General features: G+C 47.6%; 2 protein-coding genes and 2 non-coding genes across 13 annotated transcripts; all 4 read right to left on the minus strand.

The window, feature by feature from the left end:
- Positions 1-13,505: 13,505 nt before the first annotated feature.
- On the minus strand, positions 13,506-35,725 carry SDC3 (syndecan 3). 2 transcript variants are annotated; one of them, XM_052699076.1, is made up of 5 exons: positions 35,587-35,725; positions 20,696-20,813; positions 19,682-20,277; positions 17,954-18,224; positions 13,506-17,675 (listed from the first exon to the last, which is right to left on the minus strand). In XM_052699076.1, exons 1-5 carry the CDS (start codon positions 35,647-35,649, stop codon positions 17,509-17,511), a joined length of 1,215 nt encoding a protein of 404 aa, XP_052555036.1. In that variant the 5' UTR covers positions 35,650-35,725; the 3' UTR covers positions 13,506-17,508. The 2 variants fall into 2 exon arrangements, with proteins under 2 accessions (XP_052555036.1, XP_052555035.1); XM_052699075.1 differs by lacking the exon at positions 35,587-35,725 and adding an exon at positions 35,020-35,339.
- A 3,260-nt stretch (positions 35,726-38,985) lies between these two features.
- On the minus strand, positions 38,986-106,410 carry PUM1 (pumilio RNA binding family member 1). 9 transcript variants are annotated; one of them, XM_052699055.1, is made up of 22 exons: positions 106,252-106,381; positions 103,373-103,746; positions 89,355-89,423; positions 80,892-80,997; positions 78,191-78,369; positions 75,846-76,012; positions 74,782-75,052; positions 69,502-69,595; positions 68,017-68,133; positions 62,752-62,903; positions 60,413-60,551; positions 58,669-58,812; positions 57,423-57,719; positions 55,429-55,665; positions 50,696-50,963; positions 50,061-50,190; positions 49,164-49,292; positions 47,577-47,714; positions 45,904-46,029; positions 44,863-44,984; positions 43,325-43,517; positions 38,986-40,692 (listed from the first exon to the last, which is right to left on the minus strand). In XM_052699055.1, the coding sequence occupies exons 2-22, from the start codon at positions 103,733-103,735 to the stop codon at positions 40,561-40,563; spliced, it is 3,573 nt and encodes a 1,190-aa protein (XP_052555015.1). In that variant the 5' UTR covers positions 103,736-103,746; positions 106,252-106,381; the 3' UTR covers positions 38,986-40,560. The 9 variants fall into 9 exon arrangements, with proteins under 9 accessions (XP_052555015.1, XP_052555007.1, XP_052555012.1 ...); XM_052699047.1 differs by having other exon boundaries at positions 49,158-49,292; XM_052699052.1 differs by having other exon boundaries at positions 68,017-68,118; positions 80,892-81,000.
- Positions 42,878-42,963, minus strand: LOC128088573 (small nucleolar RNA SNORD103/SNORD85). The gene has a single exon (XR_008210298.1). It is a non-coding gene; the product is annotated as a small nucleolar RNA SNORD103/SNORD85 (small nucleolar RNA).
- Positions 64,401-64,481, minus strand: LOC128088574 (small nucleolar RNA SNORD103/SNORD85). The gene has a single exon (XR_008210299.1). It is a non-coding gene; the product is annotated as a small nucleolar RNA SNORD103/SNORD85 (small nucleolar RNA).
- Positions 106,411-111,560: the final 5,150 nt, after the last annotated feature.

The raw sequence follows: 111,560 nt of genomic DNA on the forward strand, positions 1-111,560 counted from the left end.
CATGATACACATTGCAGAATCTGGTGTTGAGAGAGCTTGGAGACCAAATGGGCTGATGAATTAAGTAATAGAATCACAGATTCATAGAATCATCAAGGTTGGAAAATACCACTAAGATCATTTAGTCCACCTCAACCCATTGACACCATGTTCATTAAACTTTGTCCCTAAGCATCACATCTCCAAACTTCTTGGACAAGGATGGTGACTCCACTACTTCCCTGGGCACCCTGTGCCAATGCATTACCTCTTGGTCTGTCAGCATCAGATCAAATAAAGGGAACTACACCACTGTGCTCTGACTGTGCTGACCATTCTCATCCCTTTCCATCCCAAAGGACACCAACAGGACCCCCTCTATCCCCAGGCAGCCAGGCGTGAGAGGCTGAGCAGCTCATAAACCCAGTGGGCAGAAGGAGCTGCACAGCTTCTCAAAGGTAAACAAATAGTTCTGTGTAATGGCACCCTTTATCAGGTAATGGATGAGACTAGGGCTGGAGAGAAGGGGGAGAAAAGCTCTATTTTCTACATCCATCACCACTAGACATACCTGCAATGGATCCAGGCAGGATAGATGATGCTAACCAGGTACATATTTCTACAAGTTAATGAGAGGCTCAAAATCTTAGCAAGAATGTCTAAACAATCCAGTGAACAAGACTGGTGCAGATGAGAGGACAAAAGGGAGCTGAGATCACAGCTGCAGGAAAGCCCAGCATTATGTGAACCATCACTTCCACACTGATGTCAACTCCATGGTCCACGATTTGAGCTCCATGGGGCTGTCATATGGGTATGACAGAAAGGAACTGAAGGGCTATTTCCTTCTACAGAGATGTGACCCATCAGACTACTCCTGAACCAGACCCCCAGTTGTGGAGGAAAATCCTCATCCCAGGTGCTTCCCTCCCTTATTTTTCTCCTTGAGCTCTCAGGACTGGATACCTGCCAGTGAGCAGACAATTCAACATCACGTGTCTCTCTACTGATGTTTCCATTAAGACAGGGAACACGAAAGGCTCCACTGATTTACTGAGGCTCACTGATTTTGTGCCTTGACAAGAATTACTAAAGGAATCTCATTACAATCTCTGTGCTTCTCATCAGCCTGGCATGGAGCCTGCTTGTGAGCAGTGTCGATCAAAGCCTCACTCGAGAAAGCCCAAAAATTGCAGGTAGAGCTGTCAGAAATGTGATTTTTGTTCTTGTAGCTGTGGCACTGGTGCAAAACCAGAGGAAGGTGGAGGACCAGGCAGGGAATGCAGCATCTTGGGGTAGGATGGGCACAGAGCTATCCATGCTGCTCTACCTGCCCTCTTTGTACCAGGAGGGGGTACAACTGTTTAGGAGGGTGGATGGTGATAGGACAAAGGGGAATGGCTTCAAAATGAGACAGAGGAGGTTTAGATTGGATATTAGGTGGAAGTTCTTCACCCAGAGGGTGTTGAGGCACTGGAACAGGTTGCTCAAGGAGGCTGTGGATGCCCCATCCCTGCAGGCATTCAAGGCCAGGCTGGATGTGGCTCTGGTTGGCGACCTGCACACAGCAGGGGCTTGGAACTGCATGAGAATTGTGGTTCTTTTCAACCCAGGCTGAACTAGAAATCATGATTCTATGATTTCTCCAGCTGCATTCATGGCCAGGGACTGGAGAAGACCTGAGTTCTAAAGGGTAACCTTCCTTCTGCCCTGGGTCCTACTGTGTAAGGCACAACAGAGGGATTGGTATCTATGAATAGCTGAAGACCTGTTTCTGTTTTGCAGCCTCTGCTGTATTGCAGTGACACATCCATTAGGTTCCCCTGCTTGTCTTAATGGAGGCTTGGTTGGAAATAATTCAGTGTCAGTGGGGAGGGCTCAGCAGAGTTTAGTATTTTTTTTTGCCCTTTTCAGTTAGGAAAATCCAATTGGCTTTTCATTCCTCCTAGTGGTTTTGAAGCTATCAATTACTTTTCAGTGAATTTGATAAACTGGCAGAAGTTTCAAATGTGTTACAGTCCTACAAACTGTGCAAAAATAGGTGGCTGGGAGAAAAGAGCCTGTTAGTGTCTCCCTGGATGGATGCAGAATGCATTTATCTGGGGTGTCAAGCACCAGTAAACTCACATTGAAAAGTCTCCAGTCTCAGGAGGACCAGAAATTGCATTTCTCCAGGCACAAGAGCAAAGGAAAATGAAATCAGATATCACGACACCAAATGAGTACCTCAAATTAGGACAATAAACATGTTTTCTATGTGTTATTAAATCAAGTAAATATTGAGACATCATGAAAATTATACCACTGACGTTGGAGTGCACAAATGAGTCCTGATGGAGCATGAAGGAATAAGGCACACAGCTGGAGTCCCTAATGGTGACCCAGCACATGGGGCAGGCGCGCATCCCAGCACGATGTGATGAGGGCAGAGTCGTGAAACACCCTCAGAGATCTTCAGTGCTGTGAACAAGACACTGCAAGGAGTTCTTCTGATTCCATACACGCAGCTTGTCAAAACAGCAGCGTCCAGCTTGTTAATGTATTTTGCAGCATTTACACAGCAGTTGCTTTTCTAGTGGCCATTAAGACAATTCCACTTGGCCGATTCCCCTCACCCTCTGTTTGCTGTCACAACGATCTGGCTCCGCATGTCTTGGAAAACCAGTCGTGTTTTATGAGGGCTTAAATCTGGAGTCATCCCCTTAGGGTTTCCTTTAAGTGTTTTCATCATCTCCCCTTCCCAGGCTCTGCAGACTCCAGCAGGGGGGATACTTTTTCAAAAGCCAGGTTAACTGGCTGAGATGTCATTATAAATCCAGAGCAAGGAGGCCTGAGATGCTCCTTGTGGGCCTCTTTCAGCCAAATGGGTTCAGCAGCACAGCAGCTGCTTTGCACATACAATGCAATTCTTTGAGTGTTGTCTCAGTTCGTGGGATCTTTGTTGTCTGTTGACCTCTGGAGCTGGAGGGAGGCAGAGCGCATCCCTGCATTACAGCTGCCAAGGAAATGCTTTCTGGTAAGTGTTGGACAATTCCTTGCTTTGATGAAGACTTCATACCTGTAGTTAGAGCAAAGGCTAAACCCTAAAATTCTGTGGGGTAAGCACAACAGGAATATGAACACATAGTTGTGTGTAGTGGAAGCGTACAAGCACAGCACGATGGATTGGCCTTTTCTTCCAGGTAACTAGTAATGGGACTAGAGGTAATGGTCTCAAGTTCTACCTGGAGATGTTCTGGTTGGATATTAGGAAAAAAATATTCCCAGAAAGAATGCATTAGCACTGGAAAAGGCTGCATAGGGAGCGTGGAGTCACCAGCCGTGGAGATGTTCAAGAAATCTGGAGATGTGGCACTGAGGGACATAGTGCTGTGGGCATGGTTGGGTTGACAGTAGGACTAGACGATCTTAGTGGTTCTTCCCAACCTTAATGATTATATGATACTTCAGAAGGTAAAAAATGTGGTCTGTAAAGACAGCTCTGGAAGATGTTTGGCACTGCATGCACTACATCATCATGAAACCCCTCCCAGCATACAGAGGCACTGCAGAGGACCATGTACAAATGCTCTGCCAGGACACATCTGGGAGAAAGCTCTTCCCCACTCAGCCTTTGGTGGCCTGAAGATGTTCTGTTGCATGCATCACCTCCAGCAAGGACTTGATCAGGCCCTGGGAGCTCTGGAGCATGATGAGCTTATTATCTCCACCAAGCATTTCAGTGCTTGCAGGCAGCTGGAAAGCACTGCATGAAATGCCTAATAGAGGGCAGATGCAAAGCAAGACCTTCCAGGTTCATTAGGCTGTAAGGTTGGGGGCTGCAAAACACGAGTGACCTGAGCCCAGAGAGGTCCCAGCTGATGGAGGTCCACAACTCCCTTCCCACTCCCATCATTACCCTGCTTCCATGGGTGCTTTCTACACAACCTGAGCTCACCTTACCCCACGGCTTTGAAAATGAGGTGCAAGGAGGGAGATGGAGCAGGAGCTCAAGCTTACAGTGACACCCATGTATATCCCCGTTCTGTCTCCAAAGAGTACAGCTGTTGAATGAAGACTTAACGCCGGCTCTGCTCTCTAGGAGCCTCTAGCCATTATCTAAGCATGAATATCTTTTGCATTTGGTCACACCTAGGTTAGATGGAGGGCAGCTCAGGACTGCTTCAGTTGCTCTTAGTCGTGATTCTTTTCCATTCAATCAATTGCCCTTGTGTCAAATATCGTTGCCCCAAGAGATATGTGAACACAGTTTGTTCAGCCCCTGATGAAGCAGATGAAATTCTCACTCATTTTCTGAGATTCAGTCGTGCTAAGATCTATCAATTAACTAAAGACATTGGAGCTCACTAATGTCAGACTAATTATGACACGCTTCAAGCACTTCCTATTAGTTATTCTTCTGGTTATTAGGTGTGGAGGAGAGGCATATAAATAGTCAGAAGCTCATTGCTAGCCTAGGAAAAACTGCTGGAAAATTAAGCTTTTGGTGGGATGTTCTGAAGGGATATTGACACTTAGAAAAGCATGAATATGATGTAAAAATTAGCCATATGACAGAAGTATATTGAAATCTATCAACAAATTAGGGCTCTCATTTTAGGCACTGCATGAGCAACTGTTCCCCAGCAGCACCAGAGCACTGCTGAGCCCTTGTATCCCTGCATCCTGCAATGTCCATTTCTCTTCTCAGCGCAGGGAGGTGGAATGGCTTCATGACATAGACGTCTGGTGGAATTGTTCTTGACCAAAAGCATTATCCATGTGTGGTGCCTTGAAAGGAGTTTGTGGCATGAGATCTGGGTAACCAGAACTTCCATTAAATGGATGGGTGTGTGGTCACTTACTCCCACTATGTCTGTTAGTCCTGAGTAACTTGCAAAGCTGCTGTCTGACTCCAACTCCACCTGAGAAGGGGGAGGAATTCTCAAGGATATCATATTTTTCTCCTGGTTTTGTGAAAAGTAGGTCATAAGGAAATCCTGTCACAAAGATTTAGTTTTCCTTAGAGTCGCGGCTGTTCACACAGGAGGAAAGGGCTACAGAAGTCCCAGCTACAGAGAAATCTTCCCTTCTCAGGTTAGAGGGTCGAGCTGTGACATCTCTAGAAAAATAGAGGTCTTCACCTGGCCTCCTGCTGCTGGAAAACACAGCTCAAGTGTTCTGAGCTGCCTGGCAATGCTGAAATTCTCACTCCAGAGGAGCAGAACACAACCAGGCCCAGAGAGGTGCCCAGGAACTGCTTCTTGAGCAGGAGACAAGGCTGTGGCGATGGACTGATCCAGCCATTGGCACCTTGGGTAGAGCAAGTTCCCCCTTCCTGTGCCCCTTAGCCATTCAGCATTCCCAAAGAGCTGCTCTTTAATCAGGCATCTGAAATAGCGAATGAAAGAGTCACCGGGGAAGACAGCCCTAAGTTATAAAGGGAGCTCACTATGAAGCTTGAAACTAGAGAAACACGCCCAGGAGTCTCCTTCGTGCAGTTATTCTCTTCTCTATCCAAGAAAAACCTCAAGGGATCAACTCCCACTAAATTACCCTCTTCTCTGCCAGCCAGAAGCCTGTACGCATCGCCTCCCACTAAATTACCTCCTCTCTGGCCAGCCTGAAACCTCAGCAACGCACCTCCCCAGTGCTCCCCTCTGCCAGCCACAATTAATCCTTCCACTCAAATTTCTATTCCCAGATCCTGCTCCTGCTGAAAGCTTCAGGGCTGCAGTAAGGAACAAGACTGAGCCTTCTAGCAATGTCTGAAATGGCCTCGAGGAGCAGGATCTCACTGAAACCAAGCATGAAACCACAGGTTTTGCTTCTGCTGCTCCTTCAAGGCTTCTTAGATGCAGAGGAATTGAGAGTTTTTCCCCTTTTCTTGAAAAATCTGCTGTTGTGGGGGATTTGTTTCCATTCTGTCCTTTCCTCCAGGAAAGACAGTCACATCTCACTGGACGAGATGCACAAAGCTATAGCAGTGAGGAGGAAGAAGCGTTCAGCATTTCTCCTTCCCACCCCAACCACTCTAAATCTCTCTGTGAAGTGTTTGCTCTGGCAGCCACCAGTACATTTGTCATAGGAGCTGGTCTTTGCCATTTGGAGCTGGTGATAAGGAAAAACTGCCTGCCATTAGCTGTCCACCCCATCCCAGCAGGAGACGTGCAATCTCAAGTGCATCAAGGCTGATTTCAGTATTAAAGAAGCTGTTTGTTTGCCCTGATCTATTGCAGGGGGGAGAAAAGAAAACTGCAATTTCTTTTGTTCTCCACATGCAGCAAATCGGTGTTTCTGCTCTGTCTTCATTACCTGCTCAGTAATTGTCACTGCTCAGTGCCCGTTGAGACATCATGAGGGATGCTAAAAGCTTTCCTCCCCCTTTTTGCTCTTCCATCTGCTCATCCTCTCGCAGACTGATGGTGGCAAGGTACCGTCCGCTGCTTTTAAAGGAGCAGGGCATTGTAAATGCAAGCCCCAGATTTATTTTTGATGTGTTAAATAATATAAATATAACATCCTCTTGCTTGTCTGCCCACTGCTCTCATCATCTGCTGCAGGAGCTGATCTATGGGGAGCAGTGTCCTTGGGTGAAGGTGAGGGTTCCCTTTCTGCTCTGGATTATTCACCTCAGCCAGGATTAACCAAACAAAGTGAAGATCGGGGTGTTTCAGAGTCAGGGGAGCAGTTGTTTGTTTGCAGTCTCCTTTTTCCCTTATTTCAGGACTTTGACAGAGGTGCATGAGCAGCTTTCCTAAAGAAAAGTTGGAGTAATATGGAAATTCAAACCAAGATAATCAATAGGAATACCCTAAAGGTGAACTGGTGCTCATCCCACGGCATCCTTAGGCAAATCCAGCCCTTTTCCACCCTTTCTACCTCTAGGATGTAACTATTCACAAATAATCCAGATCTCTCTTGCTGCAATTTAAGCTCACTGTGTCTTGTCTTCTTCACCACAGACATAAAAAAATTCAGACTTCATTCTCATCACACAATTAATATTCAAAAAAACCAACACGATTTAAGGGAAATGACTGCTTCACTGTGTTTCTTAATGGGAGTATTGTAGTCATTTCTTAAAACTAGCTGAAATGGTGCCATTTGCAGTGTGTCAGTTGCAAAGATGGCATGAGATAGGCTTCCTATTTTAGGACGAGAAACCATTTCAAAACACAAGCCAGTTATCACACAATGCCTTTTCAAGCATGTGATTTGGGGCATCTCAGGATTATCAAAGCAGCACAACACAGAGTCCCATTGCAGATTTTCTCCTTTGACCTGCCTCTGTTTTCAGCCTCCCAGCCTGCTCCAGCCCTCACTGCTTGGGTGTTGCTTAGGAAGCTGGTAATTTCTAGTTTAAGTTTATTTGTGCTTGTTGAAACCCACTCATTTCCTAATTATTGCCTTTGAGCTCAAATAGCAATTCTCCTCCCTGTTTGGATGCCATTGGAAAAAGCTGCGTTTCTCCTGTTCAGCCTCTGTTTGCTGGTTTAGACACAGGCTGTTATAGTCTCAGAAAAGAAAAAATAATGCTCTGGGTTTCCCAGCCATCCCAAAAACCTTCCTCACCTCCTTTTCTTTGTAAGGATGAGGTTGATGGGAATTGCCAGCAAAGAGCAGATTTGGGCTCGTTGGCTCAGGTGTTCTGCTCAAGCTGCTCTAAGAACCTTAGGATCATAGGTTGGAAAAGACCTCTCAGATCCCCAGGTCCAACCACACCCCACCCCCACCATGCGCACTGAACTGCGTCCCTCAGTGCCACATGTCCGCATTTCTTGAGCACCTCCAGGGACGGCGGCTCCACTGCTTCTCTGGGCAGCCTGTGCCAAACCATCACTTCTTCATAGAAGAAATTTTTCCTAAAATCCAACCTGCACCTCCCCTGGCTCAGCCTAGGGCTTCTATCTCTCTTTCCATAACTATTACATGGCAGAAGAGATAGAACCCCCACCTCAACACAACCTCCTTTCATTTAGTTGTAGAGGGCGATAAGTTTTCCCTGAGCTTCCTCTTCTCTTCGTGGGCCAAGAGGAGATACTAACACCCAGTGTCAGCTGAGTCTTTCTCTAGAGCTAAGGTTGGTATGATCTGGCCCTCAGATGGCTTTTCAAGGGGACAACCCATCCCAGCTAGGTGGGGAGCATGTGTAAAATAAACAAAACACTCCAGCCTGGAAAGAAAAGGTTTCCCCTCCTTCCCCGTCAAAACCAACCCAAGTGGTAATTTTTAGCTTGCTGCCTTGGCTGTTGGCATGGACATACACACCAGTAGATCAGTTTCATCTTCTTGGTGCAGAGCCAACAGCAGTAGTCCCCATCTTTGTATCCACAGGAAACCACCACTCACTCACCCTCCCTGACATCTGTGTTCACTTGAACTCACAGATCTCATCTCCAGTGCCCTCAGGAGCTCTTGAGGAGGCAGAAGTAATGAAGAATTATTAATTAGGGTGTTATTAATTTATCATAGTCATTAAGTGCTGATGTTCTGCTGGGCACCAGGCTTGGCTCCAGCTGGTGGGACTGCAGTTGCAGATGGTGAGAGCTGTGAGGAGAGATGGTTTTCTTGTACCCCAGCTAACTGCTATGCCCCAGGATGAGCTTGTGTAGGAGGGCAGGGGGTTCCAGAACAACAGCAGCCCATGGGGCCCACACAGGTTAAATCCCAAACAGCAGACACTTTCCATGCTTACAGAAAATGCCCTGGAGTGCAATGGTGTAGATTCAGGCTGAGACACAATCCCCAGGCTGGGCACAGGACCTCATCTTTCTGAGCAGGAATTGCCTCCTAGCTGTGCACAGACACAGACAACTTTGAGCATCAAAGACAAGCAGAAGAAATTGTTTCTACCTCCAGCTAATGCTATGAGAGAAGTTATCAGGCTAGGGGGACAGGAGAGAAATCAGTGCTTGTGCCTCAGTTTCCCCAACATACAGCTGAAGGGAAGCTAAAGAAATGCTGCAGTCTTCAGCAAAAAGCCTGCTCCAAGTCTAGGAAATCCCTGTGGCTTTAACACACCGTCTGGGATTTTAAGGGCTTACCAGAAATCTCCCTGACTTCCCCGTGTCCCTTTTCTTCCCAGCACAGTAGAGCACTGCCCTGCAGCTGCATGGAGAGCAGCCATTGGTGCCAGGGTGCCTGAGTCCTTCCCATGACCTAGGTGCAGAGCTTGCTGCAGGCTGGGCTGATGAAAGCCTTGTGCTTATCCAATTACTGAAATCATTTTTAACTCAGGCCAAATTAAGGTAAAATGCAAATAGGTGTGTTAATTCCCTGCCTCCAAAAATAGACAACAGAGCCAGGGATGTTTGTAGACCTCAATGAGGGTAAGTCCAGGGAGAAGCCCCTTGACAGCAGCAAACTGTGCCTTGTATGAGGGAAGGAGTGGGGCTCTTGTACTGGCCTCTGAAAGCCCATTTATAGGGATGCAATTGGGGTTGTGCCTTATCAGAACCACCTGTTCCAGCTCTGCATTCCCAATGACTGAATGTCGGTAAGAAAAGCTGAAACATCTTGAGATGTTTGGACTTCATCTAAAAGCAAGCTTTTCTTGTTTTTTATTATTTTGTGAAAGGCAATAGCACAGGGCCCCTATTATTTTTAATTGGCTCCGTTCCTCATTATGCTGAGCACAGATTGTCAGGCAGCAGAATTTCTCATGGAATGCAAATCAAAGCACCAAATGTCCAGGCTCCAGCAGTCCGGGGCATACACTGCTTCTCTCCACTTTTCTATAGGAGGAAATATCCCCTGTGGACTCTGATGTAGGACACAGGGCAAACTGTTCTGCTTTGCAGAGGGGAGGAAATACGTCGGAATAGGTGAGAGCCACGTGGGCAAATCCCAAAGGTGCACTTATTGCTGCAGATCCCAATTGTCTCAAAGCAGGTAAATAATAGGAGAGGTCTGACAGCTCTATTTGTGACTATTAATATCTGCTGATGCTCAGGAAATGTTGTCATGCAGAGCAGGAATAGGCTGCTCTTTGCCTCGAGTCCTGTACAATAGACCATAAATACTCAGAGGCGTTGTGGAGCCGTCGGCATCCGTTGTGCCCAGATATCCACCGCTCTCATCAGGCAGCCCCATCTCACTTATGGTTTCATCCGGTCATTCTCTGTTGGAGTTTATTTTGCCTTTTTTTTTTTTTTTCTTTTTTTTCTTTTCATATATATACACTTTTGTAATAACTTCCTGTCCTTGGAAAGCAGGAAAAAGTGTTCAGGAGGTGACCTCTGTGTCCATGTACTGAGATGGGAGCAGTGGCGGTTGGGTGCTCCCTGATATTTGGCATCCAGCCCATCGTTACCTTCATCCTTCACTACCCCAAAGTTTAGTTGGGCCTCACACTGGGCCCTCAACCTCCCCCTGCAAGAAAGGAGGGGCTTGGAGCCTCCTGAGGCTGAGGCTTATTCGTTCCATGGGCATGGGGGAGGCTTTTCCTCTCCTCTTTCACTTACTGATTTGAGACCGACCTGGCAGTGCTGCCTGCCTCACAGAGGTAGTTTCCAGATGCAAATCCCAGCCAGAGGTATTCCCCCCTGCCCTGCTCTCCTCCAGCATCTCCCAGTGCCCCGTGTAGGAGATCCCCATTCAGCAAAGAGCACCTGGCATTGCACCAACCACCATGGAGTATTTGGGCACCCTGGGGACCTGCCCAGGCTGTGGGACTGCTGGGTCATCCCTATACAGCATCCTGTGCTACCAACCTCCCCAGAACCTGGCATCTGACTGCCTCGTGACTTCAACATGCTGCCTTGGCAGCCCGTGGCATGGGCAACCAATGGGCAAATCCAGCTGATCCAGCTGAACCAGCAAAGGACTTTACTCAGGTGGGCATATCAATGCATCTTTCGTGGCTAAACATTACATCCCAAATTTCATACTGCATTTGACTGCTTTGAAGCAAATCTCTCAGTCCCTGATGTGTTCAGCAAAGGAACATGCAGGACAAATTACTTTCTCCAGGTTTCTGCATTGGATGCTTGTGTAGACTGTGGTGAATTATCCTCTGGTGTTACCAACCTCTTCATAGATCTTGGATGTGATTTTTTCCACTCGCTCTCTCCAATTTATTAAGATCATTTGGAATTCCAGCCCTATTCTCAGATGTACTCGCTGTCCCTTCCAGCGAGGTATCATCTGCAAATTTAATAATCATCCTTGTTATGTCATCATTCAACTGTTAATGAAAATATTGAATAAACTTGCCCCCAGGAGGGACCCTGTCTGGATGCCCACTCAATTCATATATCTGTTTTGACAGGGAACTGCTGATATCCACTCCCTGGGCACCTTACATGAAGTTTTTCACCCACCCTACAATAGCAGCATTTAGATGAGGGTCCCCTGCGAGATGGTGACAAAACCTCATTGACCTATTTGTGTCACGGAGCTCCCAGCCACAAAAGGTCACTTGATTGATCTGATGCATCACTTCTTGACAAGTCCTCAAGAGTGATAACCTTATTCTCTTCAGGGAGCTTACAAGCAGTGTGATTACTTCATCCCATTTATTTCTGGTTTTTAAAGTCAACTGGGAGGCTTAGAGCACCCTGGTTCACCTCTTCCCACCTTCTTGGAAGTGTCTCCATAGGTCTCCAAAAGGAATGACCTCTTCCAGACGGCTCAGACCAGTTTTTAAGATGTTTATTAGGTTCAAATGGTCTGAAAATATCTCATCTGGGTTGCTCCTCACTCCTTATGTCCTGATTTAGCTTCTCACCTGGATCTGTGCTTCTCGCACTGCACAGACCTTAGTGTCAGGTTTGGCCTTACTGCCTTTCTGCTTCACCTCTATGGGAAGAGATGTGGGAGCTGCTCCTATTCATCCTTGCTGAATTTCTCATTGTTCTCTTCTTCAACACAAATTATCCCATTTCTTTCAATTCCTTTTTCCAGACATTTGGGCAAGCCAGTTGTGAGAGCCCACATTACCAAAATTCCCATAAAGCCAAGCCCAGCACTAACCCTTTGGTTTGCTGCTCTTTAATCCTTTACTTTGAAAGCTGGGAGAATGTTTCCATTCCATCTGGAACCTGTTAGTACTAAAATGGGCATCTTTTGCAACATGTTTTTGAAGCATAGATACAAGGATCTTCCTAGGCACTGAGGGCTTTGATTGCCCACGACGGTATGATAATCTTGTCCACCTCATTCCCATCCAGGGTTCATACCTGAAGACCTTAGAGATTCATTAAGGTTGGAGAGGACCTTTAAGATCACCAAATCCCTCCCCAGCCCATCCCCACCATGCCCACTGAGCACGGCCTTCACTGCTGCATCTCCACAGCTCTTCACCACCTCCAGGGATGGTAACACTGCCACTTTCTTGGGCAGACTCTGCCAATGCATTTCCTCCTAGCATGGCAGCAGCAGCTCAGGTAGAAGGAGCTTCACCGTTGCCATCTGGCCATGTCCACCTTCTTCACCCCCTTCCATCTCAAAGGACTTCATCCATCTTCATCTTTCCCAGCTGTGCCCCATGAAGTGTTCAGCACTGGGCGCCCAGCTAAACGTTGATGCTGTTCCTGTGCCTTTGCTTCTGAACCATGGAGGAATCAGTTTTCCTGGTCCGATACTTTGCAAAGTGAGGCATCAAATAAGGCATTAATTTTGGACTCTCCAGTCATCGTGGAGATTTATAATGAGTTTCTCACAGTTACTGAGCAGTGCCCAGTGCCCAGCCACTTGCTGGAGACACGTGTGGACATGGCAACACTTGAGCATCACAGAATCACAGAATTGCAGGGGTTGGAAGATCCAACCCTTCAGAGATCATCGAGTCCATATGGGGACATGGTGGCCCACACCTCCCTGCACCCTGGTCACACGCATCAGGGTGGTGTGGCTCATCAGCAGCTCTATGGCATTGCCATGGAGACCATTAATTAGCTTCCATCCCTCACCTGCCACTACCACACCCCAACAAGTGACATCTTCTCCCCTTGCATCTCACACTGGCATGGCCAAAACCTGTGGCATCAAGAAAGCAGGCGAAGCGCTGGGCAGGCAATGTTTAAATGACTTTATTTTTATTTTTTTTCCTTTTATAAATGGGCACAGCACAGAAATAATTAAAAAAAATAGACAGTACCATTACAGTGCTAGATCCATTGGCAAAGATTATTTTTTATAGTCTTTTTTTTTAATTATTATTTTTAAAGTTTTGGCCATTGAGTAAGAACAAAAACAATTAACAAACATTTTATTTTATTTTTCATTTTTTAAACAGACACTATGAAGCAATTTAAGTACTAAACTCTAGAAGAGTTATGTACATACAAAAAAAGGTTCTGTTTAAGGTATGTTTCCTATTAAAAATATTTACATGCATTTTTCTTTTCCCCTCCCATGTTCACTATAAGGTAAAACACTCGTAGTTCCTTCTACCCTTAAAGAGTTTTTGTTCTCCTATTGGGAATTTAAATCAGCTCCAGAGAAAACGTGAAGTGGAGCTCACACATCATTGGGTTTTCCTTTTTCTTTAAATTATTTAAATCTTCTGGAAAGGGATAATTTTTTGGACATATATCAGTGGATTTTCTTAAATTATTTTTTTTTCTTTTTTTCTTTTTAATTTATACAAGGATGTTTCATGTTTATTTACAGAAGGACCAATGGGTGGTGATTTATCCTGGTGGTGAGCACTCGCGAGAGACAAGCATGTGATTTTAAAAAGTTCTATCAAACTGCAATGGATACATTTATTTCTAAAGTCAGCATTTCTGTCAGTTTTGATTGTCAGCTGTACATTTATGACTTAGACCAGGGGGTGCTCAACACCCAGAGGGTCGCTGGTACCCCTGAGGTCTTTGGAAATGCAGTGATGGAGCTGTTTGCGAGGTGGGGGGGGATAAATCTGGGCATTGCATGGGCGTCTCCTAGGGTGAATTTTAAGAAAATAATAATAATAATAGTAAAAATTATATATATTTAAAAAAAAAAAAAGATCTGGTAACTCCAGACTGAGACTTCTCTATAGGGACGGAGTGTGGGTACGGCCGTGGAGCTGCAGGCACAGTACGTGGGGGGAAGCAGAGCCACGTGGGTTTGGGGGTCTCATCGTGGGTTTTGGGCTCTGTTTCAGCTCCAGCCATGGAAAGGGGCAGGAGGCAGCAGGGCTCCTTGCCTCAGCCTTGGGGAAGCTGGGGAGGCAGGACCAGCTCCTTGCTCCCATAGCCGTGGTGAAGGAAGGAGCCCCCAGCAGCCCTTCCCTGTTAGGCGCAGTTTGCATTGAAGCTGTGTACGCGTGCATGCGTTGCACACACACGTATATACATATATACATATATATTAATTACATACACATATATATACATACATACACACATGCCACAGACATCCCCACCGCCTTGAGTGAAAATTTCAGTTGTGAATTGTCAGCGTCGCTCTGGGAGCTGGCAGCACCCCATGGAAAGCTCCAAACCCAGATGTGGTTGTAACTACAAAGAGGAAAGGAGCACAAGAATCCATCAGTTTGCTCGGTGATGGGTTTGCTCCCATTATAGCCTCTGTGCTGGTGGCTCTTGGTAGAGGTCAGATAACTCTTGGGAGCAGGAGCCAAGGTTTGCATGGAGCGAAGAGGGGGGATTTTGCCACCCAATGGGCAAAATGGGGAGGGAATGGGAAATTTGTGTCAAGTCCTGCTGCTTATTCTTGAAAGGTCCGAAATGAAAGATTTCAGAGGAAAGGGGTGACCCAATCCCAGCCATGAAAAACCCAGCCTGGCTGAGTCTTGGCACTGGCTGATGCCAGCTGTGTCCCGTTGCTCTCCTAAAATACAGAGGCATGCACAGCAAAGGCTCTTCCATCAAAGACATGGGGAAGCAGAAGGAAAAGCCTTTCTACACCAATGGGGCTGCTCGCATCCTCAGAGCACCGTCGGTTTTTGTCCTTTCCCATGACACTGAACTGATGGCGTCTGCATTTCTTTGGAACTGAACCTTCCTCATGGTCAGCTCCATCCCACCCAGACTCATCTCCACCCCCAGAGGAGCCCTCCTTGTGACCACATCTCTGCAGTTTCTGAGCAACCATGTAGGAGAAGAGGATAACGAACGAAGCCTGGTCAATTCTAATTATGCATTTAATTGGCTTCACCTTCCTTTTGGCCTGTGATCTCCTGCTTTTAATGGCTGTATGAGGAAGATCTGCCCAGCTCCTCTCCCTGCTGCCAGCCTTCCTCACTTCTGGAACTGTCACGGATTTAAGTGCCAGGATTACAACTTAACACCAGCTGAGCGAACCGAGGTTAAGCTTGAGTGAATAAAAAATTGTATTATAGAAGTTCAGACTATTAGAGGGGAAAAAAATGGAATGAAGAAGATTAGGGAAGCAGCTAAGAAAAGCAGCATTTAAAAGATTAAGCTGGAAGGGTTGACTTTTTTTCCCTTAATGTAAGCTCAAAAGATTAAGTCCACGTTATTCCAAAAGACAGTGATTTTGGGTGGCCTGGATGCCTGCCATACCCAACTCGTGCTACCATGGAGGTTCCATTTCTGCCGTGCACCAACAGCCGGGGGCCTTTGGGAGCAGAAACACAAAGCCATTAAGCAGCTCTTTGAGCAGCTCGGAAGCGGCCCTTGGGGCCAACAGCAGCCTTCCTCAGCCACGTGGTCACCTTCAGAACATCCTCATCCTCATGATGACAGAATTCATAATGGCTGCATATATGCACACACGTACCCCAGCACCTTCAGCATCCCATTCAAGGCAGCCAGCAGAACAGCCTTCTCTGAACACAGAGAACAAAAACGACGTTTGTTTTGAGGCTGACATCTCTAAAATTGGGATTGTTACAGCTGGGCTGTGCTCCTTATGGTGCAATAAGACCATTAGTGAGCTCAGGGACCGAATGCTGATGTGCAAACCTCAGCTCTTCACAACCACCAGGCCCAGCTCAGCCGCTGTATGCAGTGCAACAGATTAACAGGGGTTTTGTTTCACATTATATGTATATTTATCAAACTCTATATGTATGTGGGTGTGTGTATATATATATATGTATATATATATTCACACATGCATTCAGACTCTCAAATTCCCAACACAAAAAGGAGCTCTGCCGTCTTGCAGCCTCCAGCAGGGTGATAAATCCCTGTATGCACTCATGTCCTGGAGGGGACAAAGTGTTACTGTGCCCATGCAGGTCAATTCGTGGTGCAACAAAGTTGGACAAAGTGATATTTGTGTTGTTCTCCTGTTTAAACTGCTCTAAGAGCAAAGCCAACATCTCCACAGGACACTGCTGAGATCGCAGCTACTGTTAAAACAAAGATCCTCAGCTGCACGGCAAGCAGTGCTTCAGCTAATTAAAAGCCAACTAATTGAAATATCTAATTGACTTTTCTGTGCAGGGAGCTCACTCCAAGATTCAGCCCTTCTCGAAGGCATGGTTGGGCTCTGCATGTTGGGGACAGACAGAAGGGAGAGCATTGCGTGGTTGACAACAGCTCCTGGGCTCTTTGCTTGTGGGCTGCCCTGAGCTGATCCCCACGGGAATTAAAATTCAACCAAAGGAATAGAAATGCTCAGCACTGGGGCTCACCAAAGCCATGCAGATGATCTACTCTGCTCCAAGACGCCCTCAAACAGCTCTGTGCTCCTGTCATTGGGTCCCCCTGCTTGACTCCTGTCATTTAGTGCCTCTTGTTTCTCCTTTCTTCCCTTGCTGAGCTCCAGGACATCACCCCAGCCAAACAAGTTTGCATTCCCACCCCATGCCAGCTCCCCACGAAGGGCCATTCCACACCATTTGAAAATCAGTGCTGCCAGAGGGGCTGCGCAAGCTGAGCTTTATTGGTCACAGTGAAAACCCAGCAAAAGCACAGGCCCTGCTCCACACCACGCCAACACCACATGGGTTCTAGGGACATCGGGTCTCTGGCTGTGCACAGCGATGCAGCAAAGGGTGCTGGTGGCCAGAGTGGATCCACATGAGGAACCCAAACACGGCTTGTTGGTGCTCCATGAATTCTCCAGATGGGAAGGCCGTGGTTTTGTTTGGTTTTGTTCCCTCATACCAAGAGCAAATCCCAGGGCACCAGGTATTCCAGCCCCTTGTGCTTTTTCAAGGTTCAAAGCATATCTGAGAGTTACATCCTCTTTTCAAACAGAAGCTAGGAGCAAAAAGGAATTCCCGCAAAGTAACCAGCTCCATTCAAAAAATAAAAATGAGGAAAAAAAAAAAATAGAGATAGAGAAAAAATAAGCCTCCTTTCTTTCCAATAGGAAAAAAAAAAAAAAAAAAAAAAAAAAAAAGAAGATAAATCCAAACCCTAGGGCTGGTACAAGGTGTCCGGATCCCAGAGTCCACCAGGAGGTGGGAAAAGCCCCGTGAGCTCCATCCGCCATCCGCAACGTGGCATCTCCTCGCGCCAAAGGTACGGTTTCTCCTTTTGTGTTTTTTTGTTTGTCTGGTTTTTTTTGCTTTTTAAATTCACAGTCTGATCCAAAAGAGAAGAGAGATAAAGAGACGGGATGGAGGAGAGGAGGGAGAGTTTGGAGCAGGAGCAGGGAGGTGAGGCATGCCAGGCTCTTGTCCTACGCGTAGAACTCCTCCTGCTTGTCCGGCTTCTGGTAGGTCACGTTGGCTTGTTTGGGTTCCTCCAATGTGTAGCTGCCCTCGTCCTTCTTCTTCATCCGGTAGATGAGCAGCATGACAAGGAAGGCAGCAAAGAGGGCTCCTACCACACCGCCGACGATCACAGCTGGAACAGAAAGCAGCAGAGCTGTCAGGAGGGAAATTGGGCTGGGTTCAGCTTGTTTCTTTGCTTTATGAGCTGAATTCATGCTTAAAACTGAATGTGAGGGTGGCCTCGTGCAATTTGTGTGATTCGAGGAGCTGCAACAGTGTGCTGGTTACTGTGAAGGATAGACAGGACCCATCTATTGGGACGGGTGAGGTTGTGTGCCCCAGCACCACCCCAGCACCTTGCTGAAGGCCAAGCCCTCCATCCTCCCACCAACCCATGTGCTCCTCTCTCACCTATCAACACTTCCTTCCTCTCCAGGATGTTCTTCTGGGGGAGCTGAGCAGCTGAGCTGCCCGACTCTATCGTGTTGTCGATGAGCCCCGGCTCCGCATTCTTGCCCAGCCCTGGTGCTGCTGGTGGTGTCACCACTGCCACCACCTCATTGCTCAGCTCAGGACGAGTTGTTTCCTCCTCCTCCTGGATCTCGAAGTCCCCGCTGGGGCCATTACTGGTTGGGACTTCCAGGTCACTACCGAGGACCGTCGTCAACTCCCCTGGCTCCACCTGGAGGAAAGGACAAGGTGGAGCAGGGAACAAGGACTTACAGGTGGTTCGTGTCTCCAGCAGCACCAGTGTGGCTGGAGGAAGGGCGTGTGATACCATGGTGGGGAACATGAGGGTTAACGTTGGAGTGTCCCTTCCCTGTGTCACCAAAGTGGATGGCTGTATTGCAGAGAGCAGTACAATCCCACATCGTGACTGTCACCTAAAAGCTAAGGTCTCTTTAGCCAAGCAGGACCATTCTGTCCAGTCCCCATCCAGGTGCTCTTGAAACACACAAGCTCCCACCTATGGCCTCGTATGGAGATCTAAGGAGGGTCCCATCACCCTGCTGTCCTCCAGCCCAATCCTCATCTATACATTGCCTCTTGCACATCCCCACACTCACAGCATCCTTGGGGACAAGTCCATCCTGACCTGCTTCCTCCCCCTGCTGCATGCTGAGCTGATCCCACAGAGCATCCCTAAGCAAAGCTCCCCCAGAACATCTCTTTTGTCGGACAAATGGCTCCCTCAGTCCATTACAAATGGGGATGAGCAATAAGCAGTTTGGGGATGAAACCAGGGCAGATGAGACGGAAACCTCTCCATGTCACAGAGCCCCTGGCACAGAGCACGGCTCACTGCTTCCACAAGCACGTGGATTTGTGACAGAGATTAATTGAAGGTCAGCAGGAGCCTGGAGCGCTATGCACATATATACATACCCGGAAAAGAGGGACTAGTTTAGACAAATCACTCCACCTTTCAGTCAAAGAGGTTTTCAAAAGGCCCCTTAGGGGCTCTGAATGAGAGACGGAGCAGTTGGATTAAATCCCTCACCCTAGAAGCCCGATGGGCTGCAAGTGCTCAAGTGGGAACTGCAGAGTGGTCGGGTCTGCCAGTTCCAGGCTGTGAGCCGGGCTGCAGGACAGTGAGCTCAGCAACTGAACCCAGGGGAAAGCCCATTTCTGCCCACAAACTGCCCTCCTATTGCTTGGGGAAGAAGCTCTGGGGCATTTGCATTATCAACCCCATCCCTGTGCTCTAGGTAGTGAAGGTGCTGGATAGTGAAGGTTCAGGTTGGATATTAGGAAGAATTTCTTCTCTGAAAGAGTGATGATGCATTGGAACAGGTTATCCAGAGAAGCGGTGGAGTCACAACTCCTGGAGATGCTGAAGAAGTGTGGAGATGTGGCACTGAGGGACATGGTTAGTAGGCATGGTGGGGATGGGTTGAGGTTGGACTTGGTGATCTAAGAGAGATTTTCCAACCATAATGATTCTATGATTCTGTGCCCCCACCCTTCCATCTCCCCTCTCCATCCCACAAAACATTCTGCTCTCTGCAGAGCTGGGAAGAACCCAACCTGAATGGCTGGCTCAGGATTCAGCCACTCTAAAAGCTCCTCATTGCCATCTAATGGCTTCACCCATAGTCCTGAGCCCTTCAGCAGGTGAGAAGGGCTCCTGCCTCCTACCTGGGGGGCTTCTGTGGGTGGCAGCGTGGTGGGACTGGAAGGCAAGGCAGTGCTTTTTTCCGTGGGTTCTGCAGTCCTGGAGGTGGTTGGCTTTGGCAGGGATCTCGGCTTGGCCGTGCTGGAGGGGACAAGCCGTGATGTGGTCACCTCTGTCGGCACACTGGTTTCGGGGATGGAGGTGGTGGGTGTCTCCAGGGTGGTGGCCTGAGTGGTGGCTGCCTTGGTGACAAAGGGAGGCAGGAACCTCTGGGTCGTGGTGGGCTTGGCGGTGGCCACGGTGGTGCTGATGGTGGTGGTGGTTGTGGTGGTGGTGGCAGCCGTGGTGGTGGTGGCTGTGGTGCTGGGAGAGTCACTGGCAGTGGGACTGGTGGTGGTTGTTTTCCAGCTGGGGATCACTGGTGTTTCTGTTATCTTGGGGATATACAAGACGCTGGTTGTTTGCTCAGGGGACGTGTCCTCCGTGGGGAACAGCTCAAAGGGAGTTGCCACGGGCTGCACCAAGGTGACAGGCAGCATGGCCACTGTGGTGGGCAGAGGGATGGATGTGTCCGCGGTGAGGCTGACTGCTGTCTCCAACCCCGACTCCTGCTCAAAATCTGGAAGAGTGAGAGAAGAGCAGAGGATGAAGTGGGCATTTTCCGGGACTGGCTGGCCATGTGGCCTCACACCCGAAAATCAGAAAGCACAGAGCAGTCGTGGGTTCAGCAGAAGACAAGGGATGCAGATTTTGAGGTATTAGCCAGAGCCCCTCTCTCAGGTCAACCTTTAAAACACCAGTACAGGCTGTTAGAAAAGGACTAATCCTGCCTGGTAGGGCCAGAGACCAAAGTGGGAAGTGGAAGCACTTGAGCCCAGACTTAGTACTGTTCCCTTTGCTTTTGGCTGTGAGGGAACAGGAGGGCTGCTGGGGAGATGGGCACAGAGCAATCCACTCCCCCCATCCCACAGCTTCAGTCCCACCAAACCCCACCCCATGACCCCATGCCTTCCCCTGGGAGCCCTGCAGCTACTCACAGCCTGAGCCGGAGCCCGAGTAGATGTCATCCAGTTCATCATCCCCGAAGGGATCATCGTCCCCGGAGCCCTCCAGGTCCACTGGCCTCTCATAGTTCTCATTGCGCCAGCGCTGAGCCTGCAGCCGAGAAAGGAGCTGCGTTAACCAACTGCAACGGGCACTGCAGGATGGGGTTAAATGGATGGGATGAGGAGAGCAACCAACAGAGCACCAAGGGAGGGGACTGCAGGCAGTGCTCTCCAGTCGAGCTGCTCCAAACCGCTTCCCCCCCCCAAATAATTCCCTGTGGCAAATCTTTAAGGCAAGGTGACATTCTGTGGAAAGTGCACATTGACTCTGATAACATTTCCTGAGGAAAGAGCCCTCTGGAAAAGGGAAAAAACTGAACTAATTGTTTTTGGAAAGTGTTAGAAAAAATCTTGTTTTAGTTCTCCAGCTATTGTTTGCTTTTAGACGATTTTCACGTGATTTCTGGCATTAATGCACGCTATCAGCTGCCACAACCCGCGAAGTGACAGTACGACACGACGTCAAACTTCAAATGTTCCGCTGCTCCATGGCGCTGCTAAAACTTGAAGGGCCCTCGCTCATAGCGCTCTTAAGCATCTTGTTTGCAGATCAAAGTGTCTCTTGTTTGTGTTGCAGGGAAACAGTTTGACACTTCATTACAACCCAAACAAGGAGGCTTTGATCTATAAGATAGCATCAGATGTTTCAAGATGTAAGAAGCCAGGTTGGTGCTCACACTTAAAGCGAAGGGGTGGAAGGGCCCCCTTTGCTATTATGGGATTGTACCTCTCTGTAACAGCTTTGGGTTTCTTTGTTTCTATTCCAGATTTAAATAGAAATGAGTTTTGAAATGTTAAAGTGGTTCAGTGCGGGACAAGCCTGCTGGTCAGGCTCCTGCTGCCTCCTCACCCCTCATTTCCCTCCTTGGAAATCAAGGTATACCAAGTTGGTGATAGCAAGATGAGCTCAAGAGATTTCATATTCATTGCGCTGATCTGTACAGCCTCGAGCTCCAGCTTCTGGTGAGGAGAGGGTAAAAAACCAGAAAAGAATGATAAACAAAGGATGAGTGCAAATGACATTGCTAAATGAATGATGTCTCAATTGCAAGGTCTGAGAGCTGGGAGAAGAAACATTTGGAGCTGCTTTCATTTGCCTTCTGAATCCTGTGCTTGTTGGGTATGGCATGGCCAGACTTTAAAGCCTTCCAAAGAAGACAGGGATGCCCAGAAACTTGCATCTGTCTTCTGTTAAAAGCCTGCTAAGAGACTAAGGCTGTCACTTAATCCTAGACCTTAGCAACTTTTTATGCTAATAGTACTGAGGCTCACCAGGAAACCAGGAGCCCATAACACAGCCGCACCCCAGCCCACTCCTTGGCCCTGCTGGGTAACCTGCTGAGCTCCCCAGAGGTCGTATTCTCTCTGCTTGACCTGCACAGCCTCTCTGTAATGGGAGCCACATGGCCCGGCTCTGCCGAGCTCATTTCTCTCTTAAATTGGAACCAGATGAGGCAGCTCCAGCCATCAGTTCCCAGTGCTTGGATGGGGAAATGAAAAATCAGGAGGACAGGCCCAGCATGTGCCCATCCACCCATCCATCCATCCATCCCACCATCCATCCATCCACCCATCCATCCATCCATCCATCCATCCATCCATCCATCCATCCATCCATCCATCCATCCATCCACCCATCCATCCATCCATCCACCCATCCATCCATCCCACCATCCATCCATCCCACCATCCATCCATCCACCCATCCATCCATCCCACCATCCATCCATCCACCCATCCATCCATCCCACCATCCATTCATCCCATCATCCATCCATCCATCCATCCATCCATCCATCCATCCATCCATCCATCCATCCATCCATCCACCCACCCATCCCATGGATGGAGTCTTGGCTGAGCCAGTGTGTGCCCTGGATGCATTTTGCCCAAAAGATGTTGGAGCACTGCAGAGATGTGAATGAGAACATGTAGTGTGTGCCTGCCCCATTGCAGAGAACAAAATTCAGCTGAGCAAGGGAGTAGATTCAATCAAAGCAACTTGGACAGTTCTCAGTGCAGTTTGCAAGCAGGGCTTGGTCCTGGTGGTCCCATGGTGATGAATCACAGGGAAAGTCCCAGAGATGATGGAGATTGGTGCACAAGGGCATCAATACCAAGCTACACAAAGAGCACCACAGCCGATTCCATCGCTCAGTGGGGCTGAGCCCAGTTAGACTCAGCAGTGATGGGGACTAATTACTCCTTTGCCTCAGGATGAGCTGCATATGTGCCATGCCAGGGCACGTGTCTTCCTGCTCCCAGTGGCAAAGGCAATGGCCAATTTACTTCCAGCTGCCTGAAACTCCCGTGGACACATGATGACACCGACCTACTGTCCCCTTGATGCCTCCACACTTGGCTTGGCAGGACTGGCTGGGAACCACAGCCAAGGGGCTGCAGCAGCAGAAATCACAGCCAAGTTCTGCACTAAGAGCCTTGGAAAGTGAGAGAGAGCTCAGGCCCTTTGGCCCAGCCCCATCAGAGCTGAGCCGGAGATTAGAGAGGCTTCAGTTCCTCTGTGCTGTCCATGTGCATCTATGTCCCAGCACAGCAGGTGCCCCATCCTTCCCTCTCCTCCCCCTTTTATCAAGATAGGTGACATCATTTTACAAAGAAAAAAAATGTACTGATTGGGAAGAGGGTCCCACTGAGATGCCCAGCACAGCAGCATGGGTTGTTTGCTGGGAAACCAAGGAACTAACGTGTCCTGCCACCTCCTGCACAGCCCTGCACATCTCTGGACACGTCCTGCTGCCAAACGTCTGCCTTGCACGCTGGGAGGAAGGGTGCCTTATAAATCCATCCTCAGCATCAGGGAGAGGCTGGCAAACCTCCCTAGGATGCTCTCAGGTCCTTCTCTGGTAGCCATCGGCATGGCAACGGTTGCCATGGAGACCGCCTCCTCCATGGCGACGCAGCATCCACTGAGTGTGCAGGCAATGGGAGATTTCCTTGGGCACACCCACCCCTAACAGCTCCGAAATTCCTTTCCCAATGAGGTCACAGGAAAAGGACATGGGGACCCCCCTTGGGAAACAGAATTCTGTGTGCCCCACTGGGACCCCACAGCCCAGGGAGCATGCCAAAGCCAGCAGCATTGGAAAGCTCAAATGGACACAACCCATGCATGCAGGTCAGCAATCTGTCCGTGGCTGAATGCCATTACCTCAACACGTTAAACTGAGAACAGACCACAGGAACAGTGTTGATCATTTCTATGATATTTTCCAGGGGATATTTTCAGTCTATCAGTCCTTGAGAGCACCTTTCTGGTGTTTTCTATATAAAACCTTAATAACTCATTCCAGCACATGATTTAGTGATACTATAAACAGTTGAAATAATATTAACTCGAACATAAAGTTGGAACGAAAACATTGTTTCTGAACCTTAAAGACTCCACAATTCTTTTCCCACTACGAAACTGCTGCATTTCCACGCTTTGATCCAAGGCTGAGTTAAAAATAAATGTGTCAGCAAGCTGCTCCTGACAGCAGGACTGATGGCAGCGACCGTGGAGGCTGCTTGAGCTGGAGGTGTCCATAGCAAAGCCAAGTAGGATGGCCAAAAGGCAGTGCTGGATTCTGGGGGTGCAGGATGCTGGTGGGAAATGCTCTTCCTGCACATGGGAAGGCTGCATCCTCACCGCCTCAATCCCAGACCAGTTACAGCTCTTAGAGTCATAGAATCATTCAGGTTGGAGAAGACCTCTAATTTCATCTGTCCACCTATCACCAATATTGCCCACTACACCAAGTCTCCAGGTACTGCATCCACACGTTTCTTAGCACATCTGTCTGCATTCTCCTCCTCCTCGGGATCACCTGCTTCCAGTATCATCTTTTATTCCCATGCTTCAGTGGATTACTGCCAGATCTTACCCCACAACATAATAAAATATCCCCAAGCCAGAGCTGGCATGAAAAATAGCAAACCTCCTGACATCAATTGTTGCTAACACCTCCTCTCCCAGCACACTCCGCTTTCTCCCTCCAGGGAGATGGTGGGGAAAAGACACAACAACAAACCCCCAAACACAGCACCACCTCCTGCTGCATGCAGAACACCCGCTGAAGAGGTACAAATGAGCCCAGTGAATGGGACTGCATCAGGCAGGTAAGAATGCTCCATAGGGATGGGGTCAATGTAAGTGCCAACACCTCCATGAATAGGGTCACCCTAAATGCCAACCACACGGCAGACAGGATCACCCCAAGTGCCAACCACCCAATGGATGGGGTCACCTCAGACACCAGCCATTCTGTGGATGGGTGGTTCTGCACCTCAGAGACAACCCAGCAGCTTAAACAAACCATGCAGGACTTCCCCACCCAGCCCAGAATTGATTTAATTTGCTCGGCTCCGTAATCCTATTGCAGCTTAATGTGCAAAACCGTCTTGAGCTTTTCTCACCTTCCACAAAGGAGCATTTCAGAGCTCGCTCTCCCAGCTGAGATTCAACCTTCCAAAGAGCTGGAAAATAGGACTTTATCTCTTTTCCCCCACTTCTTAGGTTGGAAAGAACCTTTATGATTATCCAGTTCCAATCCCTGCTATAGGCTGCTCCCCACCCCTCCCAGATCAGGTTGCCCAGGGCCACATCCAGTCTGGCCTTGGGCATATCTCCAGGGATGGGGCACCACACCTTGTTTAGCCGACCTGAATATTGGGTTGGGTGCTCCCAGGGGCATGCACTGATTCACTGCTGTGGTTTGGGAGATGTTGCAGTGGGGATGCAGTTGGATGGGAGGGTTAACTCCTGAAAAGCAAATACATGCATGCGTGCATTCATATGTGCTGGAGCACCTGAATTTGAGAAAGAGAAAAAAAGGCATTTCTTCTCCCTACTCCACACTGGGACTTAGGTGATATTTGCCTACCCTGAGCTCTATCTGTTGCAACTATTTGTTTGCAAATGCAATCAATCTGCTTCCAATAGCACCATTCAGCCGTGCTCCCCACTCTATCATAATTTTAGGCAACACAATGTGCAATAAAAAGTAATAGAAACGCAATTAAAGGGAAAGCAAAAGACATTCCCCTGCACGGAGCAGCTCAAGCATTTAGCAAAACTTTGCAGAAGTGAAGCGTGGAGCAGTGGGGACCACCCGAAATGCAGCCCCCAGGATCCCACTGTCTGCACACACCAAGAGAGCTCGGGTTTCCAGATGAAAGGAAAGCTCCCAAACCCATCCGAGCGTGGAGCCTTGATCCCAGCGCTGCCATCTCTGATTACTTTGCCCAGGAAGCTCCTCCAGCCCCGAGGGCTCATTTTACTGAGAAAATAAATGGGTGGGAGGGGTCAGGCCCTATACAAGAGCAAAGCTTCTGCCAATGGACAAAACCAACTAAAGCTCTGGCTGAGCCACCACCAGGAATGGGGGATTTTCAGCATTTTGGCACGCAATGGGAAATGTTTCAAGTTACCCATCCATGTGCATCTGACCTGGGCTGTAGGCACGTGCGTGCACACATGCACACACCAAGGGGTTATGTTGCTGGAAAGCACTGTTCAAATATTTATACAGCCTAAGCCTCATTGTTTCCTGCCCCCAGATGAAGTTCTTTTAATGAAATGTAACTAAACAAACCGTTTCCATTCTGCCCTTCCAACAATAATTATGGTTGATACGCTAAACAGGATGGCAGCTTTTCAATGCTGTGCTGGAGAGATGGAGCACAGCATCCTCAAGGCAACATTTCCTAGCACAGCCCCAGCCCTGAACCTCTGGGAGAGGCTTTACGTGTTGGCTCTGCACCATCAGAGCAGTTCACCCAGCTGAGATGCTCATGAGGCTGAGATGGCGTTGCTTATGGATATTCCTGGGGAGCAGTGCAGTTTCCATTATCCATCTCCACCATCCATGGTCACAGCAGCACCCAAGCAGCACTCAGTTCCTGAGAGATACCTCTGAGAAGAGGCATGGCCTTCCCCAACTCACTGATCTCCAGACAGAAAGGGAAAGGAAACTGAGGCAAACCTGCAGCCAACTGGGAGCACATCCTCATTGCACACAGCCTGTGCTCGTGGGACGAAAAGTCACAAACTGGGTGTGTTGGTGCAACAGAGCCCAAAATGGGAGGAAAAAAGCACCAAGAAAACCAAGCAACCAACCTACAGACAGACCTTCAGCTCATGCTGTTGGGGTTCCTTGTGGGTGGGGTGCTCAGACCCCATGGGTTTGCACCACACACCTGTAGATCTTGAATCCCTTTGGTGCTGCTCTCATCCTCCCTGGGGCTTCTTGGAAAGCAAACGTGGGAGCACCCCGTGCTCACAGCCGTGGGCAGTTCAGCGAGGGACAGAGTGGGATTAAGGCTGGAGCAGGGGATTACCCGCAGCTCCTGGCAGATTGTGCGTGCCATGGGGGAGGGCACAAAGCCCCAGCCCTGTGCATTTGGTGGGTTTTATGGTGTAATAAATGGAGGATTTACCTGGGAAGGCTTTGCTGAAATTATACCAAAGGCACGCATGTGAGCAACAGACATCCCCAGGCATCAGGCTGTGCACCCCAAAGCACAGCTCAGCGCCCATGCAGGATCACAGCACACAGTCCAGGCTTTGTGGTTCTCCCAGCTCCCCTTTCTGCTTGCTTCCATAAAAATGCACAAGGACACACACTCATAGATAAAGGCGCTATTTTTGGCACCTTACATCATTAACCTCTGGGATTTGTTGCAGCTCATGGCATCCCCAGGGACGCGTTGCAGGAGGGTGCAGAAAACACAGGGATGGGGGAAGCACACTTGCAGAATTAAAACGAGGTTGTGGTTGGACTTGGTACAGTTTGGCTCAACACCAGGGAATGAACGAGTTCCCTTCCTCCCATACATGCTGGCTTTGCAGCGTGATGGGGATGCTACAGAAAATGTTTGGATGCTCAAAGGATGCTCGTCGTGCCCACTGCCAGAGCAGGGGTGTCCACAGGGCTCACAGTGGGGATGGAGCAGAGAGGTGGTATGGATGATTTCCTAACAAATTCCCTGGAAATTAGTGCAATCAGAGCAATCAACCCAAGGTTGGACCAGGATCAGCTGCGTGCTGACCCTATCTGGCCCTCAGCATCTCCAGCCTCCTGCATCCCTCCTATCCCAGCACATCCCAACGTTCCTGGCCAGCCCATTGCTCTGACATGAATTTTTCCAGTTGTAGGAGCAAGGACTCCATGGCCAGACTTTACCTGGAGAGGAAAAACATGCTGTGATCCCCTTCCCAGACTGCTCTCCCCACTCCCAAAAAATGATGTCTTTCGATGCTGGCATCCATCATCATCCATTAGTCCAGCCTTGTCCTCATTAGGGCAATGGTGACAAGGCAGCCCCTGGGTGACCTGCCTGGTGTCACACAGGAGTCCCCCAGAACCCAATGCCAAGACTCCAAACCACTCATTTCACACCCAGACCACACCACCTCCCTCTCCCCCTCATGCCTGTGCCTTTATCTCCCTTAAGCCGATTGCTGCTGCAGCTCAGGCTCGAGCCTCCCCACAGTGAACCTCCGGTGCCCGCTGGCCCCCAGGTGATGTGGGTGTTGCTGGCAGTCCCAGCCTGGTGGCATTACAGGGATTTACAGCCTGAAACACATCAATGTGCCAGCCCGGAGCATCCATCTAGGGATCTCCACTGGGAGGTGCCCCCATTCTCCATTTCATTCCCAGATGCAGCACACAGGTCTGAGCTGAAGCTTCATTAAACACGGGTGAGAGATGCCCAGAGGATGTTCTCTCTGTTCCCATCAGCACCAATGTGCCCAACCCAAGTAGTGGCACCCGTCCTGCCACGCCATCCCTGCCGTCCCTGTCTCCAGCGTGGGATGTGGTGAGGCAGGCAGCAGATGGCTCAGGAGCCTAATCCTGCCCAGCACGGACAAGGAGAGGTCCAGGACCTCATCTCCCAGAGGGGAAAACCACAGGGGGCAGGGAGATCCCAAGCAGAGGGATGGCACCGAGACACAAGCCAGCAGGAGCCCTAATCTGAGGAAGAAGGGCATGGAGTGAATCCTCTCCCAGGGCAACAATGCAAGAAAAAAAAGCCACGGGGAAGTTTCCTGAGGGTGTATGTCTCCTTATGGGGGATTTGGGGTGATGCACAATGCGCTGCCACGTGCTGCACTGCGCCGGTCCTAACGCGGAGATGCGGGCGGAGAGCATCCGCGTGGCCGACATCCCATAACCCCACCGCGGGGCCGGGAGCGAGCCGAGGGCCCCGAGGCCAGCTCAGAGCAGAGGGGTGGGGGCAGGCAGCCAGCAGCCCACCCGTCCCCGTGCTGCGGTGTTCCACCGCCTCACACCCTCTTCCTTTTCCCAGGACGGAGCGCGGAGCACAATGAGCGATTGTTCGCTGGCGCCGCCGGGGAGACCGAAATGACCTCAGCACTGCCGGCAGGAGGAGAATCTGGGTGGAAACGTGCACAGGGGACGGGGAAACACAGCCCTGGGGCTGCGCGGTGCGGCGTTCTACCCTGAGTTCTACCCCGAGAGGGGCCGCAATGCTTGTGGGGTCGGCGCACGCTGTGTGGAAACCACAGCAGAACTGAAACCACGAACGGCCACAATGAGAGGTTGTGGGATTTAAAATATAGACATGTATATTATGCATTTATTTTTTTTTTAATGTCATTTCATTTTCTGGTCATGGCTGCAATCAGGAAAGCAATTGGAAAGCGATCAGGAGGTGGTGGGAGGAAGGAGATGGGCTGGGCTGGGGGCAGGCGGCCGTTTGCTGGTGATAAAGTCCTCCAGCATGGGGTGACAGAGCCAGGGCTGGTGTGCAGGGTGCTCTGCTCTGAGCCCCAATCCTTTCACAGCCACAGGCCCCAAAAGCAAAGTGGGAATTGCCATTAATGTGTATTTCCATGAACACGTGGTGAAGAGGAGAAAATCTTTGTCCACCCCAATGTTGGTGGCTTTTAAAGTCATTCCTGAGGTTCCTGAGGGAGAGCAGCGCTGTCACAACCGCCCCACACCTCATCCCAGAGCTGTCGCAGCTCAGTAGGAGCCCTGCTGCCCCTCTCGTGCTGAGCCACATCTAATGAACCTCCTAATAATGATTAATCAGGACTCCATCAAAGCTCGCCATGTGCAGCTTTGCCACTGAGAGATTAACGCAGAATCCCCCACCCAGACTGCAGCTCCCCCAAACGCTGCTGGACAACGAGGAGGGCCCTTTTCCCAACAGCCCTTCTTACAGCGTTTAATTAGCAATAATTCATCCAGGGCAGCGCTTTGCTGACTGCTGTCCTGAGCTGCAGACCACGGCATTCAAAAGCTGCATTGGAAGGAGCTGCTGCCCTCCTTCCTCTGAGTTGTCATGGAAATGATGATGGATGGGGAGGAAGATACTGCACTTGCCAAAACCAAACCTGCTCACAGCCCCTTCTGCAGGTTTCCAAGGGACCCCGGACCACTCAGGATGGATGGGGATGACCCTGCGTTGGTTTAAAGGGGCCCCACAGGATGGGGAAGCAACATTTCCAGGGACGGGGATGCAGAGGTGCCTCAGTCTGCCCCGACACGCTGTCACTAGGAGGAAGGAAACCCCATAGGAGAAAAGCACTGACGCCGATGCCCGGTGCAGGCAGGGATGCTCAGCACACCTGGGGCAGCGAGGCGAGATGCCCAGCCCCATAAATTACCCAACTGACATATGTAGGACAACGCCTGCAATGCCAGCGTGCCCACGACCTACTTTTGGAATTTACATCCATGAAGCCACGTGTAGGGGTGGCGCTCAGCTCCCGTGCCATGGGCAGCTCCCCTTCCTGGCACATCCCGCGTTACTCATAGGGAGCGACTCAGAGCTCCATCAGCTCGGTTACAGTCCCTGAAAGCAGGCGAGAAACAAACAGCAGATGCAAGAGGAGGCATCCCTCATTTGATGCCTCTTTTCTCCATTCGAAGCAGTTTCTGTAGTGCCCAACTGCTGAGAACACAGCAGGATGACACAAGAGGAAAGAGAAGCGTGCTCTCTGGCTTTCCTCTGTCATGACCAGAGAGGGCAGAGAAGGGGGTGGGGGGGCGAGAAAGAGAAATCTATTTTTTCTGCAAGAGGGTGGTCGGGACATTGCCAAAAGGGCCAGCATCCCCCAGGGGATGAGCATCCCAACGTGGGGTTGGGTACCAGCATCCTTGCAGGATGATAGGCACAGCATCTCCATAAGGTGATGGGGATCCCAACCCCACGTAGGGATGCCATACCCATGAGAGCTGGACACAGCACCCCCGGTGCAGGCTGCTGCTGAGTCACAGCCCCCCGTGCTCACTCCAACCAACACCCCAGCATCCCCCACATCTGCAGCCCCTCACAGCCCAGGAGCTGTCAGGGCAGGAGGGAAACGGAGGCAGAGCGATGCCAGGAGTGGGTGAGCACAAAGCCAGGCAGTGAGATGCTGAGGGAGCAGCCCCAGAGCTTCACCCACCCCTCGCACTGCCCTAGGGAGGAGACGTTTCTGCCCAGTGAGCTGGGCCTGGACGTCACCCTGTTCTGTAGGACAGGAGGCTGCAGCCCCAGCAGAGGATGAGAAATGCTTGGAAAAGAGCTGAGCTGTACGCTGGAATTACACACAAACCCTGTGTTTGGGCCTTTTTTTGATCCCCCTCTAATTGCTCCTGCTATTTTAACTGAGACAGACATTTCCTTGGTGATTTTCGAGGGCTATAAATGTTTTATGCCCCTGGCACGGCTGATGGGTTCCCTTCAGCTCCTTCCTCTATGGCACTGAGTGCCTTCACCTCCCTCCTCCTCCTCCTGGAAATCAAAGCACCCCTGGGGGTGCTCCACACCAGGACCTGGGGAGCACCCACCTCTGCACGAGCATCTCTGGGGCGTGAGGGTGGCAGCTTTAAGGGCAACAGCGCAGGGATATTCGGGATTCCTTCTGCAGGGTCCTGTATGTGGCCTTAAAAGCCTGAGACGGATGCTTGGAGAGCAGGAATAAAAATGTTTAGCCCTGAATTGAAGGTAAAGAGGGGGGGAGGGACTGACTGAATTGCCCCAATTACAGCTCCAAACTTAATGATTCTACAGTACTCAGCACTCAAGCCATTGCCCCACTGATGGCTGCACGGGGAATGGTCCCCAACCAGGGCAGTGCTGGGGACACCTCCATCCACTGGGACAATGCAGTGCATGGGGACACCCCAATGGCTGGCCTGCTTGCGCCTCTGCAGCCCCACTCCACAGCCTAATTGAGGCCTGCTGGGCTGCTAACTATCCAAACCTGCTGTCTGCTGATAAATGGGGAGAAACAGCTCCTTTTCGTGCCAGAATAAAACAAAGCAAGCAATTACATGGGCTGGGCTGAGAGCAGAGGCAGCCGGGTGGCACAGTGCAAGTCTCAGCATCTCCAGCACACGTGGTCCTCAGTGGGATGCTGACGTCCTGTGACCTTTGGCAGTGAAGTGGGGCTAATTAGAGCCTAATTAGCACTCATGGATACAAATGGAGGGGGTTCTTCATGCCACAGCCCCTTGACAGCCATACTAGGGACGAGGAGGAACATCTCCCCCACTACCCCAACCAGGAGAGGGAGAGGAGGAGGAAGCAGCAACACCAGTGGCAGCTGTGGGGCCACTGCACGACACACAGGCATTCCCCAAAGCCCCAGACGGCTCCGAGTGGGCAGGGAAGAAAGTGCCCCACCATCAACCCAGTGCCAACACATCCTCCAAAGCCATCCGACCCAGCTCAGGTCCCTCTGCTGTACGGCCCAGCTTGCTGCAACTCCAAAAAAGGGAACCCCGCTCTCTGCCAGACCCAGCTGAAAGCGCAGCCAGAGCTGCACAGAATCACCCCATTTCATCAACAAATACCTGGCAGCTCTGCCTTTTTCCATTGGGACGGGGCCAGGGCTTCAGAGCGGGCCGAGCGCCGTCCTCCCTCCCCCCAAACTGTCACCTCTGGTGTCACCGCAGCCCCGTCCTCTCACCATTCCTTTGGCAAACGCACGGGCAGCACGAGAGGGAGAAGGAAAATTAAAGGCTGCGTGGTGCCAAAAAGCCTCCAAAAGAAGGGAGAAAAAAGAAAGTCATAAATTTCTCAACTTAAAAAAAAAAAACAACACAGATTTTATGTAGAAGTCCATATTTGACCACAACTCCCACTCTCTTTTCCCCAAAAATCGCAGCTCTTGGGTGTATTCCTGGTGTATCCAAGGGATGCTCGTGTCGGCAAACAGCGTGCAGGGGCAGCACGTCCCTCTCAGCACTTTGCAGCAGTTATTCCACCCGACCAATGCTGCTCATGGAACAGCTCTGCCTCCCCCCCTCCTCTTCCTCCTCCAGAAAACAGCATTTTTTGGCTCATAAACTCTCTCGCCAGCAAGTTCCGCTCAGCACTGCCCCAACCCTGGGAGGCAAAACTGCACTGGGGCCACACGCCCCGAGCATCCTTCTGCAAACGGAGCATTTCCCCCCATTTCTCAGCAGTGCAACCTTCGCTTCTCCAGGAAAGAAGCGGCAGCCCTGAGATCTCCACTGTTATTTTTATCCGAAAACGAGCACTTTGAGCAGCAGCCAAGCTGTGGGGAGGGAGGGAGGGAGATGTTTCACATTGTGGGGATGTAAACACGGCCCAACTTCCCAGCTCAGGGCTCACATCGTGATGCTGAACGTGGGCAGGGAGGCACTGGGTGGCATTGCCATGGGGTAACACTGCTCACCCCAACTGATGCTGTCCTCCTGCTCCACGCGTTCCCCAAAAGCGCATCCCTGTGCCCCCCCCACTCAGACCCATTTCTTCCCAAATCCAAACCCAAACTCGGTGCTCAGAGCGGTGACCCCCTGCTGCTGCCCTTTCTGCCCTTTGCCCAGCGCAGCCCCAACCCCTCAGATCCCATCCCACCCCACAAAAGGCTTTTGCCCCTCTCGGCTTTGCACGAGGAGCTCGGCATAAATGTCACATTAATTAACTGAGGGAGATCTCTGCACGGCCACAAAAAGCCCTCTGTTCCGCCCTGCTCCCTGCCTCCCACCTCTGCTTTCCCTGCAGATGCCAACATGCAGAAGCCGTTCAAATCCCCTCCTCCCCCCCAAGAGTCAAGCTGAGACCTCACACGCTCACTGCGTGCCACGCCATTCAGATCTCTGCAGACCTCACAAAGGGAAAATCCCACAGCACCGGGCTGGCAGCCCCAGCACAGAGCCACCCCACACTCCGTGGTCGGGACCCCATCACTGACCCAGGGTGGAAGCTCATCCCCTTCCCTGCCCTCCTTCCATCTTCCATCTTCCCTTCTCCCCGGCTCCCAGAACCACTTTTGGATTCTCAGGTGCCTTTATGGGGTTGAGCTCATTCCCCGCTCCATAAGCCCAGCAAAGGGTTCCAGACCTCAACCTCAGCCCAAAGCAATGCTGTAAGGAGGGGGTGGGCAGGGATGGCCCAGGAGTTCTCAGCGCTGCCTTCCTCAGCCCCAGTCACATCAGCGGGGGGATCCAACATTGGTGCAGTGTCACCACGTCCCCATGCATGAGGCGGTGGGGGGTCCCCAGTCCTTATCGCACCCCTCTGAAGCCGTCACACACGGGGCTGTTTCCAGGCATTGCCCTCACCCTGCAGCCTCCAAGAAGAGGAGAAAAGCGGAGACTTTGTCCAACACAACCGAACAACATAGCAGTGATGGCAAAGAGCAGCAGAGCGAGACCTCGCGTCCCTCCTGGTCCCCAGTGAACCCCCAATGAACCCCACAGACCGTTATCCCAATCCTCACATTCACTTCCCCTCAGCCCTCCTGTCTCTGCTCCTCAGCAAACGGCTGCGTTACCACCCACCAACTAAAGATCCCCAGATGGAGAAGAAAGAGAAATGAAGGGCTTCAAGTGGTCCCAACAAGGAGGGATGGAGCGAGCTGCTCCCCATCCGCCCCAAACGAATGGCAAAAATGCAACATTCAGCTGAATAAAGGCTGCTGGCTGCATCACCCACAGCGTGCACAGGGCTGGGCTGCTCGCACATCGCACACCTCAGGGTGCTTTCAGTGAGAGCTCAGCAGCCCCCTCAGAAACAGGCACTTTGAATCTGCTGCTCTGGAGAGATGCAGCCACCACTGTGAGAGCCACGCGGAGCATCTGCAGCCCCGGAGCATCTCTGTGCTCAGAGCACTCCTGGAGCATCACCAAGGCTGGAGCATCACCAAAGCATCTCCAAACCCGGAGCATTCCCGGAGCATCCCTGGAGCATCTCCAAACCCATCTGGAGCATCCCTGATCCTGGAGCATCACCAACGCATCTCCAACCCTGGAGCTTCCCAAACCCACCAAAGCATCCGAACCTTGGAGCATCCCCAGCAGTTGGGCTGCAGGAAGGGAGGTACCAGAAAAGAGAAACCCCATAGGAGTGAGGCAAGCTCGGCGCTATTAAATCCAGCAGGTTGCACACTGGCGGGCAGCCAGAAATGGGGACTTTTTCCTCTAAAAGGGGAAGGGGACGGGAAGGGGAAGGGAAGAGAAAGGAAGGGAAGGGAAGGGAAAGGGAAGGGAGTGGAAGGGAGTGGAAGGGAAGGGGAAGGGGCTTCCCACGCTGATGCTCCGCTGAGCCGAGCACAGTGAGAGCCGCGTGCGGGAGCCGCCGCACGCAGCACCGCCCCAGGACCCGCTCCATCCCGTGCCGGACCCGACGCCCAAATCTTCCCCTGCCAAAAGCGCCCCCGGGGCGGCCAACACCCCAACCCCGCCGGCTTCTCCCGAAGGCGTTTCCCCGTGACCTTCAAACGCCATTCCCCGCAGCCTCGACCCCCCCCCCCCCCCCCGGAGGCCCCCAGCCGCCGCTCGCTGCCGACCCCCACCCACCCCCGGCGCCGCACCCCGCCGTGGCCCCGCACTCACCAGCGCTGCGCGGGCGCTGAGCAGCAGCAGCAGCACCGCGAGGCCCCGCAGCTCCGCGGGCATCTTCGTGCCGCAAGGACGGCTCAGCAGCTCGCGGGGGCGGGGAACGGCCTTTGTTGCCGCCGCCCTCCCCGTCCCCTCCCCGCACCGCCGCCCCGCTGGAAGCGCCCGGCCCCGCTTCCCCGCTCCGCCCGTGTGCGGAAACCGCCCCGCCCCGCAACGGCCCCGCACACCGCTGTGATGTGATCGGAGCTGGGGGGAGAAGGGGGGTGGAGGGGGGGTGTGGGGGGGGATCAGGGGGTGTCGGACTGGGGTTACCCCGGGGGTGGGAGGGAGAGTGAGGGGCGATGGGGACGATGCGGGGCTACGGGGGAAGGAAGCCGGGGGTTGGGAGGGGAGGAGTGGGGAAGATCGGGTAATCGGATGTAGGGGAGAATGGGAGGATCCAGGGGTAGATAGAAGGGAATAGACTTCAGGGAGGGACTTCGGGGCAGTTAGGAGGGTATCCAGGAGTAGATAGTGGGCTTGGAGGCTGATAGGGAAGGATGCAGGGGGAAATGGAGTGGTATCGGGGGTAGATGAAGGCGATGGGGCATTTAGAGGAGTGGCCAACAGTAGTTAGGGGGCAAGGGAGTAGATAGAGAGGATATAGGGGAGTAGATTAGGGGAGTACCCAGGGGTAGTTAGAGGGGATATGGGAGAAATAGGGAGCATCCAGGAGTAGATGTGGGGGCATGGGGATGACCAGGTGTACCCAGGAGTAGGCAGGGTACCCAGGGCTATGGGAATAGGTGGGGATACCCAGAGGTAGTTAGAGGGGCATGAGGGAAGATAGGGGGTAGTCAGGGGTAGTAGGGGATCATGCGGGCAAATGGGGAGGGTACAAAGGTAGATAGGGGTTACCTCAGCATAGATGAAGGCATGGAGACAGATAGAGAAGGATGAATGGGTAGATAGAGGAGCACCCAGGGGTAAACAGGGGGGCAAGGGGACAGGTGGGGGAACCTAGGGTAGATAGCAGGGCATGGAGAAGTACCCAGGAGTAAGCAGATGGGGGGAACCTAGGGGTACAAAGGGGAGGGGGGGGGCATGGAAAAGCCGGGGGGTAGGGGGGGGAAAGATAGGGAGGGATCTGGAGCAGATTGCTGGGACCCAGGGGCAGATGGAGGGATCCAAGGGTAGAGAGAACAGCACCGGGCAGACAGGGGGCTGGGCTAAGTGGGACAGAGGAAGCAGGGATGAATGGGGAGGGATAAATGAGGGGGACTCAGGGGTGGATGCAGTTATGCAGAGGTGATGGGGAGATCAGCAGATAGGGGGACACGCGGCAGGTGGAAGAGGAGTTCAGGGACAGATCCTGTGGCAGATGGAGGAAAACGAGGGGCAGATGGCGAAGGGACCTGGGGCAAATGAAGGAGGGGACGTGGGGCAGATGGCAACGGGACCCACGGGCAGAGCTGGGGGGGGACGGGAGAGACGTGGGGAGAAGGGGAGAAGGTGGAGCGGGGAGGCAGCCAAAAAAGGGACATCACCGGGATTTAGAAGGGAAATGAACCCAATTCGGCTACAGCGCACGGCCCGTCCCTGAGCGGGGGCACCCAAAGGGGCGGAGGTGAAGCAGATCCCCTCAGCCCGCCCCCAGGGCTCCGCTGCAGCTTCTGTCCGCCTTAATTGTGCAATAATTAACGAGATGCAAATAATAATAAAGGATGCCTCGGTGCCAGCGGGGAGGAGCCCTTTGCTGAGGCTGCACCGCCCCGCAGCGGTTCCCGGCGCTCCCTGCACTGAGCAGCGCGGTGGGGAAACCAGGGGGGAGCGGAGGGGTCACCGAGCCTGGAGGAGTCCCAGGGCCCAGAGTGGGGATGCGGCACTGAGGGACACGGGCAGCGGGCACGGCGGGGTGGGCTGCGGTTGGACTCGGGGATCTTAGAGGTCTTTCCCGTCCTTAATGGTTCCACGTGGTGGGAAACACAGACGTGGGGAGCTTGTGGGTGATGAGCCGGGGTGGTGGGACACGGGTGATGAGGTGGGATGTTCTTCACATAGAGGGAGGCACTGGAACAGGCTGCCCAGGAGGCTGTGATGCCCCATCCCTGCAGGCATTCAAGGCCAGGCTGGATGTGGCTCTGGGCAGCCTGGGCTGCTGTTGGTGACCTGCACACAGCAGGGGTTGGAACTGGATGAGCACTGTGGGCCTTTTCAGCCCAGGCCATTCGATGGACATGGGTGACGTGGTGGGACACTGTGGCCATAACAGGACGTGGGTGAGACATGGCTGACCTCACTGGTCACAACTTGACCCGGTGGGACAAAGCTGCTCTGATGGATGTGGCTGGGTCACAGGTTGATGTGACGGGACACAGCTGATGGGGTGAGATGTGGGTGATGTGGATCACAGGCAGCAGGATGGAGCAAGGCCCGCCCCACGTCAAAGCACCCTTCACCCCACGTCCCCTCCAGCAGTGGCACAAAGCGGGGCTGCAGCACCCAGCTGTGCCCCAGCACTGCTCACAGCCAGCAGCCCGAGCAAAGGTCAGGACAAGGGGTGTGCAAAAAAATGCGGCTGAGGGGGTGGAGCCCCAGAGCTCTTCATCAGGGGGCAGTGGGCCCCAGCAGCTTGAGAAATGTGCAACCGAACCCCAGGTAAAGGTGAGAAACGATGCAGGTGAGGAGGAACCACCCCAACGCTGCCCTCCCTGCCACGGATCGGAGCTGAGCACCGAGCGCCTCCTGGGAACGAGGTCTGCGAGTCAGGAAAGTTTCCACAGAGGTTTGAGCTCAGTGCTCAGCTGAGCCACCACCGCCCTGTGCCTCAGCCACCACCGTGCGCTCAGTGCTGCATCTCATGGCGACCTTTGCTCCTCACGCATCAAACACAAACTGCACAGGAACCCACGCTGCCGAAAGGCTGCGATGGAAGAGAAACAGTGGCTGAGGTTGGAAAAGACCTTGAAGATTGTCGAGTCCAACCACAGCGTCCGAACAGCCCTCCTCTCAACCACGTCGCTGAGCACCACATCCAAACAGTTTCTGAACACTGAGGGATGGTGACTCAAGCACCTGCCTGAGAGCAAAACGAGAGCACAGAGGCAGTGGGGAAAACTTCATCTGCCCCCTGTGCAAGAGCTGCAGCAACCAGGAGCTTGCAGCACAGGCGGATCTTCATTTGCCCCACAGCTGCCCCACAGCAGGGTGCATGGATGCGGTGCTGCCGTTGAGCTCGGAGGCTGCAAGGGCTGTAAGCAGGCTCTGAGGGGAAGAGGCGCCAGGAGCCCAGGATGGGGCAGGGAGCTCTGCCTCCTCCTCTGCTCCACCTTCTCAGGCCCTGCGGAGGGCAGGGGAGGCAGAAGGGAAGAGGCGGCAGGAGGGCAGGAGGCTGAGAGGGAAGGAAGCACCAGGCCAGATTCCAAAGTTCTGTATTTTTCAAAATAAAGATCACACGTTGTTTAGAGACAATCTACACAAGAGTTACAAAAAATAGTCGCCCAGGCATAAGCATACACAGGTTTGTTAATTATACACATATGGTTACAAGTGTGCTTGCAAAAAAGTTCATTGGAAATATACACAAGGCTCTGTAAATGTACACCGTGTAGTGTTACAATTCTATATTCAAACAAGGAAAATTGACAGTATGTTACATTCACTTACAAGTAGACAAAATGCAAAATACAGTTCATCTTCTGTACAAAAAGGGGAGGTGATTCACACTTTACAAGGTGAAAAGGGGTTCTGATTGTAAGGAAAACTAGGGGGGGTTCTGTACTTTTGCACTTTTCGTTTCTTACTGTCACAAAATAAGCAAAACATTACTTTGTAAGAGTCAAAAAAACACTATTCTGAACTGAATTGTTTTGCAGAACATTTAGAAAGGATCGCTACCGCTCAACTAGGTGACAAATAAAACCAAGCATCTTTTTAAACATTAACTAGGCTGTATAAAGAGAACATTTCCTTCAAAAGAAAAAATTTACTTCTGGTTGAAATTACAATTTACAATATACAACACTATATGCTACGACCATAAAAGGTGTGAATATACACTGAAATGCACAGGTTTTGCTAATTCTTTTTTTTTTTCTTACCAAAAAACGGGTTTATGTCGATTCAAACTTCTCCACATTTACATTACAGAGGTTTACAAATGTACAATTGTACAGTCAGAAGTATGTTCCACTACTAGGGTACATTATAGATACAGATCAGACATCAAAACAAGAAAATACTACAAATTTTTATATATGTAAAGTCTACACCAAGTATACACTATATATTTATAGAAGCAAGACCAAAGCCGAGTTGGGTTTGTTTTCCTCATGCTAAATGATCAAATGGTGTCTCTCCCCGTGAGCAGGACAACCGAGCAGGCAGTGAAGGACGCCCGCCCCCCGGCTCCAAACCCCTCCTGGCCGTGCCCCCTCCTGCCCAGACGAGCTCTACGCTACCTCCGTTAGCAAGTTACAGATAAAACAAAAGGAACCCAAAAATAAAGCCATTAAAAAGTTTCAGAAACTTAATTCTCTTTAAACTGAAGCTCCACAGCGAGTCGGTTTTTCTTTTCTCCCTATTTATAACAGCATTTAATGCGTCCCTCGCGCCGCTCAACTAAAACCCAAACTTGTTGCTGACTTCTGAGTCAGAGGAGAACAAGGGGTATCTGCAAAGAGTTGCCTGCAAGGCAGATGGATTAAAAACGTCGTGTTTTGTTTGTACTTCAAACCAACCACCCTGAAAGTTTCCACATTTGGAATATAGATACAACAGTGAACAAAAATGTGGCCTTCCATGTACATTTGATACCTATGTACAAGTATTCTATACACCAGTAAAACAGCAGGGCAATCAGTTAATTAAAAAAAATAATTAGTACATGTTATGCATAATAAAATTAAAGAAATTTACAAAGGCTTTTTTTTCTTCTTCTTCTTTTAGTAGTTCAGCAACCGCGCCGCTTGCTGCTGGCTGCCGGCTGCCTCAGATGATGCCATTGGGAGGCCCGCAGATGGGCCCCAGGTCCACGCCGTTCTTCATGTAGTATTTCTCCAGCTTGGCCAGGATGTGCTTGCCGTAGGTGTACTTGCGCAGGGTGGCGATGTGGGGCCGGATCTGCAGGGCGTAAAGGGAGGAGGAGGCTGAGAGAGGGAGCCCAGCCTGCACAGCTGCAGGGGAGGCAGGGAGCCACAGCCCTGAAGCAGCAGGAGCTCCAAGGGCGCAGTGAGCAGCGCCGCGCTCAGCTCCAGCAGGCTGCCCAGCGCCTGATCCAACCTCGCCTTGAAAGCCTCCATGGATGGGCACCACCACATCTCTGGGCAACCTGTGCCACTGCCCCCACTGTAAAAGGCTTTTTCCTTACATCTAACTTAAATCTTTGAGCTTGAAACCATTTCCCCTTTTTCTATCACCACAGCTCTGCTCTCCCCTTCCTTCCTGTCACTCCCCTTTAGATACTGAAGGTTGCTCTCAGGTCTCCTCAGAGCCTTCTCCTCTCCACCTGCACAGCCCCACTCTCAGCCTGTCCCCACACAGAGCTGCTCCACCTCTTGGAGCATTTCTGCAGCCCTTCTCTGCACTGCTCAACAGCCCCCTGTCTGTGCTGTGCTGCTCCACACCAGGACGCAGTGCTCCAGGTGAGGCCTCACAGCACAGAACACCACCGCCTTCCTGACCTGCTGCCCTCGCTGCTGTGGATGCAGCCCGGGTCAGGCTGCTCACCACGGGCATCACAGGGCACTGAGCAGCTCCTGCACAGCCCTCCTCCTTCCAGGCTGAGCTGCTCAAGTGCTGCACACCCAAAAGGGCTCCCAGTACGAACTGCAGCTGTGAGCCTAAGGGATGCTGAGAAAGGCACGCAGCATTCCTGGGCTGAACAGAGTTTAGCTTCTTTCTGAACCCAACACTTACTATACTTTTTTTTAATCCATGGAATTACGATTTCATACTATTTCAGAATAGAAGTTGCTTCCAACTCCAGTCATTCCTGTAACTGGAGCCAAGCCACTGTTAGTGGAAGAGTACCCAAACAAGGGAAAGCACTGTTCCAGCTGTGCTATCATGCTGCTGAAGCTCTCCTGGACAGTTTCAGAGGAATGAGACATAAGAGTAATTCATTTTCTTACTACACAAGAAACATCCCACACTGCCAGCAAGTTTCTGCAGTAACTCAGCCACAACAGCCCTTTTACCCTGCAGTGGGAACTGCACAGGAGGAGGAAGCAGCCTGTCCACGACGCACAGCACTCCCTCCTCCCTGCTTCCAGGACAGATGCACCACCACGACCTGCACAGGCCAGGGCTGACCAGAACTCCCATAGGAAACCCTCCCCATTTCTTCAGCTCACTCACTGGCCGCTTAATTCAACTTCAAGAACCAGACTTGGGAACAATCTGATCTACGGCCTCTGCCCTCCCCACACTGCAGTCCCTGCAAGGTCTGGCTGCTGCCCAGAGGTTAAGGCACAGGAAAGCTTCCCAGGTCCAACACTTCTTTGTTTATCTTCATTCCTAAAACTTTTTAGAACAGAATTCCAACCATCAGTTTGTCAGTTGTCGTGCTGTTGTTAACAAAAGCACAACACCACAAACTGCTTGTTTGCAGTACGAGCAATTTTTACAGCCTAAGATCAGACAACGTGCTCTGCTTTTCCAGGCTCTCATTCAGCTCGATAACGTTGCTGAAATCTTCACATCCAGCCACTCTTATTTAGCTGTCATCCTACTTCTATTTTTGACAGCCCCACTGATAACCTAATTAGCATGTTCTTCACAAGGCTGCCTGACAAGAAGAACGTGCCAGTAGGGATTTCTTTTAAAGACATATCCATAGCTCACATAAGGATCAGCAAAGACGCAGGTCATTTTGCTGCTGGACTGTCTATGTCCACCTGCACGCTTATTTTAATTATTTCTTTTGGAATAACACAGGTTTGGGTTTGAAGCAACCACTCCTACACCTAAGAATTAGTCCATCTGAAGATGAGCTCATTTGTATGCGTGCTGTTCACAGAGCAGGAAGATGAAGACACTGCCTGATGCTCAGAGCCTCCTGCCCATGAGAAGCAGGCATACAAGCCTCGGATGGCACAAGTGGCAGCAATGCTTAACTCCCAAATGCCTTCATTTCTGACCAACATGAAGCCCTCACATCCATGAAAGCCTCTCATCAAAAAGCACACTTAAAACACACGTGCCCCATTAGCAGACAGTCAGACTCTCCTGGCCGGGGCAGGAAAGCAGGGATATGAAGCGACAAGCAGCAGAAATGCACCCAGCAGCTCTGCCTCAGTGCTCGAGGTCTGGCTCAGCTCTGCTGAGTACGTAAAGCTTCTCTCATTAGCAAGCAGAGTTCTCAGAGAGGGCAAGTGTGTCATCACTGCCAGACCTCCTGAAGGCACCTTGCCAAGCAAGCACCAAACTTGACTGGTGGCACTGCTACAACAAAAGTAGCCTTTGCCTTTTTTTTTTTGTTTGAGTCAGCATTCACTATGCTATGAGTGCAGAACTGGGTTACTGGGTCAGAAGAGACTGCCTGAAGCAACCAGCTGGTTTCAAGTCCAACAGCCTCTCAGTGTTTCTTATTTTCATACACCAACTAGTGCTTTCCTGCAACTCTGCGACTCCCCACTTGCCAGGAAATTCTAAAAGCAGAAGCAGCTATCAGACTTGCCTCCTCCCTGCAAGCAGTGTGGCAGTGCCACTTCTGAAGACACAGGGTCCTCCCCAGTCGACAGCAGCCGCTCACCTTGTGCATGACGATCTTCCTCTGTGCCGGTTCTGCCACATCGATCATCTTCTGCACCACGTAGTTGGCGTACTGATCCTTCATCATGGTGTATAAGGCACTGTGAGGGCCATCGTTCATAGTGCACACCTCGTCGATCAACATGGCGCGCTCCGTACGGGAGGCGTGGGTCACACACTTCTCCACGACGTTGCTGTAACAATCGAAGAGAGACAACGGTGAGCACACAGCCTCCCTCCTTTCTTTCAGGTCGTCCTGCAGCAGACACGCGATGGTGCAGAAATGCAGAAATGGGGCACGAGCGCCCCAACGTTCCTGGGATCCGAGGGAAACTGGGGCAGGTGCCCACTTCAGGTTTTATTTCATCCAAACTTATTTGTGCATCTCTACAGTGACGCTGCGTTTGAGATCCATGTCTGTTCTCACAGCACACCCTGGAGAAACAGATGAGCTGTTCTTTGTTTGGCCTTCTCAGCAGTGGGGCTCAATGGGAATGGAGGTCCAAGGTTGTAACAACAGAAGTACAACCAGGAATGAAAGATCTTAGCAAAGGCAGAGAACTTCCAAAACTACTGAATATATTAGATAAGCAGTCTCTGTTCTCTGAAGAGCAAAGTTAAATACAATACATGGTTAGGGAAGGAGAGTTTTGCTGGTCTCATCCTCTGCACCCCTGCCTGAATCACAAAATCACCAAATGATTTGCCGTAACTAGAGCTCAGCTCGGGGGACACCATGCACTAATTAACAGGAAGGAAAAGGCTGAAACAACAGCATTCAGACCACGCTCTTCTAATTCCTGTTAATGCTGTACTTCCCTGGTGTTCCTAAGCAGCAGCACACTACCTTCCCCATCACAAAGATAGATTAAACCTGTATTAAACCTGTGAAGAGCTCAGCCTTCGTGTGCAAAGGGCAAGAAGCACCCACAACAGCAGCTCACAAGTGTGGGAAGTGTTGCTTTGTTTTAGCATCCCCTACAGCACCTGAATTTTGCCTCTATCCATGCTCAAGCTCTGCTGCAGCTGGACTATCAACCCCAGACCGCTTCAGTTTCCCCAGGAGGCAGACACACATTACTGGAGGGGCATTCTGCACGTATCTCAAAAAGGACCACAAGGCCTCTGCATATGAGAATCAGAGTCTTCTGTTAAGAGTGGGATGCACAGAACCGCTGCTACACTGATTTCCCCAGTTCCCTGTGACTTGACACTGCCCCCAGAGACAGCAGAAAGCTCCTAACGCTGTGTTCTCCAAGGGACAGTGACTGCTTAACAAAGGCCACAAACACCACAGCTCAGGTTCAAGAACCTGGACTCAAATCACTTTTACATCTTTATCCCCTTTTCACAGGTAAAATCTGCCCTGCCAGTCGCTCACTCCAGTTTTTAAGCAGTTACAAATCGCATTCTGCTGTTCAACAGAAAGTTATTTTTCACCTCCTTTCACCTCCCTACACCCCACTCCCAACTCTTTCACAACTCCAGCATGTGTCCAAACTCCCACAGGGTGTGGAGATTTAAGGAACAAATTCATACCTGGCAAATTTATGTTGACTCAAGACAAGCACGTTGCCTCTAATTTCTGCTACAATCTTGCTCTTGTCCTCAGGCCGGCCATGCTCGAGTACATGCTGGATAACATAGTTCCCATACTGATCCTGTTTGAGAAATAGAAGCACATGAAAATCTGGACAGGAACCACTCAAATCGAAGCACATTAATTCTTACAAACTCTGACTGAACCCTGATCAAAACATCTTCCTTTTAAATCATGCAAATAGTTCCCACCTGCACAAAAACATGCATTCTGGAGTTGCATGAGGAAAAACACCACATCCTTGTACCAACTGTAAAACTCATCAGAACTCTGTGAAACTGTAAAACAACTTCATCGCACACGAAACATCAGTATTTTCTCATTTCCATTTACTGCTTTCTCCAGGTTCCAGAATATCAAACACGTACTGGAAATTGATGGCAGAGTTCTAGCTACAGAAGACTGTTCTCCTGCATGTTCCTATTTGAAATGTGTCCATGTTCAGAGCACAACACAGGTACTCAGCAGCACCAGAGGCATGCCTTGACGCCTCACCTCCAGGCCCAACCTCTTCCCACTCCCAGTGTGTTACACAGGGGCACACAGGACAGGACTCACTCCACGTTATGCCCACTGGGTGCCAATGCACAAGTCCTAAGAAAAAAGAGCTCTTAGAAGGACTGCAAGAAGGAAAGGCAGGCAAGAAGGAGAATATCTCAGAATGTTCTCTTCCTACACACAATCAGCCCTTTGCATCAACTCCTTTGAGATCATTAGGATACATTCCCACTCAATACTAAATTTCCCTTTTGAAAAGGACTCAAATCCAACACTGATATTTGCTGGGTATCTGCACACAACCAAAACGATTAGTGATAATGCTGTCCCTGCCTGCCCCATTCCTTTCTGCTCCTCCTCACCCAATGCTCACACAGCCCTAGCAACACTCAGCTGCAATCCCAAGCAGGCCGCTAGCTCTCCCAGTCCAGAACAGCAACCTCAGGACATCCCCCAGCACCATCTCCCACTCCCACACTGACCTGCACAAGCTGCTCAGTGTGCTGGTGAAGCTCCTCCAAGATGGGCAGAGTCTGCTCAGGAAGACAGTGCTCGAGGATCCTCTGAATCACACGGCAGCCGTACGGGTGTGTGGACAACGCAAAGACCTGCGTCCAACAACAACAGACAAGCACAGGCAGCAACACAGCTGTTAGTCTTGGTGAACCCCAGAAACCTTTTGGAATTCAATGAACAGTGCAGGTTCTCCTGGACAGGGGAGGGAACGGCAGCTCCAGAACTCTGCTTGCAGCACTGCAGCTGAGACAGTGCAAACATCTGCTTCCACATCACTGCCACAGGGAGGCTGCAGACACACCGCATCCCTACCTGAGCTTCACCTTCTCCGTTTATGAACAGGAAACAAAAGGTTAAGTATCTTGATTAATATGAAGAACACCTGGATGGGCAAGCATTATTGGAGGCTGTGTTGAAAGTTTCAGAAAAATAAATCCAGCATACTGCTTGCCAGTTGCATAATTAAAGCTATGTAAGAAATAGTCTGAAGCAGAAAGGTTAAAAATACTCAGAGGATTTTCCTCATGTATCTGGATTTGTTTAAAAGTCTTAACTGTGCTTAGCAGAAGTGACAACAAGAAACCTTCTTCCTCATTTCTAAAGGATTATAAAATCTGTTGCTAAGAACATGACACCTATTCATTTTATTATTGCTGTGTAGTTTTCTGTCTAAAGCACAAAGTCCTGTTTGCTGGCTTAAAATTAAAAGCAGCAGCAAATCCAAGCACTGATGTCAAGGAGGCAGACTACAAATTTTTAATAACTATTTTCAGTAAAGTGGGCAGGAAAACAGACTTTCGAATGCAATGAACCATAGAAGAAAAAAGTCTTGAGGTAGTTAAGTTTAAGCTTGCATACAAAAGTTCAGTTGAAACTAGGACAGCTGGCCAAAGAAATTTCACTGCCATCCACCAAGTTCCCAGATGTGTTTCTGCCTTGCCTAACTCCCCGAGGGAAGGTCCAAAGCTAAATGTGAGCCAGCAAATTTGCTGAGCAAGTTCCCAGCTAGAATCCTGCTTGTTTTGACACAGCCAAGCAAGTCAACACTTTTGCAGATGTTCCAAGAGCAGACAAGCTAATAAAGTCTGGTTCCTGCTATAATAACCCCAGGCTATCCTCACATCCCTGTGGCAAAACCCTCAGTACTTCAAAGTCACTCTCCAAAGCCAATTAAGCTGAAGCTGGAAACACCCAGAACAGCACTTTTGTAATGGAAGACAAGCCAACTACAGTCAGAACAAAGGAGCTACACAACCCAAATCCAGCACTGGGATAATGGAGCACAAGTAACTGCGCTCTCACGTTCTGCCCCTGACCTCAGACCCTCGGGAATTACAGCCTGTAAGCCTCCTCACAGAGAGAATCACCATGAAAATTTACTACACTCATCAGAAGACTCTGCTCGGCACCTTTACTGAGAAGATAAATTAATAACACACATGCTTTCTTCCCATCAGTCAAAAATATTAAATGCTGCAGTAAAGACGTTTACAAGGCTGCTTTACTGTGATAAACTTGAAAACGGCAAAAGGGAGATGGCAGAGGAATTCCTAGGCTCACACTGTAGGCTAACACCTGCTAAATGTTCCGTCCCCAAACACGTGAGTAGCTCACAGCCACTGCTGTGGAAAGAACTTACCTGTCCCTTAAATGCATCAATGATAAACTGCAGGGACTGAGGCTGCACACACTCAATACACTTCTGCACCACATGATTACCGTTCTGGTCTTTTACACACTTCAGGACGTGGCCATCCAGCTCCCGCACCATCTCGTTCTATTAGGAGAGAAAGAAACAGAAAGCACCACCAGGATTCATGGCTGATAAAGGCAGAGCTTTGCTGCTAAGCACAGAGGAAGAACGTGGAGAACATGGAAGGCACGAACGATACACCCATGTGTTTCAGTAATGCCAGGGAAATTTCCCAGTGGCTGAGGGCTGAGATGAAACCTGCTGCAATACAGCAGCCACCCACAATACCACTGTTCTGAAGAGGGAACACTCTTCATTACACATGAGCATCCTCCTAAACCTGAGTGTTCCTAACCTAAACGTTTGAGACTATTATTCCCCAATATATAACTTCGCTATGCACTTACTGTTCCCTCCTCCTCTGCTCCCCTCAGACAGAAATGTAAGACATTCCAACTTCACAAACTTCTAAGTATCAGCTTCACTCATCACCGGGAGAAGAACTTGAATTTTACAAACACAAGCTAATATTATACCATAATTAGGGAAATCAACAGGCAAGTTCTAGATATGACTAACATAGCACAGGCAGGCTGAAAGCTTTATAATGGAAAACAGTAGGTGATTTCTGAGGAATTCAATAGTTACACACAGACATTTTACCTCTGGAACTGATACAAAGCCAGGCTTTTCAGGAGCACACAGTACTCACAAAACAGCATTCTAGAAGACACTGGGAAATCCTTGGACCAGCAGGGCCAGTTTGTGCTGCCCCTCATCACTCTGCTGGCACAGAGCCACCACGAGGCAGCACTCAAGTGAACCTGGGCCTGACCCAAAAGGAACACGCACACTTCTAAATTCTACTTCAGTGTCTGTTGTTAGTGGTGGTGCTTTGTTCTTTCTCCTAACTTAATAACCTACATTAAGACTCCTATATAATGATTCCTAACACCTTTAGTAGCTAGCTTGCAGAGTGTATTTTTCATCTTAATTCACTGTTAATAAAATCCTACTGGAATTGATTTATTAATGAGCTTTGAGTAGATTTGAGGCTATTATCAGCCCTTATCCAACTCTGCCTCGCTTGATGGGAATTAGGGGCTCCTCACATGCCTCACTCTGAGGGAAGCAGGGTACTGACCCACATATCACAGCAGCAGTACCTCAGCAAATATGCCAAAGTAAAACTTTGGCACCATTTACCTCAGGGGATCTTAAAGCATCTTCTCATTCATACTAACATTCATAATTCCATCAGCAGCTAGCCTGTATCATCTGACTGCAGGGCATTAACAGAGAACCAGTGCCATCAGCTGCTCAGTGGAACAAGGAGATGACAGTGAGATCTGAGAACAGTATCACATACTTACTTATCATGCACAAGAAACATAACAGATGTACCATAAACCAAACCAAAAGAACACCATCCACAAACACAACCATGACTAACAGAAGATTACAGTTCATGTCACCAAACAGCAAGAAACGTTCAACATCAAGAAGAAAGTTAAAGTTGAAACTTACAATTACCTGCTGGTCTGGGGGAATAAACTCGAGGGCCTTCTGGATCACCCTACATCCATACATCTGCAAAGCCAGGGACAGAACATGCCCACGGATACGTTCTGCCAAGGCTAACTTTTGCTCCAGGCTGCCAAACTGGAAAGATTAAAAGCAATCACCACAAGCACAAAATCCTCATGTGGTCAAGCAGCACAGCAACCCTCCCAGTCTGTCATACCCAAGTGTTAAACAAGAAACACTGTACTTAACTGAAGAAAAATAACAGCCATAGCTCAATGGAACTGAACAGGCACAAGTGAGATGTTTGTTCTGGCTCTGATAATGCCTGACACATTAGAAACAGATTCCAGAGCCACTTTGCTAATGCAGTAACCCTTGAAAGGGTTGCTATAAAATTACTGAACTAAAAAACAAACTAAAATCAACAAGGCTGAGTGAAGAAGGGACTGACCAGTTTCAAGAAGGAGAGAGAAGCAGCTGCTCACTCCCCTTGCATGGAAATGCACACTTTTCTTCAGTGGATGCTGTCTGTTGTGTTTTTAACACAAGTGCTTTCCAAAGTTTGTATTATTTCTAAGTACATGAGAACTGACAGCTCAGTGTAGCATCCACTGAGACAGAAAACTAATACTTGTTGGATCTCAGTCCCTTCAATATGTGATTTATTCTTCCAGCTTTTTCAGGTCAAAAGGCAAAATCTATTCTTTAGAAGAGATTTTTAGTCCCACATTACAATCACCCTGACAGGAATGATACAGCAGCACGTGGAGATGAAATGACATCAGTGTAGCCAGATACCCATGCTGAGCCAAATGGCATGGCTTCTAAGAACTCAGCCTATGCCTCAGGACACCTGAGCAGGCACCTGAGCAAGAGTTGTGAATAGAGGAAACGAAGACTTACTTCAAAGAACTTCTGGATGACATAATTTCCAAATACGTCCACCATCAACTGATAAGCTGCCTGCAGGATCTCGTTGAACACAAGCTGACGTTCTGCTGGGGTAGCACGCTCCAGTTTCAGCTGAATAAACCTGAAAAATAAGGCTGCTGTGATGCCACCGGCAAATGTGTCCTCAGAGCATTTGTTAACAAAAATCCAGTCATAACCTTCACACCCTAAGCTTTTACAAAATACAGGTCTTTGGAAAACAAGTGCCCTAAATCACAGCAATCTGAAACCTTGAGTGGTGGCACTCATGAGGTGTGTGCCAACGTGCCATTATCCATACGCCAAAGGCTCAAGCAAAGCAGGTCTCAACAGAGTGACATGGCAAGGTCTCGCATCCAGGCAGCTTTCAAATGAGTTCAGCTGTACCAGCGGGTCTAGCAAGCAAACTCCTTTTTGGAGAGGGAAGCCACGCTACAAGAACTTGACTCCAGCCCACGAAAAGGAGGGTCAGTGTTACACCACCCAGCTTAATGTCTTTTCACACCTCCTTTTCCTTTACTTCAGGACGCAACGCAAGCCCCAAACCACGTCAAATCCAAAAGCAGCTGTCGCAAAAACTGCCTACGGCACAAGGTTTTAAATCCCACCTGGATCCATGCTGGTCCTGGGAGAACTCCATGATGTGCCCAGCAATCTCCCTCAGCTGTAAGTTGGGGTACCGGTTGTTGCGGAAGTCCTCGAGCAGCCTGCTGCGGCCGGAGGGCATCACGTCAGACATGCCGTAGCGCAGGCGAGACGAGGGGAACAGCGTGCTGCTGGGGCTGAAGAGGCTGGAGGCGCTGCTGGCACTGCGGTACTTGGCCTCAGCCCCAGGAGCAGCAGAGATGTAACGGCCGCTTCCATTCGTGAGCCCTCCTGCAAGTCATAAAAACCAAAGGGGTTCAAAAGACGCAAACGAATCCCTTGGCTGTTTCGTTTCAAACGGACGCGCAGCCTCCGCATGGCATTTTGCTTCTCATTATTCCTTTTCCACCAAGGTGGATTTATGACACAGTTCAAATAGGGAAGTGCTCTCAACCATGCTAAACCAACTGCCCCCAAAATAATTTGGGTGAGAATAATTCGAGCAGCTCCTTAGCATGGCACTCGTGTGTTAGGTTGGGATGAACTGAAGAGTTCAGAAAAGAACAGCCTGTACAACTTGTGCTCCTCACTTGTTGGCATTGTCTAAACCATACATGTTAATCCACTGCTTGCATTTTTTGCTAACTTGAGATTTCAAATTACTTTATTTTGTTCCTCACCTCCACTTTTTCCCCACCTACTCTGCTGCTGACCCAACCCCATCTAAACAAATGTCACAGGTGTAGGGACAGAACTGAAGCAAAATTAGACAGCAAAAAGGCAGCAAGAAGCAAGTAGAAAAAGATTACAAAACAAATCACTATTCAATACAGATAAGCACCAATAAGTTAAAATAAATGAGGATCACAAAGAATCCTTTCAAATACATACTAAACATTTTCATTCATACTAAGAAAGCACTCTGTTACCCAGTAACAGGCCTGGGAAACATCCATCACACAGTCAGGAAACTGTAAGTGTTGACAGCCGTCAGCTTAAACCTGTAAAGGCCGTTTTCTCGCCTGTACTTTCTGCACTGCACTTCAGCAGCACAGCACAGGACTCATTCTTGCAGGCTTGGGATCCCTCTGCTGGCCAAAGGCTGCAAGCTACTTGGGTGTGTGATTTCTCTAGAGCCGGCTAGAGATCTGGTAAGGAGAATACTCCTATCACATGGGAATGTGCCGACAGGAGGCAGCAAGGGAAACCACCCAAAAAAATCCACAAGTGATCTCTGCAATGGAGGAGAGGGAAGACCTTCGAAGGCAAAGGTCCGTAGGTCTGTCTGCAAAGAGAACAGGCCTTCTCCCAGCAGCCATGCAAACAGCCGGTCCAAAATTAAAATATATTAATTAAAAAAAAAAAAAAAAAAAAAAGAACAGAGTGAACTGCACTCCCTGCCAGCAATGCCTCAAGGAAGCTTCCATACAGGAAACGCTATATGAGAAGTATCTGATGACGGGCCAATTAAGTTTCCCCATCTCTGAGCAGGCAGGCATGTTCTGACTGCTCCCCACCTGCTGCCAAATCTCTGCTTTCTCAGGAGGAAAGCAACTCAAGAACTTCCCGTTCCCATCTCTTCCTTGTGCTGCTTTGCCAATGGCACGGCCGGCATTGTCTCTAGCTGATTTTTTAATTAAGAGCTCTAACGAGTGACTAAGTGATATTCCTTACTGCTGGAAGGACAAGCAAACGCAAAGGGAATATGAAATCAATAGTTTCTAAGGTAAAGGAAGCCAAATTAATGAGCAGTGGTGTACTGAGTCTCCGCTGCACTCCAAGCACTCAGTTACCCTCTGTTTTTCCAAAGCCTGGAGCAGGTCAGAGCCGTGGCACAGTGCACTGAAATGAAAAACTGCTTCTTGATCTGCTACAAATGGCTGTAAGTGGAAAGAGCTGAGCACTGATGCTGTTACCATCTATGTCCCGTCTCTTAGTTCAGAGGGAAAGTATCCTTTGTACAGCCTTCTCTACCAGAGGTAGGGCCAAAGCTTCTGCTCATGTTGAAGGGTCTAGCTAAACCACTCACGTTCCCCTAAGGGCCTCCCTTCTGCTGGAGATGCTGACTGAAGGTCTCTCCGTAAGGTTCAACACCATACTGGGAATCAGAGACCGTGCAGGGACAGGTTTCCTAGTAACACAAGTGCTTCTGAAACCCATCTTTCAAACTCCTGAGCATCTTAAGCTCCTGTACCCTAATTTGTGAGTGGGACCACAAGATGTGATCTAAGCAGAATGGAAATGCTCCCTGCTCAAGAACCACATGGGGGGGGTGAGGAGGAGGGGGAAGAAGCACTGATGAAGCTTGTGGGACACCAAGGTGGAACAGAGGGGCAGAGTCCCAGAGAACAGATGTGCAAAGCTGCTGGGTAGCAATCAGCCCCTGGGAGGGGCTGGGATTTGACCTTTAACTCGAGTCACTGTGTGATTCTACGAAGCTGCTGATACTGACAGATTTCTGTGACCTCAGCCAGAACAAGCTTCAAGAGAAGGTCTGCAAGCTGTCTGCAGCCATCAGGCAGTGCCAGCACCTGGCTGCCCACGCTAAGCACTCTGACAGCACTCAGCACATGGAGCTGTGCAGAAGAATCAGGCGCAGCACAGTTCTGTTCTAAACAGACTGACAGAGGAAGGCTGTACCTTCACCATATAAACCCACAGTGCTTCTGTCTCAGCTAAGCACACTTGCACATGCTGCACACACCTTTGAGCTTAAAGCACGTATTTAGCTCAGCTCTCCTCCCTCAGCAGTTCTCATAAGGACTGCATGCTGATTTCAGGTACTTGTGATTGCCCAGATATTTCACAAGATCACTTCATAGCACCAGAAGTAGTGTGACAAACACCATTTTTCACAGCCGTGAGCTTTCAAGGAAGCCACAAGAGCAGGAGCTGAACCTTTACAACAAGCCCAGCAAACACCCAACTCTTACATCCCTGCGTGACAAAGCCAAAGCCACCACACAAGCAGCATCTAACTGTACCTCTCCTGACTGCACATGGGATCCAGCACCAGCTTCTTGAGTTGTCCTGTATCCTTGGAATTGAACTACACGAAGCAACTCCTCCACACCTCACAGTGATGGGATTTGGCTCTAAACCGGGCTGCTCTAATTTCCCTTTTGGCAAACGCCACATTTGAGTGTTCCCATCTGTCCTTTCACTTCTACGTATTAAGGAAACTTCTCAGCCTCTTTATCACAAACAATTTTTGATATCGTTCCAGAAAAGGAGCCTGCCTCAAGCTTCTTTAACGCCTGTGATGTTTTCATAGCATTCAAACTTGTTCTACAACTCCAAGAAATGGCAACTGCGTTCGTAGTGTGTCTGACACTACAGGTGAAAGACACCACCATAAAATGACCCTACACATTTCAAGGTAAAGCCCACAGCCAGCTGTGAGACTTCTCCTGCAGTAACCACCAGGCATGAAGGCAGCCAGAGGGCTGACAGCTGCCACACGGAGCATCTTGTCAGCACGGGAAGACCCCTGCTAACTGCTTGGGGCACGGCCACTTGTGTAAATGGCAGCTCTCCTTTTTCTCCAGTGTTTGTTCTTGGTACAGACTAACCCTTGTCTGATCCAGTTTTTAAGATTCATTCTTGTTTGCCTGAGGGGGCAAGAGACTTTTCCTAGAGCCAGAATTTGACTCTGCTTAGTCTTTAGCATTAATTTAGTGTAGCTATTCAACTGTCAGCTTAAGAACTATAGAGCTGCATAAATAAAGCTTTAAAACTCTTTGCAACTCTATTAAAGCTCAGAACAAGAGGAGATGGTAAATTTAAGGCTGATCTCAAAAATCCTATTTATTACTATTTCATACTAACCTTTAGCCAGAATCAGCATTTATCACACACACATTCAGTAAACAAATACACCATCTGATGAGTAGCAGAGTATGCATGCATGTAGGAAGCATTCTGAGAAACTGAAGTTGCATTACATCCAGACAGATACTTGACAGAACCAAAACAAAGCAATATTCTAACAAACACTGAATTATTTGGCGCAGATGCAAAGAGTAACCCATCTTTTTTGTTTATGAGGCCTGGGAATGAATGCTTCAGGAAGTTCAGATCAGTACTGCTTTATTATTTAATACATGCTTTATTTTAAAGCCTTTATTGCATGTAACAGTTCTGGGCCAACTAAGAGATGTAACTTGCATGAAGAAACGTATTTAACCAAAACTAAGAAAGTCACGTGCAAACGTGCTTTGATAATGTTATACTGATGGGAATTTTCCAAAAGCAAAACCCAAATCCTCAGCTAGAATTACTGCCCTAGATAACATCACATATTTCGGTTAAGAGAAGAAGCTTTATCCTAAGTTAATTAACTTATTATTGAAAACTGATTGGATATTTTGCAACCTCTTTATGGATCTATTCATCTGTTCAGTTCAAGGATAACAAACAATTGGTGCTTTCTCTGCGTGAGAAAAGTGTTTTTAAAACACCTGGAAATGTCATCCAAGATAATGTTCATTTAGAGATGAAGAATTTAGGGAGCAATGCACATCCCTTCCCGTTTGACAGCTCAGCTACTGAGAGGGGCACCAACACAGAACACGGGTGCTGCAACTCCTGCTTCAGCAATTCACCAGCTCCTGCAAAAGCAGGGAATGTGTGGCAGCAATAAGAGCAGCCAGCAGAGCACACGCACCTCCCCCACACAGCAGGGCTGTGCTGGCATCTCTGCACAAAGGGAGAGCAGAGCAGCAGTAACCTCACACAGCGGCATTGTGGCTCTTACCCAGGTTCAGACTGGAAGAAGATCCGTGTGAAGATAAGGAAGGTGGTGGGGTCTGAGAGTGGCCAGGTCCTTGGCTGGGCAGAGGCATACCCACAGGTCCAGGAGAGGAGGAAAACCCGAGGCCATTGTAAAAACTGTGTCCTATAGGTGTCAAACTGCTGGATGTCCTCTTGTACAGGTCACTGCTCCCTGTCAGGGAATCCCGGCGAGAGCCGCTGCCAGTGTTGGAGTTAGCCACTGAAAGAGGATGAGAGCAGAGCTGAGTGAGCATGGACAACAAGCTACTGAGACAGCATAAAACCTGAAGATGCCTGCAGAACTGACAAAACCATCATAGGACCTATAAGCACCACTCTGGTGTGATGGTATTGCTTTCCTAAGGGTAGTGCATGTGCCCAAACGAAATGCAGTAATTACAGACGTTGCTGGTTGTCAAGTTAGAAATCCTTGGTTAGCCCAAATCCTGCCTTTGTTTCCTATAGTTTAGTAGCTTTCATTCTGAGAGAAGGCATCCAGAAATACAGCTCCAAAAGCCAAAAGATCAGAGGATACGACCTACCCAAAGGAAGTGACAGAAGAAAAAAACAAACAAGTGACAGCAAGTATTTTGCCTTCTGGGTGCAAGCACTTGCATTTTGCTTCCGAACCCTGAAAAGAAGGGTTTGTACACTTCACAGGGCTTTTCCCCTCAGTGTTTTGCTTTGTTTAAGGGAAGTTATTTGATCTCCCAACAAGCACTGCCTCATATTTGTTCTTTGGGCATCAGAGCTAAATCAAATCCACCGGGAGATTTCACCTATTCTTTACTTAAGAGCATATATAGCTTCGTGTACATTTCCTTGGAACCCTCCTTCTCACCTTTCATTACATTAGAGAACAGCTGAGGAGTCGCTTCTTTTTTTACTTCTGTTTGCATTTATTTATTGAGATGGAAATCAGAATTTAAGTTAAGCACATAAAAACATTTTGGAGAGTTTTCATTTATAAGAAATAAAAACCTCCTCAAACACACTTGAGAAATAATCATTTTTGCATTAAAATCTCGTTTAATAGTAGAATTGTTAATGATTGTAATGAATTAATCATTTTTTTCCCATGACTGTACATAACCTCTAGAAGCAACAGCGTCACATTTTTGTTCATGGATCAAGGGAAAACAAGCTCGTGCACCTCAGCTTTGCACAAACCAGTCACCGAATTCAATTAGTCAAATGAACTGGAATGCAAGAAGTGAATTCTGCATCTACTTTAATTCAAGATGGTTCTCATTTTCAGGCTGGGATTAAGGAAAATATTTAGAGTAGCCTTCAAACAAAGCAGCGACTCGATTCGGGGGCACTGCATCTCTCGGCCTCTTCTGAAGGACGGGGCTCTAAAGGCACGCTTTGACTTGCCCTTCAGACTGATGAAAGCAGCAAAGTCCAGGACGTAATTACTACCTCTAAGACTAAGCAGCAATTAAAACAATTGTTCTACTTCAAAAATAAAATCAATTAAAAATAAAAGGAAAAAATCTCAACCCACAGACATCTTTCTGGTTTGGTTTTATTCTGAAAAGAATCATCGTCTCCAACTGCCCTACGAGCAAATCAAAAGAAAGTTTCCGTATTTCTTGCAACCACAAGTCCTGGGTTCTTCTGGGCTGTAAGATAGAAACAGTGCCCAGAATAAAGCGCAGAAACCACCTTCCTCAAGCCACCAGAAGCAAGTTCCTCAGCCACTGCTGAGTAAGAGTCAGCACACAGTTACCCCTGCGGAGCCGATTCCTGCCAGGCCAGTATCTCCACCAAGCACATGCAACTAAAGGCGAGGTGACCCAAAGCCGTTCAACAGCTTTATGTGCAGCAGCAAAAGGATGTCTGACAACGCGTCAAATGCACGGAAGACATTTAATGTATCATCTCAAGGTATTCTCTGCTGAAAGAAGTCTCATCAGAACGCAGTGTGCATTTTGAAAGCCAAGCAGCTCCCAGTGAAGCAGCCGCAGCTCCTACCTGCCGTCCCGAAGCCTCCCAGTGCAGACCCCAGCGTGGCACCGAGGGAGCTGCTGCTCCCAAAGCCCAGCGAGGTGTTGGCAGGCTGGGCGGAGCCCTGAGAAAAGAGGGAGCTGCTCTGGGAATTGCTGCTGAGTGAGTTGTTGCCATAAAACGAGCTGGAGGCCAGGTTGTTGGTGGGCTGCTGCTGCGGCTGAGGCTGGGGCTGCTGCGTTCCCAGGGGGCGGAAGGGGCCGTTGGTGGTTCCTGCCAGGCCCCCAGCAGCACCGTTGGCTGAAGCTGCTGCTGCTGCAACTGCTGTAGAGAAAGTAATGGGAAGCAGAGTTTGAAAAATCCATTTTGTATCTGGGTTGGAAGTCAAGTTTCATCACGTTCCTCTTATTTCCTATAGATTTTTTTCTTTTTTTTTTTTTTTTCCTCAGGATGAAAATCTCCCCCTCACATCAAACTCTTCAAACACCTCTTTACTCTAAACCTGTGCTCCTCCATCAGGCTTGCGTGGAGCCACCGAATACCAAAGTGTAAAATTATTATGACTGCTGTTTGTATTATTACAGCTACGTGGATCAAACAAGTTCCCTAAGATCCGAGATCCAATATCTCAGGCACACACTTAGTGCCAGCCAATCAAGGAACCTGTTTAGAAATAATCAGTGCATGAAACCCACTCCTGCAGTGCTAAGAACATCAAAACCAAATACTTTTGTTTCCAGCCGGTTCCAAAGCAAAAGAAAAAAAGCAAAATAAACCAGAGCTACAAGGAAACAATTTAAAAGCCCATTTCATAATCTGTTAGCAACACTGGTCAGGAATGCTTACACACAGATTCTTGCTTGAAAAATTGCTTTTAAACCTTGAACTCCCAAAACAACCCCAACAAAATCCAAAACAACTTGTGGCAATGACCAGGCATATAACATTTTATGTAAGCAAGGCTCTCATTAGGGAGTCTGACATAGGCTAATGCCCTTTATTGTGTGGGAAGCTGAGTGTCAGCAGACCAATTGGGATAACTCACAAAATTCAGCAAAATGGCGCCGTCTGTGCTACGCTGCCTCTCAGGGCTATTCCTCAAGGCTCAGCTCACGAGTCCAGAAGAAGCTCTCAACAAAATCCCTGCAGTGGATCTCAGTGAGGGCAAGTGAGTCATCATTGCCAGAAGGGCACAGAGGGGCTCAGTCCCGCTCCCTGGGGATGGAGGCACTGTGGTGGGAGCACGTTTCCACCTGGCTGGGTTGGAACTCACCTGCCTGTGCTGCAGAGGAGCTGATGATGACTGGCGCAGGGGCCACCAGGCGCACGGGAGCCCCCAGGCCGTTCCTGGCCCCCGCATTCACCACGAGAGCACCAGTTTGGTCATAGTAGGCAGCAGGAGCCAGCACAGGGTACCCTGGAGAGAGAAATGACAGCACACAGTGAGGTGACGAGCAGCACAACATGTGGGCACAAACAACTGCATTTGGGTAACATTTCTAAATGAAAATCACAATGGTAAAGGAGAAAAGCAACAACAATTTTGATTCTTGCGAAGCGAGTTCTCTGCATTAACCACCCACAACTTCCACACTTACATTTCTACCTCTAAGTCTTTCAGTTAAGGAAGAATTTTTTTTTTTTTCCTCCCTGAAGCTCCTATATGCCCTTTGTGTAAATTCAGTTACCCAGAGGGGGAAAAAAAAAGTCTTAAAATACTACAGTGCTATTTCTTTTCCCTTACAAGTACAGCCTGTGCTGGCACACTCCATGTGAGCACACTGCGCTTCCATCTCTCCCACTGCATGTTGGAGCAGTTCTGTGTGCACACACAAATAAGGCAGAGAATTTCAAGCTATGTTCAAGATGTGCCTTTTGGAGATACCTATTTATAATAGAGCATTCTTAAATGCATACAAATACTCTTAAACAAAAAACATGCTTATGACACAAAGAGCAGCAAGCAGCAGTCCTTCCATAGCACACAGCTGCTCAGTTTAGGTACTGGGTACCAGCTATAGCATTTTAGACTAAAATACTCTACAGACACAGAATAAAGAACAGCACAGGAAAAAAATGAAGTCCTTCCCTATACTGGGGTCACAAAGAGGAAAGTGTTCTGTGAACGTTTTGAAGCTATAGCCTCCAGAATCCCAACAGCACAGACTCAAGTCCACAGATTACTTGAAAGCAGGTATGCTACAGCTCACTTTGTAACTGAATACAGCAACATTCTTCTTAAGCCTTAATAAAAAAAAAAAAAAAAAACCAACAAAAAAAAAAACACCACACTAAGCAGCCGTGTGGCACTTCCAGTAAGCAGACCTGAGGCCAAAATAATTCTCTTTGATTGCATCTGACCAACAGGACATACTTGCACGTTATTCAAAAGAACACTTACATCTGCACTTTGTCATTACAACAGTATTTTGCATAACCAGTGTCAGAAGCATCTGCACCACACCGACTCATGGATCAGAGCTAAAACCCACGCAGCACTTCTCTCCTGCAAAATTGTAACAGAACTCTGCTTTTGCCTCTTTTTCTTCTCTAAGCCATTAGTATTTATCTGGAAGAAATTATGAAGGGGAAGTCCTTCACCTGTTAAAATCAAGCAGGGATGGGCAGACAAGGCTAATGGACAGTACTAAGACATCTCAGAGGTCTCAGAATAAAAATCACATAAGGTAGCATGAACCACAGAAAATCATGGAAGCGACTTTCAGTAGGAGCCATCAATTTTGGGTACGCAATTAACGCATCTGTACAGCTGATAACATTTGCTCCACCTGTGATACAGGAATCCAAACCCTGCTTTAACTTAACACTGCACTGGTGGTTATGCTGTGTCTAACAGACTCTCCAAAATGCCCTGCATACCCACAGATTAAAACCATGAAACGCTGTAATAAAAACAGAACTGATGAATGCCAGGCAAATGTGACACCATGCAGAGACTCCAGCTGTAACCTTCTTGGATCTCACTGGACAAGTCACAGCCCTCCCAGGCTCCCTACCTGGCATTCCTGCTGCCAGCCCTTGTCCAAAGGCAAGGGCAGAGTTGACGGCGGCAGCAGCCACCAGAGGATCAGTTTGCTGTCCCTGCTGGTTCTGGTTTGGGGTCAAAGGACGCTGACTGGCTCCTCCACGTAGAACCTGGAGAAAACAGGAAACGGGTCTGGTTACACCAACACCCAGGAATAAGCCACAATAACCACGCTGCAGGATCCAGCAGCAACATAAGCTGCTAGTTCTTGCACACAGTGGCAGCTGTGTCATGACAATCCCTCTCAACTCAGAGCACAACTGCCTTCACCACCAAAAGCATCAGCACTGTTTCCAATGGGTAAATGCCTAAGACTCAATTTAAATAACACACCCTTCTTCAAGCTTCCCAAGCATAATCTCAAAGAGCTTCAATTCTTCTATTCTCAGTTTCTTCTGTTCTCTTGACATACCTTCAGTCCTCATCCTCCATTAGAAGCCTCTGTGAGCCATCTGTCCCACTAGAGATAACGTTTGGTCTCTGCCACAAGAGCACACTGGAAGCCCACTTATGCAGAAACCTTTACAGACTTGAGAGCTGTGGGCTGATGACATGAGGTGACACAGGTTTTTCCAAACTGCCATCCACCTCAGAAAACAGTGACCCACTGACACCACACTTACTCACTGGAAAGAATGACCAGAGATCACACACAGCCTTTTCTACGTGGCTCTTGTGGTTTAAGCACAAGTTGCTCTGAAAAGGGAAGATGGCAAACTGACCTTTCCTGTAATTACCTGCGACAGGCTTTGTCTGCAACAGCCTTTTACTCAGTGGTGATGTTAGAGCCTGCAGCCACTTGTGAGGTCAGCTCATTAGAAGAGCTGTCCTTTGGTACTCAGCATGCATTGTTGCAAAAATTAACATTGTATTGTCATCGGATAAAGCTGTGAAAAGCAACCAACTGCTTTGCTGGGCGACTGGGGGAGGATATTGAAGCTAACAGACCTGAGACATATCCCAGAGCTAGCTACTGCTGTCAAAGCCTGGACGTGAACTCTTCACCTCTTTACAGCCTGGAAGCCTCACAAGCTGCAGCTGCTTGGTAAGCACCCCGTGCACAGGCACTCTGCAGAATGCAGCTGATGGACGACGTGCTGCAGAAAGTGAAGCGCTGGCAGTTTTATAAATACACTATTCCTCCTAAGATGTTGTGAGCACCACAGACTGTCCACACTCATCACTGTATTTCTAAAACATTCGCCTCAGCACTTCTCCAAAGGATTTCATCCAAAAATGTACACTTATCTTCTTACAGACAGAAAGTCTGCATTAAAAACAATACACGTAATCCGCACTCATGCCTGCTTTGTGGCTACAGAATAATGAAAAATATCATAAAGGCTACTGATGATTGATAGATATGCTTTAATAGCTTAAGCCTTTGCAGAAGCTCTCTTTGCACGTACCTACTTAAAGGGGAAAGGTTCCCAGTCTGAATGCCAAAGCACAATGTGCCACACTTCACTCCATTTACCTGCGTGCACGGATGTGTGCAGAAGGTCTGTTAGCACACTCCTGTCAGAGACCTGCCAGGTGGGGAGGTTGATGATTAACTTTGTCAGGAGCAAAGCATTCTCCTTCTGATCACTGGTCCAGAACCACTGATGTGAAACATCATTGCTTTTCTTATCTGAAAAGGCCTTAAAATACTACATAATCTTTTTTAGCTTCAGAGTTTTGCTGTTTTGTTGTTGTTGTTGTTGTTTATTTTTTAAACAAAAGCTAATAAACGTAGTTGTCAATTGCAATCTTCTCTAAGGCCTGAAATCTCAAAAGCACAAAGGCCAGAACGGAAGGCTCTGCATCTCCTCCCTTTTCAGTAGGATAATAAATCCATTTTGTATCCAAGAAGGAACTCCCGTGGGACAGCAGCTGACAGTACTGCATTAACCCAACTTCAGGAGAGGAGCAGTGATTCATCCAGACATCAGAGCAGGAAGCTGTGCAGCACAGCCAGCCGAGGAACAGAAGCCCCAGTCCAGCTCACGACATCTGTCCAACAGACCCTTCTTTCAGCTCAAAGCAGAGTACATCCACACACACATCTAGTGGGAGCACAACCCAAAGAAGGACAGCAGGGTGACCCTAATCCTTCTAGCATCTGACTTCATGGATTTACTGACCACTTACTACATGCCACTTAATGACACGGAGTATTGGACACATTTTCATCTTCTCCACAGCTTTCGCATGAAAACAGATGAAAACACATGAATACAGCCATGACTTCCACTCACACATCACCAGCACATGCTTGCTAATAAATGACTGTACGTTATTTCATGTGCCAAAGCCCCACCTACATACCTGTTGCTGGCCCTGCTGGGTTTGCTGAGTGGTCTGCTGATTTGCTGAGTTAGTGGCAGCAGCAGCTGCTGCAGCTTGCTGCTGGAAGAGGCTGGCAGGATAAACTCCCCAGGGTGTAACTCCGTAGTACTGGTGAGGGACAACTGCAGGGCCTGAAACACAAGAGAACTGGTGAGCTTCTGCGGTGTCACCAGCATTGCACAGCAGTCACCAAAAATATCTGCACACTGTGTTTGATTTTACAAATCTTAGTTCAAGGTTACCAGCTTTAAAGTCCTTCCAAATAGGAAGGGATTGCGCTATCTGTAACATTCATTTTAAGAAAGCTTATTAGTCAGAACTGAAAGTTTCACCTTTACTTGGTTTTACCTTAGCTGAAGTCCAGTCCTGCTGACAGTGATCCTGCTGAAACTCCACATTTTTATTGGTGAGCCTTAATTTTATAGGGAAGCAACGAAACTTTTTACCTCTAACATAAACAGAAGGAAATGTCTCAGAGACACTGAAGTCTCCCCTAATCTTAACACTTGAGGCTCAGTAACATCCATCATTTAGCTCCCAATAAATACAGTATAAAATAACAACCTTTCTTCGCAGCCAGACAGCATCAATTCCCAAGTGTGAAACGCTGTTCCTCCAGCTGCTCACTCCTACCATGTGTTCACAATCCACCACAAAACAGCCCAGAAGATCCCCTATCTTTCCACACCCCACCTTCCTTTAACTGCTGCCTCCATTTAAGAGTTGTTTTTTTTTTAAATAAGTAATTATCTTGAGAGAAGAACAAAGCAAGCACTGTGCTTCATCAGCGCTCAGGGCACTGTACGCTTCGTTGGGTGATGGAAGTGTATCCTTAAATAATCTTGGTGTCACGGCACAACATGGAAGAAGAGATGAGCCCTTGGCACTGAACAGCACAGACCCTGCCACCACCTGTGTGAATCCAACAGTATTTTTAATCTCTCTGCTCCGTATCTTTTGAAAAGGTCACCAGGAAAGTATTTCCTTTGCTCTTCGAATACAACACCTATCCCAGGAGTTGAAAAGCACTTCCCTGCTGTAAAAGCACCTTGCAGCATGACAGCCTAAAGATAGAGCGCTGCATATTGGACAGACAAATAAACAACTATTTAGTGAATTTGAACCACAAAGTTGGTCTTCAACAAAGCAAAAAAATAGCTTCTATTTTAGGAGTTAACATTTCAGTTCTAACCAAGTCGTTCATGTAGTGCTGTTAGTTAGCTCAGTAAGTCACTGCGAGAACACAGCTAACAGCACTCCGTTTGACCAAAGGAGACACAACCTGCTCCTATTCATTTAATACAGATGCCAAGAGCTGGGGTGCTCCTGCGCTCAGGAGAAAACTGTCTGCAAGGTTTTAGGCAAGGAATGAGTGTCTGCCTTTGCCCTTGGACTACTGAATACCCTTTACTTGGGCAAAATTCAGGCATGGCCCTGGGTTATTTTAATCTCAATTTTAATTATCAAGTAAGCAGAATCTAGAAGTTTTTCTTTTTTTTTTTTTTTTTTTCTAGTTAGAGATTGCTCATCAGATCTGCAGAAGCCTGAGGTGTTTAGAAGGAGAGGAGACAAAGCCTTTGAAGTCTGCAGGCAGCGGGGCTTAAAAGAGCTCTGCACATCCCTTCGAGCCCAGCTCAGCTGTGCACACTGTGAGGCTCTCATTACTGAACAGTGCTCTCAGTGAGGGCAAGTGTGTCATCATTGCCAGACCCGTAAAGACACACACAGTGCTTCTTTACTTCTGCAGACATCACACCTGCTTTTACACTTATTAAAGATGCACATACAGGAAAAAATAAAAGCTGCTTAGTGCCTTTGAAATTAAGTGTTCCCACTACTATGTCTCACACACACACACACACTCCTAAATACTCCTTCTAACAAACAATAAACGTGCCCCATCCCTGGAGGCATTCAAGGCCAGGCTGGATGTGGCTCTGGGCAGCCTGGTCCAGTGGCTGGCGTCCCTGCACATAGCAGGGGGTTGATACTCGATATCACTGTGGTCCTTTTCAACCCAGGCCATTCCATGATTCTAGCAGAACCAATGAAAGTACATTCATGGCACATTCCTCCCTTTTAGTCTCAGCCTTGACACTAACATCTCCCAATCAGAAAGCACAGCTGCAGGAACAGGACCAAATGGCACTTCCTGCCAAGGGTAAGGACGTGGTGACACCACAGTATCCAGAACCCCACGTCTGAAAATGAAAGTGTGCAAACAGGGACTTCACCAAATACTTACAACACTTGAGCTGATCCATGCAGAATTATCAGTACAGCAGCTGCAGACATCCAAGCGGGGTCTTCTCAGATAGGAAGTGGGAAATAGCTCAACTCCACCAACCCTGGTGCTGCCCCACGAAGCCCTGCCCTACAGCCAGCACAGACCCACACCAGGAGGGGCACCTGTGCAAGACACCACACCGCAGCCAGCTCCACGTGCTCCCCAGAGCCCCCAGGCAGCAGGTGTACCTGTTCCCAGCTCTGAGCTGGCTGTGCAGGACACAGATCAGCACCAAGTGAGAGGCTTCTAAGAAAGCCTGGTTTGAAAACAGAGCTCTGAACAGACTCTACCTTTAGTCTCGGAGCATTGTGTTTTTCCTGTATGCAGATTATTCCACCATCCACTTTTCTACAAAGAACAGAAATGCTTTTCTACCTATTATATCCCTCGGAGGGAACCAACATTTCTCGATTTGTCCTAAAGGAGACAAGATTTTTCTTTTTTTTATTATTATTTTTAATTGACATCTTTCTCAAATGACAGAAGTAATTTCATACTTCTTAAAGACAGCAGCATCTTCCCCGAGGACTGAACTCACAAGCTATTTTTCTCCAGCCTAGGAAGTCCTTCCCTCTATTCAAACGTGCTATTCTTTTAACTGTTGCTATTGTTGTGAAGAAAAGAGCCTTATCATGGGGCTGACAGTCTTATAATCATGCAAAAGCTGCCATAATGATACATTCTTAATTGGCAGAATCATCTCTGCCATAAAACACACAAAAGTTTCCACTCCTAAGAGTAACTGCGAACAATAGACTACCAACAAATCTCAATTCATTCCTTCCATCTCATTAACTTCTCCAAGTCTTCCCAATCTAATGCTGCCTTACAAATCAGGGAGGCCTTCTGTGGGTAGACTTGTAGCTCTAAACAGCTCAGTAGTTCCACATCCCTGCAATACATCACTCACTCTTAAGAGAGAAAAGGCTTTCAAAACTGAGTCTAGACATAAAAGGTGCCTTCACTCAAACAAACAGCCAGAAGTGAAGTCTGTTGCACTGCCATTTTAGCAGAGTCCAAAGCCCAACAAAACAGATGAAGTAACTCATTTCTCAGTGGTGCAATACAGTAAGCACACTGCAGTGAATTACACACTCTTTCTGTTGTTTTCAAGAGCCATAAAGTTTAAAAATTATTTAAAGAAGAGACTCTCATGCTAAGTTTGGGGAAGCTTTAGGCCTCCTAGGGGGTTTATTTCCTAGCTGCAATTTATGAGGCCTCCATCAGACATTCAGGCAGTTGCAGCTTCAACACTACTGAGAAACGGGAGAAAAAAAATAACTTGAGAACACACTTGTAACTGCTGCAGGATTTCCAGATGTGGTCACCTACAAAATCCAGGCAGTGACCTGCTGCTCCTCTAAACTTCAGTGTATTATTTCAGAATGAACACAAGTGTTAAAAGCACTATGGCGACGCAGAAAGGCCAACCAGAATCTTCTCTCTGTAACAGTTAATCACAAAGGGCACCAAAGCAGTCTTATCATGACTGGACCTGATATTGTTCTGGCACCCTCCTCTCCAGCAAGACCTGAGTAACACTGCCTCCGACATCGCCCACAGTGAGCTCAGGTCATTCATTCATTGCTACACTTTCCTCATCACATGGCAGCTTATCAACTCCTCGAAATATCCTTGTACTCTAACTCTTGGCTTTCCTCCACCCCATCACAGCCTCATCTATCTGCTCACAACACGTCGTTGCCCACACTTATCTTCCATTGTCATTACGCAATCAGCACACAAAATGCACAACAGCCAAAAAGTCCAAAGCCCACATCTTCAAACTACAAATTTAACTCTTAACATACTTCCATACGACCCATGAAAAAAATGCCACACAAGCTGCTCATGGTTACTACAATCCCATTTCAGAGCTTGACCTGACAGCAGCCCCCCAGCTCAGAAGCTAAGCAGCACTTATCTAACGGCTGTTAAACACAGCAACAAGCCACATCCCAAACCTACAATGGATTTTAGCAGTGCTGTGTTCACACGCAGCCAAGGTTTCACAGTCCCCATTTGGTACAAGCTCACAGCAGAAGAGATCTGCAATCAGCATACAAGCTACATCTAAGTGGAAGATAGAACAGTGTGTCGCCTCCACCAAAAAAAAAAACAATCATCACTCTGAACTAAGCTGTTTCTATTTAAAATTTAGCAGGCTCCCACTCCAGGTGGTAAAAGAAAAGTGAAGTATGGTATAAAAATATCTTCTGAAAGTACATTCTTCTTTTGCCCTGACTGCTTAGGCCAGAACTTTAAGGCATATGCAGCGAAAGTTCAACGTGCAATGTGCTCTTCTCACTGTCTGATAAGCTGTTTTACTGAGCTGTTATCTCAAGATACAACAACTTTGGCTATGACAGTTGGAAAGAATTTGGAAACTGATACACGAATGTTTGGGAGGAAGATCACGCACAAAGAGAAGAGCCACCATCTCTGCCTGCCATCTGGACAGCCACACATTCCTTGCAGGAACCCTGCAGCAGATCTGGGGTGTTTTTACCGACAGAATCTAAAAAGCATCAATTCTTCAGAAACATCCAGTGAAAGGAAGAGATATCACAGCATGTGCTGCACAGTATATCAAGCTAGAGCAGCAAAAAGATACAATAATTACTGGTAGGAAAACACATCTTCCACCTTTTCAGTATTTACAAAGTGTATTTTCAAAAGGTATCTTTCAGTACTACCAGCTACCAAAACATCCCAAACACATGACAGCATTTATCTGTAAGCACGTCATTTCATACTTGCTCTGTTGTTCATCCTCAACAAAGAGAATCTACAGCAGGCGTTATACAGGAATTATCAGCCCTAATCTAAAGAAAATAAAGATTTCCAAGACAAACACTTTAACTCTGCAAGGATATACATTCTACAGCGATCACAAAGGACTAATGATTAAGTGCTGCTACCAGTCAGGAGCACACAGACAAGTGGAAGCACCTCACCTAATGTGGCAGCTGCGGCGAGCCCGGCTGCGTACGGATCCGTCCCTGGAGGAGCAGCGCTGATGATGTACGGATTGGGGACAAAGGCAGCAGGAGCCAGACCTGCTGAAAACACACCTGTCAGTAAAAACAAACTTGACTAGAACTGAAGCCCTACTGAAATACCTCCAGCTGTCTGGCTGGGGACTCGACTGACTGAACACTGCGGAACAAGGGCTCACGTTGTTTTAGTATTTTCAGGCTTTTTATTGGTTGTTTTCCCTGTGCTTCCCAGTGTTGTTACAACAACCTAGTGAGGATATAATTTACATTAAAAAAAAGAAACACTGGATTCCAAACCTGCAGTGCTGCATTAAGAAGGCTAAAGCGGCACGACAGCCTGCATACAGTATAACAGTGACATACAGTACCTGTGAACTGCTCAGGTATCTCAGCAGTGCAGATACACCCTTGCTGTTTAAGTGGCTATTAACACCAGTTAGATGTTAGCATTATCTAATTTGCTTGTTTTGATGAGTAAGTTATCAATTTTCCCTAGTTTCTGAGTGCCATGCCATGCCGTTGTAGCAGTGCTTCAATTTGTGAGTCTGGAAGGAGCTCAGGAATGCATGGACAACATCATGGCGTGCTCTTAGTGTCTCTGCAGGCACTATCTTTCTCCTCAAGGTACAGTTTAATCATTAGAGAAATTATTGGGGGGCGGGAGGGGGTGTGGAAGATGATAAAGGTGAAAGAGAATAAGTCAAGAAGCCAAGGAATTTTAATTCAGGTCCATCCCTGATCTCCACTGAGTGCATAACTGCACAGCACAGAGCTGACAGAACCCCACACAATGGGCTTTTAGGTTCCAAAAACTACCCGCCAATTTGCCTCCTGTACTAAAAACATTTAACCCTGAGATTGTTCAGCTCTAATCATCCAGGAGCAGCCCTTCCATCGGTCTGTTACTCTATACAGAGTACCCAAGTGCTTTCCTCCCACTTAATCCATACTGCTTTAATATTACAGATCATGCATTTGCATAAATTACAGCTTTAAGTTAAATTCAGACCCCAAGCAGCCTAAAATTCTACCTTGTGCTAATTTAAACATAGACTGTCAAGTAGAAAACACATTCAGGTGTACACAGGATTTACATGTCTTCCTCATTTCAGTGCAGCCAATTCACACCTGACTTGGAGCAAGCAAGTACTTCAGAACGCTCCCACTGCTGGGAGTGCTGTTCAGCAAAGTAAGTGTGTGTCACTCCTCCCAGACACCACTGCTCTGGAGCTTCTTGCAACTGTACAAGGACTTTTTTTTCTCCTGGACTTTTCAAGTAGTCTTCAGACACTGTTCTTCTCTTTATGGTTCAGGTACTTACCAGTTGGAAAAACACATCTAGGATTCTCTAAAACCCACCAACTCTTTCTCCCTGTAGTCTTCCCAAAATACTCTGAGGACTAAGAGACCACTAGAAAAAGGCAATGTAAATACTAGGCTTACCTATGTGAGGCTGATGGGCAGCTGCCAATGCATACTGCTGCTGCTGGGCTGCTGTTAGCTGCTGAACAGCAAGTGCATTCGGTCTTTGGAACAACTGAAGGGACAAAAGAACAAATACGGTCCTTTATTTATGCACAAAAATCAATTTAAAAAAAAAAAAACAACAAAAGATTCCTCTACTTTTATTCGCACAACTACCGACACTCCTTTTTAGCAGGAAACATTTCAAAAGGAAATTTAAAACAGTACATTTGAAACCAATTGCCTGTGATGATCCACTTAAAAAGAAAATATTTCTCAAGTACAGCTAAATCCTACCCACGGTTCTTCTGCCGTTCTCTGCACAGTTGCCCCAAGGCCCTGCCTCCCCAGCTTCACACACACACACAGGATCACCAGGGGCTGCCACAGCTCTTGTAGAGCCTGAGCACCACCAGCTATGTTGAGAGCACTGCTGCATCAGCTGGCAGCCTGGGCTGCTTTCACAGGTGTTCTGAAATGGGTCGTGGGACAGCAGGCAGAGGGGAAAGCTCCCATGGGAGAGATGAAGCTCTTAGGATAAATGCAGGAGCTCACAAACCCTCAGATACATGAGGGAGAAAATGCTTTTTTCCTCTACTTTCTAGCCTCCAGCATTATCTTATGTAAAACAAGGCAAGCAGCACGTATTCTTTGACCACAGACAGAAACCAGACCCAGGGACTTCTTGGTGAAGTCATCCAAAGCACATCCAGGCTTGCCAACTTACAGTTCGCTCCAGTCTTTGGGAACAATGTGCAGCGTTACTGAGAACAGTCATTCTTAATATGGAATACCACCAGTCTTTAAAAGAACATGCCCTTTTTTTTTTTCTGTTCACCCAGACTCTTACTAAGCTCACTTCCTGTGCCAGAGATGCCTCTAAGTCAATGAAACACTCCCTGAATGACAACATTAGCACACCATTGTTCATCTCCAGTAAGAACACTGAAAATACATCCTGAAAGCCACCCTAAAAATTCTCAGGAGCAACGTTCCTCCCATTTACTCCCCAAAGTGATCTTTTCTGAGGTGTGAATGACTTCATAAACCACTGTGATAGATGTTTTCTCTCTGCAATTGCTTGGGGAAAAAAAAAAAAAAAAAAAAAAACCCAAAAATACCGGTGCCTAAATGCTATACAATTTTCACATCTATTATCCCTGCCTTCCTTTCAAAGTCCCAACCAAGACAACCAAAGCTTCTGCTGTCAAAAGCAACAATAATAATTCTGCCCAAATTTCTGGCAGAAACCTGCAACCAACAAGAAGCAGAGAATCGTTTAGAAAGTGAGATGCAATTATAGGCAGACTGTACTTAGCTCTCCTAAGAACAGGAAGAGGAGCTGTGTTGTTTAAGCAGAAAATATGAATGAGGACAGGTGACAGCCTCCATCCATTTTCTTCTCTTTTTTTTTATCGGTTCAGAAGGAGAAACAACGCGCAAAGATCACGAGGTGGAAACTCAGTACTTGGGGATCACAACCCAGTCACTGCTGCCTTCCTACTGACTGCTGACCCCTGGAGGTGCCCCTGTGCACAGCTGAGCAGCACCATAGCGCTCCTTTTGGGAAACGCACCACACATCCGCAGGGATTTCATCACCTCCCTTGTTCTAGTGGTCTTCACACAGAAAAAAGCACTCAGCGATACCTGATGCGTATATAAAGTTCTCTGCTATACCGTTAGCAGCCAGATCAAACGGTGTCATTGCTTAGCTCAATAAAGCATGCACATCACATACAGCAACCTATGGGATGTGGACTGAAGGATCCTGGCTCTGTAGGAGCTTTCAGCAGCATGTTCTCAGCTCAGTCAGCAGAACTATCAGTTTAGAAACAAAACAACCCCAAACTGCTGCAGCAATGAACAATGAGCCTGGTTTCCCGCTCCACTGATCTCAGTGATCCATGCATTCTAGCTTTCTTCTGCTACAAACACTTCACCCACTTCCACACTCTTGCACCCCTGGCTCAGCTACTCCAGCCTGCTGGGCTGCACTGTGCCGCAGCAAGAAGCAGAAGCAATGCTACATAACCAGTCGTCGGTCCAAGGGGCAAGAGAAACATTTACCTTCCCTGAAAATAATGTTTTAAGTGCTCAGAAATTACTGGGAAGATTTCCACATCTCCCAACTGTATCCCAGGGATTCATTTTTTAATTACTACCAGCTACTCCATGCACGAGTATGTTCCCCCACTGGTTTTTATTTATTACTATTATTATTGTCTGCTTTCCCTCCTGTTCGCAGCTGCTCACTGTGAGATCTGACTTCCAGACCTCCAGTTCCACACCAGCTCTGTCTATTTGCCACTGCTGAAATGAGGGCACAACAGCCAGCACTGCAAATGGCCACTGCCAACAGCCATTAGAGTGCACCTCAAGGCTCAAAGAGGAAGACTGAACAAAAATGCTTTACCTAAAATGTAACAGATGGGAAGAAAAAGGGACAGGATGCCAGGGCACAGCACTTTCATCTGCCTCACAAATAGAATATCAGGAGCATCCCTCTTCTGCACCCTAATCTCACAAAGAAACCTGCAGATTTAGCTATGACTGCTTTCCCAGACATATTACTGAGCTTTCTTTAAAACCACATGCAAAGCTTTGGCCATTTACATTGTGCTGCACACAGGAGGAAGGGCTGGATTCCTTCCGTCTGTCTGTGGAAAGCCTCTCACATCCCTTTAAGTTGAAATGCAGTTTCCCTAAGCCTACAGCCAAGGCTCAACTTACCGTGAAGAAACTGTGTGAACAGCTAAAATGTTCTGCAGCTTTCTACTTTCTGTAACACAGAGAGGGGAGCAGAGCAGAATTTCAGGCTGTGCTCGGGCAGATAAATGCCACACAGCAATGGCAATCATCAGCATCACGCATTTAGTGGAAGCGTTATTAAGGCCTCAAGGCACTGCCTCCATCTGCTGACAGCACAGCCCCAGATTCCAAAAAAAATCAAAGGCTAAAGGTAAAACTCCACTAAAGATTTTTGCCATCTTATTCAGAAACCGTGCACTGAGTTTGGGTTAAACCACATCTGTATGGTGGCATCTGCTAAGTGGAAATAAAGGAAGAAAACTCTTCACAGGACTATTTTAGCCTGTTACAAATTACACTCAGTGTAACCTGCAAACAGGTGAGGTAGTTCAGGAGGATGTCAGCAGTTTGCACACACAGGTATGCAGCCAAAGCACCAACTGCAGTGTGTGGGACACAGAGGGAATTTCAAGGACCCAAAACGTCACAGCCTGTGTTACTCAGTTATGGGAACACTGCACAATTAGATTTCTGTAATCCAGTTGCTTCTGCAATATAAACATCTGACAACCACATCTAATCTGATTAGAGATAAGACCTTTCCTTCCTAATATTGCTTTTAGCTGCACTTAATTGCAATCCCTTCAAAGCATATGATGCTTCCCTACGGACCAAGAAAGGCATTATTAAAGAAGAGATCCTTGGTCCGGGATGCATCTTCTTCTGACAACAAGCAAATGGAAGAACACCCGTATGAAAGACGTGTGTCTTTTGAAGTGCAAGTCTTAACTGCAGATGCAGCAAATACTGAGAACCAGCAGCTGCCAGCCATAACATGAAGGAAATGGGTCCTCCTCTTTGAGCCAGCACACACTGCATTTACACCAGCGTGTACTGAGAGGGCACACGTGGCAGTGAAGAGAAATAAAAGCGAGTTCCTGTCTTTAATAGTACACTTACAAAAGCCTGCTGCTTGTGTTTGCTGTGGGTGTAAGCAGCTATTGCAACTAAGCTGAAATTTTTAAATAAACACATGCATTACACAGCCTATTTCTACCCAGACACTCTGCACACCCACCCAGTCCCAGCTATAGAAGCCTCAGAGCTCTGCAGCCCCATAGGCAGCCCGGAAAAAAGAGCTTCCAGCATGAGATTACAGTGAGATTGCATCAGCTCTGCATAGGTATGAACCTATCTGCTTCACACAGGAGAGACGGCTCTGCCTACAAGGCCATCCAGAGCCTGAACCCAGAGATCCATGTTGGCACACACGCTTTCCAGGCAGACTGCTCTGACAGATTTTTCTATTTCATTCATTTTACTTGTGAGGCTCAAGATGTGTTTATTTTAAATCCTATTTTTTAAAGGCTAGGAGAGAAAAGTAACTTGCAAATGAGCCTTAAAATAGAAAAGATTGCCAGACAAAATACAAATGACAGGCTTTACATCTCTGCAGTTATTTTCCTAAACCTACTATTTCCTTAAAAATCAGTTAGCTTAGCTCCAACAGTGTTTGAACAGAACAAGATTCTCTGTTTTAAGAAGCTGAAATACGCAAAGACAGGCACTTAGAAGTTCTACATCAGAGTAAGACAAAGCCTTGAAAATAGCTTTCTTCTTTCTCCTTTCTGAACTACACAGCAGCTATTTAGCTTAATCATTTTTAAAGATGTCCACCATTAACTACTGCAGCATGCTACCTAACAGAACAATTGAATGAACTGTAATGCAGTTATTTATATTGCTTTTAAGACCATAATAACTCTCTGAAGGTGGGCCTTTAGCATCAACGTGGCAACAGCCCGTCCTCAATACACAGCGCCGATCAGGCTTATTTTGCTGGAAAAGATCAGATATTCCAGGAAACTCAGGGCTGCTAAAATTCTCCTGCAATAAGCTACAACAAAGGATTTCACTCCTCTTTGAAGAATATTACACGCACAAAAGGAAAGCAATAAACATTTACAGTTGTTACCCCAACGAGCAGGAACAGGACAAGATTACAGGTCGATGGTTGGATCCTGGCCCAGCATTCAGGAAAGGCCAAACAGCAAGGCAAGGACTTGCTTTACCTGTCTGGGCTGAGCACTTTGTGCCTCTAATATGGGAGAAAAGGTCAAACAAACCTGCTGGGCTCAGATAAGCTCTGCAGTACTGGACTCCGATCACAGGCTTTGAGCCACGCTCAGTGAGAGCCTGGCCTCTGAGCAGCACTGCCCTGACCCCAGAGCTGAGCTGCAGCCCCAGGGTTAGACAGCCTGTAAGTCACTCAAAAGGCTCAAGGAGTTTTGCTAATCAGCACATTTTATTAGTTAAAAACTCTTCTCCACTGCACACTTACTTAAATGCTAGAAATGATCCATCTATAAACAGATGTATGGTGTAAAGAAACCATCCCAAGCCTTCGGCCATCCTGCCCACAGCGCAAGAGCCTGAGCTCACATCAACACCCTGAGACCTCCGGGGAGGAACCAGGGCAGCAGAGAAGGACCCTGTGCCAGAACTTTACCTGCTGCTGGGAATTGTAATCGAAGAGCCCCACGGTGGCTGCAGCTGAGTCCACAGGTACCTGGGTTCCAGAATAATCAAACTGCAGAGGCTCCATGCCAACGTGCTCCATGGGATCCAGGGGAACGCTTTGTGACTCTATGTTGGAAAAATCCTCCACGGGCTTGGCACCATTAGTACTCGCCAGCTGGGCTAAGCCCTCAGATCCATTCTGATTTGGACCCAGAAGATCTACTTCACTAGCAGAGTTCTGGCAATTACCAGGTGTACGGCTGCACAGAGAGGAAACAGGTCCATCACTAAGCATGTACATTCAGTGCTGCCACACAGCATCAGTTCAGAGCAACACAGTACGACTCACTAGAGACAATGCAGATGATGCTATAAAGGTTAAAAAAAAAAAAAAGAAATTCTAGGGAGCTATTCCAGATCCTCCTTTTACAAATTCTACAGAACAACCTGTGTAACTATTAACAAAGCTGTGACACTGCAGCTCACTTGAAAGCTTTTTGAAATAGCTGTCATGGCTTCCTACTTACTCAACATAAGCACTGAACTGAAGTGAGAAATGGTTCATCCCAATTCAAGGGCAAGCAGTAAACATCTCACAGTGTATTTGTTTTCCTTCTACAGTTCTAGGTGTCAACATAAGGCTCAGCAAGCAAACTAGCAAGAAACAGAAAGGCTTTCTCAGATTTTATCAGTAGCCCAAATTTCATCACTCGTGAGATGTGAGGAACAAGTGCAAAAACTCAACTGCAGTTTAGCCCAGCCTCTAAGCAGGGACAACACCTACAGCAGGTATTTTTCCAAAGCAGTCTCTCACAAAGTAGCTAACAACTGGTGTGAAAATAACATCATATAGTGCAGAATTAGGGGGCTCAGTACAGATCATCAGTTATCACCCACCTTCTCACAAGTGCTTTCCTATGTGCACATTACAGCATCCTTATGACACTGCTTAAGCCAGGTTTTTACTATTGCTCTCACAGCACAGAAGATTTTGCAAAAAATTTAAGTAATTAAGTGTGATGCTGATTAATTACTAATGCACGGCGCACATACCTGAAGTCTTTGACATCTGTGTCAATTCCGTTCTGCACAGGCAAACCGTTTGTTTTATCCATCACATCTCCCTCCTCCTTCAGATCTCCTAATTTATCGCCATCAAATGTGCCCTTATTTTTCTTATCCCCTTTGTCATTCTCATCATTCTCTGCATCCCTTGGCCCCTAGGCAAAAGAAACATTAATAAGCTTGAGTTTCAGATCAATTTTGCTTTCATTCCAAGATGTTAACAAATCAAAGAAACATGTCACAATAAATAAGTAATTTTCAAGCATTAGTTTTTACAAATAAAAACATAAAAAGAGCAAAATAGTCGATCACGATCAAAAGAAACAAGGGAATTACTTTTCATTTCATTCCAAAAGAGATTACATCTACCTCCTCAGTTTCTCCCATTTAGTAATTCAGAGCCTGACTCTACCACTCTAAAAACCCCATCCCAAAATTATTTTTAAAGAATATTTACTAAATACCTCTCTTTTAAATTGGACTCAAGGCACCCCAAAATCAATTTGGGAGCGTTAAATACAACAGCATGTACAAAGGTGCATAAACTGAACTAGTGCCTCTCCAAAAGGAAAATGTCCTGAACTGCAAGAGGGGACATTTAGTCAGACATCAGGCAGAAATCTTTACCCAGAGACGTGAGGCCCAGCCGTGCAGCCCAGAGCTGGGGGTGTCCCATCCCTGGAGGTGCCCAAGGCCATGGATGTGGACACTCAGCCCACAGCAAGGGGCTCTGAGGTCCCTTCCAACCCAACCACCCCCTGCTTCTATCACTTAGCATCTCCATGTCAGAGATGCAGTAACTGACTGGGCAAGTGCATGCATTCAAGCAGGATGGGGCACCACGCAGCTGCCTCATTTTTCAGGGGCACTACTGCAATTTGCAGACTGAATGTCAAGGTGCAACTTATAAGAGCATCCGAGTCGACCACTAACTTGATCATACAAACCTAAAGCACTTTGAGAAAAAGATTTTTAAAAAGGGAAAGAAGGATTTCATTTCTGCTGAGCATTTTTGTAAGCTGTATGGCATCCTCAGCATCCCTACCCTTACGTCTGTGTTTCATTTCACTTGGGAGAAGAATAAAGGGTGATTATGCCACTGGCAGTTTTCAACAACAGAAAGGAGAGGAAAAACAACATAATTAATGATAAAAACAGCAAGGGGCATACAAACATCTTTATCACTGATAGCTCTGGTGCTGTCAAAGACCCCTCTGAAGCTGAAGGAAAAGTGCTCTGCAGAAAGCAGGACATTTTTCCATTCCCTCCATTTTAGTGGTAGAGAGGGAATTTTTTTCCCCTGGATTTAGAGAAAAGCAATCATAGTCTGCTGTTTATTCTTACATAAAATCTAACTGTTCTTACTGATACTTGAGAGCCCGACTGCAAATGTCAATTATAAATACAAATTCAGAGCTCAGCTCTCACCTCCACAAGGTGGTATTTACAAATGAAATCCTTCGTTTCAGAACTGACCTCCTGACCACCAGCACTACACAGCAGATACCTCTCTGACTCTGGATGATAAACTGACTCCTTCCACTGATTGTTCTTTTTTTCCTCCAAAAATCATCTTTCTCAGGCTCAGGGCGCAACAGTGTTATCAGGGGCCCGCTAATGAGGGGAAAAACAGGAGGATGGATGAAGGAGACCAGGAATGGGCTCCCTGAAGAGATGAGCACAGCAGTCTCCTAGCAGTAACAAACCTACTCTGCTTTTATGTTTCTCACTGATCCAGCACTCAGCTGATGAGGCGGAGCTGAGATGTGGCTTTTTTTCCCCCCCACTGTGAGGATGGGGCTTGATTATGCCTCCACTGCCACATGCTTAGATTTGAGGCAGCAGTGACTGTGCTTTCTTCCCCATCCCACCAAGCAACAGTGACTAATGCTATTTCTCCACAGGAAACAATATGCCCTTGAAAGCATTCCCAAACTGGAGTGGCTTATGCTCCTAGCATCATTACATGGAGCTTTTTGTTCTCAGCCAGCAACAAAGCATCCACACGTTCATCCAAAAACCACACTTGGCTACATGGATATTTGCATACTTTTCAACAGAAAAAAGGTTTAAATGGTGCTCCTGCAGGTCTGCTTCTCCTCAGAACCAGGGGGTGTCAGCCACCTTCAACTCCTTTACACCCACGTCCCACACTGCACCCCCTCAGTCGACACTGGCCTACCCGTTTTAACAGAGACGGCTGAATTGAAAGAGCAAATAAAAAAAGAACAGAACATCCGCGTCTAGGAATGGATTAACAAACAAACAAACAAAGCAGCAAATGGAGAAAACAACATAATGGAAACTCAAATTTCAGAATCAGGCACACTTACAAATCCTCCTTTCCTTAGGCAGGAATCTCCAGGAGATGAGCTCAACACATATTCCACCATGCTAACTCCAAGTCCTCCACTCTCTGACCGTGGTGAAAGCACTGAGTTGACTTCACTATTCACATGAAAGCCCTGACCAGGTCTTCTCTGAACCATAATTGGTTGGGAAACAGAGTGATCTGGAACAAAAACGTGTAATTCTTGTAAGTAGATCCAACTATTTGAAGGAGGCAAGTCATTAAACATGTACTCCCCGATGTCTTAATTGTACTAAGAAGTGCCAGCTTTTTGACTTTGACGCCCACTGGAGAAGGATGGCTTTCTCATCCCTAATATTTAAAGCTACAAGGGATACATATACATTCCTGATATATAAAGGACCTATAAAGCTACAAGGGATAACTGCATTCAAACTCCAAAATCATAAAATTTCAGAAGTTTGACTCTAAGTGAGGGCTGCAATTAAAAAACAAAGTTTATTCACTTTTATTAAAACTCATGTTAGTAAATTGAAAAAAAAGTCTCCATTTAAACTAGAACTATTAAACTATAACTATTATTTAAAACATCATCCTACAGTTATGCCAGCTTACATTTGTTTTCCTGGTCATATGACTGACCATAATCATATCTCATCATTGCAGTTTCTCCTAGCTGCTATTTCCTCAACAGAAGTTTAAGAACTTCAATCCTTCCTCCCAGCCCCCTGCCCTCCTGCAGCAGCCCCATCTCTTTATCCCCTTTGTGCTTCAAGGGTTTGAAATCCAACCAGAGCCTACGTAAGGATAGATGTCTCCAAGTTCTAACAAGCTCTGCAGAAACTGCTGGCTGGGCAGGAGGTGACCTTCCATCCCAGTGAGGGAAGGGAAGACGTACTCAGCTTCTGCATGTTCAGACCGGTAACAGCCAGCAAGTTAAAAATTACTGGGAGACAGCAGCACAGCTGCCAGGGGCTGGAGGAAGAGGCTGACACTGATACTGCAGCTTCCCCCTCAGGCATAAACCATCAAGAGAAAAGGTCTATTCCATTCTTGCTCCTAGCTACACTTTCTTGCCTTCTCTCTGAAGCACGAGTATTTACCCACCCTCAAAGTGAAGTGGACCAAGAATTATCTGGGATAAAACTAATGAAGAAAGGAGATAGTTTTAACCCGGATCAATCTCCCAGCAGCTTTCATTGCACTGCTGCATAACCACCTGCACCTTCAGGAGAAGAAAGAAGCAGCCTTTATCAGACAGAACCACTCCTAGCAGCGCTGGCTTTAAATGCTCTCTTCCTACCACAAGCTATAGGAGTGAAGGACCACAGCCATGCGGATGACTGCAGTGCATACTGTGGGCTCAGAAGAAGGGAAAAGGGATGGAGCAAGAGGTATGTTACGGAAAATCAGGCTTCACCAGTTCCACCGCTCATGGAACAAACCCGACTCCTGGCCAGGGACACTTGCACACCCCACCTCCACAGTGCTCTCTGGCAGTGACCTGGAACAACTGCTCAGCTCATGGCTGTTCTCCTTGGTTTTGATGAGCAGAATGGGAAACTCTGACTTCCCTGACTCTCGGACAGTAGTGCAGGTCAGAGCTGGGGAATAAAGGCTGCAAGGTGCACTGGATTAACTGAGAATAAACAAAGGAGGAGATGAGACTACAGGCTTTGACTCATGGAGATCTGCCATCAGTCAGTGTAGGAGGCTGCCTCCCCCACGTCTCTCCTGCTCGTCTGGTGCATGCAGCCAGCCCGACAACTGGCGGCACAGGAGAAAGTCTCGCTCTCAGCTGTTGCTGTTCACAACCTGGCCCAGCCCTTTAATCCACCCTCAGCACAAGCAGCACAAACTGCAGCTGAGGACTGGATGCACGCGCTGCAGGCTGCAGTCAGACAGCTGGAGGCAGCAGCTCCCTGAGATCTGCCCAGCCTCACAGCCTGCAAGGTTCAGCTGGGAAGATTCTGATCTATTTTTGCCAGGCAAACAAAACAAAACAGAAAAACAGCAGAGAAATTGCTCACTTGGAGCTGTGCCTCCACACAGTTTGGATACTGCACAGGGTGCCCAGCAGTGTCTAAGGAGCACAGTCAGTACAGATAGAAAGCACCAAGAGTTAAAAGTCAACATTTCAAATTCAACACATGCATATGGTTTTTCTGCCAGTTAGCTAAAATAAACCTGAACACTTTCCCCTCTGAAGTTCAAAATATGGGACAGTCTCCCATCCAAGAACAAAATTCTTGGCAGATAAACTTCAACACAACTAATTCAAAACATCTCTTCATTTATTTCAGAATTGATGTTTTTGGGCTTTGGCTCGTTAAGTATTTAAAAATTACTTTTTTTCCTCCACCAATGTTGTTCTCTAATGTCTTTGTTCAGTCTTAAAGCAAACCATCCCAAAGCAGAAAACGCATCAGAAAGTGTTAATTCCAATTCTAACTGCTACCTAAAATTTTTAAGGAGATAAATGTAAGGGTACAAGTATTCACACTTGGCAATCTTTTTATACCCATGGATATCTTTCTAACTCTAGCACAAAACAATGTGGTTTTAAAGGTTTTATTATTATTATTATTACGTAAAACAGATGTTTTTTTGTTTTTTTAAACATTTTAAAAGCTGTGTCATCCAAACTGGCCAGCAATTTTGAGCAGAGGAATTGCATGTTTCTGTGTTCAATTCCAACTAAATTAAGTAAATAATTGAGCTACCTGATGTTCCCCAAGCACTGTCTCTCCACTGATCTCCCAGAAATATCCCTTTTGGTCCATCTTTGCTGGAATCATCAGATTCCCAAAACTTTTTACCCGGCAACAGCTGCTGCAATTAAAAAAAAAACAAAACAAAGCATGATTAAAATAAGTATAAAATGCAAACATAAACCATAAGCGTCTCCCTTCTAAACATGAGTCAATCATTAAACACAAACTGATACATGCTTATAATCAAAATATTTATACACTCCTAGGGTGTAAGCCGTACAGCAATGGAGACAATAACTCAATCTCAGCAATCCTCTTACATTCTGAAATGCTTTACAGACACTGCACACGCAAGCACACGCACACAATTCAATTGTGCAGCCTCTCTACACAAGGGCAAGTGGCAAGAAAAACGTTCACAGGAGCACTGCTGTGATGAGAACACTCATGATTTCAACCTGAGCTGCGAGGATACCTCCAAAACCACCCAGTATTGCCAGCAGGAGTCCTTGCCTACCCAGGTTCTGGTGCTGGCAGGGATAGAATATAGAAGAGGTGCCAAGAGCTCTCACTTCTCACTTGCTTAATGACTGCTAAGGGCTCCCAGTGCTATGAAGGTTATTGGTAAACAATAATAAGAGCGAACAGTTCTGGGCCACCATACCTGCCACGCAGGCATTGTTCCTGCAAGATGAGAGGAGAAAGGCAATGCACTCACTGAGGAGAGGAGAGGTCACCACTGACTCGGATAACTCAAGGAAGACTGTACAGAAGCTCGGAAGAAGGCAAAAAGAACAACGTGCACCATTCAGGGGATGCATTTTAAAACACTGTGTGGCATCCAAATACGGCAAAGGGAATTTCAAGCACTCCTTAAGTGCCTTGGATATCAAGCATACAATCTTTCAATTAAATCCTCAGGCTGAATGAGATGTATGTAATTGGGACAGCAAACAACACCACATTCACAGCAAATTAAAAAAAAAAAATAAATGAGCCTTGCCTGATGAAGTTGGAATAAAACAAGGAACTGGAAGAATTGCAAGTACTCGCATCTGTACAGAATTACCATAGCACAAATAAGAGTATTAGATCAGTCAAATCTCTTATATATATTAGTGCTGATAGCTCTACACTCCGCCAGAGTATAGAGCTTGCGTACAAATTTAAGGCTACAGCCTAACAGACTGTGGGGTGAAGGCAAAGCAACAGCAAACAACTTCAGAGCTCACAACTTCCAGAGCCCTTTGGTTTAAGGCAGGGAACAAAGAAAAGCAGAGCTCACTCTTTACCTTTCACTTCAGGAAGACCTTCCTACCCAGCATCACAAAGCAGCTCTGTATGCATGAGCTTAACTCTGATGTCCCCAGATTGAGATAACTAGGAAACACCATAATTAAGATAAGTATTATAATGCAAACAGCACTCATTCTAAGCAGCAAACGAAAAGCAGAACTTCCAAATTCTCAGAAAGTCCCGCTGCAAACTGGAGTGCAATTCCACCCAGTAATTGAATGAACACTCAATGCTGCTGTTGCCTAGAAGTGATTTTGCTCTTGCACTGGTATCAGCTGAGATTAAAATCAACATGTGACAAACAAGCACAGGAAAAAATAAAGTGAGATGTGTCAGGGAGAAGCCTGTGCAGACACAAGATGGAGGACAGAGGTGTGCAGCAGGCACAGAGCTCAGCACTGCAGCCACTACTGCTCCAAGCCCTGTCTCAAGCTGCAGGGTTTTGGGCACACTGCCACAACCTGGGTAAGATCTATACAAGCCCCCAAAGGCAACAAACCAACGCACCCCCACTCACACAGCCTAATCAATACTAAAATCCAGGAAGTCGCTCTCAGATCATAGAATCACCAAGTGTGGAAAAGACCCCTAAGGTCATCCAGTCCAACCACCCACCACCAGTATTTCCCCACTGAACAGACATTCACACATACATGAACACAGTGCCTACAAGCCTCCCTTTAGCACTAGGTTCCAGACAGTTCTGATCCTCAAACACCAAACTTCCACTGCTCCCAGCCCCTGGATCACGGCACACCACCCACACCCCAAAACTCCCTGTGCTGCCCAAGAAAGACCATTTATTGCTCCTTTTCCCTACCAGATATCCCATTCTACTTCTAATCTCTTTTTCAGCAGTGAGTCATCTCCACCCAAATCTCTCAAAAACAGGACAGGGAAAAAAAAACACCTAAGTAAGAAAGCTTTGTAATGTAAGTGCTAAGCTTCCTCCGGATTTTATTGTCTTCTTTTTACCAAGAACAAGACCCAGCTCGTTATTTTAACTCTTAACCCACGAAGCAGTAACAGCATTTTTCTTGGCTGCTCCTTCCTCGCAACCAGAGGCAGAAACACCACAAGATCAGCAGGTCACTTGCTTTTTAGATACCTATTGGTGCTTTTGTTTTTAGTTAGTTAGGTTTTAGTTAGGTTTTGTTATTAGTGACAGCATAAGCTGCTCATGAGCCTCCCAAGTGATCAATGGAAGCAGTGCAGCTTGCACCACTCCTCTTTCTGTGGCATTCAAACAAGACATCCGCAAGGACAAGTGACCACCAGCAGCTCATGCCCAAACACAGCAGTTCCCCCATCACAAAACCCAGCTCCTCCAATCCTGCAGCTGCACCCCACCAACACCTGCTCTCCCTCCACCATTTCAGAAAGCAACAGAAATCCATTAAACAAAGCTTCTCACGTCCCATGAAGAAAGGTTGAGGGAACTGGGCTTCTTTAGCTCAGAGAAGAGAAGGCTCCAGGGAGACCTCTTTGTGGCCTTCCAGTACTTGAAAGGAGCAGATAAACAGGAGGGGGAACGGCTGTTTGTGAGGGTGGATGGTGATGGGACAAGGGGGAATGGTTTTAAATTAAGAGAAGGGAGGTTTGGGTTGGATATGAGGAAGTTTTTCCCCCAGAGGGTGGTGAGGCACTGGCACAGGTTGCCCAAGGAGGCTGTGGATCCCCCATCCCTGCAAGCATTCAAGGCCAGGCTGGATGTGGCTCTGGGCAGCCTGGGCTGCTGGTTGGTGACCTGCACACAGCAGGGGGTTGGAACTGGATGAGCGCTGTGGTCCTTTTCTACCCAGGCCATTCTGTGATTCTATGTCCTTTAATGATACCTCACAGTGTAAAGGGACACAGTGTGCAATGGGCAAAGCTCAAATGAAAAGATGAGAAGAAGCACAGACTTGCAGAAAGCAGACAGGAAGAGCTGAGCAGCATTAGAGCATTTTTTTTAGCCAAGGAAAGAACATCATCTGGTTTATGGGAAAACCCAACTCCTGCCATATGTTCCTGAGTTTCCAAAAAGTAAATACATTTTCCTAGTATACTCAAGAAAGCAACAGTAAACTCTATACTTAGAAAATTTATTTCGACTCTAAGAAAAAAGGCAGCTTTAACAAAAAAAAAAAAAATCATATATAAGAGGAAATGCACTAGGCCAGCATAGAAGGGCAAAGGGGAACCAAAAATGATATTGGTGTGAGCCGCTGTGCTCACGTATGAACTTCACACACAGCACCACAAACTGCACAGCTAACTAGGCAAGAAAAAAGAACCACCTTCCTGTGCATCTGTGTTACTGAGGCACAACAAGCTGTTATGAAGCGTCATGCACAGAGCAAGCTTTTATTTACATGTTGGTTGCTCGTTTAATAAACATTTCTATTTTCTTGAGAACAAGCTGATTCACTACCACAAAAGACAGCAAGACTCTGTCCTCTGGCTCGAGGATGACTTCAGAGTAATTTAATCCTCCATTGCTTCACATACCCTCTATCCCTTTCTTATTTTGCCCTTTAACAATGTGGTGCTGAAGAACTGTACCTGAACACCTTACAGTTTTGCTGTGAATCACAAATAAGGATTAGAACAACGTTCTGATACTTGCTGTCTCACACACATTGCACAACAAAAATAACAGCATTTCTGTTCCCTGCAGTTTAATCTTTTTCACCAGAAAATTTCAGACTGAAAGCCCTTGCTTCAGTAGAAAAAGAATACTAAAGTTTAATTTCCATATGGATTCTGTGTGTGTTTACAGCTGGGAAGGGCAAGAAGCAACCAAAAGACAGTTGCAACAGATGTAAAGGGGGTCCTCGCCCTGTCAGTGAGGTTCAGCAATTATTTCCACTGAAGTACAGAACAGCCCACCAAGATGATGAATTTTCCCTTAGGGAAAGTTGCTAGTTGTGATGGAAAAGTTACTCCAGCAAAAATAATCCAAGTTCTTCAGTGTGAAAATTAAAAAAAATAAAAAAAATGCAGAGGTCAGCAGAATAGGTCATTTGTTCTGTTTTATTTATTAAAATTGACCTTATCTAGTACGAAAATAATCCCTCTAAGCCCTCTTACAAAGGACTTATAGAGTTAGGCCAATATTCAATTTAGCACAGGGAGGAGGGCTGACATAGACATCAACAAAAGCAATGCTACGTCAACAAGTACTGAGCCTGTGTGTATGGGCCCCCTGAGATGGGATTATGAATTAGACAAATTAAGTAAACCGATCCCCTTCAGACAATGCAAATATTAAGATAAAAGAAGCCATCTGTGCCCCACCACAGCAGTTGGAGAACTCTGCTTCTCTGCAGTAACAGGTACGGACAGGCAGAGCACGTATTCACAGGTCCCATTTGGGCAGCATTGCAAATTTACAAACACTAAGATGTTATCTGCCCTCAAAAATGCTGCCTCCAAAAAGCAAACCGTGTCGAGACTGAGCGCACAAGCAGCAGCCCGAGCTGGATCCCTCTGACAAGCTCCCTGCTGCCAGGACAGCTCGTTACCCCACCCTGAACTGTGGGCAGCTTTGTGCCTTGCTAGCAGGGCTCTGGCAGAAAAAGAGCCAGCACAAAGAAGAGGCAGGATGACATTACTGGGAACAGCGTGGAAGATCTAAACAACAACCCCTCCATCTTGCTGTGCTGACAAGCTGTGAAATGCATGGCAGCAAACCCACAGACATGAGCTGCCTCTCTGCAGCCACCAGTGCAGATCCAGCTGCTCCTGGTGAGATGCTGCTCAGCCCCTGCTCTGAGCATCCCCAGCTGCTGAGGCACTGCACACCCACAGTCCTCCCACTTCCAATGCTGCTAGCATCAGATGACTAACAAAACTGTACTGAAAAATTATTCACATCTTTCAGTAGTCCACAGTCCAGCAGCCAATGAATCATTAATTTATGAGAAATTTATGAGAAGAAAGCAAAGACATCACTCGTGGTGAAAACAATGTCACGTGGTGTTATTTCTTTTTGGCTGTAGAGCAGACAGAGGAATGCTGAAGCCCAGTGTGACAACCACTCCACATCAGAAAAGCCTATCTGTATCAGTGATGGATCAGGCACACGGAGATCCATGTGCCACTTCAGCCCTAGCTGTGTCGACCTGCTGCAAGGAGCCACAGGGCTTGTAGGAACTTGGCTGAAGGCAGAGCCAGCCTAGAGTGCAGCACCAGAACCTGGGTGGACTGCAGCCCAGAGCAATCGAATGCCTGTGATAAACATGGGAAGTATTTCTTACCAGCCTCTCTTTTTAGGAGCGGGGGGGAAAAAAAATTAAAAAAAAAAAATAAAAAAATCAGCTGTTACTCAGACATCTTCTGAGTTTTTGGTCCAACTCCTGCATTTCTGAAGTTAAGACCCACAGCTACTCAACGGCTTTGCTCCCATGGGCCGTGCTCCGGAGGAGCAGTTCCAGCTGCTCACCCAGCTGCTCTTTCACTCCAGCTGCAGCCTTACCTCACAGCAGCACCTACTATCAAATGGGGCACGTTCAGTTCAAAATACACACGCTGATGAAGGAGACAGATTCCACCTCTGGTCTCTCTGCACCGTCCACTACACAAAAAAGATGCTGTACGAATACTCAATATTGCTAAGCTCCAGATAAGAGGGATGCAAGTGAAGAAAAGCAGGCACCCACCTCCCCTGTCTTGAGGGCCTGAGAAGAAAAAGAACTTGCACAACATATTAAGGTTCAGATAAGCATCACTGCTGTGTGATCAAAGATTTCGGAAGACAGCATGAGCAGCAGGATACACGTTCTGGTCTGTGTGCTGAAGCAGCAAAACCAACCAGCTCCATAGGGGCAATTTTTGAACAGAACCCTCATTCTGCTTCTTGCTTCACTAGCTTCTGTACACTCTCTGTACTACATTCTCCTCTGCAGACGTTGTACAGGAGTTTAACACAGTTAAATGGAGGAAGGTGCAATTCTGAAGACAGAGACAGCCACAATACAGATGAAAGCTGTGGGTTTTTAAACCACTCTTAATTTCCCCAGATTACACTATCTGTTCATCACAAATCAAAAGTCACCTAGCCTGCTGTTAAAATCCAGATAAATTATTTTACTGCGCCCTTTTAAAAAGCTCTGATGTCTTAGGAGATGCAAGCTCCTCAAACCACTAAAATTGTGATGATACTGCTTACCAAGAAGCAAGGAAACAGGAAGATAAAAGATAGACTAAATGCTTTGTTTTCCCAAATGTACAAAGAAACACTTCTACTCATGTTTCTCCCCCAGGGCTTTCAATATCATACTTTGGATCTGATATTATTAACTCTCTGCAGCTAAGAATCAGAAGCACGGATCTCAGTTTACACAGCTCCTAAAATTGGGCAGGTGGATGTATGTTGAAATTCCTCAAGAAACAGAGAGAAAATTCAGTGGACGAAGAAAGGAAACCACAGTGACTGAGAAAAACCTACAGGAAATAAGGAATAGTGACTTAGGCTAGACAAAAATAAGGTGAAACGCCATCTCTCCTGGAAGAAACATGCCTGCTTCAGTGTATGGAAAAGCCCAACGACAGAAGGCTGCTGTCTCAAAGTTCCAGTTGTCACAAGAAAGGAAAGGGGAAAAAAAAAAAAAAAAAAAAAGAGAAAGAAGTGAGTCATCATTTAGAAGGCTCAGAAAGAAAATCTCATATCCAGAAGATAAAAAAGAAACACTAACTTCACTTCTCTCAACAAATCACTGAATAAATCAAGAGATGGTAAAAATCAGCAGTTAAGAACCCCTTCAGGCATTCAGATTGCCATGACCTAACGCCGCACTAAGCACAGAACAATTTCACTCTCACTCTGACCAGGCATACAGAGAACCTGAGCACTCTATCTGAAAATGAACATCCTGCCAAGTCATATTTACAGAACTTTCACACCCAGCATCCCTTTGGCATGTTACATACGGAGGTACATCAGCTGTTTCTCAGCAGCTTTAGATGGATTTATAATGGCATGTTTTCTCCTTTCTAAATTATTTTCTTCTACTCTTGGTCAATACTATCAATGTAGATCCAGAAACACAGAGGTTCTCCTTTCACAGACTATCAGATTGAAATGCAATTCAGCATTATTATCTTCCAGAGAAGAAAGAACAGAGAGTAAAGAAGCTTGGCTTCTGAATTCCAGGAATTCAGGGGTCTTCCACCTGGTAGAAGGCACTACACAACAATCCAGGCTTTCTGTTTGCTCCCCACCATTTCTGGATTCCAGAGGCTGCTTTTTAATCTAGTCCATAAACTATGTTACAGAAATAGGAATCATTGGAGAGGGGGAAAATAAACCGATGTGAATTTCACAGACTGGAATGCAGCAAAGAAGCCTCTCCAAAGCAAAAGACCTGCGTTACGCTAGAGACAGACCCTCCATGCCTTAATATCCTCCTGCAAGACAAGATTTTCTTGTCTCTGCTCTTCCATAAGCCAGAAAGCTTGGCTACAAAAGAAAAAGGAACTAGGCAAGAACACAAGCATTTACATCCCAACTTTCAGGAACGTGTAACAGCCATCTAGAAGTAACTTGCTCTTCTTCCAAGTTAGCATAAGCAGGCAATTCTCTATTCAAAGAAAAAGATGCATCTTCCCCAACTCTACTGCCTGCTTACTGCACAATGAGATTGAGGAAATTCATGCTGTTGTGCTACGCAGCTGGAAACAGAGCATCCACAATGTGACAGCTCCTCCTCAGTCCTTTCACCTGTCCAAAGCACTGATCACTTCTGAAACCCCTGCTTACACCACCAGCTACTCAAACATGAAACACAGCCCTATGCTTTACGACTAGAGCTGGTAGGTGGCCAGGAGCACAAACCGGGCAGCAGACAATGACTGACAGCCAAACCCCACAATATTGTGGGGCCTGAGATCATGGGATCCCAAAATAAGCACGCTCCAAGTGTTGTAACGCTTGTCATAAGGCAGATTTCTAACTGTTCTTTTACAGCCACCATTTTGCTGTTTGATGATGCGACAGGTGGAGGGCTTAGCTGTTCCTCCTACTAAGACACATCCAGCCTGACAGGTTTTGTTTTGTTAAAGCACACACACACAAACTTCACAGCCATAATAGAGAACTCAAGTTCAGAATCATACCAGCAACCTCAAAAGCCTCCTACACATTCACCTCCTCCCCTCAAAATATAGATTTTCTTCTGCAGGCCTTTTACTTACCTCTCCCATAGCCCGTCCTTCCAGAGCAAGCGCTTGAAAATCATGGTTCAGCTCATCCATAGAACGCACCTATTCACAGATGGGTGAGAAAAGCACATGAGGAAATGCTTGGGTGGTTTTTTTTTTTGTTATTATTATTATTATTATTATTATTATTACAGTCTACAGCATTTTTTCTGAGACAAACTATGAGCTACAGTCTATATTGCAGCACACAACAAGGCTACTGAGCACCAAGAGATGACTTACCTTTAAGATTCCCAGAAGACAGAACTCTTAGCATTAGATTTATATATGCACAAAAAAAGGCAAAAACAACAACTACTTTTAAGACACAAAGACTAATGTAACCACCTTTGCCAAGTTTATTTTGAAGATCAATCTTTCACACTGAGGTGCATCATTTCAGGAAAAGCAGTTATTGCATAAGAAAACAAATCAGGAGCATTTCCTCTTAAGCAAGACCAAATTAAGACTTATAAAAGCAGCAGACTTACGTTCAACCTACAACAACACAAAAAACAGTGCTAGAAACAAAAAGCAAATTAAACAAAATAGAACTGCATAAAACAGGAGGCAGGGGATGAAGAAAGGAGAGCAAGCAAAGTCTTGATGTCACCTCAGGTATTTTACCCTTATCAGTGCTTCAAGCTGTATCCCAGGGCTGCAGAAGGCCCTGAACTCCTCATGGGGTCTCCTCTTTCCCAGGGGGTCAGCAGTGTGTGCGGCAGCCCCGCAGCACCCAGGACTTGCAAGCTGAGGCAAGGCACAGGTGAGAGCAAGCGGCTCCCTCCCCACCTCTGCAGGCGCCATGCTGCTGGGCACGCCGGCCTCCTGCTCACTGCAAGGCCTGCAGCCACACTACAGCAGTGATGCAATTTTTCTGCTGCTGCTCTGGATCACGATTAGATAAAAACGGTTTCAATTAGAACAGCAGAAAGCAGCAGTTTAGAACTGTTAGCTAAATCAATCAGTAATGGAAAATACAAGAAAACATGGTGTTTTGGTGTTTTTCTTTTTCCTGATTTGCACCCCCAAATCTCATCCAGGCAAACTCCTGCAGATGTAGCCATTGAGCATACGTGCAGAAGCAGGAGATAAAAACAACACCATGGACTTGAGGACGAAGCACAGAAGTTCAGCCCCGTGCCAAGGTTCAGGTTCATTTGCTGCCCTCCCCAGGTAACAGGCCTGAATCAGCGCAGCCCTCATTACAACAGCCACAAGCACTTTGGATGGCACACAAGCAACACTACACACCTACTGTGTGTACCTGCAACCCCACAGATCTGATACAGGTTTCTGTTGGAGCAGTGGTAATAGTTTATACAACATTTATTTATGAGTAATCCACACATTGTCACTGCAGCCCTTTTACAGGAGCTTTTCAGGATGCTGAAGACACTGTTTAGCCATCTCACCACTTGCAGGCACCTCTAGGTCAAAGGAATGAAGTCAGTTATAACATCTGGTGGCTGACACAGCGTAAAGGAAAAAAACCTGGCTGAGACACTCGCACACCATCAGTGCTGCAAGCAGTCACACCATGCTCACTGGTCTGAAGCCTGACTGCAGCTTTTGGTATTCCTACCACTATTTCCAGCCCAATGGAGTCAAGACCTTACTATGAGTATGCTTTGTTTCTGTTCTAAGACAAGATTCAGTAGACCTCATCCAAGAATATCAGATACAAGGAAAGCAAAGTCCTCTCCAGTGCCAGTTCTGCTACTATTCTGTGACAGCACTGCTTTGCAAAAGATTAACAACATGTTGTGAAATTGTACATTTCTGTAACTGGCAAATCCTCCACGCCCAGTCATGCAGAATCCCAGTTTATTATCATCTCCTAGTTCAAAAGTATTTTCAGTTTTGCTTCAGTGTTGCCACCTCTGGCTGTGACCCTCACACAACTACAAATCCACCCAGAAACAGGACTCCACCTTCCAGAAACCACAGCACCAGTTAACGACCAAGGCTTTGCTCGACTGCCAATTCCGTCACTGATCCACCAGCTAACGCATCTCGGCTGCCTCACGTAAGAACAAACTGCAAAGCAGTTCCAGCTGAACTGATGGGAAATGTGACAACCCCCAGACATGCCATGCCACAAACGCTGAACAGCAGCAGCCTGTCATTTCAGTGAGATACGTGAGGAGGAGAGAGGCTAAACAAAGGTTCAGAAGGTGATGTTCGTTACTCTCAGTGCTAAGGCAACGACCCAGCAAACCACAGATGCAGCCACAGTGGCACAGCTCCAGGACTTGCAGCACAGTGGAAAGTGCTAATGCAGAAACACAGGCTGCTTCATGGCGCTCCCTCCCAGCTTCACCAAAACAAACTCCCACAGGTGGATGTTCTGCTATGGGAACCTGAAAACAAAGCTGCAACAAAGATACCATCACTACATTCCTAGCAGAAATCAGAACTTCAAGAGATGTGTCTACTTTGCTCTGATGGCATCCCAGCCCCAGCAGCTCCAGCAGCACAAACATCCCCGGTGAGAACTCCTGGCAGAACATGCAGCTAACTGCTGAACAACTCCATTTCTTCTCTCAGTGCCTCTACTCTCCTTCACAATGCTCTGGAACGTTACAAAGTCCACTGTACTCTATCATAAACATAATTTGTTCACGAAGATTGCTAGAATCTGTATTAAGTCACATCAGATGCAAGAACATTTTTAGACATTTCTCATTCAAGTACTTTCCTTGAGTAAAAATGTTATAATGTAATGAAAGCATTCCCAGCAGCACACATATGCGACTTCCATCCGTGTGTGCAGCCACACTCCCACTTGCAGGCACCTCTAGGTCAAAGGAATGAAGTCAGTTATAACATCTGGTGGCTGACACAGCGTAAAGGAAAAAAACCTGGCTGAGACACTCGCACACCATCAGTGCTGCAAGCAGTCACACCATGCTCACTGGTCTGAAGCCTGACTGCAGCTTTTGGTATTCCTACCACTATTTCCAGCCCAATGGAGTCAAGACCTTGCTATGAGTATGATTTGTTTCTGCTTTAAGACAAGAGGCCTGACTTCTCTGTAGAGAAGCCAAAGCTGCTGTACCTATTGACAAACACCAGCATCTCCAGCACGCTCAAAGCCTTTAATGCAAATTCACAATCTCTCACCAAACTCACAATAATACAGCAATCCTAATGATTATGGATTAAAATATTTTCTAAATCAGTTCCCTAAGCCCAACTCCTGGGTACTGGATGCCCAAACTGCATATAACTACCATATGAGATCCCCTTCTCAGTCACATCATTCCTTTGCCTTCACTGAGCATCTTACTGATTTGTCTGTAATATAAACTTGCTTATTATTCCATTTCCTAAGGCCATACCCAAATATCCTATTCTCATTTTTCCACTTCATAACATCAACTAGCAACATCCCTTCATTTTCTTCCGTGAGGTGAACATGACATCAGAGGGTTCCTTTATTTCCATTCAAACAAGGATAGATACCTTCTCAAACAGCAGAACTTTCAACCAAAGCCGTGACTGCTTAGAGCTTTGTGTTCCAAAAGACAGGCTACACCCTGAAGTGGTAAATGGGATATAAATGGCCTCATGCCTCACTGGGATCTACCCCTGTTAGCTCTTGCTGCCCTACAACAAGCACGGACATGGAGGGCAGCACCACGACTGTGCAGGCACTGGAAACAAGGAGGTCCACTGAGAAAGAACTTATGCACAGATCAGCATTAATGTATACAAGATCTGATTATCATAAAATGTATTTCACTACCCAACTCTGGTTTTGAAAGAAATCCAGAAGACAGTGCCAAGATAAAGTGGCTGCACAAGGAAGAGCCCCCGCTATCACTACATGGACGGTAAGCCGGTTCCCTGGAAGAAGAGGTGATCTTGAGAAACACCAGGGATGACAGCAAGAGAAGTCAGCTGTCTGTATTCACAACCACCTCAGAAGCCAGCCAACAAAACAGGCTTCTTGAAAAGCCCTCAGCTGCAGCCCTCAGCCTCTTCCAGGCACTCCAACCCGCAGAGCACAACACAGCACTTCACCACTTGCACAGAACGGACCTCTCGACCCTCTATGAAGAGGGCTCAGGGCTCACTCTCTGGCAACGCAGAAAGCCAGCAAGCCTTCTTTTGAAGCCTGCTTAACAACATGAAGGCCTCTGAGCTGTCTTTCAGAAAAGCTGATTCTGAATGAGTTACACAGCAATCCCATTGCACAGGAGTGTGCCTCACCTTCACGCCGTGCTGCGTGCGCGCTCAGGGATCATGTAAATCTCACCAAACTTAATGAGTATCTCATTCAAGTCAAGTCATTTCTATGCACATTAATATAAGAATGTGTGTCACTGGAGCACACTGCAGCTCAGAGCCACTCTGTTGGTGCAAGTTCTAATGCTGTCTGCCTGCAAGCTGTGCCCATGGGCTGCAGCAAAGCCCAAGGCTGCTCTGTTCCGCTCTCTCTGAAGCCCTTTAACCAATTCTCACCTTTGCTCTGAAAAACACACAATAAATAGATAGCTGTATTACTCAGTACTCACTTTAGATCAGACCTCCAATTCTCATTTGCAGTTTCATGAAATAAAAACAAAAAAAAAACAAAAAAACAAACAAAAAAAAACCACACAACATCACCAGAGCTACTCTGAAGCCAAGAAGAACTCAAGCCCTTTTGAATTTCAATAGCTCTGATCCCCACTGCCTGTGTTAGAGAGGACAAGACAAAACAGAACACTTTCTACTCCTACCTACTGTGGATTTCAACAGCACAAACCAATTTATCTCTGGTCAATGGTCACTTCCCAAACTCAGCCTCCCACGCAGCAGTAGAGCTTGTTGGCAACTGTGCATCAGATACATCACTGCAGATTTCCAGCCCCTTAAACAGCAGGCAGCTGATCCATGTTAGGTAGTCAATGCATGCAGGACAACCACCTCTTTTTTCTCTAAATTAGATTAAGTTCTGCAGCATTGAAGCCCTGTAAATGACAGCAACTCAGAAGCAAACACTTCCCCAGCCTCAAAGCTACAGACACTTGTTCTGCCACACCTGGAGTGCTTCTCAGCTGCATCAATGTGGCAGAGATTGAGGCAGCAGCATTCCAAGAGCTAGAGGCAATTTGTGCCATGCTACAAACCCAAACAAAGCACTCTGAAGCCCTCAGAAACAAGTTTTATAAGAAGCTGAACTTCTAACAAAGAAAAAAAAAAAAGCGGCGCTAAGAAACCAGAATCCTAGAAACAGAGGGAAAGCTGGGGAAGCATGAGCTGCACACCAACAGACCCACAGGAAGACAGCCATAAACACACCTGAAACCCAAGCAACCGATGGGGCATGCTGCACTGCTGGCTCTCAGAACTCCTGTTAAATTTAACCCAGCACACCCAGCAGGGCCCAGGGCTAAATGGTACTTGTCAAAAGGAATTCTGCAGTCAGTTAAAGTAACAGGAAGCGCTGCCACGAGCTGTCCTTACGGTCACTAACCAGGGATCTGAAGGGCCTACCAAATTAACAGCAGAGCAACAGCCTATTTACCTTTAGGATTTGCAGTATCACCGTTTGTATGCCATACATTTATTTTTCCCTAGAAGTGACAGCTACAGGCAAAGCAGCCCAGTGCTAACTCTCAGTAAATACCAGTGTCAATAATCGGTCTTAATGCTGCACCTTACATTCAGCAAACACGGGTGCTACAGATTCCTATCATGACCTTTACACATAAATTCAAAAGGTAATGCTGTTCCACATCCCAGGACGTGCTGGTAACTCAGGGGATCACACACTGGTTTTATATATTAAGGACTCCTCATTTGTATTCAGCTTATATTCATCTAGACAGGTATGCTGCAAAACTACCAGAAGCTCCATTCCACCCTTAATCATGAAGGGTCACAGCATTTCTTTTTCATGCTCATGCAAGTATCATTTCCCAATAAGAGGGAGAGGAGGTAGAATTAAACAAATAAACACAGAGTGGAAAGAAAAACCAAAGAAGGTCCTTTGGAGAATAAAAGATTTCGCTCTGAAAAATACCCAGACTGAAACAAACTCTAAAAGCTTAAGGGAAATTTTTTTATTTTTACATAGCATCATCTTAAGAAGATCAAATACCTGCATTTGTTAGCAGTAACAGTGATTGAAGAAGGTTTAAGCTATCTATTCCTACTAAGCCAATTATGTTAAATTGGGTAACTAGAGCAAATGAGGAAACTGCTGCTGCAAGCCTCAACTCCAGTTTCTCCAGCTCCCCTCTTCCTAAAACTGAGGCCTCATCTCAAAGGCTTCTCCTCTCCTTCCCCAACACTTTCTTAAACCAGGACCTCTCTCATTCCTCTTCACCCTCCACATGCATCACAGCACTTCATCTACCACTGCTCCACCTCCCCAGCTCTACCTCTGCCCAGGAGGCACAAAAACCTGTACACCATCTGCTGAACCGGAGGCAGGATGGGCACTGCAAGGGCAGGACTGAGTTCTGCTGGGACACGTAAATGGCTGCTTTCAAGAGGTCTTTGATCTACAGTAAATTACAGGGTCCACTGCCCGCCAAGCAAACCTAGCACAGGGTATCCCACAGATCTTACCATCAGGCTGGGAAAGATCTCAGAGCTCATCTGCCATCCATGGGAGATGCTCACTGTTCAGTCTGTGCTGAGCAAGTCTGCAGGAAGTCCTCCAAAAATGCTCAGCTCCACACACTGCTAACAAAGCAACCTCCTCCCTGTCCTACCACTGTTTTGCTTTCCTGCTCCTGCAGAGTAATGCAGGAAATCACATTCCTGCTACGTTATCAGGAGAGATTAAAATGTTATGATTTCTCAGCTCCTAAGAGCAATAGCACCTGTTGGTTTCTGTGAGAAATGGGACTCCAAGCTCTCACTGTCCACACAAACACACTGCAGGTGCTCACGTAAAGCACCTCAACAGTGTGACTGCTTCCTGGATATTCATTTCATTAACGTGCAGGTAAATGTCTTGCAAAGTTTCCATTCATTAAGCCTTCAGATTTTCAGTCTTGCTCAATTTTTAACGGGGGAAGAAAACGCACCTCTATTTTCTGGGAAAACATTCCTAAAAAAGCAAACATTACTGCAAGAACTTCAAGATTAAGGCAGTGAGGATAAGAAACAAAAACATTCTAGCTGCTGCCTGCATCATTCAGAATGGACAGAGGAAAGGAAAAAAAAAAAAAGTAACTTCAACAGCCTGAATACCAAGTAGCACTGATTTATATAGTTACACGTTGCCTTTTAAAGTAACTACCACTAAGGGTTTACAAATTTCAGATGGAAATAAACGCCTCACTCAGCTGTGGGAGACTGTGTGTGTTCTCTGCTTCGAGCAGCTCACATAGCATGTTATTTAAAAGAATAAATCTGCTCTGCATGCACGCTATATATAGCATCTGGGGGGGAAGTATTTACCAGCTGACAATAAGAAAAGCACCACACGCTTTCAACAACAGGCTTTCCACTAACAACCAGATCCAGGGTTAAAATATGTTGTTCCATCAACTGATTACAGCACTATTTTTAGTCCTGCCCCGTAACAATAGGCAGTAAAGAAAGAATGTGAAGTCCCAAGTATTAGGTGGGATTAGGTGGTTTAACTACTATTTCTGTAGTAAAGGATTCATGTTAGCATTGCTACTACCATTAGCATCCGAAGCAAAAAGCCACTGAAATCACAGATTGGTTAATGCTCCACGTGGCACGTAGCCAAGATGATTAATGATTCAGGGTACAGAAATAGATGCAAGAAAGGCAGCCTTTCAGCATGGTGCAGCTCAGTTCGCTAATTATGTTTTTCCTCAGATTTTATTCACCGAGGGAAGTGCCTCATTAATATGGAATTTAGGTTAACCTGCGATGCCTTGGGTACGCGCTGTTGGGGCACGAGTTTTCAAAGTGCTGGATTACAGAAGCAGCAGTCTTAATTTTGTCCCTCAGGAGCTGGTAACGCTTGGGGAAATCATCCCCTGCCTCCCAGTGCACGCTCAGACCAGTGGCAGTGCGCAAGCATCCCAGGCTGCCAAGAACTGACCTGCGTGACCTCTTCCTTTCACTCTCACCTCTACTGTAACCTTTGGAAGCTTAAGTTCAGAGGGAGAAAGGTGCAAGCAAGGGACCCCAGCAATGCTCAGTTCAGTGGCAAGTGCAGCACTGCCATTAGGAACAGATGCAAATGGCTCCTTGCTGCACAGACTGCTTGCAGCAGGTGAGGGACTCGTTTTGGGGTTTAAAGTCAGCCAAGTTTTAACCTGGTACAGCATCAGGGGCAGTACAACATAAACAGCACAGCCAGATGCTCCCAATAAAAACAACCGCTCTAGAACAAGAGTTACCCCCAACAAAGGAAGAGGAGTAATGCAATATCTTAGAGCAGATCACTTGACAAGAGGGAATGCAGTATCACACGATATCTGCAAACAAAGCAGAGTTTGTCCTCTACAGACCCAGAAGATCATCATTCAGAGAAGACAGCTTTAAAACTGGTAGAAGCATGACCACACTCAGTGCTCTGGAACAGCTTTGTTAAGATTTCCAATCAACAGCCAATCTGAATCAGCTAAGTTTACAACCAAGACACAGCTGTGGGTGGATTATATTACTTTTTCCTTCTGTAAAGCATCTCTTCAGTAAAAGGCACTCATTTACAGAAATGCCAAGTGCATCACAACCTGTTGTGCAAAAGCCCAGGCAGGCCACACCAACTCAAACCACAGGAGTGTTGGTAAGTGGAAACCAGAGGGGAAAAGACAAAGAGTACAAGCTTGTCATGGTTTCAAAGCTGTACTCTGATAAAGCTCTATTCAAAGCACACTTGGGCACAATACCTTAACTGAAATACCTGAAGTCTTACTGAAGCACTGAAGTTTGCTAATTCAGTAGCGCAGAAGGGTTTTGCAGACTACGAAGCTGACACACGACTGAGAAATTCCAAAGCAAGAGCATTAGGATGTTCAGCTACAGCCACACACCCTGCAACTGAGTGCCAAGGACAGCAAGACCTGTAGGAATTTGTTCCCTCTGAATCTCATATGACTTCCCTAAGATTTCAGTTTGCTTCCCTCTCTCACCCACACAAAGGATTTCCAAAATGCTGTTTTAAACACCCAACCTGACCATCTATTCACTCTTCTATCCTACCAGGAGTTTCCAGAAGGAATCGTGTAAAGCAGAAAACTAAGTTAAATGTCCTAAATCCCCTCCTCCAAGGCATCTCTCTTCTTTATTACAGAGAAATTCCTGCGAAACAAATCACATAAACCAGCCACTACATTTCAGCAAGGTATTATGTATACCTTAGGTTCCCAGGTATAAATTATCTGGGTATCAAAGCAGCACAGTCACTTCAGCATTAATGTAGGAGAAGGCCTAACTACTTCACTGCCATACGTGGAAGTACGTGAAGATTTAACAGCTTTAATGAAACATACATGAAAAACGTTTCAGACATGCATTATATTACACGCTGCATGTACAGCATTTCCCCCATGCCTCCAACTAATTAGCCAGATTATCTAGACCACAGTGGTCATTCCCAATGGCAGATGAAGACATCTCGCTCCTAAAGGGCTAACAGTCACTTAATTGGGATTTCACTTTGGACAAATCGCTACAGCTTCCTCAGTTTTCAGCATCATTTTAGAGAACCCTGTCAGGACTTCAAGGCAACCTGAGGCAATGGTGCCAGCCGACAGAGCGCAGCGCTGAATGACATCGAATTCAGACACTGCCCCAGCACCACACACCAGCTAGGGCAGATGTGCTCAGGAAGGGCAGCTGCCCACAGAATCACTTTCTGTCTCCACTTGAATGCCACTTCTCAGCTAAGAAGTTGCAGTCACGTTGCCAAAGGGCAAAACTGAGCATAAAACCCAATTCCAGCCCCACTGCTCTCACTATTCTTCACCAACTATATGTGAAAAATTCCACACATTAAAGACCACCATCCCTGCAGAGTTCTATTGTCTCAAGTTATTAATTAAGCATGCTCTCAAAGAAAGTTAAATCCCTCAAATCATTTGCTTTACCAAGCAACTCCCATATTATTCTAACTGCAATTCAGACAGGAGACCACCATGAGACAATCCTTGCCCCAGTTCAAGAACATCCATGCACACAACAAGCCCCAAGAGACCCCAACCAAGAAAACCCACCCAATTTTTCTGAAAGCTCACTCAATATTGTTAACTGCTCCAGAAGAGTACCTCAACTGCCTCGTATTTCCCCTGGGAGCAGTAGATGGCTGTTTGCATTTGTAATGGGAGATACAACCTTCCACAGGCAAATCAAACCCAATCTAGGTCCTCAGCCATCAGGAATCAACTTCTACCTCTTCACTCACCTACGTGAAATTCAGATCTGCATCTGTTTCCTGCAGGACAAACAGCATAAGAACATCCTAGCTGGTGCAGCTGCCCGAGCAGCCTCAAGAATAGTAACGCACTCAAGATGAACTACAGCTAAAACCTTCAGTCTGCATCTTGGGATTACTGATGGACACTGACACTCAACTTATCTTGCTTCTTTCAGCAGATAACGTACGTCTGCAGTCAAGACTTGGCTAACAGAAGGGTCTTCAATGTAAAGAGTCAGATGATTAGATAAATGTTTGCAGCTGCAGGCAGATAGAAGTTTGTTCGGGAGTTCAGAAATTCAAATACGGGGGAAAAAAGTGTAATTTCAACATTACCTCTTTGTTCATGCAGACACTGCAGAATTCATAACGTATACTACCTGGATAGAAGCAATATCTACAATACCTTAACATGCAACATGACAGTAGTATCTTCCACTGCTTTACTCCATACTGCTAGGTAACTTCCCTTCCTGCCTCCATTCTTATGGAAGAGAGAAATGCAAAGGGAGGAGGATTTTTGTTAGTTATAATGCAAAGAACAGCTGGCACGTTCCTCCTGTTCACAACAAGGACATGACCTGCATCCTCAGGAGAAGAAAAACGTTTTGGTTTGTTTTTTTCCCCTGGTAAAGCCATTCACACCTCAATTTGCAGAGCTGTTGGTAAAAGATAAACAAAAGGCAGAGAAGCAGACAGTGCAATAAAAAACAAAAACCAAGGACAGCACAAATAAATTGTGACTATCACTCTCAACTGCTCATGACACACAACAAAATACCATCACTGCTGAAATCACTGCAATATTAACACCAACAGACAGGGATAGATTCTTGTCTACGTACATAACAAAAAAGAAACTGGGATTCAACAATTAAGAAAATCCCTCTACCCTTAATTACGATCTCCTAAGCTCCAGGCAAACACTAATCTACATCATCCTATAATTAATTTTTCTGACTTCCCATTATCTTTTAGCTAGTGATAGGGGAAGGCAACAAGAAGGGCTTTGTGGCACCTGTGGTTGAAAGCTTAACACCAAGCATCCAGCAATACGAGTGCATCACAACCAAACAAATCACGAGCTCACAGACACCCAGGAGGATGACCCATCCCTCTGCACCTCTCACCACTTCCCTGCACTGCTTCAGCTCTCACAGGACAAATTCAGTTCCACTTCAGTTAAGCCCAAATTGAATTAAGTAGTTTTGTGTAAGATTAGTTCTTGCTCCAAGGAATTGATAATTTATGAAACAGATGCAGGGATGGCCAAAAAGTCAAAAGGAAAGGCAGCATTAGGATTACAGACATCCTGCACTGTTTCCCGTGAGTTAAAACCCAAAGCAAAGAGAACCATAGGGAATAAAAAAAGGCACTCAGGAAAGACTGAAGCAAGAACATACAGTTAGAGAGCCCAATCACTGTTGCATACAGACACCAGAAAGTAGAAAAGCTTACAGTCCCACCTCAGAGCTGACTTTAAAGAAATTAAATATAAAGATTGGATAAATGACTGATTATAAATGCAAAACATCAGGACTGAACAACAAAAACACTGCAGCTATGTGAAAACCACCTGGAAGAAGAACAGATAAGGCTTCATCCTGACTACATCACAGAGGGTGTTTCTAAGGCCTCAGGTCCCAGAACACACATGAAAAAACCTCAGCTGGAACCTCACCTTGCAGGTATATCTCAACCATACCATCTTCTCAGAAGTGAAGATGTGACCCTGCACACAGCAGGGGGGTTGAAACTAGATGATCATTATGGTCCTTCACAACCCAGGCCATTCTATGATTCTTTGAGAGTTCTGCCTTCAGTGATTACACACACTGTTTCTGTAAAGTTCCTTCACACTGGTAAAAACTAACTAGTTTCTCAAGTAAGCGCTGGAAGTCACATCACCTCATTCAAGAACTTTGTGAAGAAAATCAAACTGAGGAAAAGCATCTGCTGACATTACACCACATCCATGCAACAGGGGGGCTCCCTGACAGTAAGTCTTCAAGTTATTGAAGAGCGCAGTAAGAAAAGTTCCAATCCTGTACTATTTTTAATGCCTGCAGGTCCACTCCCTCCATCTCCAAAGAATTCTGGTGGTTTTGCTTCTAGCGCTTTTCAGAGACAGGAAGATAAAAGCATGAGCTGAAGGAAAACAGAATTAACAGTTTTATGACACATCTTTCGACTTACAAAGCCATCTCTACACAAATATGCAAACAACAGCATTCCCTGCCTAAACATCTCCACAGCAGGCCGGCCACATGGCAACTGCTATTTAAAAACTCAGCAGTTACAGCCACCAAGTAAGAAACGTTTGCTTACTTTTCTTATACTGCTTCAAGTGCACAAGAATCGCTTCCATCTGTGTCTCTAGAAGCAAGTCCCCAACTGTATTCAGTGACTCAAAGCTTAGACAGCATCAAAACGAGATGCAGTTCTACAGTTATCCCTAAATATTATGCTCCACAGAAGGGAATAACTCCAATATTGTTCTAGCAGCTTACTTCATATGGCACTACTTGACACGATTTCTCTTACAAAACAAATTAACAGGGCACTCGGGTTTTCTTTTTTATTGATGCACACACTGACTTCAGTGAGGTTGCAAAATTCACTGCAACATTTGCTTTCAAAGGGCTCAGATGACAACACATCCCCTGGGGAGGCGCAGCACAGGAACAAGGGCTTGATCACTTTTATTTTAGAAATTAGAGGCAGGAGATCTTAACAAAGGTTGCGAAAGCTTTGTGTCTGCTGCTCTGAACAGATCTGTGGGAATCATGCATTTGAACAACATGCCCACACCTAAGCTGCGCTTCCTATGCTAAGGGAGGCATGGAGCAGATCTTAGCTCACTGCTGCATTTGACGAGTTACTTACAGGTCACAGTCAGCAAGCTACAGTGAGTCATACACCCATTTCAGTCTCAGCACATCTGACAATGCAGTGACTGAAAAGCCTTCTAGTAAACACTACTACTAAGGTATGTTTTGGCCTACTACCCCTTCAGAATCGTTCAGTCACTGGAAGGCGTTAGCTGCATTTGTAAAAGCACTCATTGTTCCTCGTGTTCTTAATGATGTTCCCCTCTCAGACCAGCTGAGCATATTAATAGCACTTTCCCCATTCAAATATTGGAAAAAAAAAAAAACAAAAAAACCCACACCAACCAACCTCAGAACAAATAAGCAAGAAATGCAGGCAAGCACACATCACAAGCTACTCCCGTAACAGTGTTTTTCAATATTGGGAATGGTAAAAGCTCAACCTACATGCATTGGCAGTTTTGTAATACCATTACATAAGAATTATTTAACTACAGCAACAGATTTGAAAAGCAGCAGCAGCCACCACTAAACTGGTTCACACAGACACACAGAGGGGAAAAAAAAAAAGAAAAAAAAAATCAATAAAGGGAACGATAACTTCTGCAAACACACATTTGACTGTCAGAGTGCACTGGGATTTCAACACCCCTGAGAACCAAAACATTCCGGTTTACAGCTAGCAAGGCACTGCAATCCTGAAAAAAGAAAACAAGCAGGACTGCTGGCATTCCAACCGTTAAAAACAAAACATCTTAAGCTTTAAACAATGTCATTAAAAGCATCTATCACAAGCCCGACGCGCTCACGTGTTCAGCTTGGAAACATTTCTTTACCTGATGTTCTGCATGAATGTTATCCCCAGTAGGCCAGCGATGTTTGCTGTTATTATAGCCGCCTCCACCACTTCCTCCTCCCCCAAGCTGCTCACCATGCTGCCTCTGAAAGAAGTAATCCACCATGGCGTCGTCCTGGGAGCGGCCTGCAACTCCTATGGATCCAGGAACAGGACTGGAGTGCGTCCCTGCTGCAAGAGCCTGGTTTGCAGCTGGCTGTGGCTGAGCCTGGGACCCTGTTCCAGATGTCAATACAACAGGCATGTTGGGATTAGCTGTATCTTGAGCGTGCTGTTTCAGGTGGGGGCTGAACGAGTCCTGCCAGAGCACTGCTTTTCTCTTCAACACACACGCAACGCTCATTCCACCAACACCTACGGGGTGAGGGCACGGAGGCGAGACAGAGAGAAAGGGAGAAGGAAAAGGGAAGGTTAAACCCTTCAAGCTTCAGCTCTGCGCATTCAGTAACACCCCTCTGATGTGGGAAACATTATGATGCCACGGCCAACTCCTCGCAACGGTCATTTTGCAACTAAAACACCACACAGAAATGCACATTCAGCCCCAAAAAATCCCACATTTTCTGCTGCTGAGTGTTATCAGCGTGAGACTCGCACAGCGCACCCCGACACTGAAAGCAGAATGCCCATCTATGCAACAGACAAAACAACCCAAGTGCCGCCACAGAAAACCACCAGAAAGAAATCCCCCAAAGAACACAGAGCAACCCAGACTCCACCATCAGTGTCTGCCGTGCTTGTTTACACCTCCCAGATCACAAGGCTGAGCTTCCATCAGCATACAAGTGTTGCGCACTCACACAAAACATCAAAGCTCCCAATGCAAGCTGAAAACACTGGATTTCTGCTTAACCAGGTCACACACTGTGCACCATCCTGCTAACTCGAAGTTCCAGCTGCACGCAGCTCATCGGTGCCAGAGCAACGCACACCTTGTGGGGCTGCAGGCAAATCTCAGGCGAGACCCGGTAAGATCACTCTGAATTTCTGCACCAGCAGCTCCCCTCCCAGAATCTTCCTCTTTCATCTAACACAGATGAGGCAGCGCTAAACAAGCGAGAAAACTTGGCAAAGGAGACATTTTGAAAGGGAGCAAAGGGGAAAGGAGCATTGTGGGTAGTTCAAGTTTAGTTCCAAGATGTGTTTTTATAGAAATGCCGCGTTAAATGTAGCGGACAGCTGAACGCTGTCATTCAAAGCACACAGAGCATCAGAAATATGTTAAGTCACCTACACAGCGCACATTCATTAGCTACCAGCAGCTGCAAGGCTCTGCTGCAAGCATTCAGTGGCTGCTAGGACCCGGCTAACTCCCAAACTCTTCCTAAAAACATGCAATAAACCTTTCCTATGTAAACAGCTCCCTGCGAAGAGTTACACATTTACAAACAAAGGCAGAATAGCCAGGAGATTTGGGCAGAGCGCTGCCACAACACGCTCCAAGCAGACAGCTTTCCTTTCCCCCAGACCAAAATACAGCATGTAAATAAGGCGCTCTATGTTACCATGAGCAGCAAAATAGTTTAGATTACGAGGCTTTAAGCAGTCAGCTGAACTTCAGAGGCATCAAGGAGCAAATTTCAAGCACAAGAAGCGATGTCTCTCAGTGAGGCAGCACGGCCCTGCCTTTCCTACAGACAAACCCACTCTAAAAACTACAGGCAGCATTAGAACACAAAGCTGGTGGCAGATGAACACCTCAACAAGTTGAATGCAGAGCTGGATGGGAGTTCTTCAGTGGTAGTTTGGGTGGTGGGGTTTTTTTGTTTTTTGTTTTGTTTTGGTTTTTTTTGTTTGTTTTTGGAAAGCTGGACTGGAAATTCAAGCTCTCATTGTTTGAGAGCTGCATGGCCTATCAGAAGTTTTAAGGTGAAAGCATGAAAAACCTGCAGGAAGTGGGAAAATTGATAACCAACCTGATTGCTTTAGGCAGCGTTAAAACAGGGGGTGGTAAATGCCACCCTTCACCCTCACTCTTCATAAAGGAAATTCCTTACTCATGATCTGTGTAAGGAAATCTCTGCTGTGAGCAAAGTTACTAAACACGGAACAAAACAAACGAAAAACAAAAGGGAAAAAACAAAACAAAACAACCAAACGAATCAAAATGCCAGCAAGTATTTCTCAGGTTGGAGGGGGGAGGGGTAAAAAAAAAAAAAAAAAAAAAAACACAGGATTTTTCTCTAACAATCACCAAGTGTGTAATTAAAAATGTCCAAACGGCAATGATGGGAAGGGAAAACAACAAGGAGAGGGGAGAAAAAAAAAAACCAAAAAAAAAAAACCACAAACGGGGCCACAGCGCACATTCAAAGTAGCGCCCGCATTGTGCCTCCGCCGGGCTCCAGGCCCCGCGGCCCCCCCTCTGCCACGGACCCCCCCTGCTGCCCTCCCCCGGACTCCCCCCGCCCCGCCGCGCCCACCCCAGCACGGGCCGGGTCCCCCCGCCCTTCCGCGAGCAACAAAGCGGGTCCGGGCCCTCCCAGCCAGGCCTGCCGGGGGCTCCCGGGAGGGGCTGTGCCCGGGGGGGGCCTCACCGCCACCGTGAAGGAGCGCGGCCCAGGGGGCGCCGCCACGGGGCCGCCCCCGCCAGACAATGCCGCCGCCGCCGCCGCTCCCCCGCGGCCGGATGGGGAACGGAACGGCTGGGCGAGGGACGGGAAGGGCCCGCCGGGTAACAATGGGGCCGACGCACGGCCGGGCGCCGAGCGGGAGAGCCGGGCGCAGCGCCCCGCCGCCGCCGCTCGCTTCGGGCCGCCCCGCCGCCGCTCCGCCCGCTCCCCCCGCCAATATGGCCCCACCGGAGGCTTCGCAGGGGTGCGCGGCGCGGCGGGGGCCCGATCCGGTGCCGATACTCACGGGCGGAGCGGTAGGATGAAGCTGGATCTCGGCCCCCCCCAGGCCGCTCGCCGCCTGCCTCTCCCCCTGCCTTTCACTCCGACAACATGGCGGCCCACTGGGGACGGGCGGCGCGCTGCATGCCGGGAAGGCGAGGCGGCCCGGCCGAGGGCGGCCCGGCCGCGGCCCTGGTAGGCCCCGCGCGTTTTGGGGGCGGCTCTGCACGGCCCAGGTTCGGCTCCGCGCCGTTGTCGGTGTTCCTCGCGCCGGGCTTTCACGGCTCGCTGCTCTCCCTTCCCATTTGCACTGCTTTTTTTCCTCACAGATGTGCATGCTCTGCCCCACACCTCACCGCCGCCACCTGACTGGGGATGTGGAGAAGCCCAGTCCCGGGTTTTACCCACTCACCACTGACAGCCCTCCCCACTAACAGCTGTGTGTGGACACCTGCTTGCATTTTACTGGATAAAACACGCTTCCTGGCACAGGCTCCTGCACAGAAGCACTACAGTGCATGATAGACCCCTCTGTGAAATACGGGGCTCCCACCCCAAAACAGACCTGGTGCCAGCGATGAGCGGAGTCTTAATGAGATTAATGTGTGAAACTGATTGTTTTCCAGTTCAAGTTGCCAAGGCTGAGTGAGGGATCTGCCAGGTTGTTGCATAGCTGTGGTCGCAACATTCACTGTCCCTTATCTGATCTATCTGGGAGCTTTGGAGGAGTTGGATGGGTGATAGAACCATAGAATTACTAAGGCTGGAAGAGGACTCTAAGATCACCCAGCTCACCCCACCATGTCCACTGCCCACGTCCCTCCGTGCCACATGTCTATGGTTCTGGAACACCTCCAGGATTGGTGACCCCCCTGCTCCCTGTGCAGCTGCGCCACTGCATCAACACTCTTATGGAGAAGGAATTTTCCCTTATATCCAGCCTGAACCCAACATCAGAGCACAGCATTTGTTAATGGCATTGCCAGGCCCCCACATGTTGCCCCCAAGCTCTTCATTCAAACACTGACACTCCTAAGGCCACATGGCATCCACAACCACAGCACGACCACGCTGTGTTAGTGTGGTTGCTTTTGCTGTGAATGCCATTCAGTGCTGGGAAAAACCATTTGTCAGGGTTCCGTTCACACAGAGCCCAAGGAGAGGCAGAAGCAAGCTGCAGAGCATGAAGCAGAGCAGCCAGTGCATCAATAGGTGCTGTTTCCTGCCCTGCACACCGAAAGCTGGGCTCTAGCAGCCCTGCACGCCTTTTGGATGTTTTCCCTTTGTTCCCTTTCCTCCCCTTCTCCAAAGCACAAACTACGCACCCCAGCGTGCATTGCTCTGCTCCAGCCATGCCTGCACTCTGGGCATTCAAACAAAGCGCTGCACTCTGGGATTAGAAGTTCCTGAGAGCGCGTCCATATTAAAGGGGCAGCTCATCGAAACCTTCCGAACAGCCTCCCCAGAGCCTGGGGATCCTCCTGCTGTCATAAATTCAGCACAGCTTTGCTGGGCTCAGCCCCGCTCACCACAGAAGCATACTGCCTGTGCAGCAAGCAACACCAGTCTGGTTGCTCTGCTACACGAAGCCCTAAGGGCTGCTGCCAGCGTGGATCTTGCACAACAAGCAGCTCCTGTTAGCGAGGCCGGGCTGCCCCAGGCTCCCCGAGTCCTTCACCAGAATAGGAACATCAGCAGGTTTTTCTGGAAAACGTTCCTAATGAAGATGCAGCTCACAGTGCCACGCGGCACTGCTCTGCTGCACGTGGGGTCAGCCCATCTGCAGCATGGCGTGCACTGACCCTCTATCACATCTTCAGCTCCCAGCTGGTAGAGCACAAAACCTGACCCTGTGCACAGTGCACAAAACAGCACAAGCTTGTGCATAGCAGAGGCCTGTGGGTTCTGATAGCAAAACCATGTTATCCTGGCATGGCAACAAATCATTCTGGAGCGAGAAGACGAGGGATGGAGTCCTGCGGATGAAGTACTGGTGGTTGAAACCCAGCGAAATGGTACATACTCACTTTCACTCCTCCCAGCCTTCCTTCTTTCCTCTCTAACACTACCAGGAGCCAAAACTTGTTATAATCACTGGAAAATTTCTTAAATTCACTGGGGGTTGGCCCAGATCCTCCAGCAGTGGGACATGGAGGATCACCTCAACTCCTCCTGCCCCTGTGCAGTTATTACTATTTTTCTTGTCCATGGTGGGAGGTGGGAAGGTCCTGTCCTTTTTGGTCTCACTGTTACTCTCCCCCTGGCTCCGTGGCCCAGTCTCACTGCGTTACCTGGGCTCCACCTCGTCTGAGAAGGGAAAGTGGCATCTTCAGGAGGAGTGTGATGCCATCCTGACCTCTGAATCACTCCTGGAAGTGCCTTTCTCCCTCCAGTGACTGCCGAATAGCATCCCCAGGCAGGTGTGGCCATGTGCAGCCCTGGGGACATGGAGGAAAGGCCACTGAGCATTTTCACTTCAAAGACAAAAGTGCAATTTTATTATTTCTGAAATTAAAAGACAAATTGGAAGAAAGGGCATTTCTTCCTGCTGCAAAGTAGGGCAGCAATATTTAGTTAGCCACAAAAAAAAAAAAAAAAAAAAAAAAAAATCCACCGTTTTTTTTTCTAAACCAAACCAAAACAATCATACTTGACCAAAAAGAATTCCAAGCCAGACTACTTTTGCAGATGACACCACGCTGGGAGGAAGTGTTGATTCACCTGAGGGTTGGAAGGCCCTGCAGAGCGATCTGGATAGGCTGGGTCGATAGGCTGAGGCCAATTGTATGAAGCCCGACGGGACAAATTCTGGTCTGGCACTTTGGTCACAACAACCCATGCAACGATAGCAGAGGCACTTCTCCCAGCTTGCATTGCATCCCCAAACATTTCGTCTTCAAGAAACCCTTTCCAAGTTCCTGAAAACATCTCTGCATACCCCATCCTGAACACACACACATGCACTGTATGTGAGTGAACGTTTTCCAGGCTGGACCTGTCATCATTAGACCTAGGTGGGAAATACCACGTCGGTTCTGCGGCGTCTTTCCATCAGATAAAGCTTCATTTTCACCAACACTTGTCGCCTACGGGTTTCCATGAGAGGCAGCACAACGTTTTCGGGAGACAGCAGCCAAGCTGGTGAAGTTTTGTGGTTGCTGAAAGCTGGAGGAAGTCCTGGCTGCAGAACCACCTGGCAACATCAAGTCAGAAAGTTTCATCTTGGCTGAAAAATCACTTTTTCTTTCAAAAAATGCAAGATCCCCTTACATGGGGGACACAGCGCCTCATCCCCATTTCTAATCATTAGAGCTCTGAAGCATGCAGCTGATTAAGCTTTCCAGATTGTTTGTTATCATGAACTACATCAACTCTGGATTTTCTTGACAGGCAATTACATGACTAAGCCCTTCGGAAGCTCAGCCTGAATGCAACAAGTCCCAGGGCTTGATTGTGCTTCACGGGCAGCGACTCCCCATATCACTCTGTGTTTGCCATTTGCATTTCGTTGGCTTTCTCTGGGCACTGAGGATGATCCCACCGCCTCTGGGATGTCTCCAGAGATGAGGGTGACAACGTGCTGCTGCTGACCGCCCTCCTCGTGGTGCAGCTATCTGCATTTTGCATTTTGTTTCCCATTCAAGGAAAAAAAAAAAAAAAAAAAGAAGAAAAAAGAAAAAAAAAAAAAAAAGAAAATTTTTGCCATTTAGAGCATCATCCCAGCTGCAGATTTGCATGCTCAGATTTAGGAAATACCAGAATTAAATTTGCCTGCGCAACCTTAATTCAACCCCCTCGGGCGCATGCTTTGTGATCCAGCCTTTAATTACAGGTTTGCAGACGAGGTTTTTCCCACGGCGCCTGTGGCCCAGTTAGTGTCCAGGCTGACTCTGCGGGGGGGACACATCCCTGGGACCCCTCAGTCCCCACCTTCAGATACTGGAGGGAGAGAAAGGGAGCTCTGATGCTCAAAATGCATGCATGCTTCTCTAGCCTTGCGCAACTCGAGCAGCAGAGCCACAATTCAGGGCTCTGGAGGGCTTGGCTGTGAAGCTACGAGGATGGAGCTGGGTGTGTGAGTGTGCAGGGGGCCGGTACCTATAGGGCTGGGGCAGACAGAAGCTCCCTGATGCACCTCCAAACCCCACTGCAGCCCCAAATCCTGATCCAAACAGCTCTTCAGCTCCAAACCCCAATGCAGTTCTAAACCCCAATGCAGCTCCAAATTCTACTGTAGCTCTGAACCCCAGCTTATCTAGCAAACCCCCCCTAGATTCCCTTACTACCTTCTCAGTGTATGGAGCCTAGCTGCCTCCTCCCTTTTCTCCTCTTGCACAGACAGAGCCCTTTTGCACATCACTCCTCCACCCATGCATACCTTTGATTTGGGCACCCAGAGATGCCTGGGTGCTGGGTGGAGGCTGCTTTTATTCCGCTTTCCTTCATGCAGATGGGAACTGAGCAGCTCTTGCATCTCTGCCCTCCACCTGCAAGCTTGCAGGTCTGGCACCATCCTTGCCAGCAGAGGAACCTGTGCTCATGGTGAGGAGGGGATGCACCTGGAGGTGCCAGCTGGGACCTCACCCATGCACAGCCCTTGCCATATGCAGTTGGCCTGCTCGTGTTTCCTGGAGGCAATGCACATGTATTATGGCTGGAGCAAGGGGAGAAGCTCCTTCCGTGATTTGGATCTGCAAAATATGTCTTTGCTGCAAGGCAGCAGGATGGAGGCTGAGGGTAGCAGCACCATAGGGGTCAGGATGAGCTCCACAGTGTGTATAGAGAAAGCCAGAGACAGTGAAACCACAGGAAGAGCCAGCACCATGGGATCAGCCACTCCCCAGCACGGAGCAAGAGATACCAGTGCCAGGAACAACGCTGGGAATCCCATGGCAACGGGGCAGGGAGACAAATTCAGGGAATGGCAGAACGTGACTGGCACCATGCTGCTTTTGGGTGCAAGATGGAGCCTTTCCTGCCTGGCCAGCACCTGCACAGCTCCCGCCTTCCCCTGCACCCGCTGGGTCTGTGAGTTCCAGTGGTGCATGTACACACGAGCACCCCATGGGGAGTGGGGATTTGGGGTGGCAGCACCTGCACCATGGCAAGAATCTCCCACAGTGAGATGCCAGGAGGGGATGTCCTTTGGGGACACCATGAAGTGCCACCCTAGACCTGAAAAGGAGGAAAAAGGTGACCCAAGCTGTTTTTCCATCAATTTCCACTGAAAACCAGGCACCAAGGGCCGCTCCCTGAGCACAAACCCAGCACTGCTCCCGTCCCACATGCCTCTCATCCCTGCACAGCCTCAGCTGGCCTGTAGTTTCCCCACTA

Source organism: Tympanuchus pallidicinctus, unplaced genomic scaffold (assembly GCF_026119805.1).
Source record: "Tympanuchus pallidicinctus isolate F22 unplaced genomic scaffold, pur_lepc_1.0 scaffold35, whole genome shotgun sequence".
Lineage (NCBI taxonomy): Eukaryota > Metazoa > Chordata > Aves > Galliformes > Phasianidae > Tympanuchus > Tympanuchus pallidicinctus.

Coding starts and splice junctions, on each gene's coding strand:
- SDC3 (XM_052699075.1), bottom strand. CDS start 35,094: ATGGGGTTTCTCTTTTCTGGTACCTCCCTTCCTGCAGCCCAACTGCTG. Junction 20,278..20,695: donor CTCGGGCTCCGGCTCAGGCT/GTGAGTAGCTGC, acceptor TCACTCTTCCAG/ATTTTGAGCAGGAGTCGGGG. Junction 17,676..17,953: donor GAGGAAGGAAGTGTTGATAG/GTGAGAGAGGAG, acceptor TTTCTGTTCCAG/CTGTGATCGTCGGCGGTGTG.
- PUM1 (XM_052699046.1), bottom strand. CDS start 103,735: ATGAGCGTTGCGTGTGTGTTGAAGAGAAAAGCAGTGCTCTGGCAGGAC. Junction 89,424..103,372: donor ACATTCATGCAGAACATCAG/GTAAAGAAATGT, acceptor ATCTGTGAATAG/GTGCGTTCTATGGATGAGCT. Junction 50,191..50,695: donor CAGGACCAGCATGGATCCAG/GTGGGATTTAAA, acceptor CTTATTTTTCAG/GTTTATTCAGCTGAAACTGG.